General features: G+C 46.8%; 3 long non-coding RNA genes across 3 annotated transcripts; 1 reads left to right on the top strand and 2 right to left on the bottom strand.

The window, feature by feature from the left end:
* Positions 1-19,846: 19,846 nt before the first annotated feature.
* On the top strand, positions 19,847-109,159 carry LOC118546797 (uncharacterized). Its single transcript, XR_013449872.1, has 8 exons — positions 19,847-20,418; positions 28,727-28,830; positions 62,231-62,406; positions 78,305-78,437; positions 103,910-103,996; positions 107,361-107,490; positions 107,990-108,192; positions 109,025-109,159. It is a non-coding gene; the product is annotated as an uncharacterized LOC118546797 (long non-coding RNA).
* Positions 99,718-100,713, bottom strand: LOC118546799 (uncharacterized). The gene is made up of 2 exons (XR_004922771.2): positions 100,134-100,713; positions 99,718-99,864 (listed from the first exon to the last, which is right to left on the bottom strand). It is a non-coding gene; the product is annotated as an uncharacterized LOC118546799 (long non-coding RNA).
* LOC118546798 (uncharacterized) lies at positions 108,130-111,944 on the bottom strand. Its single transcript, XR_004922769.2, has 3 exons — positions 111,861-111,944; positions 109,070-109,160; positions 108,130-108,167 (listed from the first exon to the last, which is right to left on the bottom strand). It is a non-coding gene; the product is annotated as an uncharacterized LOC118546798 (long non-coding RNA).
* Positions 111,945-121,896: the final 9,952 nt, after the last annotated feature.

Consider the following 121,896-nt stretch of genomic DNA (forward strand, 5'->3'; position numbering starts at 1 on the left):
GGGGAGCTGGCCCTGTGGGTCTCCTTCTATCTGCCGTGAGATAGCTCTGGAGTCAGAAGATAAAAGAAATTCCATGGAAAATTGGAGAATCTCAGAGCAGAGGAGGCTTGTACCCCACTTCCGCAGGTAACTTCCCAGAGGAGCCTGTGTGTGAGAGTAGAAGAGGGGTGGGTGAGGGAAGCATCTGGGTGCATGCCCGGGGCAGCCTCATAGCGTGTGCGGCAAAAAGAGTAGCCAAAACCTCTCCTGCTCACAGGCAGGACCCAGGAGAGGTGAGGGAGGCCAGAGGCCCCATCAAGTTTGGGAAAGGGAGGATGCAGAGGGCTCCAGAGGCCGCAACAGGACCTGGGTCATTTAGGAGGCAGCCAGGTGGATGGATATCAAAGACCAACAGACCTGCCCTTGTAGGGTTCCTCCTCACCTCCTCCTCTTGGTATGTGGCAGGTTGGGAGGGGGCATATTAGCTGATTAAGGGCTTAAAAATGAGTAGATTTTTGGTTTCCCTGCGGGCACTCTCATGAAGTAGGCCTGGTGGGGCCTGCTCTCTGCATGGTTAACAAGCTCCCACAGGAGTATGATGCAGGTGGCCTGGGAGTCACACTCTGAGAAACTCCAGGTGAAAGAGGGGAGGCCATATTTAGACAGGAAGGAAAAAGAATGGGGCAACTGAATGAAGAATTTTGACTCCAGAGTAAGTGTGACAGTTAATTTTATCTGTCAAGTTAACTGGCTCATGGGGTGACCAGATATTGGATCAAACATTATTCTGGGTGTTTAAAAAAAAAAAAAAAAACATTATTCTGGGTGTTTGTAGATGAGGTTAGCTTTAAAATCAGTAGATTGAGTAAAGCAGATTACCCTCCATAAAATGGGCCTTATCTAATCAGTTGAAGGCTTGAAGAGAACAAAAGGGCTGACCCTCAGGCCTGCCAGTCTTTTGACTGGAACTACACGGCCAACTCTGCTGGGTCTCTGGCTTGCTGACTGCAGATCTTAAGACTTACCAGCCTCAATAATCATGTGAGCCAATTCTTATTATCTATTTTTTCTATCGATCTATCTATCCATCTATCTATCCATCCATCCATTTAATCTCCTATTGTTTCTGTGTCTCTGGAGAACCCTGACTAATATAAATAGTAATAACTGCTTTTTCCTTTTCAGAATGCTCAGAAATTTATAGTGCGGTGGGGAACCCTGTCCTGATGGTAAAAGTTGTTCATAAACATTGGTATATGAAATGAAAAAAGGTTATGTGACTTGGGCCTCTTTGGGAGACTTTAAGAAATAATTATAGCTACTATTTATGAGTGCCCTTGGTGATATTTTGTCTCCTCCCCCTTGTAAATACTTATCGATGTCTGGCTTTCCTGTAAGTATAATCTCCATGAGGACAGAGATACTCTCCTGGTCTCCATGAGAGAGAGCCTGGCACACAGTAGGTGTTTCGTAAACACTTGTTGAAGGAGTCGGTTGATCCATGGCTAATCTTTACCACAACACCACATAGTAGGTACTGTGATTCCCATTTAAAAAAAAGCAAACCGGAGCTCAGTTTGAACGCTGTTATTCTCTGATTACAACGCCCCACCCCCTTCCTTCTGTGTCTGCCCTGCTCTGGGCCCCGGGAGGCTGACCTCTCTCTACAGACGTGCATACAGTGGAGTCCTGGCCAGGGAAAGAGAGGTCAAAGTTAGGACCACTGTTCCAAGTGTGGTGCTGAGACAGTGGCTGTGTTCCTCCAGGGCCATGGCTCCTGTCAGGCGGCCCCCGTTTCATGGCTCCAGCTCTCAACAGGATGCAATAAGATATTCCCTCCCCCCCCTTGCCCTTCAGGCCCGGTGTGGTAATGGCTTCCTGCTCTCATCAGTTTCTCGGTACTTCACTAACCCTTGTTGCCAAATCCCTTAATGCAGCCAAAGTCTCAGTTAATAGTCCCTTTATTAAACTCTCCTCAGTTAAATCACTTGTGTGTGCCATCATTTTCCTGCTGGAATCCTGACTAACAAAGAGAAATTGGGTAACAAAATCATGCAGCTAAAAACGTGGTAAAGGCAGCATTCATACCCAGGTCTGTTTAGCTCTGAAGCCCATTTTCATTTTGTTATACATCATGACCTCCACTCTTCCCTCACAAATTGGTTAGGAATGAACCTACCCCATGAACATCCTATAATTTCTTCTAGAACATTCTACAACCCTAGCATTCTTTTTTTTAAATAATATTTTTATTTATTTATTTGAGAGAGGGAGAGAGAACAGAGGGAGAGTAGGAGGGAGAAGCAGACTCCCGCTGAGCAGGGAGCCCAACGTGGGGCTCGATCCCGGGACCCTGAGATCATGACCTGAGCCAAAGGCAGCCTCTCAACAGACTGAGCTACCCAGACGCCCCAATCCTAGCATTCTTAAGCATCTCCCTCCTCCCAGAGAGAAAGATTGGTAGCATGGAAATTGGGCGTGGCCTTCTGTAGCCCCAGACACCCGAATTTGAATCCAGGCTCTGCCACTAGTTATGTGTCTCTGAGCAAATGGCTTGACTTCTCTGAGCCTTTGTCACCTGGTTGTAAAGTGGGGCCATGCTACAGCAGGTGGGAATGAGGAGTAAATAAATCAAGGTATTTGTATCACGAGCTCGGTAACGTTGGTGTTTCCTCCTGGTTCTCCCATGTTTCTAAGTCCCATAGCTATGCCTGAATGAACACCTGACTGAAATCACACAGTCTCTTTTTTGGTTAGAAAAGTGTTGCTCAGATGTGGTATATATATATACACACACACACACACACACACACACACACACAATGGAATATTATGCCGCCATCAAAAATGAAATCTTGCCACTTGTAGCGATGTGGATGGAACTGGAGGGTATTATCCTAAGTGAAATAAGTCAATCAGAGAAAGACAAGTATCATATGATCGACCTCACTGATATGAGGAATTCTTTTTTTTTTTTTTTATTTTTTTTTAAAGATTTTATTTATTTATTTGACAGAGAGAGACATAGCGAGAGAGGGAACACAAGCAGCGGGAGTGGGAGAGGGAGAAGCAGGCTCCCCGCAGAGCAGGGAGCCCGATGTGGGACTCGATCCCAGGACCCTGGGATCATGACCTGAGCTGAAGGCAGTCGCTTAACCAACTGAGCCACCCAGGCGCCCTGATATGAGGAATTCTTAACCTCAGGAAACAAACTGAGGGTTGCTGGAGTGGTGGGGGTGGGAGGGATGGGGTGGCTGGGTGATGGACACTGGGGAGGGTATGTGCTATGGTGAGTGCTGTGAATTGTGTAAGACTGATGAATCACAGACCTGTACCTCTGAAACAAATAATACATTATATGTTAAAAAAAAAAAAAGAAGAAGAAGAAGATAGTAGGAAGGGAAAAATGAAGGGGGGAAATGGGAGGGGGAGAAGAACCATGAGAGACTATGGACTCTGAGAAACAAACTGAGGGTTTTAGAGGGGAGGGAGGTGGGGGTTGGTTAGCCCATCCACTAAGGAGGGCACGTATTGCATGGAGCACTGGGTGTTATATGCAAACAATGAATCATGGAATGTATGGTGACTAACATAATAAAATAAAATAGTATTTGGGGAAGATGAATAAAACCAAAAGCTGGTTTTTTGGAAACAACTTACAGAAATAGACAAAACTTGAGTAAAGTGATCAAGAAAAAGGGAAAAAAAACCCTCACAAACAGAAAATAGGAATAAAAAGCAGTTAGAAATAGAATGGAGATGTAGAAATACATCTTGGTGTATTTCTACACAACTTCATGGTGATAAATATGGAAACTTAGAAGAAAAAGATAATTTTTAAGGAAAAATAAAATTTTGGTAATGTATTCAGATGAAACCAGAATAAAGCCTTAGCCATTAAAGAAATTAAATTGGTAACCAAAAGTTCTCCCACGTCCGAAGACACCAGGCCCTAATGGTTTAATCAGATCTTCAAAAAACAGATAAATGTCATTTAAAAAATCTGTTTGAAAGAATGGGGGTAAAAGGGAAAAAGACTACATAATTTATTTTTTAAGATACTAAAGCCAGACAAGCATAAGTAAAGTATAACTTAATCTCAATTTTCATGTAGATAAAAAATCTTTAAAAACATACTATGACCAGACAGGATTTAATCTCAAATTGAAAGCATAATTCAAGACTAGGAAACCTAGTAAAGTTAACAGACTAAAAGAGAAAAGCTTTTTAAAAATCTTTTGGTATCATCTTGATAAATGTAGAAAAGATATTTCATAGAACGTAGTATTTATTCACAGTTAAAAAAAAATCTTTGCAAACTAGGTATAGAAAGCAATTTTCTTTACCTGACTAAGGCCATATATCAAAATTCTATAGCAAATATTACACTAACTCGTGATATGTTAGAGACAACTCCAAAAAGTCAGGAATAACATAAGGATAACAGTTATAAGTCTTTATTCAGCATTGTGTTGAGGGTCTTCACTGATGCAACAGAAAGGAGAGAGGCAGAGAGGGACAGGGAGGGACAGAGAGCGACAGGGAGGGACAGAGGGACAGGGAGGGACAGAGAGGGATTGGAAAAAGAAAGAAAACTATTCTTGTTTGCAGAAAAGGTGATTGCCTGCATAAAGAGTTACAGAAAATTCAATTCACAGAGAAACTCTTAGAACTAAAAAATGTTCAGCAAGGATGCTAGATATAACAATCACACAAAAATCAACAGGCTTCCTACACCTTAATAGCTAATTAGAAAATTTAACAGAAAAAAAAGAATCCCATTCACAGTAGTAGCAGAAATTATGTGGCACCTCAGGATAAATTTGTTAAAAGATGTGTGAGACTTTATGGAGAAAACTAGGAAAGTTATTATTGAACAATATAAAGACCTAAATACATGGAGAGAAATACCATGTTCGTTGATTATTCAATAATGTAAATATGTCAATTTTCTCCATATTGACCAATAGACTTGATGCGATTTTAATTTTAAAAATCTCCAAAATGTGTATATGTATGTGTGTGTGTGTGTGTGATTCTTTTTCTTTTTTTTTTTTTTGAAGATTTTTCTTATTTATTTGACACAGAGAGAGAGAGAGCACAAGCAGGGGGAGTGGAAGGCAGAGGGAGAGGGAGAAGCAGGCTCCTGGCTGAGCAGGGAGCCCAATACGGGGATCGATCCCCGCACCCTGGGATCATGACCTGAGCCGAAGGCAGACGCTTAACGACTGAGCCACGCAGGCGCCCTGTGTGTGTGATTCTTAACAAGCTAATTCTAAAATGCGTGTGAAAGGGACAAGAAGAATCAAGACAAGTTTGAAGAAGAGGGTAGTCAGACTGTGGTCGTATCAGCACAGGAGATAGACATACAGATGAGTGGATCGGAATAAAAGCCCAGAAATAACCTATACACATGCGGGAACTCTATCCCTAAGGCTAAGGTGGCATCACAACACAACGAGGGAGAAAAGAGAAACTAGAGTCCTACTCACACCAACCACAAAGATTAAAGACCTAAATGTGAAAAGCAAATGTTTGCAACTTTTAGAAGAAACCATAGGAAAATAGATTTTACTATCACCAAGTAGGGGAAGATTTCTCCTATAAGACACAAACATACGAACAATAAAATCAGAGGGATATATCTGATTACATTAAGACAAAAAGAAGACACGGTAAACAAAATGGAAAGAAATTATAGAATGGCAAAAAGTATTTACAATGCATACAACCAAAAAGGGGAAATATTTTAAGGAGGAGAAATTATACAAGCTTAATTCTTTGATTTCAGGACAATAAAACAAGCTATTAACACTAGCAACTAAAATTAAAATAACAAAGTATAAGGACAGAATAAAAATTAAAACAACAATCAAAGTATAGGAGCATGACACTTAGAAGATAATTAAAATAAGACCACACCATATCCAAAGTTATGAAACGTTATCAAAGTATATTGAGAGGTGAAATTACAATCTTTATGTTTTCATTATTTTCAAGGAAGGGAAAAATGAAAGTATTCAACCTAAGGATTTGTAAAAATGATGACAATAAAATTCCAAGAAAGAATAATAAAGGCAAAACCAAAACTACATGAATTAGAATATAGGAAAATTTATAGACTTAATTTAAGAGCTTCTTAAAATAAAATAGACAAACCTTTAGAGAAAGTAAAGAAGGGAAATAACCCCTGTGGATAAAAAAATTAGAAATAAAAAGAGGGATCCAACATCAGATAAGGAGATATTTTAAACATAAGACAATACTTTGTAAAATTTTAAGTTAAATTTGAAAACTATTTCTTTGGGAAATATATACATTACCAAAATTAGGAATATAAAATCTAAATATACTAATCATAGCTAGAGAAACTAGAATAGAAAAGAAGGAAAGAACTCTCTCCAGAAAAAAAAATTTTCTAGGCCTAGAAACCTTTAGAGGGAATAATCTTTCAACTCTTAAGGAATGGGTAATTACTATGCTTCAATAATTACTTCCAAACAGTGAAAAATACAAAAATTGTACCTAATTTACAGAGATAACCCTGATGTCAAAACCTGGAAAAGATGAAAGAAAGAAAGAAAGAAAGAAAGAAAGAGAGAGAGAGAGAAAGAAAAACAGAAAGAAAGAGCGAAGAAAGAAAAAAAGAAAGAAAGAAATCTAAATTATGAACATAGAGAAGAAAATCTAAACACAGGTAACAGAGGATCAAAAGGATAACCCCAGTTATTCTTAGAATAACATAGAATGAAAGGTTTTATGTTCTAATATTTGAAAAATCCAATAGAATAATATATCACATCCACCAGTTAAAAAAGAAAATCCAGATGAGATTCTCAATAGATGCAAAAACAAAAAACAAAAAATAAAACATTAAAATCTAACAGCTAGTCCTTATTAAAACACAATTACAAATTTAAGAACTTCTTAACATACTAAATAGTATTTATTTCAAACAGCCAATACTATTCTTAAGAATGAAATACTGAGGCAATATTATTAAAATCAGGAACAAAATAGGGATATAATCTATTGCCATTTTTATTTAATTTTGATCTGAACGTTCTGACCAACTAAATAGCATATATATAAAAATAAGATGCATAAAATAAAAATAAGTTCTGACCAACTAAATAGTACATATATAAAAATAAGATGCGTAAGTGTTACAAGGGAGAAACAGATTTATAATTTTTTGTAGATGATATAATTACACTCCTGGAAACTCAAGAAAATAACTCAACTAAAAATCTTTAGAAGTAGTATGAGAGTTCAAGGAAACTGCTAAATAAAGAGACACAAAAGCCAGTAGCTTTTCTACACAGAAATTTTCTACATAGTCTTTCTATATAGAAATATTACTCAGAAAATACAATGAAAAATAATCAAATTATAATAGCAAAAAGCAACAATGATGACATTGAAAATCTCTATTAAATGCCCTGGAATAGCTTTCATAAGAAAGTGAAAGATTCATTTAATAAAAACTCCAAAATGTTACTGAGAAATGTAGAAGAAAATTTAAATATTAAATTCCTTGGCCACGATGCAGGGTTTTTCAAATTCATTTGTGTGCTCAATATACTTTCAATAAAAATCTCAATAAAATTCACTTTAGAATTTGACATTATCATTCAAATGCTTACTGAAAGAATAATTAGGTATGAACAGCAAAGAAAATATTGAGCATGAAAAGGAATGATAACAAAGAGGCCCTGCCAGATGTTAAACCATTTTAAAAAGGAAGTATCAATAAAATAGTGTGCAACTGACAAAAGGACAAACATACAAATGTACAAATCAATTTTCCATTATATTTTCTAACAGAGTGGTATATTTGAGACCACATTATTATACATAACAACTTCATCTATGATGAAGAAAGCATGATAAGTCAGTAGGAATAAAATTATTATTTAATAAACTATGCTGGGCTCATGGATTATTTAGAAAAAAATAAATTTAGAGATCTACTCCAGATCATAATTGAAATAACTTTAGATGGATAAACAGATGTAATTAGATATAAAATACAGAACTATTAAAACTAAAAGTAGAAGCACATAAAAAAATGTTCAAAAGCTTAAGTCATCAAGGAGATGCAAACTAAAACTACAATAAGCCACCACTGCACGCCTCAAAAAATGGCTAAAATTTGAAAAGACTGACAGTATCAGATGTTGGCAAGGATAAGGAGCAGCTGAAACTCTCATGCGTTGTTGCTGGGAACGTCAAATGGTATAATCACTTTGGGAAAAAGTCTAGCAGTTTCTTATAATTCTCAACGTACATCTATTCTATGACCCAGCAATTCCACCTGAAGGTATTTCCCCAAGAAAAGTAAAAGCATATGTCCACGAGAGGACAGGTGCAAGAATGTTCATAATGGCCCCAAACTGGACACAGCCCAGGTGCCCATCGATAGAGAAATGGATAATCAAGTTGTAACATAGATACATAATGAAATATTACTCTTAACAACAACAACAAAAAACTCCTGATACACACCAACACAGATAAATTTTTAAAACGTGTTGATTGAGAGAAACTTTACCCAAAAGAGTTCATTCTGTAAGTTTCCATTTATATGAAGTTCTAAAACAGGCAGATATAATCTATGATGAAAAAATTAAAACCTGTGGCTGTCTCTGAGGTAGAGTTGCAAGTGAGGGACTACTGGAAAGGGATGCTATGGAATGTTTGGGATGATGTTAATTACTCTCTCTACATATTTTAACAGCTTTATTTAGATACAATTCATATACCGTATAATTCACCCATCTAAAGTGTACAATCCAATGGTTTCTAATATATTCATATGTCTGTGCAACCATCAGCTTAAAAAAAACACATCCCATACCCTTTGGACTTCTAAATCTTTATAGGTTTATGCATTTGTCATTTGTTGAAATTCAATGAATGATCCACTTAAGATTTGTGCATTTCACTGTAAATATACAAAATATATAAACTTTATGGTTACCAGAGGGAGGGTTGGGGGGATGGGTGAAACAGGTGAAGGGCTCTGAGTAATGTATGGGGCTACTGAATCACTATATTTCACACCTGAAGCACTGTATGTTAACTACACTGGAATTAAAATTAAAAACAATTTTTAAGCCCTTTTTATTAGAAAAAATAGGAAATAATTTTCAAAGTTCTATGTGGAAAAGCTGTTTCTTCAGAAAGGAAAATATTGATAGATTTGATCACTTTAAATCTAAATGCCTTTGTATGTAAAAATATATAAATATAATCAACATTAAAGTGCAAATATCAAGCCAGAGGGTAATTATTATTTAAAAATATTAGACAAGGGAGTCTTTGTATATTTGATATATGTGGAAACATCCTAAGTCATTGCAAGTATTAAGATACCGACCAATATGTGGGCAAAAGTTCTGAACAGGAAATTCATAAATAGGAAATAAAACTTGTTAACAAACATGGGGGAAATTTCTTTATGTTTACAGAAACTTAAACAAAAATTACTTCAGGAGTGACATACATCAAAGGCTCTAGGATTTGTATACCCTGATGTATTTTCCTTTGAGAAATATATTTATTCTCCGTGAGAAGACATATTTAAAGTAAAAAGGAATAGCTATGCACAGAGATTTAAGTACAAGAATGTTTATTGTAGCACTAGTTGTTATAATGACAAATCAGATATTACCCAAATGTTTAACATAGAGTATTAATTAAATACAGTACAAAGATAATAAATTAACTTAGGACTCTTCTATAACCATTAAAAATGATGTTGTAGGAAAATACTTAATGATGCGGGAAGATGTTTACATCTTGAGTTAAAAAAAAGAAAAAAAAATCAAACTTCCTTGATCCCATTAGGCTAACCCATTCCCCTATAATCCTGCTGTGGACACAGAGACATTTAGCTTCTGTTAGCTTTCTCCCTTCCCTTCTTCCCCATTTCCCTTTGGAAGCTGTTTCTGTCTTTCACTTCTGGTGAGGAGGAAATAGACTGGCATTAACATTGGGAAAAAAAACACTTAAAAACAGGAAGGTATGAAATACTGCTTCACTCACTATTTTTTTAATTGGGAAAAGGCATAGGTGTGCATGATTAAAAATTGGAACAGTAAAAGAGATGCATATGATGCAAAGTCTCTGTCGGTCCTAGGTGCCTTGATCAGTTTTCCTTAACCCCTAGATATATTTTTCAGAAAGACATCTACCATAAGCACCAAACAAAAAAACACAAGAAAACAAAGAAAGAGGAAAGAAGGAAGGGAGGAAGGAAGATGGAGGGAGAGAGAAGGATACAGGGAAGGAAGAAAGAGGGGAAGAAATCAAGAAAGGGACAATATGGGGGAAAATCAGAATAAGCTTTTTCTATAGGAGTTTAAAGAGCCAACATTTTTTTAGAATATATGTTAAACATTTGTATCTCAAATGTTCAGCAACCTGTCACTAAATAATGTTAAATGAATAGTAACTATTTACAAATATTTATAAAATAAATAAATCCGGATAAAGAGTGAAGAGCTTTTTTACTTGAGATGTCTTAGGGAACTGTGATCATGTCATTCAAACCCAAATTAGGGTTCCCAGCCTGAGAAGCATCAATATACCCATGGGGATGAGGGAGTAGGGGCTGGGAAATCAGGATTGCCCTGGACATGCGGCTCTGATATGCAGAGAGTAGCGGAGGTTCAGAACCTTAGAGATAACCCCCAGCCTGGACTTACCCCACTGGAGAGGGTGTCTAGGGTAGAAGCACCGAATGATGGCCGCTGGGAGCGCACACATTTTCTCTCCTGGCATGGTCCTCAGATGTTTGGGATGAAACCACAGATCCCAATTCTTTTTAACAACCACTTTGTACTGATTAGCCATGAGTAGACTGGTTTATGTTTACTACTTGAAGTAAGTCTGACAATATTACAGTAACGAGTGGGGAGAGGACAGATAGTCGATCCAGTAATCTACTAAAACACACCTGGGCCTCTCAGTTAAGAGCAGGCTCAAGGTTCTCCGTGGGTGTCTTTCTCTGGGGGTCCCCCCTTTTTTCCTGCAGTGCAAATGTAGAATATTCAAAAGGATGTATACTCAAGGGACAATATTTAATTAATTTTTATTGTTTCATCAAAGACATTCCTAAGTGAACAGGAATATTTTGGGGTGTGATTAAGCTTGGTAGCTTAAAAATAAACAATTTATTTATGAACAGTTTATTTATAAGTGACCTTGTGATTAGTTCAGGGCTTTTTCTTTTTATATGTATATTTTTTAATGCTATTGACCACTCACCATGTGAGTGACTCCTTGTGAGAAGCTTTAAGAAAGTTTACACAATGAGAAGGAATGCTGGGGAGGAAAGCAAAATGGGAACAAGAAGGGGAGGAAGGAGTTAACTGAGGGACAGAAGGGAGAGGAAAAAGAAGGAGACAAAGGCAGAGAAGCCAAAGCAGGAATGGAAAGAACAAGAGAACAGTCATCTGATGCAGATGTCATAAAAAGCTATAGCCACACTTGTAAGCCCATATCAAAATTTAGAAATCTGTCCCCACATATAAAATCAAGTGGGTGTCTTTCCCATGGGAAAAAAATGGCAGAGTAAATTTTTCATAATTTCTCCTTTTCTTTTATACTTTTAAAAACCTGTCCGAGTGTGGAACTGTTGTTTTTAAGGGCTTTTCCAGCCCGAATACTTATCTTTCATCTGCTATCAGAATGCCCAGACCCTGAGTCCACTTTATGGTTATTGCACCTGCGCTGATGATTGCAGCTCAAGAATCAGCAGGTGAAATTAAGCCCGACGGTCTCCTGATTTACCTCCAACATATAAGCAAATTAAATTACTGTCATGCTTTTAAATGAGCCTTCTCTAAAAGAGTTTCTGAGTTGAGTGTTCTACTTTCATCTGATTTTAGCAGTGAGTCCCCAAGGAAATGAACAGTTAGTTTTCCTTATTAGTGCTAGTGCCTTCAGCAGACTTGTCTCCAAGTACGGCCCCACTTGCTGAGCAACCCCCCCGCCCCCGCCTGGCTTTGGGCAGGGAGAATTAAAGGCAAGAAGACCAACTAACAGAAGAGCAGAGTTCAGGTGTTCAAAGCTTTTATCTCATTCATTAATTCCGCCAGTATTTACAAGCACTTACTATGTGCAGGGTCCAAGTTGGACAGTGGGGCTACAGTGATGGAGAGACGCTATCCTTGCCTTCCCAGAGCCCAAGGGTCTTTCTCCGAGGTGTGCAGAACAAGTGTTATTAATATTCCCATTAAGAGTCAGGGAGGGGCACCTGGGTGGCTCAAAAAAAGAGTCAGGGAAACAGAGGCAAGGGACAGACACAGCTCTGGAATAGGACTGGAACCTAGCTCTTCTCTCCTGAGGTCTAAACACTTGGCTAATTGTACTCAATGGCTCTCAAACTTTTATGAGTTTGACAAAAGAAGGCATTCGCTGACTCCAACCCTGGACCCCATGGGCTTCCACTCCCCATCTTTAAAACTGGGGAGATGATTTGTGTCCCTGCGCCTGTCTTAGAAGCAGTACATTTCTTCATACAACTTTAGGCTATTATTATAATACTGGCAATGCACTGGCTTTAAGAAATAAGCTGCTCAAGTCTTTAAATCTATCTTTCCCTAGAGTTGGGGATATAAAAATCAAGACTATAAAAACTTTTTTTTTTCACATAAAATGATCAGATCTCTGGGTGTTCAAATAGCGATGCTAGATCTGGATCCCTTCTTGGGGACTTCCAAGTTCACCTGCTTTTCATATTGGAATCCTTCCTAAAGACAGAGGCGCCCGGAGGGAAAGGTGGTTTTTCCTGAGAGCATTTTCTTATTCCTTCGCTCATTTCAGCTGTTCGCAGCAGCTGGTTTCTTCAGTGTGCCCCAGCCCTGCTGCCTTGTAAACATACTCTCTAATACCGTGCATTACTCATAGTTTGAAAATCACTTTGACTCCTGAAACATAATTAAGTTAATGTCAGATGAGTCAGCGGGAGGACGGCATGCTGCACCTCCTACCAGCCTCTCAACCCCAGCACCTGGGGCTTCAAAAAAAAAAAAAGAGAGAGAGAGAGAGAGAAACCCCCTTTTGGTGGGAGGGAAGAGAGCTTATACTTAGGGCTTAAGACACAGCTTCCAAGGAGTGGTCAATTTCATGTTCGCTGCAATGTGAAACGGAAAGTCGAAGTCAAATCGCTCACCCTAGGTTAATCCGTTTACGTAAAGAATAAACAGGAATTTGGAGAGTTTCTCTACAAGATCTGTGATTTTCCCGATGAGATAAGTTGAGACAGGTCGCTCTGATCAATATACAGTCGTGATTTGTGATTTCCAGGGCTCCCCTCGGAGGTGTTTTCACACCCTTGGCTGTGATGCTGAGTCGGGAGGTGCTGGACTATTACCCTCGCACATCCATAGGAAAGGGGAGGCCAGACCCTTGCTGGGCTCCCCGCGACCCTAGGCTTTGGCACTGTGCCCACTTGGACAGCACGGCTCTTTAGACAAGAATTTGTAGCCACTTTCTTGGGCTGTTTTCAGCATCATTTACAAGCTCTCCATTGTTTCCCCTCCCCTAGCTGCCGGGAAATGAAGAGGAACCGAGCAGCACAGAGTTGGAAGTTTCTATGGCTGACCACAACCCCTACCTCCTCATGCTCCTAGCCCTGGTCCAACCTGCCAGTAATCTGACTGTGCCCTTCTCAGCTAGCCTTACACCCCCTTTGCCCTTCTGAACTCAAGGCATCATCTGAAAAGGCTTCTGGGGTCATTTTTGCACCTGTGTCTCACAATAACCCATGTTTTATACGTGGGGAAACTGAGGTTCAGAGAAGGCGTGTCCTTATGCAAGGTCGCACATTGAGTGGCAGAGCCAGACACTCGGACCCTATGCCCTTTCTACTCTGCCAACAACAGAACAGTGAATCCACACTTAGAAGATGAAAGTGTGTCAGGGTTGGAAGGATCCCAAGAACACATTTTTTTTTGCAGATAAGACAAGTAACCAAAATCTAAAGAGAGGCAGTGATTTGCCCAAGGTCACACAGCTCAAAAAGTGGCAGAACCAGCTGCCAAACAAGGTCTCCTAACCTTTGGTCCAAGGGCTTTTTCTCTCTAATCTCCTTACTTCCTCACTCTGGACTTACTCCAGTTTAGGCATAGGGACAGTCTGCTTGCCCCAGTTAACATGCATCTTACACAGTGGGCACAAAGCATTCTATTCCCAAAGCACAAGACCCCACAAGAGCCAGAGATGTCCAGGAGGAGAATACACGGGAAGGAAGGGGTTAACCACGTCTTGCAACTTTCCATTATGCTATGACTAATCAATATCCCAGATTAACTGCAGCGCGGATCGGTGATATCTTCAAACTATGGCTTCATCCAGGCTCCTTTCAAAGGCTGGGAGGACATCATTGCTCAACGGGGTGCTGGCTTGGCCCCACCGTTGTTATGTAACCTGCGAGAGGAAAAATGCCTAATCCAACCTAGAGACTCTGCAGCACCCTAACTCCAGGCCTTTTCAAGCCCCTTCCCTGTGACTCCTACCTTGGGTGCCACACAGCCGTCATGCACCTGGTGCGCAGAACTTTCCCACCCTTCCACAGGGCGGCGCCGACCCTAGCCATGGTGGCTATTCCCCCAGCCGAAGGCTTCCTCACCACACACTTTTCTCCTATGACATTTTCCCTGCTTGGCCCCAAAGACAAAGAAAAGTCAAAACTCACATTTTTGGGGTGAGATGCCAAAAATTCTGAGGAAACTGTGGAGCATCCTATTTAGAGGAGGATTTCTCCTCTTGTTATGTCTTTCTAGCTGGTTCTGTCCAATTTATCCTGGAGGTACGGTTGGTCGAAAAAGCTGAGCCCGCCCCTGCCCCCCAAAGCAATCAACAGCTGTTACTATATTGAGCGGCAATGTGATGTCATATCATAGGTGACTAACTCACCGAGGCTTCCCTGCGAGCCATCATCTAAATATGACAGCCTTCCATCACCCTGACCTTTCCACGGGAGAAAGCTGAGTGAGGGGCTTGATACTGCTTCCCAGGGCTCAAGTTCATGACTGACCTTCTGTTCTCACTCATTTCTGACTGAGCATGTGAGAACACACATGCCCACCCCCCACACACAGATTCCCTTCCTAGTAGAAGGTCACTTTCATACAGACAGCTTTCTTCCAATGGCCTGACTTTGAAGTTGGTATGTTTAATAATCGCAGATAGTAGAGAAGAGTTGGGGGTGCTGTATATATTTACCCTGGTGTATATCCGAGGTGCTAGGTTAGATACCTTACATAAAGTTTTTAATGCAATACTCAAAATGCTCTGAGGACAGGCATTATAATCCTGTGGAGTTAGAGAATCTGAGATCAGGAGGGTTAAGTAACTTGCCCAAAGTTACAGAGCTGGTCGTGGTGGGGTTCAGATTCCAGTCCAAGTCTCTGACTCCACAGTGGACCAAGCTCCTACATACAGAAAGGTGTAATCACTGCACCTGGATTTTTTTTAATAGACTTCATTTTGTAAAGCAGTTATAGGTTCACAGAAAAACTGAGCAGAAACTATAGAGATTTCCCATAGACCCCGTGCTCCCACTATCAACATTGCCCACCAGGGTGGTGCATCTGTTATAACTGATAAACCTACATTGACACATCATCATCACCCAAAGTCCATAGTTTACAATATGGTTCACTCTTGGTATTGAGCATCCTATGGGTACGGATAAATGCATAATGACATGGATCCATCATTACAATATCATGCAGAATATTTTCACTGCCCTAAAATTCCTCTGTGCTCTGCCTATTCATCCCTCCCCCCCAAACCCCGATAACCATTGATCTCTTTATTGTCTCCATAGTTTTGCCTTTTCTAGAATGTCACATAGCTGGAATCATACAGTATGTGGCCTTTTCTGGTTGGTTTGCTTCACTTAGTAATATGCATTTAAGTTTCCTCCATGTCTTTTGGTAGCTCGATGGCTCAATTCTTTTTAGCAGCGAATAATATTCTGTTGTCTCTGTGTACCACAGTTTATTTGTCCATTCACCTACTGAATCCCCTGGCTTTGAAAACTTTATTCCAGTGTGGTTCACTGGCCTTCCTCTTTTGGACCCCATCCCCGCCTCTTCTCTCTTGCTACCCACACAGCCCCTGCTGGGGGTGGGGGGCGGGGTGGGGGGTGGACCTTTGGCATCTCTTGTCAATGAATCATTTCAGCAGCCTGGGAACCAGCTATTCCTCCAGGACGAGCTCTGGGGCTGATCTGAGGAGAGCTCTCACACGCACACGTACCATAAAATCAGAACATTCCCTTTCCCCTCCATGCCAAGTATACTCATGTTTGCCCTCCAGCCCCCAATACAGTCATTCTTAGTATGTCCCACCACTTACCACACGGGTTTCTCTTTTCTTATTCCATCCGTTCATCCATCCACCCAACAAGTATTTATTGAGCACCTACTAAATGTTGGTCCTAGATGGCAAGTCCACAGAGGACACTGAATGTATTTACCTTAGTTTGCAAGGAAGAGGAGTTACACCCACAACAGGGTCCCATTCCATTGAGAAATACTATTTGATGGGGGGGGAGGGGTGTATGGAGATAAATAGGACTGAAAATAGGCCTGTGAGACCATCTGAATGAATTATTATTATCATCAGATTATAATATAATTATATTTATCATATATAAAATTATATGTTAATTATTAAATTATTATTATTGTTGCTATTTTTAAAAAAACCTCTGATACAGCACTTTCTGGTTTTTAGGACTTAAGTGCTTTTACATAAATGGTAAACCTATTCGTTGCCTGAAAAGGGTGTACAGGCTGAAATAGAAATAGATTAAAGAAAATTTCAAATAAATTCCTGGAGGGCAGATCTATAACAAGTTATTAAAGTGGAGTTAGGAATAACTAGGGTGCATTCCTAACCAGTGAGAATGAGGTCACGAAGGGTAAGCGCCATAATCCAGTCCAAGCCATTCTAGTGGCCCCATGAGGGGCAGGTGCTCAAGTGAGACAGAGTTCCGGGCTGACCCCGCGGGCCATTGCTAAGCGTTTACTATGGAGCCAGATTCACCCAGGGACCTCTGAGCTTCCCCTATGCTGGGGGCGGGCTGAATGGCTTCTCCCCTGTCCTTCTGCTCTGCCAGGGGAGCAGCCGTATGTAATGTCTCACATCTCTCTCCCAACAAAAGCAACCCTTTGCTGTGTGTCATCCAGTGAGTCACCAGCACGGGTGGGAACAGACCCAGGATTCCTGCTCCTTTCTTTGCTGGGGCTGTTTGCTGGAGATGACAATCCCCCCACATGAGCAGCCAGTTACGTTTATGGTTCTTAATGACATTTAATGGGGCTTATGGGATAGGAAAATAATGGGAAGTGAAGGCTGGGAGATAAAAAATCAAAATCTGAGATGACACACCAGATCCTGATTCCTGAAGGTCTAAAACTGGCAATCCAACTCAGCATGTCCTTCCGTTGGGAAATGGTTCCTAGGGCTGAGGAGGAATCGCCCTTACCCAACTCGAGATTGGATGGGAGAGAGAAGGAAAGGGGGGAGGGAATAGCCAGGGGTCTCTGCAACTGTGTTCTTGGATTCGCCCCTATGATTTCATCTCTATATTTACTTCATGTCACCGTTTGTTTTCCGTTTCGGCACGTATGTGACATGTCACAGTTTATCATGTACATTTAACGCCCATTGTCCCACCAGAGTCTTGTCACAGAGCTGTGATCCGTAGAAAGAGCAGTGGGTACAAGGTCAGTTGACTAGGACTCTCTACCTAACAGGCCATGTGAGTCCAAGTAGGTCACCCAACCTGGACCTTAATTCCCTCAGAGAACAGGGCTGGACTGGTTGGCCTGAAGGTGCCCTACTGCTCTAAACTGCCATGTCTGCGTGTCCAGCCCCACAGAGGAAGATGCTGCCCCCATGACCCCCCACCCCCAACTGGCTAAGGCCGCCCGTGGTTTTCCCCATCTCCTCCTGAGGCTTTGCTGGAAGCACACAGGACATGTTCGGTCACAGGCTCCAGAAAACCTGGCAGAACAGAAAGAGCAGTGGACAGGGATTGATCCGTCAGTATGACACAGAGGACAGGAGCAGGGGACACACAGAGGAGAGCTCTGTGGTGGTTGGAGACTGGGTCCAGGGGAAGAGGGATCAATTTTCAATGTCTCTGAGGGGTGAGCTGCAGGGAAGAAGGTGCTTTCGCTAGACCTGGCCCACGTACTCTGAGGATGTGGGAGTGACACTGAGCCGAGGACCAGTGACGACTGTCAGAAGAGAACAGTCACAACAGCTCACCTACACAGGCACCTGTATTTTGCTCAAAACTTTGAGAAGCAGTTGATGACTCTAATTTGTTTTTGGCACAAACATGCTGTTCCAACAGGAAATTTTCTGTTGCTTTATGGGGAGGGGATTATGGGAGGAGAAACAAGGTATTTCTTCTGCACTTGCATGGGGCTGGCCGCTGGTGCTCGGTGAGGACGCTGTAAGCAGGATGGTCTCTCTAGTCTCAGGAGAGGAATCACAGAGTCCAGGACAGGCCTGGTAGGGCTGGGACTAGAGTGGGGGGGGGGTGAGGTGGCTTGGGTGCAAACCTCAAGGAGGCACTCGCTCTCAGGGTCCTGCAAGGGCAGGATGGGCACCTCCTCACTTGCCTTAGCCTTGTGCAGGCCCTGGGGCCTGGCCTCCTCTGGGCATCTTCTAGCATGCAGTGGTTACTTGTTCAGAGGCACTGGGCTTGTGTCATAAGGGAAAAACTGGTTCTAGGGGACTCAACGTACAAAATAAGACATATTTCACAGCCCACCACAGTCCCCAAAAACATGGACTTGGGAGTCCAACTGACCTGGGAATGGTTTCCAGCTTGCCATTCTTTAGCTGTGTAACCTAGGGAAACATACTTAATCTTGCTGTGCCTCGATGTCCTTCCTCATCAATATTAAAATAGGGACAATAACACCGACCTCAGAGAGGAGGCACGAGGATTAAAGGAGGGGGACAAGGAGGGTAATGAAAATACCTGCCTCATGGTAAACCTCAGCGTAGCAAACCTCCCTGTGAGGCTGTGATAGCGTTGAATGACCAAGTGTCGGACAGGGCTCTTGTCCTGGAAGCTTCCACAGGCAACGTTAGCATCAGAGGAGGGTTTGGAGACCAGTTCACCAATGTCACACCCAGAGTTCAATAACTTGTTACAGACTAAATGACTAATAACAGTTTGGACACAGTCAAAAACAGTGATAAATGGGACAAGCTGGCCCAAATTGATGGATCACATGAACATTCAAACCACAGCTTTTCCCTACCAACAGATGTATAAACATATGAGGAGGGCTTGTAAGTGAAGGGGTACGGAGTCAAGGGCCAGGAAAACTCTCTAACTTTTGGGTCAAGATCAGATTCTGGTTAATCAAGGAGGGCTTCCAGGAGGAGGTTCTGGGGCATTCAGCAGCCTCCAATGAGGCTCAGTTGCTCTCCTTTCTTTCATCACCATCTCAACGGTCAACACTTCCCAGTACAAAGGATAGAAGATGGGCTCTGACCCCACGGTTGGCTGACTGCCGTCACCTCTCCAGACCTTTCACGATCCGACGCCTGGTCCCTTTAAGGCATCGAAACTCAGTGAACGTTCTACGGGTGGCCTCGCGGCCTCCGCGAGGCGCGCTGACGTCACCCTTCGGGGAAACGGCTGACGTCAGCGCGTCCTCGGCGAGTGGGGGCGGGGCCGTGACTCACCCGAACCGCGCCCCCCGCCCGCTGTCGGGCGCACGTGAGCGCGAGCCGCGCTGGTTTCTAAGTTTAGCTCGGCGGCTTCGGTGGGGGTCGGGCGAGGTAAAGGCGGCCGAGGGGACCAGGCGGGCTGGGGGGGCGGCTGTCCCAGTCCCTGCTCGCCCCGTTGGCGGCCCTCCTGGAGGACGAGGGCCCGGCCGGAGGGTGGAGCGCGGGCGCCTCCCGACGCAGCGCCTCAAAGGTCTCCGCGTGCAAGCCCGGCCCCGTGTTCGCCCTGCCCCCGAGTAGGCGCTCAGTAAACGAGCCAAAGTTCCCTTCTGCTCAGCGACTCGGGACTTCCCGGAGAGTCCAGGGTTCTGGAAAGTTTCCCGGTGGACGGGGTGCGGTGTGGGCTGAAGTCAGAACAGGCGCGGGGCCCGAGGCCGTCGGGGCCCAGCCCTCGGTGTCCACGTGGGGTCGTCACTCAGCGTTTCTGAATTTGGGGGGCCCGGGCGTGGCCGGAGTCACCATCAGCGCTTGTTGGGGGGCCTCCCGGGACCCCCCACTTCCGAATTGGGCGTGGCAGTGAGAGGAACTGTTCCCTACGTGGCGGGCTGGGCGGTGGTCGTTCTAGGCTCAGCCCAGGCTTAGGGGCCTGAAGGTCACCTGGTGAGGAGCCGATGTCACAGAACCCCAGGCTCTCCATCCCGAGCCCCCCGTACCAAGGTGACCTTCTAGGAAACAGATAAAAAAGAAAGTACCGCCAGACATCTTGTGAAATAGACACTCCCCCGTTCTTTTGTTGGGGGAGGGAAAAGTTCTGGAAAGGAGCGCTGTCAGCGTAAAGTGAACTGAGATTTTGACTTTGCGGGGTGGTGGGACATGTCACGGTGACCTGCATTCTGTTGTTGGTGTGGCATCCTCAGGTTTCACAGGGTTTGTCTCCGTAGGCAGCTTATAAAACAATGTTCATGAAGCTTTTGACCTTGCTAGGTGAAGGGTGTTGGATATTACAGAAAAGTAAAATATAATGATAAAGTGGGAAATGTCAAATGGTAATAAGGGAACGTTAATGGTTGGGCCGTTAAAATTTTATATTTCAAGTTTTCGAAGGCTGTAACCTTGAATTTTTCATGTGTTCTTTTCTTAGAAGTGGTGGAAAGTTAGTTGTGGAATAAAGGTAGCTTTGCAGATCATGACCGGAATGAATGACAGAAACCCCTAAATCCAAATGTGTAATTTTCATTTGTTTTCCAAAAATAACCACATTAGCCTTTGTAAATTGGAGATTTTCAGATACAAATATGGAAACTGCAAGTGTTTAGGGCTTTATTCCCCATTCAGTATCCATCTTAACACAGTTTTAAAAGGAGGGACAGTGTAGGATCTAACAAATACATCCAGAAGTAGGCATAGTTTTATATTGTTCGTATAGCAACAGAAGTCTCTTTGTCCTAATACCGTACAGTTGCTACCACATTTTCCTCAATGTAATGCCTATTTTGGGAGGGACTTAAATGGAGCAGGTGTGAATGATGATGAATCATGTTCTCAAACTGAGCTAATTTCCCTTTGTGTAGGTTATTGTTCTGTGTGTATGTAATGTATAAGAACCTTAACATAAACGTTCTCATGTTCAGAAATTAAGTTTTTTTAGTCCGGAAATTGAGTTTTTGCTTTTAAAAATACTTACCCTTGGAATGGACCACCTGCATCCTGTAGGAAGCCTGTTAACATTTCTGTAAAGTCCTCCTTGCCCCCAAGTTGTACCTGTTCTTTTAGAGCTATATCTCTTACTCAGTAATTGTTCACTATGTTGTGATTGTTTGCTTACATGTTTGTTTCTCCCACTAGACTAAGCTCTTGGGACTATGGACTGGACTGTCTTTGTATTTTTGGCATCTAGAACAGTGCTACCATGTAATAAGAGCTGTATTTTTCATAGTGTTTTGTTTCATTGAATAAATGTGGTGTTTCCCAAAGCAGATTGCAAATTTTGAGAAGGGAGAGTTCTTTATAGTTAAGGGGATTGAGCTTCAAACCAATATTGTTGCAGTAGGGGACACAGTTTCCTTCTTTTCCAAGCCCACCCTTCCCCAGTCCCACCACCACTACCACCACCACCACCACCACCACCCATGAGAAAGGAGACAAAATAAAAGTCAAACCCTAAATTATTTTGGAATCTAAGTAATGTGGTGTACCTTTAGATTTGAGATGGTAGAACTTTGTCCTGCTCTCCAGGCCATAACTGTAATCCACACACTGGGTTAGTTAGGTCCTTGTCACAGGGAAGTTAGTCATTATTTTAAATAGGAGGGGTGTCTGGATGGCTTGGTCAGTTAAGCGTCGGACTCATGACTTTGGCTCAGGTCATTATCTCAGGGTTGTGGGATTGAGTCCCATGTCGGTCTCTCCACCGGACTTGGAGCCTGCTTGGGATTCTCTCTCTTCCTCTCCCTCTGTCCCCCCCCCCCCCGCCCCCCAATTAGGAATTTCAGAAACTGCGTCTTCTGTGGATAGTCAAGACTGGTTGCTAAATGGAATGTTTACACTGAAATAGATTTGGTTTCTGCACAGTACTTCATACCTACCCTGAGAGAAGATTTAAGGATATAAAATGAAGAGATTTACTCTCTCCCTTAAAAGTTACCACGGTCAAAGAGTGGGGGATTTTTACCATCAAACTTTACTAGCCAGAACTCAGCAAGCTGGAATTGATGCCACATTCAATTTTACAAAAGGCTGATGAAAAAATAAGTTGCTACCAAAGATCTAATTTTGAAAATACATACATAGTATGTTACAGTGGTTACTGATATTTTCAGCAATAACTAGTACCTCTGCAAAATCCCATCAGAAGGTCCACATTTTAATATCCACTGTGTTTAATTAAGTCAAGAAAGAGTGATACGTATTTGGAAGATTTTTAACGAGATTTTAATTAGGGTTTTAGAAAGTGGTTCAGCTACATTTTCCCACACAAAGAGTTCCATGAGTGTGATGAAACACAGAAAGTAACTTTCATGAAAACAGAAGAAAGAAAGCTAGAAGGAAAGACCCAAGGGACACTTTGCTATTGGCTAGGTTCAGCTTTGACAATTCCTACTCACTTTCATACCACCCTCCTCACCATTTTTAGGGACTGTTTCACCTGGATTTTTTTCTCAAAATAGAGTCTTCTATAATAATATAAAAATAACAACTTCCATTTGTTGAGCACTATGTGCCAGGCCCTGTGCTCAATGCTTTATGAAATTATTTCAGTTAGTATTATATATGTGTATATAAGAGATTTATTATAAAGAATTGGCTCACATGTGTATGGAGGTTTGCACCTCCTGAGATCTGCAGCGTGAGTTGGCAAGCTGGAGACCCGGGAGAGCCAATGGTATGGTTCCGTTCTAAGTCCAAAGGCAGGAAGAATTTGCTCTCACTGGGGGAGAGTCCGTCTTTTAATTTTTACAGGCCTTCAACTGACTGGATGAGGCCCACCAATGTTATGGAGGGCAGCTACTTAATCTGCCAATGTAAATGTTAATCTCATCCAAAAACATCCTCACAGAAACACCCAGAATAATGTTTGACCAAACATCTGACCACCCTATGGCCCAGTCAAGTTAATAAATTTGTTAACCATCACAGACCTATTGATTTCCAAAGCTCAAGGGATGTGAACCCACATCCCATAATGTTATGCCACAATGTCTCCTTCTCACTCTAGGATTCACAAAGTAGCTTTAACCCTGGGCCTTTCCCCCCTTATCTGGAATGTCTGTCAAAGTTCATCGCACTCACACCCGATGAACACACCTCATTAGGGCAGGTGTTTAAATACCAGTAACCAACTCAGAATCCCCTCCCCCAGTAGCACATACAACATAGCCACTTCCTTCCTTAGGATAACTCTCTAGCTTTCAAATTCTATTCCAAACTTTCTGATTTTCTATTCACATAACCCTTTAATTCCCTCCACACTAGCAAATCTTACCTGACTCCTTGTTCAGTCCCCTTCATGTCCTCTTTGAAGAGCACCAAGCCAGTGAGCCCACGACCTTCCCTTCTCTTGGGTGCCTCCTTAGGACCAACCTTTGCTATTGCTTACTCTTGACTCACTCCTGCCTTAATTGTCACTGTCATTTTAGAACTCTGACCTCTCCACCCTCTCCCTCCAACACAAGCAACTGTCACTGCAAGGACTTCACTTGGTTGAGTTTCAGACTGGTGAACCTACCTCCCAGAGATAGCTGATACAAAAATGCTTCCATGATCTATGTACTTTTAATAAATACTGTTTACTCAATTTATTTGATCACAATTTTGGAAAGAATAAGAATTCTTAGAGTAATATTTTTTTACTTAGTTGGCACTATTCTGTTACATGCTAGGACACCTTTTGTAGGTATCATGGATGTCCTGACACCAGCATTTTTTCACAAACAGCCTCAGAGCATTTGTTCTTAGCAAGTTAGTTGTCCTTTAATATCCAGAACGTAGTCATTCCCAGTGAAGTAATGCTTTGAATACTTTCTCAGATTTTTATGCAGTTTTTCATTGTTACATATTAGTAAAGTTAAAAACATTAGAGAACACTTAAACACATGAACAAAATCAGATTTTATTGGTATTCAAAAGATATGGTGGAGCCTGTCTAGCTTTTAAAACTGAAAATGTTGGGGCACCTGGGTGGCTCAGTCGGTTGAGTGACGGACTCTTGATTTCTGCCCAGGTCATGATCTCAGGGTCATCGGGCTCCACCCTGGGTGTGGAGCCTGCTTAAGATTCTCTCTCTCCCTGTGCCCCTCCCCCAACCCCCTCCCTCCCTAAACAAAAACAAAAACAAAAACAAAAACAACTGAGAATGTTAAGATGGCTATTGGGAGAGGGCAGTTGTTACAGATGTTATAGATATTAGCACTTAAGGTATTTTTCATTCTTCTAAAAGTTAATTTACCAAACACAACTCACTTAAAGGGCATTTTTATTACAGTCACAAATAAAAATACACTTTGCTTCCATATTAGAAAAAAAGTCAGGTGTGTATTTTTTGATAAATGACATCTGCCACAATTATATTCATTTAATCAAAATGAAAAAGTTCTTTCTGTTACACAAGTACCTTTGTTCCAGAGTTTCCAGGGCTTGGAATTATATTAGCCTTCTTAATTTAAACTGACTTGGTTGGCTTTGGTGTGTCTGATAGAATAAGAACTGAGGGTATTCAAGTCGAGATCCTAAAAATCTAAGTTGTTACGTTTGATGTGTAATTTAGTATTGTTTTACCAGCCAGATTCCAGTGACTTTGGTCTCTAAAACAATTATGAGGCTGGGCCCTTTGTAAATGGTTTCTTGGATGCTTTTTCATCTATTGAAAACTTAATAAAGAGGAGACATCACTTAATTACCCCTTCCTGTGTTCTTAATAGTGTTGTTATCTTTTTAAATCCAGGTTTGTTGAAAACAGTCATGTCTTTTCCTTTGCCTTTTTTAGAAGCAGAGCTACAATTATGTTTTAGGACACAATGGAATCTATCAATTAATAGAGCTAACAGATAATTCTTTGTCTTTAACTATTAAATGTAGAATTTCCAGCATATTATGTAAGCAGCATTTATGGTGATATTCTGGAAATTTAAATCATTGAAATTTTTAACAGATTTAGATTATTTTGTTTGAGATTTTAAAAAATATTATAGGGGCGCCTGGGTGGCTCTGTCGGTTAAGCATCTGCCTTCGGCTCAGGTCATGATCCCAGGGTCCTGGGATCGAGCCCCAGGTCGGGCTCCCTGCTCGGCGGGGAGTCTGCTTCTCCCTCTCCCTCTGCCTGCCGCTCCCCTTGTTTGTGCTCTCTATCTCTGTCATATAAATAAATAAAATCTTTAAAAAAAATATAGAGAACATTGCCTTAGTGACATTATGGTTATAATAAAGATTTTGCGATCCAAATCCTTACTTTAAAAAAAGAACTCAAAACATTTTTCTTATATCCTATTTTAAAATGTTGATATTATTATATTGAATTATATAAAATCCAATTGGATTATTAGTGTTATAAATAAATACAAAAAAATTACAAGATCTGCTTCAATCATGTAAATAAGATTTGTTTTACACCTAAATTGTAAACTGTATTTTAAATTTTATTTTATTTTTAGCTGGGTAGTTAAGATTTCAGGCTTTTAAGTCAAGTTTACTGAGGTGACTTACATGCAGTAAAATGTATTCTTTTAGGTGTGAAGTTCTATGAATTCTGACAAACACAGCCATATAAGCATTACCACAATCAAGAGAGAACATTTCTACCACCCCAGAAAGTTCACTTGTGCCCCTTTTAGTTAATTCATTATCCTGAAAATAAAATTTTAAATAAAATAAGACTTTTAAAAACATGCCTGGTACACAGGCCTTGGGCCATTATTATTGTACACCAGATTATAACTTTAGTGGGAAGGCAAATGTAACTGAAACAAACCTAAGTTTTGAATATATTACTCTAAAATGATTGGATAGAAGTGTTCAAAACAAAGTGAAGAATTGATTTTATTGTTTTATTCCATCTCCTTGATGTATGTTTACCTTTCTTCACCCTACATCCATCTCAAACATCTTTTTTTTTTTTAAAGATTTTGTTTATTTGTCAGAGAGAGCGAGTGAGAGAGCACAGCAGGGCCAGCGGCAGGCGGAGAGAGAAGCGGGCTCCCTGCTGAGCAAGGAACCCAATGTGGGACTCAATCCCAGGACCCTGGGATCATGATCTGAGCCGAAGGCAGATGCTTAACCCACTGAGCCACCCAGGTGCCCCTCCATCTCAAATATCTTGATGTAACTAAATCCTTAAGGCATTTTCTTTTGCTAGCTTGTATTTTAGTCTTTTCAGTGAATATTAAAAGTGGAATATTGTCTCTGCCCTTCTGAAATAAGCAAGTTAAGAGCAAGAACAATGTCATCTTCATTGTTTATTACCATCTCTTCCATACAAAAAAAGCCTAATACTTATTAAATGATGGAATTTTCTTTGTTCCAAGCTGAGCAGAGAGGGGTTTGAGAATGACTAGGATTTTCTCCAGTAAACATTGAGAGTGTTGGTAGTGCTAGGTTAAAACTTAAAGCTCAGTTAAAAACCTAGATTTTAGAGTGAGATCTAAATTTCTTTCATCCTTTTTTTAAATTGAAGTATAGTTGACGTACAATGTTATATTAGTTTCAGCTCTGCAACTCACTAGTGATTTGACATTTCTATACACTGTCCTGGGCTTACCACCATAAGTGTAATTGCCATCTGTCACCACACAACGTTAATTACAGTGTTATTAACTATATTCCCTAGGCTGTGCTTTTTATCTCCTTGACTCATTTGTAACTGGAAATTTGTAACTCTTAATTCCCTTCACCTATTTTGCCCAACCCCCCCCAACCCCTCCGCTCTGGCAACCACCAGTAATGTTCTCTGTATTTATGAGTCTGTGTCTGTTTGTTTGTTTGTTTGATTGCTTACTTGTTCATTTGTTTTTTAGATTCCACGTATAAGTGAGATCATACGGTATTTGTCTTTCTGTCTTACTTATTTCACTTAGCATAATACCCTCTAGTTCTATCAATGTTGTAAATGTCAAGATCTCATTCTTTTTTATACCTGAGTGATATTCCAGTGTGTGTGTTTGTGTGTGTGTGTGTGTGTGTGTGTATACGTATGTACACCACATCTTTATCCATTCATTTATCAGTGAACATTTAGGTTGCGTCGATAAGTTGGCTATTGCAAATAATGCTGCAATAAACATAGGGGTGCATATACCTTTTCAAATTTGTAGTTTTGTTTTCTTTGGGTAAATATCCAGTGGAATTACTGGATCATATGGTATTTCTATTTTTAATTTTTTGAGGACCCTCCATACTGTTTTCCATAGTGGTTGTACCAGTTTACATTCCCATCAGCAGTGCACGAGGGTTCCCATTTCTCCACATCTTCACCAACACTTGTTATTTCTTGTCCTTTTGATGCTAGCCATTCTGACAGGCGTAAGGTGATATCTCATTGTGGTTTTGATTTGCATTTCCTTGATGATTAGTGATGCTGAGCGTCGTTTCATGTGGACCTACATTTGAATACTGACTTTATCATTTATTTAGCTATAAAACTTCAGGCAGATTCATTTCTATGAGCATCAGTTTTCCTATCTATAAAATCACAATAAAAAAACAAAATTCATTAGAACTGCTATGAGGAGGAATTTGAGATTAAAGCACCTGGCAGAGAGTCTTGCTCATAGCCCAATCCTTTCAACTTGAAATCTTAAGGTATTTTAACTCAGGTGCCACAGCTGTCTATGGTGGAGGAGAGAATTAGCTTTTAGAATGCAGATGGAGGTGGCTGGATCTGACCTGTGGGCTCAAGCAGTGTAATTACCCTCCCAATTTGTGTTTTGGTTAATTACAGATTTTCATTTATGGGATTTTCTTGGAGGAAAGAAAGAAGAGTGGCAATGGTGAAGAGAAAGGAAACCAGATGGGGAAATTGAGAAAGGGAGAGATATTGACTGAATGAATGATGAATGAATGAGCAAACAGAGCAAGGCACCAAAAAGGATTAGTAATATTATCCCATATAAGCCAGCTTGGCATATGGCATCTAGAATACAAAAGGAAAGGAGTAAGGAAGTTATACAAACAACATGGAAAAAAAATAGGTATCTAAATATTTTGAAAAATATACAGTGAAAACCCCAAAGTTTCCCTTTATACAGTGTTACTTTGTATATATTATATAGTATTAAGGTTCAGAAAACTGGTTCAGTTATTTGCCTGCTCTGATTTCCTAAAGTTGTTAAATAATTTGATCAGTACAATGGCATTAGAATAGCTAAATTATAAACATAATGAAACAAAGAATGCTACTTTTTAAATGCCCAATAAGCCCAGAAAAAAAAAGACTTTTCTATGGCCAGCCAAACTCTCCAGGGTGAGGGTAGAATAAAGACAATTTCAAATAAGCGAGATCTCAAAAAAAATTATTTCTCATTTGCCCTTGTCTCAGGAAGCTGCTAGAGGGGCTGCTCTGTCAAAATGAGAGAATAAACCAAGAGGAAGGTGTCAGATCCTGGAACCAGGGGCTCCAACTAGTGTTGCAGAGGAATAAAGGTAACTTTCAAAAATATTACTAACACAGAAGATTAAAATAAAAATTGAAGGAGTACAGGTGAAAGGAAAAATTAGTTAAGAAAATAGAAGCTAAGAAATAAGAGGAAGAGAAACACATACTCTGAACCTGTTTCAAGAATGAGATGGCAGGGACGCCTGGGTGGCTCAGTCGGTTAAGCGGCTGCCTTCGGCCCGGGTCATGATCCCAGGGTCCTGGGATCGAGTCCCACATCGGGCTCCTTGCTCAGCAGGGAGCCTGCTTCTCCCTGTCTCCCTCTGCTTGTGTTCTCTCTGTCAAATAAATAAAAAATCTTTAAAAAAAAAAAAAAAAAAAAAAAAAGAATGAGATGGCAAATCTGGCCCTTAAGTCTCCTAGCATCCAAAGCAAAAGGGAAAGTAAGCTCACTTGCAAGTTCTATAATTCCTTAAGATAAAAACAAAGTGGTTGTTTCCCAAAAGACTTATTGTAGATCTTATAAAAAGGATCCTTCGCTCTTAATTTTATCCCCACAATAGAATATTGTGTTTCATATGACTTTCTTAGAGTGTACCTTACGGCCCCAAAGCATTATTAAGTAAAGACAATTCTGTAAGGACTCAGGAGTACTCTCCAAGATGAATCAAGAGCATGTGAATGGCTGGTCAGGATATTATTAATTGACATCCCATTAAACTTCATGGGAGGCTAGAAGGAGGTTGGTAGGTTAGTCTGTTATCCTGAACAATTTAGCTCTTTCCCCGAACTAGCCCCCTTAAAGCAAAACAAGTTTTCTTAACTGCACTTGTCCTCAGTAATAGGCAGTTTAGCAACTGTCTGGATGTTGGAGCATGTTCATTTGGGGGTCTCATGCCCCACCCCAAATGGCTCATCAGAGTATGCTTTCCTATCTCAGTTTCTGAGAGAAATTTTGATAAACGCAATTTTCTCTAATGCATTACATTTCCACTAATGTTTTAGTACCTTTAGACTAGATTTTCTGGCTCTCCCATTAATCTAACTCTCAATACAATTTAGATAGAAAACTTTCTGATTGCCCTGTTTCTTCACCAGGTAACATTCAGGATATCATGTCCATCAAGCAATCTTTCATAAGCATTTATTTCCTACAACCAGACTTATATTAATAATTAAGATTGCATTTAGTTAGAAGCTGTAGTTTGGACAACTGACTAGAATTTTCAGTTACCTATCACATATCATCCCCCTAACCACCTGTTATTTACAACACCACCTGTACGGTTGTCAGTTTTGAAAAATTCAACCCCTTTTGCTTTCATCTGATAGATTTTCCATTAAGAATGATTTTTAATAATTCTTATTATATCTTACATTATTATAATAATAATTCTTAATGGAAAATCAAGCATAATTTTTATAACTCCTTGAGTGTTTGCCATTATTTAACCTATAGTTCACTGGTTATTGAATAAACCTTAGAAAGAAGTGTATTTTTTAAATAGCTTTTGAACCAACCTTTAGAAAGATGAAAGTTTTTGCTATTAATCTCTTTTGTGTCTAGCAGAATATGTTTATTTACACATAAATAACTAAATCTCTCTGACACCCTAAAATTTGAAACCTTAAAAGTAGACTTCTGTTTGTATGGTACTATTACCTGCTCTTTTCCAGGAAGCTAATTAATAGGATTATACTTCAAAATAATAAACTGCCTCCCTGCCACTTATAAGTCAGTTATTACTATGGTAGCATTTCTGCTGTCTTTAATAGAGTCTAGAAATGCTTGAAACTGAAGACTAGAAAATACGGTGGTAACCTAATAGAGTCATGATGACATTTTTATTCTGACCCGAAGTAAATTCCCATATATTAAATAAAAATTCAGCGAAACAATATTTCTTCTCTGTTAAATCAACATTTGTCATTGCTGCAAAAATATATCTAACCAGTTCTTTTATTTTTTATGACTGTTGTTAATTTTTGCTCTTTTTAAAAATAGAAAAATATTTTTATCAAACTTGATATGATTTAGAAGCAATGATCTCTGAAATACTGAATGATGTATTTTTATAAATAAAACTGTCATAAATTTAGAAATCAGTTTTGTAAGTGAGAAAATATCACAGATGTTGAAGGGGATATTTTTTCATAAAAAATTTCTAAATTTAGGCAAATTATTTTGACTTTAGAAAAATCTATACAAAAAGAATTTTCAGAAGTGATATTGGCAAGATGGCAAAGTAGGAAGCCCTGGATCCTGCTTCCCTCACAAACACACCAGTTCAGCAACAATTCATGAACAAATTCATTTTGTGTAAAATCTAGAGACTAATCGAAAGGCTCTTGCATCCTAGGTGAATATGAAACCATACTCACCAAAGCCAGTAGGGAGATTCAGGACCCCTTTTCACCAGAGTCCCTGCTCCCAGCACAATGCCATACAATCAGGAGGAGAACCCCTAACTCCCAGCTTCTCCTAGGGAAGGGAGAGTTTGGTTTATGCATCTAGCACCCTGGAATTTCCCAGGGAGCTCCCAGAGGACTGGTTCTGTCTTGTAAGTCTTAGAACTCTGATGGGTCCAGCATAATCTAGCCACCTGAGGGAGAATGGAAACAGCAGCTTTGGTTGGTAGATGTCATAGATCTTCCTTCCTGCTAAGCACAAAGTGAACAGATGTCAGTCTTGGAGCTCTGATGAGTCTGGTGCTATCTAGCACCTTGGGGAGAATGGGGACTGTGGTTTGGACTGATAGATACAATAGCTTCCTCACACCTGACTTAGCACAGAGCAAGGAGACAAAAACCACAGCTTCCTGCTTTTCCCTGTGGAGGGAAAGAGTTGATAGAGGCTCCCCAAATCCTGGGCAGGGTTGATAGGTGGGAGTCTTCTCTTATACAAGGTCAGTCCATGAAGACTGGTGCAGGTGCCTGCTTTGTTCAGCGTACAGACACCAACACAGACAAAGAAAATGAAGAATCAGGCAAAGGTGTTCCAAACAAAGAAGGAAAATAAATTTCTAGAAACTGACTCTAATGAAATGGAGTTATAGGATTTACCTGACAGAATTCAAAATAACTGTCATAAAGATGCTTTTTGAGGTCAAGAGAAAAATGCATGAACAAAGTGGGAATTTCAACAAAAATATAGGCAATATTAAAAAGTACCAAACAGAAATCATGGAGCTGAAGAACACAATAACCGAACTGAAAAATTCACTAGAGGGGTTTAATAGCAGACTAGATCAAACAGAAGAAAGAGTCTGTGAACTTGAAAACAAGTCATTGGAAATAATTCAGTCAGAGGAGCAAAAAGAAAAAGAATGAAAGAGAGTGAAGAAAACTTAAGGGATATCATCAAACAGAGTAATATATGCATTATCAAAGTCCCAGAGAAGAGAGGGTGAGAGAAAGGATCAGAAAGCTTATGCAAAGAAATAATGTCTGAACAAACCCGTGGAAGGAAATGGACATCCAGAGCCAAGAAGCCCCCAAAACACTAGTTAAGATGAATGCAAAGAAATCCACACTGAGACACACAATCAAACTGTCAAAAGCAAACACAAAGACAATTTTGAAAGCAACAAGAGAAAAGCAACTTGACATGTACAAGAGAACCCTCATAGGACTATCAGTGGATTTTTCAGCAGAAACCTTGCAGACCAGAAGGTGGTAGAATGATATATTTAAGGTGTTAAAAGAAAAAAAAATGCCAACCAAGAATACTGTACTCAGCAAAATTGTCCATCATAAAGGAAGGAGAAATAGACTTTCCCAGACAAAAGTTCAGGGAGTTCATCGCCACTAAGCCTTGCCTTAGGACAAATGCTAAAGAGAATTCTTCAAGTTAAAAGGATGCTAAATAACAACATAATAGCATAAGATAGTATGAAACTTTGGTAAAGGTAAATATATGGACAAATACAGAACATCATATTACTATAATAGTAGTGGGTAAATCAATTTTAATTCTAGTATAGAAGTTAAAAGACAAAAGTATTAAAAGTAAATATACCTAAAAATATGTTAAAAGATGCACAACATGAATGCATGTAAATTGTGACAACAGTAACATAAAGTATTGGGGGAGAAGTTGAAGTTTAGAGTTTTTATATGTAATTGAACTTAAGTTGTTAAAATAGACTGTTACAGGGGCACCTGGCTGGCTTAGTTGGAAGACCATGCAACTCTTGATCTCAAGGTCACAAGTTCAAGCCCCATGTTAGGTGTAGAGATAACTTAAAAATAAAATCTCTTTTAAAAAAATAGACTGTTATAACTATAAATATTTTATGTAAGCTCCAAGATAACCCCCATACCTGCACACAAAATCCCTATAGTAGTTACACAAAAGAAAAAAAGAAAGGAATTAAAACATACCAATGCAATATATTTAGATAGACATATATATAGACATATAGATAGATATAGAGAGAGACATATAGAGACTATATATCCATATATATATGTATATCCATATATACACAGGAAAACAAGAGGTAAAAACAGACAAGAGGAGTACAAGACTAATAGAAAACAACTAACACAATGGCAATAGTAAATTCTTCCCTATCAATAATTAAATGTAAATGGATTGAATTCCCTATCAAAAGGCATAGAGTGGCTGAATGGATAAAAAACAAAACAACAACAACAACAACGACAAAAAAAGACCCAACAATATACTGTCTACAAGAAACTCACTTTAGATTTAAGGACACATATATGCTAAAAGTAAAAGGAAGAAAAAGATATTCCATGTAAATGGTAACCAAAAGAGTATAGAGGTGGCTATGCATGTATTAGAAAAAATAGATTTTAAGTCAAAAAATGTCCCGAGACAAAGCACATGATATAATGATTGAAGGGTCAATCCACCAGGAAGGTATAACAATTATATATGCATACAACATCCTAGCACTTAAATATATAAAACAAACATTGATAGAAATGAGGGGAGAAATATATAGAGATCCAGTAATAATAGGAGATGTCAATATCCTACTTTCAATAATGGATAGAACATCCAGATAGAAAATCAATAAGGAAACAGAGGATTTGAACAACACTGTTGACCAAATGGACCTCATAGATGTTATACAGAACATTCCACCCAAAGCATATACCTTCTCAAGTGCATACAGATCTTTCTTCAGGATAGATCACACATTAGGTCACAAAACAAGTCTTAGGAAATTTAAGAAGATTGAAATCATATCAAATATCTTTTCTGACTACATGGAATGAAACTAGAAGTCAATGGCAGAAGGAAAACTGGAAGAAAATGCACAGATATGTGCAAATTAAACAACACACTCTTGAACAACTACTGGGCCAAAGGAGAAATCAAAAAGGAAATTAGAAGTACCTCAGGACAAACAAAAATGAAAACACATCATACCAAAACTTATGGAATTCAGCAAAAGCAGGGACATTCATAGTGATAAACATGAAAAAAGAAGAAAGATATCAAATAAACAATCTAACCTTATACTTCAGGGAGCTAGAAAAAGAAGAACTAAGCCCAAAGTTAGCATAAAGAAGGAAATATCAAAGATTTGAGCAGAAATAAAATAGAAAACAGAAAAAGATACAAAAATGAATAAAGCTAAGAGTTGGTTTTTTGGAAAGATAAACAAAATGGATGAATTAGACCAAAGAAAAAAGGGAAGCTTCACATAAAATCAGAAATGAAAGAAAAGACATTACAACTGATACCACAGAAATTAAAAGGATCATAAGAGACTACTGTGAACAGTTATAAACCAACAAACTGGATAACCTACAGGACATGGATAAATTTGTAGAAACATACAGCCTATCAAATTATATCATGAAGAAGTAGACAGTCTGAACGGACTTATAACCAGTATGGACATTGAATCAGTAATCTAAAACTTCCTAATAAAAGCCCAGGACAAGATGGTTTCACTGGTGAATTCTATAACATTTAAAGAAGAATTAATACCAATCCTTCTCAAACTCTTCCAAAAACCTGGAGACTAGGGAATACTTCCAAACTGATTTTATGAAGCCAGCGTCACCCTTACACCAAAGCCAGATGAAGATACCACAAGAAAAGGAAACTACATGCCAAGGCTCCTAATGAGTATAGATGCAAAGATCATCAACAAAATACTAGCAAGCCGAATCCAGCAGCATGGAAATAAATCCACACATATACCGTGAACTGGTCTTTGACAAAGGTGCCAAGAATACACAGTGGGGAAAGGATAGTGTCTTTAACAAATGGTGCTGAAAAAACTGGATATCCACATACAAAAGAATGAAATTGGACCCTTTTCTTGCACCATACACAGAAATCCACTCAAAATGGATTAAATACTTAAACATAAAACCCCAAACTGTAAAACACTTAGAAGAAAGAAGAAGGGAAAGGTTTCATCACATTGACCTTGGCAATGATTTAATGAATATGACACTAAAAGCACTGGCATCAAAAACAAAAAATAAAGAAGTGGGACTACATTGAACTAAAAGTTTCTGCACAACAAAGGAAACAATCAACAGAGTGTAAAAGCAACCTATGGAATGGGAGAAAATATTTGCAAACCATGTAACTGATAAGAGGTTAATCTCCAGAATAAACAAGATGGCTAGTTTAGGTGTCAGCTTGACTGGGCTCAAGGATGCCCAGATATCTGGTAAAACATTATTTCTGGGTATGTTTGTAAAGGTGTTTCTGGAAGATCTAAGTATTTGAATCAGTAGACTGAGTAAAGAAGATCCACCTTCACCAAAGTGCCCAGGCATCATCCAATCCATGGAGGGCCTGAACAGAGCAAAAATGTGGAGGAATGGTGAATTTTCTCTCTTCTTCAGCTGGGACGTCTATTTTCTCCTGCTTTTGGGTGTCAGAGCTCATGGTTCTTGGGTCTTGAAACTCTAAGCCTTATACCATAGGTTCCCCTGGTTCTCAGGACTTTGAACTCCTACTGAATTATACCACTGACTTTACTGGTTCTCCAGATTGCAGATGGCAGGTTGTAGGACTTCTCAGCCTCCATAACCATGTGAGCCAATTCCTATAATGAATTTCTTCTTGTATACACACACACACACACACACACACACACACATACATGTAAATACATACATACATATATAAATTGATGCAGTTTTTTCTGGAGAATCCTGACTTATACAATATATAAGGAAGTCCTACAACTCAATAGTAAAAAAAAAAAAAAAGATAAACCATCACCAACAACCTAATAATTGGATTAGAAAATACATTAAGGACTTGAATAGACATTTTTCCAAAGAAGACATAAAAATAGCCAACTGGTATATGAAAAAATGCCCAGTGCCACTAATCATTAGGGAAAAACAAATGAAAATCATGATGAGATACCACCTCATGCCTTTCAGAGTGGCTATTATCACAAAACAAAAGATGAGTGTTGGTGAGAATGTGGAGAAATTGGAACTTTTGCATACTTTTGGTGGGAATGCCAAATGGTGCAGCTGCTTTGGAAAACAGAATGGGGGTTCCTCAAAAAATTCCCAGTAGTGGGGCGCCTGGGTGGCTCGGTTGGTTAAGCGACTGCCTTCGGCTCAGGTCATGATCCTGGAGTCCCGGGATCGAGTCCCGCATCGGGCTCCCTGCTCAGCGGGGAGTCTGCTTCTCCCTCTGATCCTCCCCCTCTCATGCTTTCTGTCTCCCATTCTCTCTCAGATAAATAAATAAAATCTTAAAAAAAAAAAAAAAAAAAAAATTCCCAGTAGAAGTACCATATGATCCAGCAATCCCATCTCTGAGTATCCAAAAGAATTGAAATCAGGATCTCAAAGAGATATTAGCACTGCTTTGTTCATTGCAGCACTATTCACAATAGCCAAGATATGGCAAGAGCCTAAACTTGTCCATCAACAGATGAATGAAAATATGTGGTGTATACATGCAATGGGATACTATTCAGCCTTAAAGAAGGGAATTCTGCAATATGCGATAATGTGGATGAATCTTGAGAACATTATGCTAAGTGAAGTAGGTCAGTCACAGAAAGATAAATACTGAACAATTCCACTAATATGATATATCTGAAATAGTCAAGTTAATAGAATCAAGGAGTGGAATGGTGGTTGTCAGGGATTGGGGAGAAGGGGAAATAGGGATTTACTAATCAATAAGGCAAAACATTTGTTAGGTAAGATGAATAAGCTCCAAGGATCTGCTATACAATGTTGTACCTATAGTCAACAATAATGTACATTTAAATTTTTGTTGAAAGCATAGATCTTACCAGTATTTTGGAATGAATCAAGACTCTCTTATTCTTTCTCTTGCAATCTCTGTTTCATACCCTTGAATGGGCATGGTCTGTTTTTGTCTATATGCTTGGTGTGCTTGGTGTACCTGGTTTGTGTGTGTGTGTGTGTGTGTGTGTATCTGTGTGTAATATGAATGTTTCAATAAGGTACCTGCTTCTCCACACCCACCTTCTCCTCCATCTTTGTACCCTAGGATCAGAACGATTTGAGGGATAGTCATTATTTTCCCATACCTTTCATAAAGGAAGTGTCTTTATATAGCTTAGGTGTCCACTAAACATTTTCCTCAAGTAAAGATATATGATCCCCTTGTATTAGATTTATAATTTCATAGAATTAGTAGACGGAAAAGAGAAACAAAATCGTTTTTATTTATTTATTTATTTTTATTTTTTATTTATTCATTTATTTGAGAGAGTGAGAGAGAGAGAGAGAGCACATGAGAGGGGGGAAGGTCAGAGGGAGAAGCAGGCTCCCCGCTGAGCAGGGAGCCCGATGTGGGACTCCATCCCAGGACTCCAGGATCATGACCTGAGCCGAAGGCAGTCACTTAACCAACTGAGCCACCCAGGCGCCCCACAAAATCGTTTTTAAAAGAGGGGTAGGCATAGGATGGGCAAACATCAGGCCACTGGAAATAAACAGTCTGTGGGAGGAGGGGCCAGGTAACGGAGCATTGACTTAGGAGCCGTGGAGTGAGACCTAGATGAGTCCCTGGGCCCCTGTTTGTTCCTCATCTGGAAAATGAGGGGGCTCAGTGACCTTTAAGATTCCTTCCACTTCTATGGTTCTGTGCTTTAAATGACTTTTAGATAACAGAGTATTTGAATTGCCAGAACTTAAGCCTCAGCCTTTTTTTGCTTTGCTCTATTGTGCCTTCACTCCGTCGTTGTGGTGGAAACATGAGTCTTTCAGAATTTCATTTTTCAGATGGCAGTCTGAACTGGGTGACTTTGGGTCATGTGATAGATTGCCTAACCTCATTTTAGGCGGCTTCCTTGGATCATCATATGTTTAGGAGAAAAACAAGCTAGTCTCTTCAGAACAAAAGAACTTATTCTACATCACTATTATGTTGGCCCAATCAGTTATTCCCTAAATTTTTCAGCCAGATTAAATGGAGTAATTTCACTTTTTATATTTTCTCCCCATTTCTCTCTTATTCTCAAACAAACCTGTGTTTTTTAGAACAACTGCAAAGTAAATTCACTTTATTGGCCAAGTTGCAGGGTATAAGCTCTCATCATAATTCCCTTTATCCTCCACTGGGAACTCCCAAGTGTTGTTCCCTTTCCAACGTTAAGAGCACTCTCCTGGATTCTTGATGTTAACCCACCTCTTTTCCACCCTGAATACCGGATCTCTGCTCCTTCCATTAGCATTTTAAAGGCTTTGAGGGATGGATCCTCAGGCAAAACACAAGAATACCAAACACTGCCCAACTATCTACACATATTAATTCTAGTTTTTCAAGCAGAAAAATGAATGTATATGTAAACAAATTCAGACAGTGGAAGAAGTAAATCTTTTTTTACACTCCAGACCCTAAGTCTTTCTTCCCAGAAGTAATACTTTTGAGTTTTCTGCCACAATTAATATTTTTCAAATTAACCATATATTATCTTTGGTTTGAGTTACCTTCTCTAAATGAAAATTACTGGCTTCTTGCTTTTAAGCTGCATACACAAATTGATTTATTATCATTGTTTAACACCTTTACATGCTCTACTTTAATATTTAAGAAATGTAAAATATAAAAATCAAAATTATATTAGAAATGAAAAAGGATTAAAGGAACACCAAGCTGAAAGCAAAGACTTGGTTTGGGTACAGGCTCCACCCTGTAAATCAAGTAATCTGTAAGAGCCGTCCACTCTAAATTCTGTAATTTTGTGACTTTCTACACCTACATTTATATTTACATGACCAAATACTCCATGATCACAATCACAAATTCGTGTGATTCTTCTGTTAATGAAAGGGAGGAAGGAAACTTTTTTTTTTTTTAAAGATTTTATTTATTTGAGAGAGAGAATGAGAGACAGCACGAGAGGGAAGAGAGTCAGAGGGAGAAGCAGAACCCCCCACTGAGCAGGGAGCCTGATATGGGACTCGATCCTGGGACTCCAGGATCATAACCTGAGCTGAAGGCAGTCGCTTAACCAACTGAGCCACCCAGGCGCCCAGGAAGGAAACATTTTTTGAGAGCCTAATATACCCCAGATCTGGTGTTAATGATAGATAACTACCTCATTTCGTTTTTAAAGAGCTTTAGGAGATAAGCTTGTTCTATGTGTGATACAATGGAAATATCTTCAGGATAAATTGAAATGTTAAAAAAAAAAAAAAAAGGTAAAATTCAGATTAGCACGTATGGCATAACCCCATTGATTAAAAAAAAAAAAAAAGTCCCGTATATGCCTAGAAAAATTCTGGAAAGTTCCACAAGAAAATGTTAACAGTGGTTAACTCTGGTAAATGTTACTGGGGGTAAGAAGAAAGAGAAAGATTTTTACTTTCATTTTATATCTTTTTGCACTTTTTTTTAAAAACCAAGAGCGGGTATTAACCTAGTTCTTATATCCCCTTTAGGAGAAAGGAAATAAGAGAGGACTTTGAACAGCCAAGAGAATCAGTATTTGTAGTACAACTTATTGTTTTCTTCATGTGAACAAAATGATATTTTAAGTAAAAGAAAAGATAGTTGCCTAAGTATAGATAAACGCATAAGGTTGTTTTTTTGTTGTTTTTTGTGGGGGTTTTTTGGGGAGCTAGAGGGGAGACCCTAAGTTGTCTTTGTTCTGCTGTTGGAATCTAACTTCCAGCTTTTTGGCAAATGCAGCTCAGAGATAGATGGATATGGGGTGAGATAAAGACTTGCATGTGTAGTATGATGTAATCACAGGATTTAGTTCTGATTGCACGGAGTCAGACTTATTCATTTCTTTATTCTTCTTTACTTTTGTGTATAAAGTGTGTTTTGCATTTGAATAAAATGCCCTCAAGTATAGGAAAAAATTCTGAAACTCTACATGGTACTCATATCCTAAGACAACTCTACACCTCAAAGATACTCATCCAAATATAGAGGTGGCCAAAAGATGTGTTACGTGATGTTTACAGGTTTAGGTTTAAATAAAATGGCATCCCACCCTTAGTCCCAGGCAAGAGAGGCTTTCTGCCCTGGATGCTGGGCTTCAGAGGGCCCTGTAAATTCACACACACACACACACACACACACACACACCTCTGCTCAGCCCTGACATGGTATAGCTTACAGCCCTAAACATCTGCTTCAGCGACTAACACAATTCAGGTGAAATAGAACATAAATTATGTGAAAATCTTGATTATAACCACATACCAAGTGATTTTACTAAAATGAACGTAATTATATAGCATTTATGAATTATGTATGTCTTTATTTTATTACTCATCCAATACAGCTCATCAACAGAACACCCAGACATATGAAATAATAAGGAAATTCTGTTGTCTTTCATATTTTGCTCATGTAAAAAACCAAAACTTTCACCGATTTTTCAGCTTGGGTGTTGTATTAGTCAGCTGAGGCTGCCATAACAAGATGCCACAGATTGGGTGGCTCAAACAACAGATATTTATTTTCTCACAGTTCTGGAGGCCAGACATCCAAGATCCAGGTGCCACAAGGTTGTTTTCTGGTGAGTCCTCTCTTCCTGACTTGCGTACATCTACCTTCTCCCTATGTCCTCACATGGCCCTTCCTCTACACACCTGCAGAAGGAGAGAGATCTCTGGTGTCTCTTCGTCATATAAGGATACCAGTCCTGGGCGCCTGGGTGGCTCAGCTGGTTGGGCGACTGCCTTCGGCTCAGGTCGTGATCCTGGAGTCCCGGGATCGAGTCCCGCATCGGGCTCCCTGCTCGGCGGGGAGTCTGCTTCTCCCTCTGACCCTCCTCCCTCTCATGCTCTCTGTCTCTCATTCTCTCTCTCTCAAATAAATAAATAAAAAATCTTTAAAAAAAAAAAAAAAAAAGGATACCAGTCCTATCAGATTAGGGCCCCACCCTTTTGACCTTATTTAACTTTAATTACCTCCTTAAAGGCCCTATCTCCAAATATGGGAGGGATTAGGGCTTCAATGCAGGAATTTGAGGGGGGATGACACAATTCAGTCTATAACAGGTGTTAGGAAGGTGTTTTTGTCAAGATAGATATATAGAATAAGCTTTACCGAACAGTTTGCTAGCTTGATTTATAACTTTTACACATTTAGTCATATGGCATGTGGTCCTCCATTTGTACTCTTGCCCCGGACCCCACAAATATGAGGGGCAGGCCTCTAACATAGAATGAGTATATGCTACAATTTGTGGCTAAGAGTGGCTTCCATCAAACCTAGCTCAAGGGGTGTTTACAGAAGAATTTGTCAATGAGTAAGGCTGTCTTTCAGTGGAATGATCTGTAGTATGAGGTAGTAAGCCCCCTGTCACAGGACATGTGAAAGCAGAGGATGGTTGACCAAATGGCAGGAATGTTGAGAGGTATGCCTATGCTGAGTCGAAGGTTAAATTAGATGATTGTTAAGACCCTTCCCAATTTTAAAATCCTATGAAAGCTTCATTATCTAGAAATATAGGCTTTCAGGTCTTCTTCCTTAGTTATATCCTCTAAAACAATACTAACTTTCTAAATTTTCCTAGGGCACTTAGTTTCTTCTGAATGTTTTGCTTAATATCTATATAACCTTTCAAGCCACAAAAGCTGTTTTTGAGTTGTATATGCTTTCAAAGACAGGAAGACTTTTGGCCTATTTCAGGTTAAGCAGTAAAACTGCTATTTAATGACAAAACAAAAATAAAATCCCAAACCAAAAATGCATTGCTTTCTGTAAGTGTGGTTCAGATAATTTCTAAATAAGGTATTTGCTTCATATATAATCACAATCATGAAGGGATATTACAACAGATTTTACCTGCTCTAGGAAAGAGGTATTGTACACCTATGTGGAGAACTTGAAAATTTTATTTACCAAGATCGAACTATGAAAAAGCTGGAGTTGTGATGGTCTTCCTTACCCCAGAGCTTTCTTTCACTAATGAGAATTACCTACGTTTTTACAGGAAAGGGAATAAATGTCTTGTATTGAGAACAGTAAAGTAGGAGAAGACCTTAGTGGTGGGTCGCCTAATCCTTTCAACTCACTGTGCTAGTAGAGAAATAGACTCCAAGGAGACAGACAATTTGCCTGAGGTTACAGAGCTAGTTACTAGTAAAACCAGGATGAGACCAAAGTCTCTCCTGCTTCCAGTACAGTATTTGTTTCCATATGCTCTGCTGCCATGTCAGTTCATTAAACCATTTAGAAGCTGGACTCCCAGTAATAAGGGTCAGAAGCACACTGGGTAGAACAGTGTTCTTGTTTACAAACAAAACAAAACTTACCTAACACCCTATCTAATGTTGTGATGATAACTTCTATGTCTGAGCTCTGTTATTCTAGATATTGAAATCATACAAACAGTCCAGAATTTCCCAACTAGAAGGCCATGAGTGGAGGCCATCACATTCTCTCTCTCTCTTCTCTGCATCTCCATGAATGACATTCAAATCCCACCATCCTTCTTCTTTCTGTCACTGTTTATCTTTTCTTTACAAAAGCAAAAACAAATACAAAACCTGTAGGCATTTATAGTCCTTTACAATAAAATATGTTAATACACTGCAGCATGTAAATCAGAAAATTCTTTTTGAAGTTTAGAGGGCTCCAGAGGAAACCCCCATAAGGCACTTGTATGTTTGGCAAAAGAATATAGGAAAAGTAGGAAAAAAGTGAAAAAAGGAGATGGAAACCATAAAAGGTAACTTCACTTGCTAAACACAGACCATGCAAGGAACTGAAACACGAAGGAAAAGGCACCAAAACTGGAACTTGGGTCACATCCACTGAGAAGAGGAGTGAGAGAGGGCAGGACTGAAGGCTCGTGGTGTTAACAGCAGAAAACCCAAAACAGGAAATGAAAGTCAAATGACAAAAGACAAAGGGAAATTAAGAATTCTTTATAGAAGGAACTAGAGGAATAAAAAGGAAAATATTACCTTATTAGGTGTTGGGGAGGGAAGTCCATACTCACTAAGCCCAGTCAGCACACACACAGATTCTGAGGGAGTCCATACTCTCCCTGTCTCCCAAGAGGCCTCACAGCCCAGCATGTGTTACTCATGGGGAATTATCTCCAAAAGTCCCAATTTCCTGAACTGTAAGTTGGTAGTAACAGTGCCTTCCTAAAAATCAGATAATGTGGATATCGCATTTAGCATAATGCCTGGTACCTAATAAATGCTGGATACGTGGTAGCTGTTATTAATGTCATTATGAACTTCTTAAGCCGAATTTTTATTCTTATGCTAATAATTATTTATTACAGTTATAGCATGGTAGTTTATATGTCCTTCAAATACTCAGGTAACTACCCTTCCAGTAGATGAGGCCATCATTTGTAATAATCTGTTTTCATCAGCATTCTTGATGATGGGTCATTAGTTACAAATTTTACTGTCTCAAGTAAAAAAAAAAAAAAAAAAAAAGAATAGAGTCAGCTTAAGCAATTTTCCCAACGTGATACAGTAAGTCCGTGACTTAGCTGAATACGAGATCTGCATCTCAGAGTCCTGTACTCTAGCTAGGATGTCTTGTTAGGATAAGAATAGCCAATTAGTTACTGGACATTCTTATTTATAAGCTGCATCATGAAGCATAATCTAAGCAATGATTTAGACTGATTTAATTATAGAAAATCTACATTTTCCATGTGGTATTAAATATTTCTTGAAAGGAATACCTAAAGCACCATTTATATTTGCAAACTAGGGATGGCAAACGTTGAAGGGATGGAAGCATTTAATATTTAAGGTATGTTCATATCACTGCAAAACCAGTCATTCACAGGTTGATGTACTGATTAGAAAATCTCCTGGTCTTACATTCTTAGCACATGAAGAATTTCTGTTTTATTTTTTTTGGCCTTATTTTCTGTCCCTCTGTAAGACTAATATAAATACTAGTGATATTAATATTAATAACCAATATTTTTTCCTGAATTTTTACCACACCCTTCCCTACCTCTCAGGCCTCCAGCTTTTAGCTGTAAGACATTACATAGAAGAAGGATATAAATTGATAAAGAGGCTATGGGGCGAGCATTTATTCATCCCAAATACTGTAGTAGGGACCAGAAAGGCCAGAGAGGCTATAAACATCTAGATGAGGAGTCCCAGATTTAAGGTTTAGACCTCAGTGAATTTCCAAAAAACTGGGCATTTTAATTATGCCAAGTTAGGACATTTAAACAACTACTACCATATACTAACAACATTCTCTACTGAAAGAAAGGCCATGTGAACTTTATGAAAAACCTACTAGGGAGACACGTGGGTGGCTAAGTTGGCTGAGTGCTGGACTCTTGATTTCGGCTCAGGTCATGACCTCAGGGTCATGAGATCTAGCCCAGAGTTACACTCTGCAACAGGCATACAACCTACTTAAGATTCTCTCTCCCTCTCCCTCTGCCCCTCTGCACCACTCCCCCACTCCTGCGTGCACGTGTGTGCTCTCTCTCTTAAAAAAAAAAAAGAGAAAAGAAAAACCTACTAAGATGCGACAAACATATCAGTGTAAAGGCAATTAAGAAGTGATAAATAATAAACTGTCTCACATGCATGTGTGTGTGTTTTCCTAAATTTTTAAGTTTTTTCTCATTTTGCTGGAGACCAGTGAAAAAAGACTGGCCTACTTCATGGACTGATCTTTGAGAGCTGCTCCAGAGACTTCCAGAAGAATCCTTTTGGGGGCCAGATAAATGCAAAATACAGAAATAACCAGGTGACTCTTATGGGGGGTGGGGGGGTTACTCTCTTCCAGGCCCTGTGCTAAGCATGTGGCTTGCCTGAGGGGTGAGGACCTCCTGGTGATGTTTGAGGAGAGGAACATGCCCCTGCTTTTTTCTGGTTGTCATCACCATGAAAGCCACTAGGACCCCAGAGATCTCATTGGTGACCCACTCTTTCCAAAAACATGATCATCATATGAACATTTAAAACTATAACATAACAATAGCTTGACTAGCCCTTTGGAGGCAGCAGAATCTAGCCACAACTGGGATACAATGTTCTTCTTTCACAAAGGGACAGAAAGTTGCCAGGTTTTTTGCCACAAGTGTCTGTGCTGTGACAAAGCACTGCTTTGACCAGTGTGCTGGGCCTGCTCTGAGACCAAACAGCCAGCCAGTGATGACAAATCAAAAATAGCCCCAGAGTCTAAATCAAGACACATGGCGAGTGACCACCCTGAGTCACCCAGACCCATTTGTTACATACTTTATTTTTGGATAATTTTAGTAGGGACTGAAAGTGTTTCGTTTGCTGGTTCTTCCCTCCAAATAAGAGTACAAAGAAAGGAACTAAGTCATGTGGTTTTGTTTAACTTACCACGAGGGTTGCAGCTAGTAGAGATGATGTGACTCAGCTTTGTAAAGCCCAGGGCTAATTGGTCGGGATGATCTATCTCTCTGAATCACTTAAGCCAGCAACAAGATAGTGGCTCACAATCTATTGCGTAAGAAAATTTTGCTCCCAGGAATGCATGCTGTCGTCCTAAGATCTTTGTTGCCGTTCAAGGTGACAAAACACAAGTAAATGAGAATGTTGATGTGGGGTAGAATGTAGAGAATGTAGGAGAAAGTTTGTTTGCCTTATCTAGGTTTATTTCCTGTTTAAGATTTGAGTTAATTCTATAAATGTTTATAATTTGCTTTGTAAATATTCTAAGTATAAATACTTCATCTTAGCAAATGTATTATTATCCTTACCCTTAAAAATGATTTCTGTGAGTACATGTAACCTAAATTTTTCACCATCATCTGGTCCTCCTACCACTCCAAACCCATGTCCTATTGTTCTCCTTCCAAGAGCTGCTCCTCAGCCTTCTCATTGTTCTTGCAAAATGCCAAGATCATTCTCACTCTAGGGCCTTTGTGTTTGCTATTTCTTCTGCCTACAGTTGTCTCCCTATCATCTTGACATAGCTGGCTGTTTCTTGTCACTTAGGTTTCTGTTCAAATATCATTTCTTGGAGAAGCCTTCTCTGACCACCTTGGCTGGAGTAACCCATCCTATCAGTCCCTCCCTAATACTTATCTTTATAGCACTTGTGAATATTGAAAATATCTTGCTCACTTATTTGTTAATTTATCGTTGCCTTCTCTAGTATGAGAGCCCTATGAAAACAGGGACTTTGTCTTGTTTGTTCCTATAGCCCAGCACTAGAATAATGTCTGGCACACAACAGAACTCAATAAATGTTTGTTGAATGGATGAGTGAAAGGATGAAAGAATTCACTAGCATTTTCATATTTTGTCAACTTTATCCCAGAAAGTTCACATCTAAATGGTACAAAGGCTAATCCATATTCATTAATTCTCTTAATTATTTTATCAGTAAAGTTGGCTAAATGACTCATGATGTAAGTTATCTGGCTTCACTGTCTATAATTGATCATATCACTGAACAGTTGCCAAATCTCCTCTTCACTTAAGTTATATAGCTCAGTCTAAAAGAGCAATTAGATAAGAGCACAAATAAAATTTTAATATAAAAAGGAAAGTTTAGGTACAGTGATTTAGGATACCCAATACTTCTTAAAACAAATATCTAATTTAAACCAACAACTAACATGATCATTTTTCGTAGGAAAAAAAAAAAAAAACCACTAAAAGGAAGAGGCCTATTCTTTCCATTTTAAAAATACTGATCTGGAAATTCTGACTAATGCAATAAGACAAGAAAAAGAAAGAAATGATATAACTATTTTAGAGACAAAATTACCTTTACAAATAATGATTATCTACCAAGAAAACTTAAGATAATTTTTTTAAAGAACTACTAGTGAAGTTCAGTGGAGTTAGAAAATAAGCACATAAAAAGTGATAGATTTTGTTACAGAGAAGCAATAGTTCTTTAGGAAGCATAAAGAAAAAAATAGCTAGGGGCACCTGGGTGGCTCAGTCAATTAAGTCCAACTCTTGATTTCAGCTCAGATCATGATCTCAAGGTCATGAGATCAAGCCCTGCATCCGGCTCCGTGCTCAGCAGGGAGTCTGCTTGAGATTCCCTCCCTCCCTCTCCCTCTGCTCCTCCCCCCTCCCCCCCCTCCCGCTTGTATGTGCATACGCTCTCGCTGGCTCTCTCTCTCTCAAATAAATAAAGTCTTAAAAAAAAAAGCTAAAGAATGTTATGGTTGTTAATATACCAGCTACAGTTTTGTTTTTCTTTCCTTAGTTTTGTTTTTCTTTCCCTAGTGTCCAAACATGGTATTAATCTTAGATTGTAGAATAAGACTACGGATTTTAACATAATACTGTTTTTCTATGAAAATGCATAACTTATCACTTGTTCATTCTGCTAACATTTATACTTGTAGTATATGTGTAGTTCTGTACAAGAACATGTAGAAAATGAAGGGAAAGGAGGAAACATGGTCCCTGCTCTTGAAGGCTCTATAATCATGATGGAAAGAAATAATGTACAAATATGAAACCATTAGAAAATCATTTCTGGTAACATTTATTTAGTAAATACTTATTCAGCATCCATATCCATAATGAGAAAGCCCCTTTACAAGTTGTATGTGGTGCAATGGGTAGACTTATCATAAATGTGATTAGAACTCAGTCCTCAATGTCTTTGCAAGCTGTTAGGGAGAATAAGGCACACATCTTTATAATGATAAAGCAAGTGAGCTGTAACTTGAAAGAGAAGAGAAGAAATTGAGGGGCACCTGGGTGGCTCAGTCAGGTAAGCCTCCGACTCTTGGTTTCGGCTCAGGTCGTGATCTCAAGGTCATGGAATTGAGCTCTGCATTGGGCTCTGTGCTTAGCAAGGAGTCTACTTAAGACTCTCTCTCCCTCGGCCCCTTCCCCCCTCCGTGCGTGCCTGTGTGCGCGCACACTCTCTCTCAAATAAATAAATAAATCTTGGGGCACTTGGGTGGCTCAGTTAAGCTTCTGACTCTTGATTTTGGCTCAGGTCATGATCTCAGGGTCATGAGATCAAGCCCCACGTCGGGCTCTCCACTCAGCATGGAGTCTGCTTGAGATTCTCTCTCCCTCTCCCTCTGCCCTTCCCCCCACTCATGCTCACTCTCTCCTCTTTCTCTAAAATAAATAAAATCTTTAAAAAAATCTTAAAAAAAAATAAGAGAAGAATTTGAGAGAATAGTGGTGGACCAGATGGCATTCCACTTGAAGGGCACAACTTTGGGTAAGATAAGAAAGCGTGGAATATGTTTGTAAACACTGAGTAATCCTATCTGGATGAAAGACAGGTATTCATGAAAGGGAACTGGGTGGTAAGACCAGAAGGAAAGATTAGAGCGAGGGTGGGGGTCTTGAATTCCTGACTGCAGAATTGAGATTATATTTGCTGAGCCTTCAAACATTTCAAAGCAAGGGAGCAATTAGAGCTCTGTTGCAGAAATATTTGTCTGATGGTGGCATCTGGGCTGAGTTGAAGCACAAAAGAGACAGAGGATGGAGGGTCTGTTAGTCAACTTTGGAAGATAAGGAAACAAATTTTAATATAAAAATAAAAGTTAGACATAATGATTTAGGATAAATACTTCTTAAAAGTATCTATTTTAAGCCAACAGCTAACACGATAATTACTAGTAGAAAAAATAAATTCCTAAGACAACAAGCCCATTCTTCCCATTTAAAAAACATTGATCTGGAAGCTCTAATGATTATTCTCTAAACTCAACTGAAGTAGATTTGAGAGACACTGCAGAGGTGGGATTGAAGGACTTCGTACCCAGAACAGTGCCTCGCTTTTAGTAGTTATTCAAGAAACTTTCATTAAATGAAGGAATAATTTTTTGTCCTTCCCTTATAATAAGTTCTTTGGGATAAGATCTCCCTCTCCCTCTCCCCTCACCCCCCTTTATTTTTTCCACACTACATCCCCAGGGTCTGGCATTGGTAGGCATTCAGTTAATGTCACCTCAGTGAATGCCACCTCATTAGATATGGGATTGAGAGAAATGAAGGAGTGGACGATTATTCAGTTTGGGATGTATTTCAATGTCAGTGGCATGTTTTCTTTCACAAGTATTAATAGGGAAGTTAGGAGGGGCCAGTTTGAAGAGAAGTTGATTCGTTCACTTTTAAACGGCAGCTTTTGAAAGACTAGAGGGATTATCTAGACGATGTGGCCCAGCAGACAGGTGAAATATGAAAGAACTCTGTAGATACTTGGGGTGTAAAGATCTGGGAGCATCTGCACAGAGATGTTAACTGAAAAAGTAGGAGTAGTTGAGATCACCAGTAAGGAGGTATGGACAAGAAAGAGACATTCAGTTGAGGACACATCTTAGGACACACCATGTTTTAAGTGAGGCACGAGAGGAGCCAACAAAGGAGACAAAAATGAAGTTAGTCAGAGATGGGAGGCAAACTGTATTCCAATCACTCCAAAGATGAGGGAAGGAGATTTTTCAAGAAGATAGTTAACAGCAATGTCAAATTCATTGGGAAGGTTAGTGAGGATAGAATTCAAGAAAAGCTATTATATCTGGATGTTAGAGCATTTCAGAGAGTGTGCATCTGTGTGGAGGGAGTGTGGGAAATAAATCAGATTAAATGGACAAGGTATGAGATGAAGGGAATAGATACAGATTCCTGTCTTAAGAAATTTGCTGGGAACAGGATGGAGGACAGGGAAAAGACAGAGGTGTTTGACTGGTTTCTTTGTAGATGCTCCACCATTAAGTGGTTAACTTGCCCCCAATTTTCAAACTACACACCAGTCCAGTTTCATGTCTATCTGTTACATAGCATCCCATCATATATTCCATTGTCAATGGCCAGTCAACAGGTAGTTGCTGATGACCTCCTAGAGTAGCAGCATGGACTGGGTTCTGTGCAAGAAGATAAAGATGTGTAAATACAAGGGAAAAGCAAGAAACAGCATGTCAGAAGAAACTACATATGAACCAGGAAGGAGCCACACAATGAGCCCAGCCAGAGTAATTAACCTGGGTCACTGACATCATGGCCCCCTGTTCCGTGCTAGGCACTGGGATTGTGTTAAAGGATGATCTGGGGGTTGACTGTGGTCTCCGCTTAATGGTGGGATGAGTCTACTGATGGCTTCAAAGCTGGAATAATGAGGGACTGAAACAGCAGGAGGGGCCTTTCTAAGTTGAATTTGAAGGTTGACTTTAGTTAGAGTGGGGAAGAGAAGGCAACTTCCAGCCTGGGAGACACACCTGAAGACAACACAAGTATGAGGGCTGCCTTCCTGTGGGCCAGTGAAATGCCCTCCTGACCACAGTGGATGTGGAGGTCTTAGGGGGGAATGAGATTACAAAGGTGATCCTGACAGGATCGCTGACAGGAAATGAGAACCTCCAAAGCTTTCGGAGAGCATGGTTGTAAGGAAGTGACTTTATGGTGTTCTACCAAGAGCTCTTTCCTCAGGATAAAACATCAGGAAGCAGAGATGATGTCCACTGGGAGTGAGGACTGCGGATCTAGGCGGTAATTTAGAGGACAGAGAAAAATCTCCTCTTTCACGTGTGATATTCCAGAATGGCTATCCTTGAGTTAGAATAGGGACTCAGAGTGCTCACTCACCTTGTGTTAAAGGCTTCTCAAAGGGCCTCTGTGTTTGCAAAGGAAGCAGGACCAGAGAGAGGGCCATGCACATGAGAGAGAAGGCTCATCCACACTCACAGTTAATCCTTCAGCCTTCTACCCTTCTCCAACCACTGCTGACCCTACTGACCTTGTGTTATTTTCTCCCCTAAATTGGCGCTTGAAGTTTACTTTAACTCAATTTCACCTGGATACAGACACTAATAGGAACAAACTCTATTTCTAGACACGAGAACTTGAATTTTTCATGGAGTCCAGATCTAGAATATAATACCCGGAGCAGGGGTGGGGGGCGCGGCAGGTGTAGCAGGACACACAGGTTTGCTCAGAGTGAAGATTTCCCTGTTCTCTCAAAAGAAGATGACTCTTGGATTAGCGTTGGCCACCTGATCAAGTCTGGAGTCTTGGGGTTTCATCCTCCCACCCACTTCAGTGTGAGCTCGATAAATCCACAATATGAATTATGAGAGACTACCGAATTTCTCAGACACTCACTTTCTACCAGCGTAAAAGGGGGAATAATGTTCCTCCTCTCTTGGGGTTGTTAGAATCGTGAGCTAAGGTATTTTTGGAAGTGCCTGACACAGTGCTTCTCAAGAGTTTGCCTCCTTGTCAGCTTTTACTTGAGCTGCTGGAAGCACTCTTTCTTCTGAAGAATGCTCGGGAATGTAACTGCAAAGTGACACATTGTCTTAGTATCATGGGGAATACGGTTAATGGGAAATGACATCAGTTTACTGCATCTGCTAGTAATCCTGTGATGCCATCGCAAAACAAAAAGCACATGACTACTCGTAAGCCCGCTGCACCTGAAAAAGAAATTGGATTCGACTCAGAAAATCAGACTGTAAAGCTAATCACTCTGATCCAATAACGTGGCCCTGCAGAGTGGCATCATCAGCCCTGAGACACAGAGAGGAGGAGGGAGGGCGAGGAAGGAGAGTGAACACTCGGGGAGGCAGCTGCCCAGCTCTCCAGACACTCAAGCCAATGAAAAATTCATAAGGAGATGCTTTATAGCCAATGTCTAATAACGCTGCCGGGTCACAAGCCGATCTGAGCCAATCAATAGGATTCATCATCCTGAAAGGAACTAGTGATGGCATGTTTACAAGAACTGGGAGGGTTTCCAAGCCAAGGCCAGTTTCTAGTTACTTGACATGTGTCACCCTTAAAAAATACAGAACTTAGTTTGAAAATGGAGCCCAAGACTTTTAAAAATATTACACAGGGTGAAGGAGGAAAGGTCCATTTCAAATCTAGGTATGGGGAGGGCAGGGGGGATTTTTGAATTATTTTTTTAAGTCAACTTAAGGACTAGTTTTTAAATTGAAGCTAGTTTTTTGTTTCAATCTTTAGTGGCCATTCTTTGTATCTGATTTCTTTTTATGTAGCTCCAGAATTATTTTTATATACTTTAGCATCTGTGTCAAAATCCTCCAGATACAAATGGAAATTTATGAGAGTGTAATCATAAAAAATTAAAAAATGGAGTCAACTTTATCATTATAAATCACCAAGTTTCAGATTGGTTTGATTTTTTTAAAGCTTTTAAAGATCATAGGAAATTCAACTTGTGTTTGAGGGTTTGCTTTCTAAAGAGGCAATCATTTAAGTGCAGAGAGAGGTAGAGAGAGCAAAATGAGCCTCAAGGGTTATGTGCTCAGAAGTCTGATGAGGACTTCAGGGGAAAGCCCACATCCACCTGGCCGGGGGGCGGAAACTCGGAGGAGACCAGGGCTCCCATGTGTGTTCCAGGCATGGTTAAACTGCTAAACTAGAGCCCTCCCTGAGGGCGTCAGAGCAGACCCCCTGGAACCATTGAATGCTATCTCTCCCACCCCCACAAAAATTATTTTTCAACAGGTAAAGTAAACAACAACTCACAAATGAAAAGTCTTGGAAAACCAACTTGTGAAGCAGGAAGGCAGGAAAAGAAGAGGGTCAGGACAGGAGGAGGGACTTCATCTTCTCTCTGATAGATGGTGTCAGGAAAGAAGCTCTGCACTTGCATCTTTGTAAACAAACTGGATTTCTTTTGGTGGCTGTAAAAGTAATGCAAGATTGTTGTGTTTGGGAAATACAGAAAGAAAAGTAAAAAAGAAAATAAAAGTCGTTCATAAGCCTACTGTCCTGGGAAGTCCACTTAACTAGATAGTGTATTTTTTTCCAGGCTGTTATAGATATTTTTGTGGTGCATATATATATGAGATATATATATGATACATATATATATATGGTACATATATATATGATAAATTGGAATCTTAAATAGTAATAGTAAATAGTTTTATATCCTGAGTTTTTAATGTGTACTAATTTTGTAATCCCTTTTGCTTGTCACAATATTCAGATGTGGTTTATTTAATTGTCCAGTTAGAAGTCTATTCAAGAATATGTCATTATGTGCCCTTCCTTTGTTGACATATGGGCATGCATTTTCATGCCCCAAGTGTTTGTTCGTCGCAGGCTTGTAGCCCTGCTCTCGCTGTCCCCCGAACAAACAGCTGACCAGTGCCACCTACACTGAAGCCTGCCTGTTCCGCCTGTGGCAAGGAACGTCTCCTGAGAAGTGTACTGGTAGATGTGGGGGCAGATGGGCTTTGGGGGCTCACAGGCCTGGGCTCCACAACTGGGGCGGCTCTCACCAGCCGTGTGACCTTGGGAAGCTTCTTCACTACGTCTCAGTTTCCTTGCCTATAAAACGGCGATAGTTCTCCCCTCCTTGGAGTGTTAATAGAATGGTTGAACTAAGGAAAACGTGCGTTTGTTTCCTCCCCTCTGCCCTTTTTTAGTTTTCTGGCTTCTCCCAGGAGTAGCTGCAGAGTGGTCGTTAAGAGCTTGAGTGGGCTTGAGCAAGCACCCTAGCCTTTGTGCCTTAATTTCTTCATCTGTTCCATGTGGATGATAATACATATTATCCCAGCTCTGCACTCGTAAGTTTGTAGGGAAGATTAAATCAGGCGATCAACGTAAGGTCCTCGGTGCTTGGCATTAAGTAGGAGCTCAGTAAGTGTTGGTTCTTCTTTTATAATCTTACAAGACCTCTCACCATGTCATATTGTTTTTACCAGAGCTCCTCTATGGCTTCTCGGTGGATGGTAAGCTCCCCACCGTTGGCTGCCTCTTGGCTTGAAGCAACCCAAGACCCGGGGAAGGGCCCTTCCTTACTTGTGGCCCTATCCTGTGGAGGGTTGCCCAGACTTCCCCAGCAAGCCCTGCTTCATGGCTACCCGGACCGGAGGAGCGCTTTGGAGCCCGTGGTCTGAGACAGGGAGACGCTCCTTACCCACTGCTCAGCATCCAGATGTCAGGCCAGAGGAAAGCAAGTTAGACTGTGAGAGAGAGAACCTCCTGAACGCGGACAGAGTCATTTCTCAGAAAAAGGCCTTAGCGACCTCAGCCCCCTCTTGGGCCTAATCCTCTTGGGAGGGAGGTCTTTTCCTGATGGAACGTGGTAACATCCTGGCTTTGGTGCCATGAGGCAGGATCACGGTGAGAGGGTGGGATTCACTCAGAAACCAGGGCGTGGTAGCCGTCCTGGAAGGTGTGTGCCCTGCACCAGCAGCCATGTTGTACTCTAGCATTGGTTCTCCCAGCGTGGTCCTTGGATCAGCAGTGTCAGCATCACCTGGGAATGTATTAGAAATGCAGGGTCTCGGTCCTGCCCCAGACGTGCTCAGTCAGAAACCCAGCACTTGGTGTTTTAATGAGCCTGTAGGTGATTCTGATGCACTCTCAAGTTGGAGACACACTGGTCCATGAGAAGCGATGAGGAGAGGAGAGGGAGAGGAGAGGAAATTTGGTATTCCTCTTTCCCAGGCCCTCTCTGAGGACTGGCAAGGTTCCTGCCTGACATTCTTGTCTCCGTTTCTTGAGCTGGTTCCTCAGATTTCTAAGCTGAAGAGTTCTGAGTAGTAAAGCAAGCGTCCTTCAAAGAAAATCTGTGGGAAAAGTGAAGCTTTGGGGCATCCCCTGCTTCGGCATGTCCCCCTTTGGGTATCCCTAAATTTCCTGCTCAGAAAGCCTGGTGGTGACGCTTGCCATCCCCATCCATCCTTCCTTTCTGGGCAGAGAGACAGATCATGCCAAAGTGGTTTGTCACACCGTGTCCCTCAGAGTTCAGCCCAAGGGAAAAATCAGATGTGTGCGCAAATACTTCGGTTCAAAGGGGTTCATCTCAGCATTATTTATTTAGGACAAAACAGGGATGGAGAGGACACAGCCCAGAGAAATTATGGCGTGCGCATGCGATGGAATCCTGTGGGGCCGCTGAAAAGGACCTCTTCCCGAAACACTTGCTCAGGTGGGGTATCAATATAGTGTGAAGTGATACAATATTGCTACAGAATAGTATGTACAGAATAAATCCGCATGTGTGCACAGACAAAAATCTAGAGGTAAACACACAAAATGTTAACTGTAGTTATCATCTCTGGGTAATGGAATCACACAGTGTATTTAGTTATTTCTTTATACTTTTAGTAATTGCCAATTTTTTTTAACTTTCTTTTTTCTTTTTTCTTTATGCTTTTTAGTACTTTCCAGTTTTCCACAATGACCATGTATTACTTTTACAAATAGAAAAAAAAAATGCAGTTACATTGAGTAAACTTGGGTTTTACCCCTTTCATCCCTACCCCCCAAGTCTCCATTTCTTGTGCCTCCATGGCGCCCCTCTAGAACCCTCCATTCAGTGAGGAGAGAGTGACTATGGGCAGCTCATCCCCCCCACCCCACCAAATATGTTCTCTTGTAATGTCCACTTTCACCGTATTGTTTGTCAAGAATCAGATGGACCTGGGGGCCGTTCCCCCCTTCCCGTCCTGGGAACCCCGGAGTGATGACAGCGGTGGCTAGTGGCACTGCCGTTGCTGGGACAGCCTCGGAGGTAGCCACGCCAGGCCCAGGCAGCAAACGGGTCTGGCGCAGAGGGCAAGACGCAAAGCCGGAGTGGGCCATTGATGCCCGGGGGTGGGGGGAGGTGAAGAGGGGCCCCGCCGTGGCGCTGGGCTGGCTGGAGCTGGCCACAGGCAGTCCGCCTGGGCGCCCCGAGGACAGAGCAAGCGCCAGCATCCGATGGTCCTTGGAGGTCAGCGGGCCCAGCTGTGGGCAAATTGAGGCAGCAGAAAATAACATAGCAGCCCAGCACGGTGCCTGGCCAGTAGGGGGTACTCAATAAATATTTGTTGGGTGGAGTGATCAATGAAGCTTCATCACAGGCTCCGGCGATCAAGACGCTCCCCCAGAGGATGCCATCAGGGCCAGGGGTCTGGGCGAAGGCAAGCTTGCAGGCAGCGGGACTAAGGAGAGAGAGCTCAGCTGTGTAGAGAGAAATGGTGCACAACAGCGGGAAAAGCGGAGGCCTTAGAATCCAACCCAGGTTGAAGTCCCACCTCTTCCACTAAACAGCTGGGTCATCTGGGGGCAGTTTACCTAACTTCCCCGGACCTTATTTCCTCCTGAGCTACCTGGGGATAGGTGTCCCCGCCTTGTGGGGTTGTCTGCTGCCTCCGTGAGGTAATGTAAGGCTTGTGAGGGACAGGTACGGATCTGCTGCCGTGGCCAGCACCACCCAGGGAAAGTGGGGCGTGCTGCCACTCGCCTGGAAACCTGGGCAGTTTGCTGGCACCAGGCACCAGCACTCGTCGGCAACTGGGGCCACGGCCTCTGCACTGCCTGGCTCGGGGGCTGGCCGGGCCGGCCTGGAGGTGGACCCAACAACTGCGCTGCGGGAGCGGAGGCTGCAGGAGAGGAGGGGGCTGGCTTCAGAAGCCAAAAGGCTAGGAAACAGGGGTAAGGTGAGGGCTCGGGTGCCCAGCAGGATCCGCAGACAGAGGATATGGGTTTGGCTTTCTCTTTCTCAAGGGTGGGTTTGGAATCCCGTTTACTCGAGGTGACTTGTCTCCATGAGGAGTTCTTACAGCTCTTTAGTGGGTGTACTTCAAGGTCACTCAGACCTGTGCACACCCTGTTTTCCAAATGGCTCCCTAAAGCCGTAGCAACAACCAAAGGCCCCCCAGGCCAGGTCATTTTCAGAGATAAGAGGTACTTACGCTACACACACATTCCTTCTTCTCACACCCACTGGCTCTTCTTCCTGGAGCTTTCTTGTTGCCAAGGGCTGCCCTCACATCTTTGGGTTTATCCGTGCTTGGAAGATGCATCACATTCGTTGTTGCCTGGCTAATCCACCAACCCTGTCATTCCTGCCTGCATCTTGGGCAGGATTTGCCAGCACGCTTCCCACTCTCTCCTGGCTGCCTTCTGACATAATCCCCTCTGCCTTATGTCAGTCAGACTGTACCAGACCGTGAGCTTACTTGGCGTGAGGGTTGTACGGTACTCATCTTTCTGCCCTGCGCAGATCCTAGCACACTGCCTGTCACATCGCAGGTGCTCAGCATTGGCTGGGGGAGTAAAGAGGGAGGGGCTGTAGCAGACACTGTGGATTGACCACCCAGAGGCTTTCATCACTTTCTCTCCTGGCCTCCTCTGTTTTGGGGTTGGAAACAAAATACAGTTGATCCTTGAACAACATGGCTTTGAACTGCATGGGTCTACTTCTGCGTGGAATTTTTACAGTACACTAAGTGTATTTTCTCTTCCTTATGATTTTCTTAATAACATTTTCTTTTCTCTAGCTTACTTTATTGTAAGAATACAGTATGTCATACATATAACATATAAAATATGTCTTGATTGACTGTTTATGTTCAGGGTAAACCTTCTGGTCAACAGTAGGCTATTAGTAGGTAAGTTTTTAGGGTGTCAAAAGTTATACATGGATTTTCCACTGCACAGGGAGTTGGTGCCCCTGATCCCCACATTGTTCTAAGGTCAACTGTCCTCAGTTTTCCCAGCTACTCTTACAGCTGGAGGTGGCCATGTGAAACAGTTCTAGCCAGTGAAGTGTAAGTGCAAATCTTCAAGAAAATCTTTCTTTCCAGAATAAGAGGCAAACCTCTCTAAGAGAAAGCCTTTGATCCTTTTGCCATTCCCTTTCCTTCCTACCTGGAATGCAGACATGATGGCTGGAAGTGCATTAGCCATCTTGCAATCATGATGCAATAAGCAACAGTCAGAAAAGCCAACTGAAAAAAAAAGAAAGTAACTTGGTTCTTGATGGCATCATTGGTGACCATTATTGCTAGGTTGGCCAACCTCTTGGCTTGCTTGGGACTGAGGGATTTTCTGAGATGCAAGATTTTTTTTTTTTAATGTTATGTTAGTCACCATACAGTACTTCATTAGTTTTTGAATGCAGTGTTCCATGATTCACTGTTTGCGTATAACACCCAGTGCTCCACGCAATACGTGCCCTCCTTAATACCCATCACCGGGCTAACCCATCCCCCCACCCCCTCCCCTCTGAAACCCTCAGTTTGTTTCCCCGAGTCCATAATCTCTCATGGTTTGTCTCCTCCTCTGACTTCCCTCCCTTCATTTTTCCCTTCCTTCTCCTAATGCTATTCCTTATGTTCCACATATAAGTGAAACCATATGATAATTGTCTTTCTCTGCTTGACTTATTTCACTTAGCATAATCCCCTCCAGTTCCATCCATGTCAATGCAAATGGTGGGTAATTAACAAGGCAGGAAACAACAAATGTTAGAGAGGATGTGGAGAAAGGGGAACGAACCCTCTTACACTGTTGGTGGGAATGCAAGTTGGTACAGCCACTTTGGAAAACAGTATGGAGGTTCCTCAAAAAGTTAAAAATAGAGCTACCCTGTGACCCAGCAATTGCACTACTGGGTATTTACCCCAAAGATACAGATGTAGTGGAAAGAAGGGGCACATGCACCCCAATGTTCATAGCAGCAATGAGATGCAGGATTTTTGATACTAAAACAGGAATAGTCATGGGCAAATCTGAACCCTAGCCTACAGTTGGTCACCCCATCCTAGCCCTGGGTGCTTATTTCCAGAGACAACTTATTATATAATAAAAAAATAATTGCGGAAAGTTGGTATTTCTAAGATTCAGTGAACAGACATGGATAGAGTTTCAGGTCATTGGTGCTAGTTGCCTTCACTGAAGTTCTCCCAACTGAGTCTCATAATGATTCTTCATGGTGGGTTTTGCTATACCCATTCTACGTATGTAAAAACTGAGGCACCAAGAAGGTTAACCCAACTGGAATTTAAGTCCTATACATTAATGCCATGTCCTTATCCCCTAAAGCTATTCTGGCTCATTTTCTCTTAATATGTGATCATTCAGTGTTATTTTAGGAATGGGCATCACGCTTTTCAAATGAATAAAGTCACTGTGAGGGCTCCTGGGTGGCTCAGTTGGTTAAGCGACTGCCTTCGGCTCAAGTCATGATTCTGGAGTCCTGGGATCGAGCCCCGCATCGGGCTCCCGGCTCAGCGGGGAGCCTGCTTCTCCCTCTGACCCTCTCCCCTCTCATGCTCTTTCTCTCTCTCTCTCTCTCTCAAATAAATAAATCAATCTTTAAAAAAAAAAGTCACTGTGAGATGCAATCATCCCCTTTCTTTTTATGATTTCTTTCTGGACAAGTAAAAAAAACCCCAGTGATCTGACTTGTTTCTCCATCACTGCTGTCAATGAACAAGAGAGAATTGGTTTGCATAGATTCAATGTATTTTTTTTAATTACAGCTGAATGATTCAAAAGATGCAAAGTGGAGTGTAGCAAAAAGTCTCCTTTCTACCCCTGTGGCTTTATAGATGAATATTAGGAAAACTTCCATCAGTTTTGAATTAATGGTTTTGAATGTGGGTAATAATGACAGTATTTGTTTTCAGCTTTTGAGATTGCGAAATACTCTCAAGGACAGAGTCTCGTTTTCTCCTCCCAGCTTGTTGGGGACGTTTTCTTCAGACCCTCCTTCGTAGTCACAGAGCCTCCCCGCAGGCCAACCCCCTCCATCCGCTGAGGCCAAGACTGCTCTCTGGGTCCCTCATACCTCTCGCAGGCTGTGGGCCTGTGACCGAGACCTCACCGCGGCTGGTGTGCTCTCCCCCCGGGCCTCTGGAGTATGACTGCAGGCTCTCCATGAGTTCTTTGTATCACTCACAGGCTGAGGACAGGCCCTCCCAGAAGACCTGTGGACGGGCCAGCTGGCCTGCTCTTGTGCCTGGGGAGCATGGGAAACCCTCTTCCATTAGCACGTCTGACTCACTTTCTCTGACAGGTTGTGTATTTATTCCCAGTTTGCCCCTTATTAAAAATAATGTTTAAGAAGCATCTGTAATAATGTGGGAAAGTATTATGTTAATTGAGAAAGCATTAATTTATCAGTATCCACGTATAGCTACATCTCTGAAAATCATATAATTTAGACTCAGAACAAAGCCTACGTGTAGAAAAATTCTGGAAATAACTCATTCTTCCCTCTCAGCCCAACTGTACCTCTTCCTCCAGATTCCAGATTCATCTTAACTGGGATCCACCTGGCTTCCTCAGCCAGATCATTCTCAGCTCCTTTTCCTGTACCCGCATCACCAGCACCCCTGGGCCCCTGCCAGGCCAGGCTGCCACTGGTCCTGTCCGTGCTCGCTCCTTCCCACTCACAAACCCCTCTGCTGTTCTCTGTCCTCATAGCCAACCCCCTAGTGCAGCCTCAGCCAGCTCACACCCAAGCTTCTGTAATATCCTTAACACCAGTCTTCTGGGTCCTAAGTCTTGCTCTGGCGGGTGCAGTCTCTCCATTTCAGTGAGGGGCCTCTGTCTTTAAAAAGAAGAAAAAATAATAATAACCCTATAACACACCCTGCTTCAAGGTCTACTTGTGCCCCAGGTCCTCATGAAAGAGTTGAATTCCCTGGCTCCTGCTCGCGTCTCTAGCACCTCTCTTGCCTTTCCAGACTCTGCCGATCGCCTGCTGGCTGTTGCTAAGCCCTCAGCTCAGCCCCACCGTCTCACTTCCCTCTGGACATTGCTCACCTGCCCTGCACATTTTGACTCTTCCCTGGTTTAAGCTTCATGGACTTTAAGGAAATAAGGTTAAAACTAAAACATCAATCAAGTTTTAGCTGAATAGTTATGATGGATATTCATCATGATATATATATAACTCAGTCAATCCATCAACCATTCATTCATCAAAGAAACATTAATTCAGATTTATTAGGCATCGTGCATGCAGTGGCCCAGGGCCACACTGGTTCTGGGTGTTGGCCCACATGGTCCTGTAGCAGGAGTCTTCTTGCAGATTTGTTCATGCAATCTGCATTGCCGTCTTTCATTTGTGTTTATTCAACAAATGACCATGCAAAAACCAACAGCAAGGAATCCCTGTTCTCAAGGGTCACAGACTTATGAATTCGTCATCATGCCACATGCCCAGTGCTGTGCAAAGGAAGGCAAAGCCCTGCGGGGGGGCACGGGTGGTCTCCTAATAGAAGGGAGGTTGAACTAACCAGCGTTAACAGGTAGACGGGGCATGAGAGAGAGGGGGACAAGGAAGCAAGAGAGAGAAGTTCTTTCCAGAAGAGGTAACAAAGACTCAGAGATTAAAACCTGGCTCTACCAGGACTCGGGGAATGTGTGCACTGTGGCCAGAGTGCTAGGAGTCATGCATCCCTCACACTCCACCTGCTGTTGGCACTTTGTCCTCCACCAGAATGGAAAACCTACCCCTCTAAGTCCTACCCGTTCTCGAGACCCACTCAAGACCTACTTCCTTCGTGAAGCCTTTTTGGACTCTGTATCAAACAGATGGGCACTTCATTCCATTCTGTTTTGTTCATTGCCATTCAAAATTTATAACAAATCTCACCTTCCTATCAAGTGTAAACTCCTTGAAGATAGGGACTATGATACACACTTATTCTCAAATTTGTGGGCGTCCAGCGAGGAACCTTGTGCTGCTCTGTGAGTGCTTGTTGAAGCACCACTAGCCCGGCCTGGAATTTCTAAAGACAGTCTCAGGCAACGCCCAAGCACCTAACCTCAAGCAGTGACTGGTGAGTCTCTTCATACATGACTCTGTCCTCACACAACACCTGCTAAGACATCAGATCATGGGTCTGTGATAAGGGTAGATTAGATGCCATTAGACTGATTTTATGATTCCTAGAGAAAAGTAATAATGTTACAAGGAATTTAAAGGGATCCCCATTAGAAGTGCCTCGCTCTAATCAACCTTGGAATTTACTGTTAGTAAACTTCTCCCCCATGGAAAGTAAAATGTTGCCATCTGTGAAAAGCCTTGAACATGTAGACAGAAGAACCAGGTCTTTGGTCCATCACTACCATGTATCAGCCGTGTGACTTTGGACAAGTCATCTATGCCCTTTTAAACCTCAGTGTCCCCAGTCTTTAAAATGGAATTATAGTGCCTCCCAGGGTTATAACTACTCTCACAGGGCTATGGTAAGAATTAGATGTGGGCTGGTAATATGTGAAGTGTCATTTAAAAATCAGAGAGCACATTCATTTTTAGTATAAACTGAAGTTCCCTTCCCTCTGTTTTATTCTCAGGATTCAGAATCCAGACACAAGCTCTCCACAGGGAAGTACATGCACTGTGCTTATTTTAAAGAGAGAGAGTGTCCATCATCTCGCACTTAGGAGCTCTACTGTAACCACCTTCTCAGCAACTGTAGATGTTGGAAGAGTCGTGTCTGCAGTCCTCCAGACAGCGTGATGCCCATGAGGTAAGGTGCCCTGCCTTGCTCAGTATCCCAGTGGAACAGCACCTGCTGAGAAAGCTGCCCAGGCTCCACCTTTCCCAGGGAGAATTCTGTGTTCCAGGCCATCCCCTTCCGAAAGACGGTTCTGCTTAGATTTGTCAGGAAAGGTGGTTAAGCAATGCAGACAACAAAAGTGGGCCCCAAACCAAAGACCCTAGAAAAGAAGGAGAAGAGGACACTTTGGAAGGGTAAGCAGTTCTGTCTACCCAGCAGGCACCAATCTAACCTGCAATCAGGAGCCTGGACTCCAAGCTTGTCTCTGATACAAACTGGCTGTACAGCTTTGGGAAACTCACCCAACCTCTCTGATCCTTTAAAATTATGCTTTGTGAAATAATAATAATGCCAATCTTCTGGTGTTAATTAAGGATTACATTTGTATGAGTTTTACAAAGTGGAAAATGCCGTGGGATTATAAGCTGATTATAAATTTATCCGCCTAAAGTAACCATTCAGAACAGCCCAAATGAACTGTGTGTCTGGTGGGTGTCCATAAGCTTGCTCACCAGGGAGCCTGAAGTGGGATTCTAAGAACCGCCCGAAGATCTGAAAAGGCATCTCCTTTTCAGAGATGGGTGTGCCATGAAAGCCATTTGGTTTTCACGGGTGACTACAGGCCACCCTCACATGCTTGGCTGTTGTTTCCAAAGCACAAAGCCCTGGGACAGGGTAGGGGACCGGGCCGCATCCCTCCCGTGCCTTCACTCCAGGCTGTATGGTTCCCGAGGCCCTTCCTTTTGCCCTATCTTTTTAATTTTCCCAGTAAACCTGTTAGGCGAGCTGAGCAGATAAACCCTCTCTTCACCCACATATACCTCTTATGGATGACTTGCCTGAGGCCACAGAGCTCAAAATGACAGTGCCTGGAACCCCAGCTTGGACGGTTAGCTGGGATTTGAGCCCAGGTTTTTTAAAATCTTTGCCTATAGACCAGGCCATGAGCCCATGAGCCCATGAGCCCGGCTTAGCCAAAGCCCTACGGGCCACAGCCTTGGCAGTCAGCGGCCCCCCACAGACACACAATTCCCTGGCAAGCCTGGCTAGACCCAGACATCTCCTTCTACTCATGCCTTTTTATTTTCTTGAATGTGTTTCCAAGGGAACCAGCAGGCACTTGCCCTCCCCACCTTGGTCCTCGCTCCCTGTGTGTAATTGGGGTGCACCGTGTTGGCCCCGCACAGTGATGAATGGGCTTCTTCAGGCAAGCTGGCAGTGACTAAAGCCCCACCAGCCCCGCGGGCCGCTCCTGGGCAGCGCCGTGCCCTCAGATGCGATTAACCCCGTGTGTCACCATGCTTGGCAGCAGTTCCAGGAGACGGGGAGGCCTTTGTTCATGCCATTGTCCTGTCAACTGGCCATAACTTCATTTGGCTGCCAGCTTGCTTGGCCTTTTGCATCATCCTGGCCTGCTCTCTCCTCCCTCGGGTCAGTGTTAGTCCATTATTCCAGATTTTCCAGGGACTATCCAGGGTGTGTGTGTGAAGCTCCTGCGTCTTCCCCCAAAGCAGCTTTGGAATTAACGTTGTTGACAGTGAACAAATCCTGCGTGGTCCAGGAGGTAGGCTTCCCGGGACTGCCCCCATCCTCGCTGGTGCAGAGGAGGAGGACTTGTGTGTGGTGGGCTAGCTCTCCAGGCGGTAGAGCAGGGGCGCATTCAGACGTTCAGTGCCTCCACACACTTTAACTGAGCACATACTGTGTGCCAGGCACTGTTCTAGACCCTGGAAATAAAGCAGTGAACAATAAAGACGAAAAGCCCCTGCTCTATGGAGCCACATTCTGAGGTGGGGAAGGGAGTGAGGAGAAGAGACAGGCAAATAAACTGAAAAATGGGTTAAAAGATGCTATGGAGAAAAATAGAACAGTGAAGAAAAAGTTGGCTGTGGGGGATGCTCATCCGAGCACCCCCCCTAATGTCTAGCACAGAGTTGATCCCCGACTCTGATCTGACCGGCTCCTCAGTGCGGGGTCTGATTCCCACACCCCCAGCTATGGTTGGTTAGAGCTGCTAGGTTGGAAAGACCCCGTAGAATTACCCCCAGTAACCCTGCCAGCGGGGGTATCCCCCACGAGCCAGACTCCACCCAGTGCAACCCCCTCCCCCCAACCCTGCCCAAACGTCCTCTTCTCGTCTATCTTTTCCCTTCTCCCACCCGCACATACTGACTTGGCAGCCACCCAGACCTTGTACAGCCAAGTGGGGAGACGGGCCAGCCAACAGACCATAACAGCGCAGAGATCAGTGACCGGCAGGGCCTGTGCGTGGGCTGTGGAAACCCTGAGCGGGGCAGGGGTCTTCGTAGGGGGCTGTCCTGTGCCCTGGAGGATGATGGACGGCATTCCAGGCCTCCACCCACGAGCTGCCTGTACCACCCCCACCCTAAATGAAGACAACAAAACCATCTGCACACACTGCCAAATGTCCCCTTTTGCAAAGAACCACTGGTTGAACTCAACATCATTCAACTGATTTGACCGAGGAGCACTTTTCTTGTGCTTCTTGGTGGGGTGGGGAGGGGAGTGCCTATCAGTGCTGCATGTACCCTGTGCCATTCTAAACACTCTGGGTGCTGCTACTTCTGGACAAAGCCAGTTCCCTACCTCAGAGTCCAGGGCTTTGGGCTGTGGGCCCTGCCTGGTGTTCTGGCCATGGCTCGTACCGATCTGTCTCTACTTCCTGCTTCAGGAGGCCCGACAGTCTGTCATTGCGTGTGTACACTCTGTCCTGTATGTCCTGGGCCTTCCCTCGGGTGCTCCTGCTGCCCGCAGTGCCCTTCCCAGCCAGCCTCTCCTGGGTCACTGATTCCTTCTTCAGGATTCTACTCGGGCATCAGCTCCTGCGGGAAACCATCTCTGAAGCCCAGACGGGGCTGAGTGGCGCACTTTGCTCCCGAGCTCCCGGAGCACCTGGCCTTGGTCCTTCCTACCTCTGAGGCCTTAGACAGGCCCTGTAGTCCTATAGGACCCCCATCCTGTAGCATGGGTAGTTGGGGTCCTACAGTGTAGGTAGTGCGGGTCCATTTCTCCCACTTGACCTGCAAAGCAGAGACTGTCTTTTCATCTCCAGAACCTGACGAATTGTCTGGCACAGAGTGGGTGCTCAGTAAAGGTCAAAATGAATTGACAAGTAAAAAGAACACAAAGATGGGTGTGATAAGGGGAATGATGACAAGAGAATGCAGGCTTGAGGAGGGAAAGAACCAAGGGGGAATATTCTTTTTCCAACCAGGAAGGGATGGCTAAGTTGCCTGCCTCTCGTTTCTTTCTCCTTTGGGCTAAATACTTCAGTTGCCTTAACCTTTAATCTCACATCCATCTCATTTTCCAACCCTCTGATCGATCATCTTTGTCATTCACATCCCTCCATGCCTTCTCCACTTTTTCCAGAGGCTGCTTTTGTGTTTAATGTGATGTGTGCAAATTATTGGCCCAGAGAAGAGAGCGGAGAGAATTGAATTGGTGATTATGCTAATTATTTCCTTTTCCGTGTCAGGGACTGCTCACAGGGAAGCCCACTTCTGCGGCCAGGAGGGTGGGCAGGGAAGAGGGGAGGAATGTGGAGGAAGAAGTGCTGGGCTCTGAGCTGGGGTATGGAAAGTCTGCACTGGAGGAAATACCTGAGGGATGTGGCTTCTCCACAGAGTTAGGGTCTTCTGCTGTGAAGGGGGCCTGCGCAAGTTCTGGGCTCTTTCATCCACAGCATGACCTGTGAGGGAGACACAGCTCCGTTTTATAGATGGTGAGGTGTGAGGAAACAATCCACAGATGGAGGGACAGTCCCGAGGTCACCCGCCTGGGCGGGGGAAACACGGTGAGCAGAGAGGAGGTGGTTCCAACCTAGACCTTATAACTCCCGGTCCGGATGAGTTCCCTGGCCTCACAGCCCCTACTCAGGGTGGACTCTGGGGAGCAGTGATGGTGGAGGAGGCAGTCCCGGGGCCCGAAGCCCTTTAGCAGCCCTGACATTGTACGGCCCGGGCCCAGAACGCAGCTGGCCAGCCTGTTGCTCTCTGGTTGGCGGCTGCCCTCAAACCACTCGAACCAGCGCTGTTGGGTTCAGTCACACGTTCCTTCGGTCCAGCCTCCCTGCGCCGCCCCACCTCAGCTCTCCACACAGCAGCTGTCTGGGGCGCCATCTGGACCCCTCACCCTTCAGCAACCCAGCAAAGTCCCGCCACATTTGTTCTGTTTGTCACTGGGGCTGGCTGGTGTATGTCAGTCAGCCAGTTACCAATGTCTGTTGAGGGCCGGGCACGGTTCTGGGCGATGGAGGTACAGAGCGGGATGAGGCAGAGTTCCTGCTCCCAGGGAGATTGCCCCCACCCTCGGGGATGTGGGGGGGGACAGGTTTAGTCGGGGGACAGACAGAGGACCCTGTGGGCCCCAGGACCGGCCTTGCTGTTTAATGAAGTCTGGCTCTGTTGCAGATTCACAGAGGTAGCTTTGAGGTAGAGAATCCTGTGGAGGCTGCTGTCGGGGCTGATGCCACCTCTGTCCCCCACCCATGCATGGAAGTGGCAGGAGCTGCCCCTCACTGATCCCCTTCCTCCCCCAGCACAAAGAAACTCCAAGATGCTTAGTGAGAGGCCCGGGAGGCTCCTGAAGGGAGTTCTGCCCATGGTGGTGGGTGGCTGTCCTTTAGCCTGGATGTGGTTTCTAAAACTGAGTGCTGTGGCCCAACTTCGTGCCACCCTGATGGGAGGCAGTAGGTGGAGAGATGAACAACACAGGTGGACACCCAGGTGCAGCCTGGGACCAGTGACCTGACCACTCTCTGCCTCATTGTCCCCTGTATGGTAGGAACCGCACTAGGCCTACTTCCCAGGAGTGTGTGTGGATTAACGGACACGTGCAGTTGATAGCAAGGAGGGCACATGGCAAGGGCGCAGTAAATGACAGCTCAGTTGCCTCACACCACCCTCCAACGGAGGTCCTCTTTCTGCCTTCTCATTCATACCTCCTTGACCACTGTCCAGAGTCCAGAGAGTGAAATGCCCGGGAAGAATGCAGTGACAAAAATACTCGACCACATCCAGAACTTCCCTGGTGCAGCTGGTCCTTGATCATGGGCTTCCCCTGGGAGCTACTCTGTGGGAGAATGAACCCAAATCCTGGCTCTGTCACGCCCCTAGCAGTGGCCTTGGGGAAGTCACCCGAACTCGCCCAGCCTCAGTTTCCACCCCTGTCCACTGTGGATAGTACCACCTCCCTCAAATACTAGTTGAGATCATTAAGTAATATAAGGTAGGAGTGGCTACCTTTCTTTACGCACAGTAAAGCATGAGGGGACAGAGAGCCAAAGGAGAGGCCAACAGGAAGCCAAGTGAGGTGGTCCTGAGCCAGAGGGAGACAGGGGGCACCTGACGGGTGTCCGTAATACCCACAGCTGCACTTAGAGCACTTGCTGTGAGCTGGCGCCACGCAGAACCTTCTCTACCTGACGTACCTCGCTGAATCTTTACAAAATCCTCACAAACTAGGAATTATCCCCATTTCACAGATGAGGAAAGCGGAGGCTGGAGGAACCTGCCAAAGGTGGTCTGGCTTAGAAGTGGCAGAGCCGGGATTCAAACCCGAGTCGTCTACTGTCGTAACCCCTCCGTGGTGCTGCCTGCTGGGGGTGAGGTGCGGGGTCTGTCCTGCTGGGCCTGAGGGGCAGAGTCTCTACGTCCCTCACCTGTAAAGTGGGCATCATCATTCCAGCTCCACAGGGCATGTGTGACCCAGGCTGGGCGGTCCTCGCCCTTCTCCAGCCCTTGGCGGGAAACACTTTATAAACAGAAGATTACTTACCCACCCTGCTGCCTGGAGCCAGATCTCTTGCCATGCCAAATTGTTGGAATGGTTCAGTGACAAGTGTGTTATTAGGAAGAAATTTATGATGCCTTATTCAGAGTGAGTCACCGAATCCCTGTGGTGAGAGGCATGGGGAAGGGGCCCTCCACTGAGACAAGCTAACTTGGGGACCTAGGCCCCAGCTGCCCTGGGCCTGGCTACCTCCCCAGGCCCCCACTAGAGGGTCAGCACTGATCAGTGATGAGGGTGGGTGAGGCGTGGGGTGGGGAGACAGCCTTCCACCTTAGGGAAAGATGGTGCCCTGTGGTGGGTTTGCATGGACCTCACAGTGGGCATGATGGGCTCCAGAAATCTCTTGCTGCTTGCCACCAAATTTCCAAGGATGTGAGAGTCAGGCTCCAGGTCACTCTCTGACCCTCCCTCCAAGGGTGTGGCACAGCCATCCCCAGGAATGGGTCTGCTGGAAAATATTGCCCAGAGTTTAGGTGAACCCTCTTCTTTCTGCCTTTGAATCACAAAAGAGGAAGTTGGTCTAGAATTAAACTTCAGAGGGAGAAAGAATTAGCTGAGATGTTGCAGTTCTGCTGGGATTTGCTTTCTTCCCTTAAAAACTATACAATAGTTGGTGAGAAAAGCCCTCTCCTTAAAAATTGACTCTCATGGGCATAAACGTGACTGTAGAAGAACTGGAACAAGAAAGCATCTGTCAAGGAATAGCAGGTGACCTCCTTGGACAGATGTCACTTTGAGTAGCCAGACAAGGCTGACCCTTCTCTGTCTGCTCCTGGATGCAGAATAAGGGATTTCTCTGAGGCACCCAAACCCCGAGGTTAGGCTGGAGCATTCCCGCTGGGCACCTGCCAACATTGGCAATGTTCACGTGGACGAGGTGAATACCCGCTCACTTCACTGGTGGCCACTTCCCTGGCCACCCATACTTCACAAACAGCCGAAGGGCAGCCAGGGGGCAAGAGCAGACTACTGGGCAGCAGAAATGAGGTCTCCAGTGTCATTCACTGTGAAGCTCACCCCTGTCTCCAACAGGAGAGCCCAGCTGGCTTTTTCGGGTCCTGTCGCCTCCTAATTTAATCATAATGCTAACATGATAATTTTATTTCTCACCCCAGACCCCATTAGAAGCACATACATTTGGAAGGATGGGAGAGTCTCTAGAGCTCAGATGTTCAATATGTGGGGGATTCGTGATCTCTCTGAGAATCTAACCCAAACTGTGGACTTCAGCTCCAGAAAAATGCATCCACAACTGGTGTATTATGTGCAATATCAGGTGATTCCTGGTCCTTTGAGGCTCACCCATGGAACCCAGGTTAAGAATTAGAGCTGTAAAAAAAAAAAAAAAAAAGAATTAGAGCTGTAGAGATAAGCACACATGTGAGCTGGCTGCCTAAACCCTAAACCCTAAAGAGCAGCCACAGGGACTTTTAGCCCTGTCCCCACTGTATGGAGCCACCTCCCCCATACCTGGTAGTGGCATTCATCACAATGGTCCTGTCAGAGCCTGGCTAGGCTTGGTGCCTCCACCTAGGAAAGCAGGGATGCACGCAAAACACTTATCGAATGTGTGTGATGTGGCAGGCATTCTTCTAGATGCTTTATCTGTTTGAATGTGTTAGATCCTCACAATAGCCCTGCAAGATATTTCTGTAAAGAGCCCGGACTTAGATTAGTCTCTATTTCTCAAATTCCATTTCTAGTGGTTACATTATTGGAGATGTGATATTTTCCCAGAAAAACCAGTTACTATTATTAGTGAACACTTACTTTGTGTCAAACATTGTGCTAAGTATGGATTTTATAGTTCTTAATTCATTTATTATACTCAAGACCACATTTTATAGAGAAGGAAATCGAGGCCTTTAACCTTTTGGAACACTACCCTGAGATCACTCCTTAAGGAAACTAGTCTAGCTTCTCGGAGGACAGAGGACCAGTGAGGAGAACTGAGGCTCCCCAGCCAATGGCCAGCACCAACCACCAGACATAGGAACAAGGCCAACTTGTATTTTCCAGCGCAGTCAACTAGCTGAATGTAGCTGCATGGGTGAGGCCAGGTAAAACCAGCTGAGGAAGCACCCAGTCAATCCTCAGAAGCGTGAAAAATGGTAAATTATTGTTTTAAGCCCCTACATTTTGGGGTGATTTGTTATTCAACAATCGATAACTAATACAGCCTTCTAAATCCCACTTCACTCGCCCCTTTCCCCAAACAACCACTAACAGTAGAATGACAAAGGCATTAAGCCAGAATGAAGAGAAGAGAGAAGACCACTGGGGAGGGAAGACATCCAAACATGTTTTAGTTGGGCAGGTGGGGAGAGGAGCAGTCTCTGACCGAGTAAAGCCGAGAAAGTCACAGTCCACATGCATGCAGGAGAGGCGAATGATGAGACGTGACCAAGGAGCCCCAGAAGGCCTTCAAAGTTTGGGCGCTGAAAGGTGCCAGGTACCACAGAAGGCAGGAACAAGGCCCAGGGCTAGGAGACAGGAAGCCCCTGCCAACTCTCTTTTTCCCTGGGAAAGACCAGAAGTTATTATCTGGAGCAGCTGAAGTGAAGGTGCTCTGGACTCTAGGACACTTGTCACAGCCGAGGGTGACAGTGAGATAGGAGCTTGAAAACTGGAAGATTAATTAAAAACTGCAAATAAATGATGGGCCCTCAGATTCCCCACCTGCTCCCAGAACACCAGCAGCTAGCTAGGTGTCTCTTCCCTTCCAGACAGTTGGTTGGAATATTCTTCTCTGGGTAGACTGAGCTTCTTCCTCACCCCCACCCTCTACTCCTTGGAAAAGACCCTTGTAAAATGTTATTTGAGGACTCCCAGTAAAACAGCCTCTAGCTATCTGGTCACCCTACTATGAAGTCAGCTGGACTATAACCCTGTCTTTCTCTTAAATATGACGGGTCACCAGACATTTGAAATGAAAGAGAGAGGTCAAAAAAAACAGGGGAAGTGGGAGGGATCCCCGAGGAGACAGGCAGCATACAGCAAGCACAAGAACCTGAAATTTAAAGAAAAAACCAACTTAGAAATTAGTAACCTCAGGAAAATAGGGCCTAGAAACAGAATTCCATGAGAAAGGAGCAGTTGGAGAAGAAAGAGTTCTTGGAAATTTAAAACACAGTAAGTAAGGTTAAAAATTCATTAGAGGGGCGCCTGGGTGGCTCAGTCGTTAAGCGTCTGCCTTCAGCTCAGGTCATGATCCCAGGGTCCTGGGATCGAGTCCCGCATCGGGCTACCTGCTCAGCGGGGAGCCTGCTTCTCCCTCTGCTGCTCCCTCTGCTTGTGCTCTCTCTTTCTCTCTCTCTCTCTCTGACAAATAAATAAAATCTTTAAAAAAAAAAAAAATTCATTAGAAGGTTCCCAGTGTGATGCGCCAAAAACAGTCCAGGCCAGTGCCCATCGATATCAAATTTTAGAACACAAAGCATAAAATGAACACCTGGAAAGCCCCAGAAAGAGGAAAACTTAATAGACAAAGGACGAGGGATGACAAGGGCACCAGACTTCTCTCCAGAAACACCAAGTAGGAAATAATGGAGCGATACCTTCAAAATTCTGAAGGAAAATGATTTTCAACCCGGAATCTTGTGCTCAGCCAAATCAATCCAACGTGAAGGGGAAATCAGTAAAAACCTTTTCAGGCATGGAGGACTCCGAAACCGGTCTCGTGAAAGAGAAAGCCATGGCCTCCAGGAACAGGGACTCCCGTGAAGGAAAGTCAGAGGGAAGTCTCAGGGCCAACAGTGAGGAGCCAGCCTGGGGAGGGGAGGTTTCTGGGGCCACGGAGATTGGGGGGGGTGGGACTGACACTCGACACGGGTGAGTGGTGGGAAAATGATCACCAGGCTTCTGACAGATCCACTAAAGGAATTGGGGGAAATTGCTTTAAATAGAAGAAACTAAGAAATGGGAAAGAGGTTTGGGGATGACTTATTCTCAAAAATAATATCTAAGCAATAGAATTCAGGTGACTATTTTGAAGTCTGGAGTTAAGAGCAGGAAAAACAAGCTGCTGCTGAGCCGGAAGTGTTGGCCTCTGGGGAGCAGAGAAGGTCGGGCTGGCTTCTGCTGTGTCTTTTAGCCCTGTTGGATTTTTCACGATGGACATTGGTCACATGAATAAAATCAACATTAATTTTTATAGGGAAATCAAGAGCATGGGCTTGAGAGTTCGATTACCGGGTTTAAATCTCTCTGGAGTCTTACTGGTGGCAAGACCTGGGTCAAGCCTCAGCCTCAGTTTCCTTATCTCCCTTGCAAAACTGAGGTGAGGACTCAACATAATTTCAGTAAAAGGCCCAGCACGGAATATATGCTCAATAAATGATAGCCATTATGGTTTTTAAGATTTCCGAGACATTCCACAGTAGACAGTGAAAGCAAACTCCATCCCTGAGGTTTGGGAGGAGTCGAGAAACCCTGGAGAAATGTCGCCCTCGCATCTGCCAGGAAGCGGTCCCGCTGTTGCTAAGCCGCGGGCCTTCTGCAGGCCCCCACCCCATCCGCTCAGTATCTCGGTTATTAGCAATGGCACGGTCAGCTTCCAGAGCGGGTTAGAAGGGTGTGCTGGGAGCAGCTTTTTCACATAAAGGCCCGATTCATTCCCAAGGGACTTCTGGTGGGCGGGTTTTCCTTCTGACACAATTGTCCCACACAGAAAGTTGCCACCATGGAAGATGGGGCATTCTGTGCAGAACTGGGAGAAGGCGGCTCCGGGCTCCTCTGGGGGCGGGGAGCATGCTGGCATCAAGCAGAGAGGTCCTGTCCCCCATCTGCCTGGGTCCTGGGCTAGAGCCATCAACAGGGCCCCAGTGTCCCACCCAACAACGGGGGCCTCGAAGGAGAGCCTGAGGCTGAGGATGCTGACCCTCTGGCCTCACTACAGACACATATTTATTTAAACAAATACATTGGATGAGAAAAAGGCTGGAGAGAAAGAGAGACCCTAAAATGTTAACCACAGTTCTATGTGAATGGTGGGATGTGAAGTGCTTTTCATTTCTTCTTGCTTATCTGTATATTTCAGTTTTTGTACAATAATCATACATACTCTTTGTTCTCAATAACAATCATAAAGAACAAGGTGATGAGTCCCTGAAGGGGGAGTGAGTGCAGTAGGTGACCGTCAGCTTGAGAGATTCGGTAACAGCTGGGAACATGTGAGTCCTCTGCCCGCCAGGATTTCTAGAATTCAGAGAGCCCGCATTGGGAGGGGCGCAGGAGGGTTGTCGAGGCAGAATGAGCCTGACCGGCTAGTGCTTTCCCACCACTTAACGCCTGCAATGTGCTGTTCTTGACTCTAACTCACTCAGTCTTTACCGTGACCTCCTGACAGAGGGTCACTATTCAGCTGCACTGGACAGCTGGGAGACTGGGACCTGGAGAAGGTAAGCACCTTCTCTTCTCTTGCACCCCAGCATCCAGCTGTGGGGGCTGGGCCGGTGACCACCGCAGTGTAGCAGCAGGAGGGACACAGCTGCGGCCAGGGAGTGCAAGGGAAATGCTGAAGTGCCAGGGTGTCTCATTCTTTTCCTGAAGAAAAGCTCCTTTTTGTTTCCCAGAGGTCCTCCCAGTGGGAAAGCAAGGTCGCAGCCATGGCCTTAGAAATCCACCACTTTCAGGGGCTCCTGGGTGGCTCAGTCAGTTAAGCATCTGACTCTTGATATCAGGTCAGGTCATGATCTCAGGATCGAGAGATTAAGCCCCCTGTTGGGCTTAAGCAGGCTGGAGCCTGCTTAAGATTCTCTCTCCCTCTCTCTCTGCTCCTTCCCTGCTTGCGTGCTCTCTCTCTCTCTCACTTAAAAAAGAAAGAAAGAAGGAAAGAAAGGGAGGGAGGAAGGGAAGGAGGAAGGGAGGAAGGAGGAAAAGAAAGAAAGGAAAGAAAGGAAGGAAGGGAGGGAGGAAGAAAAGAAAGAAAGAGAAGAAAAAAGAAAAGAAATCCATCACTTCCAGCTTGAAATGAAGGCTCTGCTAATACCTACCGAGCATTTCCTCCATGAGACAGACACGTTTCAAATGCGCTCACAGTCATCAGTTGATTCTCCTTCCCCTTTATACCGAGAGTTCCCGGAGGACAGGGACCTCATGCACTTGGCTGGTTGACTTGGTATCATCAGTGTCTAGAGCTGTGTCCCGCACATCGCTGATTATTGTATACCGATGATGTGGCCCCATTTTGTCAGGAAGGAAACTGGGACTCAGAGAAGTTAAGGAAAGCACTCAAGATCCCACAGCGAATAAATATCGGAGCTAGGTTCTGAAATTGGATTCTGACCCCAGGAACCGTGGCTCACACTCACCCCCTTGGAGTGTCCTGTTTCAAGGCATAGTGTGTCACAAGAGACACACCTGTGGCCTTGTGGGGACAGCCGTGGCCAACCATCCCCGTGAGCTGCGGTCTAGGGGCAGGGGAGGGGGCAGCTGGGCCACAGGGGGACTGAGGACACGGTGAAGCCAAGAAATAGAGTCACTGACAGGAGACAGCACGGACTGGTGGTCAAGGGCCAGACGTCCAAATCTGGCTCCACTTGCCGACCATGTGACCATAGGCAGATTAATCACCCCAAGCCTCAGCTGCTCTTTTGTACATGGAGGCAGTATCTCGTGGAGTTGTTATAAAGATTAAATGAATACATACAGACTACTTAGTACAGCAGCTAGCCCATGACAGAGATGTGTGTGTGTGGTGCGAGGCTAATAAATGGCATCAAACTGGGTAAATATCCTTGCATGAGGACCCAGCCACTTTTGCATTCTGTGTCACAAAGAGAATACGTGCAAATCCATAGCAAGCGACCACCATTAACCAAATGTCCTGTAGCAACCTTTGCTGCATAAAAATTTACCCCAAAATGTAATGACTTAAAACAACCACTATCTTTTTGCTCACAGTTCTGTGGGTTAGTGACTTAGGCTGTGATCAGTGGGGCCATTCTTCTGCTGGTCTCACTAATGGGGCTGCAGCCAGCTAGGCCATCAGCTGAGGGTTGGCTGCTTGAGGGTAGGCTTTCGAAACCATAGCACTATTGACATTTGGGACCAGAGAGTACTTTGTTGTGGGTTCTGTCATGTGTACTATAAGATGTTTAGCAACATCCTTAGCCTCTACCCACTAGATTCCATCAGCCCCCGCCCCCATCATATACAATTAGGACAACTAAAAATATCTCCAGACACTGGCCAGTGTTCTCTGGGGGACAGAATTGCCCTCTGGCTGAGGACCACTGGTCCAGAGGAACCAGCATGAAGACTTGTCTTTGTTGCTTGTGGTCTCCTCGTCCAGTAGCCCAGACTTCTGACAGTAGATGTGGTGGGGGGTGGGGGTGGCCCCAGCAGCAAGAGAGAGCATGCCTCAGTGCTCATGTGCTCTTCGAGCCTTCTCTGGCGTCACATTGGCTGATGTTCCATGGGCCAAAGCATATCAAATGGTCAAGCCCAGAGCCGAGCTGAGCAGGGACTGCACAAGGGTGTGGGGACAGAGGCATACTGGCCTGGGGCCATCACTGTAACTGACCACAGGAATTTGTCCACCACGACAGTGATGAGTGTTGTGGGTGCGCACACGGCACCAGGGGAGGGGCATGTGACCTTGGGCAGGTCTCTTTCTCTCTGTGACCTCATCTGCACAATGAGGGAGGGACTTTTTCCTGAGTGGTCCCTAGCCTCAGTGGCTCAGATGTGCTAAGAGAGAGAGAGTTGATTTCTTACAGTCAGTGCAGTCACATCAGAGGGGCCCGGGGCCCTGCTGTGAGGGGAACTCTCCTTGGTCCTAGGGCAACCCAAACTTGCCCTTCCAAATGGCTTTCCCCAGGCTAGAAAGTCTTGGATTTTAAAATACGAACAGGAGAAAATAGTTTACAATCCTACAACGTCTTGTGGTTCTCAAAAAACTTCTCCATGCTCCATTAGGTAAGATAATGTCCAGATTTTCAGTGTCTTGCCATAATAAAGTCTTAGTTAACTGTGCAGGGCAGGTGATCCTGAACTGGAGGGAAGGGACCCTGTCATTCAGGAGCCTTGGCGAGGAGATGCTCCCCTCTTGATTCAGAGCTTCCATGGTACCCTAGGCAATGACGTCCTACTGGCAGAGGGAAGCAAAGGCAAAGAATCACACGGGAAGCAATCATGAGCCAGACCCGGGGATGGCCACCTCCCCCTGCCCATGATCCATGGACCAGAACTCAGTGGCCATGGGGAGGGGCAAGAGCCGGAAGTGAAGGTAGCTTTGAGCCCAGGAGGAAAGGCAAACAGACTTTGTGAACTCAGAGTCGTTTCTGCACAAAAACACACTTCCTCATGTCTCCACAAGGTCCCTGGTAGGAAGGGATGTATCTGTGTGCTCCCCGCTGGGGCCTCAGCGTGCAGAGACAGTAGGGACCTGGGCTCACCTTTGAGTCCAAAGTCAAAGCTAGAGCTTCTTTCTTTTGCCGTTTCACCTGATAGATAATGTATGATATGACACAATATATTACAATACAATATATATTGGCAGGCCCTGTGGGATATCTTCAATTTCTATGACCTGGTTTCTGATAGGCCCACCCCCACTTCTGCTGTACTCTGAGTCAGGACTTGGGTTGACTCGGAGGAGTGCAGTACAGCTAGAAAAGGGAATCCAGCCCTCCCCTTCTCCCCTACTCAAGCTCAAGGTGTCAGCAGTGTCTTTGCCCCCTCCTTCTGCCCCCTCGTCCTTTGAAGTTGACCTTAAGTTCTACAGAGCGCATCTCTTCAGTACGCCCCACCCCCACTGCCACCACTGCTCCTCCCGGTCACACCGCCATGACCAATTCCGTCCACCCTCCTCCCAGCCTCGGACACGAGCCCAGCCCTGGTGATGAGTATTAGCATCGTGAGTTTGAGCAAGTGGCTTCAAGCCTGTTTCTCCATCCATAAAATGAGGATGATCATAATATCCAAAAGACATAGTAAAAATTGTGTGAGCCAAAAATTCAGGTAAAATGCCCTTTGGAAACTGCAAAGCACCATACAAAGCCCCCTGCTCCCACGGCTCCCCATCTGGGGAGGGGACCCCTGTCCACATCCCCAGGCCTCCTGCTGCCAGCAGGGAGTGTCTACCCCGGCAGTCCCTATCTTCCACAGTCCGGATCCAACTCAGTTTCTGCATTTTCCCTTTATGGGTCCAGCCAGAGAGAAGACTCGCTGTCTCCCATGCGTGGTCCTTGTGTCCCCTTCTTCAGAATTTGTCTCCATGCCTTTGTTTGAGTTCATTCCTCCTCCTAAATGCCTCTTGGGTTTTTACGTGCATCATCTCTCCCTGTGTTGCAAAGTGGAGCAGGATACCAACTCTTTCATCCAGGAGCCTCCACCCCTTCTGAATTCTTGTCATTCCCACTTGGAAACACCGTCTTGCTCCTACGTAATGCTGCAAGTTAAGTTACAGCACATCGGCCTGGGTGCTCGGGGCGGGCACGTAGAACAAGACCCGGCCAAACATGGTCCTGGCCCTTGAGGGGCATTCTGACTGCCTGGGGGGACAGCCACAAATACAGTCAAGTACCCAGCCACAGAGAAAGGCCTGGAGACTGAGTGCTAAGGAGAGGAAGCAGGTCTGGATTCTGCAGAGAGGCTTCCCAGTGGAGGACAAGTGAACCAGACCTGGCCCCGAAAGGTGCCAGGGATACCAGCATGTGGAAAGGGAGAGGAAGGGCCTGCAGCGGGGAGGCAGGAGGTCCAATGCTGCATGTGGTTCAGGGATGTGGTTCAGACCCCGTAAGGGTGGCATTCCTGCTGGCACATTTTTGCCTCCCCAAGCCATTCCCAGCCACACGACACTGTTTCTGCTAGCCTGTGATGAGTGTCAGTGTTGCCCATGATGAGTGTCACATGGCCACTGAGCATCAGGGGCACCAGGCTGGGGGTGCTGTGTGCCGGGGAGAGCCTCCCCACTGTCTCCCCAGAATGCTCATGGTGTATATTCAGAATATCTATTAAATGAGTGATGGCAGCCTCTGAGAGAACCCCTGGGCCTGGTCTCAACTGTTGGAGCCCTTGTGACCTGAGGCAAGGCACTTCTCCCCTCCAGGCTGCAGTGTCCCCACCTGTCAAGTAAGTTGACAACAAAGGCCCAAGGGACCCCTATGGTGAGGAGATGAAGTCCATGAGCTGCAGCGTCAGGACATCGGGGTGCAAATCTCCAGCTTCCTGAGTGGCTTCAGGTAAGTAAATTCATGTCTCTAAGCCTCAGTATTCTCCTGCATAAAAGGGAACAACAATACTGCAAAACCTAACCAGAACACCGTAAGTGGCATTCCAAGAACTCAATTGCACAAAACTTGGAGTCTCATTATGGTGAGGATAAAGAGAAGATGCGGAGATTGGAGCTTATTGTGTTGTGTCTGAATTTAGTTATGATGAGGTGTTACAGTAGGATTCTTGTGGATTCAATGTGTTTATATACATACACACACACATATATATACTCTCTCTCTATATATAAATATGTTAATATGTGTAAAATGCTAGCACGGTAAGTGTGCAATGGAAGTGACTAACTGGTGGCAGTAAACCAAGAGCTCCCTGGCTGGGCTGAAGTGTGGGCTCACCGAGGACCACTCTGTGGGCTGGCGGGGACGTTCAGGGAAGGACTCTGGCAGGGCTGAGCCCGCACCGTCTGAGGCCTGGAATCCTGCCAGCCTGACACCACAGCGGCTTCTAGGCCGCTTCTGATCGGCCCAAGGTTGGATCTAGAAATCCCAAGGAGGGGAGAAACTGACTTGGCCTTCATCTGTGAGTGAGCAAAAAAAAGAACTATTTTTCAAGTTCCCAAGAGGGTAGCAGGAAGACAGTCAGAGACCACCCTCCTCCTTTTCTGTAGAAATGCTCAGAATCATGTGCATGATTAATATCCCAAACACTTATTCCCCTGTGGGCCTTTATTACAGGAGAGAAGTTAAGCTGCTTTTTGCCCGAAGGGGGAAAGCAGTGTCTGAATAAACCAGCTCCTGGGGCGCCTGGGTGGCTCAGTCTGTTAAGCGTCTGCCTTCAGCTCAGGTGGTGATCTCAGGGTCCTGGGATCGAGCTCTGCATCGGGCTCCCTGCTCAGCGGGGAGTCTGCTTCTCTCTCTCTCCCTCTCTCTCTAAGCCTTCCCCCATTCGTGCAAGCTCTCTCTCTCTCTCTCAAATAAATAAGTAAAATCTTAAAAAAAAAAAAAAGTCAGCTCCTGCCACTCCAGCCCAGGTGAGAACCCCTTGGCACTGGCCCTCTCTCTCTTCCCCAGGCGGGGCCTGCAGAAGGCTTGCTGGGGCAGGGCTGCGAGCCTCCCCACTCCTCACCCCTCCCGGTGACCAGAAGCATTAGGCCATCCACAGATGCTCCTACACCAGGGAGTTCAGTCAGCAAACTAGGTCCCACGTGCATCCCACACGAGACCTAGAAAGGGCTTTCTGCTATGATCTGGGCCCACCTCCATCGCATATCTTATACGCACAGGCGTCAGAGTGGGAGGGGAGGTCAGAGAGCCCCCCTTTTACAGATAAAGAACTGAAGCCTGGGGAGGGGTTAGCCATGCTTCCCTGGCTGATTCTTCTCTGTCCTCTTTGTGCTTCCTTCTCACCTCCCAATCTCTAAATGTTGGCATGCCCCAGAGCTCAGCGTGTGGACCTCCCACACTGTCTCGGGGACCTCATCCAGGCCTGTGGCTTTATGTACCATACATATGTACCTGGGGACCACTCTCAACTGTGGATCTGCAGCCCGGACTCTCTGCAGAACTCCAGACTCACGTCAACTGCCCACTCAGCGCCCCCTCTGGGGTGTCTCATAGGCATCACTCTTCACGTGGGTCCAAACTGAGTTCCTGATCTTTCCTCCTCCCACACTCTGCTCCATGTGAGTTCATGGCAATTCCATCATTGCTCAAGCCAATAACCTTGGAGTCACTCTTGGCTTCTATTTCTAACAAACTCATGCCCAAACCTCAGCAGACCCACATACATGGGGATTCTGGCCACCTCTTCCCTTCTCCACCCCTGCCAGCCTGCTTTGAGCCACCAAGGGCCCTTGTTTGGTTTGCTATAGTCTCCTTCGTGGTCTTTCTACTTCCACCCTGCACCCTGCAGTCTGTTACGAACTAACTCAGCAGCCAGGCTATCCTGGGAAGATAAAAGTCAGCTGAGGTCCCTCCTCAGCTCAAACCCCTCCAGTGACCCCCCCATCCCAACCGTAGGTGGTCCGTGTTACCTCTCCATCTGAGGTCCTAGCCCTCCCTCCCTCCCTGCTCACTCCACCCCAGCCACAGTGGCCCCCAATACACCAAGTGCACTCCCACCTTGAGGCCTTGGAATTTGCAACTTTGCCTGGGACACTCCGCCTCCAACCCCAGGTGTCTGCTTGCCGGATCCCCAACCTCCTGGGAAAGGCTTCACTCCCCATCCTTATGCAAACACCGTCTTTTCAGTGAGGTCTTCCCTAACCTCCTTCATTTAAATTGCACCCCCCTCCCATTTTCTGTCACCCCTTTTTACTTTATTTTTCTCCATGACACTGCCCACCAAACATACTATATACTTTATTTATTTTGTTTATTATTTTTCTCCCCTAACTGGAATGTAGGTTCCCTAAAGATAGAGGTTTTTTTATCAGACACACAGTAAGTGCTCAATAAATACTTGTTAAATGCACGAAAGAACAGCAACCAGTGGTTCTGGTGTGTCTGTGTTAGTGGCTCCCCTGAGTATCATTGCACTTGGCCGATGACTGGAAGAGCAAGAAAACACCTTAGATCAAGTTCAGTTCCTCCTTCAGCTGAGAGACGCTGAGGCCTAGTGAGGGAGAAGATATCCCGAATAATCACAGCACATTGACTTTAGAGGAGCTGGGACTGGATCCCCCCATCTCCTAAGCAGAGCCCCGCTCTGGTCTCCCTGCCGCCCACGGCTAGAGGTCACTCCATCCTGACAGCAATTTCCAACCTCCTGAGCTGAAAATAAGAATAAGGAACTGCAGAAAACAGAGAAATGGGGTATGGGAGGGGGTATTTTTAGCTTTGTGGGTTTCTAAGTACATACATATATAGAAAAGTCTGTAAGTATGGCTATATATAGGTATTAAATCAGGAAGCAAGTTGAGTGGTGGTCAGCTTTTCTGAGGGCGACTGTGAGTCTGTTGTGACATGAACAGATTCGAACCAGAGTGGCCGATTCCAAGGAAACTGGTCTGCTGAGTCAGCTGGAAGCTGCACACCTCACATGAGGAGTTCAGAAAGAGTCTGAGGAGTTACATCCTCCTTTTTCTTCTCCTCAATCAGCCAGAAACACCAGTGAAATTCCAAGGCCCACCCAACCCAGTAACTGGCCAAGGCTTTTAGGGTCAAAATCTCCCCAGTGTAAACAGGGATTCTGAAGAGGGTCACTGAGCAGAAACCTAGAGCCCCTATACCCAGTTGACCAGAGACACCTCCTTGGGCTCTGGTCCCTTTGGCCACCAGGAATTTTCCCAGACCTCAGACCAGGCTTAAAAGCTGAGGCCTGGGTCAGCATGGAGCACTTCCTATTAACCAGACACTGTTCACCACCTATGATCTCATTTCATACAACTTACATGGGAAGTACTTTTATAATTGTCTCCATTTTACAAATGGAGAAACTGAGGCAGGGTGGGTAAGTAATGTGCCCAGGTCTCAGCTTAAGGGACAGATCCAAGCAGTCTAGCCCCACCGCCCCTACCCTTAACCATCAGGTTATGCTGCCCTGGCTCAAGGGCAGGGAGCCTGGGTCAAAGCCCAAACTGTGTGGCCTTCATTCATTGGACAAGTGTTTATTGAGTATTGACTATGTGTAGAGTATTCCTGGGCTCTGAGATGCATGGCTGGACCCAGGACTGAATGCCACAGATCTTCGGCTGGACATTGAGCTAAGTGATGAATGTGGAGCAAGCACATTGGCTATTTGTAGAAAGCGAATGAGGGCAGGTCTTTCCTCTCACCTGAGGCAACCTGAGGGAAGTATCCTGATTCTTGCTATAGAAATAGGAGCTAGTGTCCCTCTGTAGGGCGGGAGAAGGACTGGAATTGGAGCAGATCCCTGCCCTCGTGTAGATTATGTTATAGTTGGGGAGACACAGACAATGACCACAAATAAACGAGACAGTTAAGATGGTTATAAGGCACCTAAATAAAACAGGTTGATGGGATTGTTACAGGTTGAACTGTGTTCCCCCAAAAGTTACATGTTGAGGTCCTGTTCCCTAGAATGTGGCCTTATTTGGAGATAGGGTCTTTACTGAGGTAATCGAGTTAAAATGAGGGGACACATAGGCTGAGTCCTGAACATGGAGAAGACTGTCCTGGGAAGAGCTGCGGAAGATCCACACCCCAGAGATGGAAACGGACTTGGCATTTCTGCTGGAGAGATGGCAGGGCCAGGTGGCTGGGGCAGAGGGAGTGAGAGCAGAGAGGTTCAAGGTGAGGAAAGATGGAAGGCAGAGGCCAAAGGAGGGAAGGCCTCATGGGACACGCTGGTATGTGGATTTCACAGTAATTGCAGTGGGAAGCCAGTGGGGGAAATGATGTGAGACCCGGCTTTCCCCTTCAAAAGATCCCCAGGGCCACTTCGTGGAAAAGGCACTTGAGGGTCGGGTAGGTGGGGATCAGTTAGCAAATGAGGCTCATGTTCCACAGAGAAATGAGAGGGAGGAATGGTCTGGGTGGTGATAACTCTGGAGAACCCCAACAGGACTTGTCAGTCCTGGGATGAGAGGAAAAGAGAGGCATCGAGGATGACCCCTGGGATTCGGGTCCAAGCAACTGAAGGAACAGCAGTGCTTTTTACAGTGGGTGAAGGAAGGGGGACAGAGTAGGGGGCTCCTTGAAGAGGAAGACCGACAGCCAGCTTCCATCCAAGTAAGATTTATAAGATGAGGCCAAAAGGAAAATTAGCGACACACCTTCGCTCTGCTAGGACTTCTAGCTGGAGGGAGACAGACATGTAAGCAAATACTAGAAATACCACATGCGAAGTAGCTGGCTACACACAGCTGAAGGACTTACTCCGGGGAAGTTGGAGAAAAGATGAAAGGTTTTTGTTTTGTTTTTTCAAAATAATTTCAGACTTACATAAAGGTTGTAAAAACAGTACAAAGAATTCCCGAATAGCTTTCACCTAGTTTCCCCAAACGTTGACATCCTACAAGTTTACAGCGCCGTCCTCAAAGTGGGAATGAACATGAGCTCCAAACCTCGTTCAGATTTCATCAGTTGCCTCACTGATGTCCTTCATCGGGTCCAGGAGCTGATCCAGGCCCTCACACGGCAGGGAGCTGTCATGTTTCCTTAGGCTCCTCCTGTCTGGGACAGCGGTGCGAGCAGGTGATGGGTTTGGCTGGTGTTTCCTCAGGTTGTGTGTTTTGACGAGAACACCACACAAGCGGGCGCCTGGGTGGCTCAGTTGGTTAAGCGTCTGCCTTTGGCTCAGGTCATGATCCCAGGGTCCTGGAATCGAGCCCCACATCGGGCTCCCTGCTCAGCGGGAAGCCTGCGTCTCCCTCTCCCTTTGCCCCTCCCCCTGCTCATGCATGCGTGCTCTCTCTCTTTAAAATAAATAAAATCTTAGGAAAGAAAGGGAACACCATAGATGCTGTGCCCTTCCCAGCGCATTGCATTGGGCGGTACCTGAGGCCACCATGTCATAGGACTCGTTATGTTGACTCTGATCACCTGGGTAGGGCAGTGTCTGCTAGGTTTTTCCACTGTCAAGGTACGATTTTCCCCTTTGCAATTAACAAGCATCTTGTGGGGAAATACTCTGAGATATGTAAACATCCTGTTTCTCATTACATTTTCACCCATGAATGTTTGTTTCCACTGATGATTCCTGCTTAAAACAATGGTGAGTGCGGGTGTTTGCCAAAGGGTGGCTTTCTATTTCCATGGTGCCTTCTGACATCTATTAATTGGAATTTTGCTGTAAAAAAGAGCTTCCCTTCTCCCTTATTTATTTATTCAAATAGTTGTCTAGGGACCTGTCTAGTGGCTCAGTGGGTTAAGTGTCTGCCTTCAGCTCAGTTCGTGGTCTTGGGGTCCTGGGCTCCCTGCTCAGTGGGGAGTCTGCTTCTCCCTCTTCCTCTGCTTTCCTCCCGCCCCCGCCACCCACCACTTGTGCTCTCTCACGTGCAATCAATCTTTCTTAAATAAATGAATAAATAAATAAATAAAATCTTTAAAAAAATACTTGTCTATATCGGTATAGACCCATTATTTCTTATTTTGTCTTTCATTTATGTTATAGTCTATTTTGATTATTATTTATTTCGCTGCTGAAATTGCCTCAAATTTGGCCACCTTGAGCCCCTTCAAGTTGGCTCCTGTGTTCAAAAGGAAGGTTTTGAGCTGGGTCATAAACGAGGCATAGGGGCTTGTAGGGAGGAGGGAGAACAGAGGCTTCCAGGCTTGAGGTGACCCTAAGGGCAACCATGGGCCATCTACACCCAGTGCTCTCTGAGGATGCTGGCCGGCCTCTGGGCTCGCTATTCCTGACCATGAGGGCCAGGAGGATGCAGCCATGTGCCTTGCTCAGGGGTTGACACCTCCACTGACGATGCCCCCCCGCCCACGACTTCCCTAGGGACCAGCCCTCTGGGGATGCAGCTGCTACAGCTCTTTCCAGCACTGGGCTATTCATGCATCTGCCTGAATTTACTCAAGAGGGGCCCTCCACCAAGCCCACCGACCCCTTCAGCTGCTTCCTGCCTGCCACACTCTGCCGGATTGGCCATCACTCAGGGCCGCGCTGTCCCCACTGCTTGGCCAGTGACTGAAGGCTGTTCCCCTGTCTTCCCTGCCTGAAGGGCTTGTATCAGGGCAGGTGGTGAGGCTCACAGAGCTATGGAGTGACAGAACCACATGTCCTAGAGGCCATCTAGGTGAGACTGGCTATTGTTTTGACTGGTTTGCTGTCACTTTTTCATCCAGGGCCTCTGTGAGGTCTTCAGGGAAAGCCCAGTCATTTACCTAGTGGCAAAGGGGGCAGGAAAGTGGCGGTAGGATGACTATCATTCTGGTCCAAGGCCTGCCCACAGGGATGGAGCTGGGCCCCAAAGGCAGAATGACTTATCTGAGGTCGCAGAGACAGTTGGTGGCTAGGGAAGAGTAGGGACCAGCGTTCAGACTCCTCATGTCCTTCTCACCACTCCACATTCCCAGTCTGTTCTTCTTGTTTCCCAGCTACTGAGGAGGCCGCGGTCTGGGTGTACTTGGCCATTTCCCTCGTGCCCCCAGCAGGCAGAGAGACAGAAGCCAGTCTTCTGGCCCCTTTCTGGGGCAGAGCCTCTGGGCACAGAAGCAGCATGGACCCCCTCACCCGCAGGGAAGGAGAGCTGTCCTGGGTCGTTTAGCGTGTGCAAGGCTGAGGTCAGGTCCAGGCTCACCTTGCGACCTCTCCTGGCTGGAGGCCTGTGACCTCCCCCAGACCCAGGGCTCATTTGCAGGATTAGAAACAGGGTCCACTCTTTTTCCCTTTTAAATTTTGAAACTAAGCTTCAAGATAGGTTAAATAGTCACATGATTCAAAATTCAAGAAGTATAAAATTTCCACTGTAGGAAGTCTCCTTTCCAACTCTGTCCTTTGGACACCCCCACCCCAGAGGCAATCACCGTGGTCTGCTTCTTATGCAGCTTTCCAGAGAGAGTCTATGTCAGATCAGCAAACTTTTGCTGTGCAGGACCAGAGAGTAACTGTTTTTGGCTTTGCAGGCCCTGGATCCTCTTTCGTATCACTCAACTGCCATTACGGTGGGGAAGCAGGTACAGACGGACGTACATGGACACGTGCGGCTGTGTCCCAGTAACATTGGATGTACGGACACTGACATTTGGATTTCATGTAATTTTCACATATCACAAGATATTCTTCATGTTCAGTCAGTCAAGCATCCGATTCTTGATTTTGGCTCAGGTTGTGATCTCAGGGTCTTGAGATCGAGCCCCGAGGTGGGCTCTGCACTGAGCATGGAGCCTGCTTGAGATTCTCTCTCTCCCTCTACCCTCTACCCTCTGCCCCTCCCCACCCCCACTCCCACCTGTGCTCTCTCTTTCTCCCTCTAAAACAACAAAAAAATCTGAACAGCCTTTCTCCTCCCAGGCTCCTCCGCCTCCCTTGACATCTCTTTAAAGCCTTCATCTTGTTCCCTCGGTAATAGTGAGTTAATATCACATGCACGCAGAGCTTCACACGCACCGGCCCTGGCTTGTCTCTGCAGAGATGCTCCAACCCCACCTGTCTGTCCCCTGGGCCCTGCCCCAGGCCAGCTCCTCAACTATTCCTTGGACTCCAGCCTCCTAATGGGTCCTCTGCCTTGACTCTCCCTCCACCTGCCCTTCCTCACAGAGCCCCCAGAGGGATGCATCAAAGTCACAAGTATAATTCTGAAGCCCCCGCGTGTAGTTCACAGATCTGTGCGGGGAAAACCACACTCCTTAGGGTGGTGTTTAAGACCCCCGCCCCACCACGGTTTGACCCCTTCCGACTATAGCTTAATCACTGTGAGTAGACCCTGGCACCAAACTGGGCTGAATCCAGGCTCTCCTCGGGGGTTTGACCTTGGGCCAACACACCTTTCCTTGGGGAGAGCTTAGTTTCCTGGCCTGTAAAATGGGCAGAACAGCAGCCCTCACCTTCTAGGGTTATTGTGAGTTAATTCACAGAAGGTACTTAGAGGGCGGCTGGTACCTATTACACGCCCGGTGCATGCTGGCCACCATTGTTTGTATTTTCAGACTCAATCAGAGCTTTATCTCCCATGCTCAGCACCCAAGGTTCACTGCCTCTGGCTCCCAACACTATAGCCTCGATAGGCTGTGACCATTTTGGAATCATTCCATGCAGGTGACCTTGCTGTGTCCTGTTCCCTCTGCTCCTTCAGGCTGGACGAGCTCTCCCCACCTCACCCCTTGTTGAAATGCCACCGGTCTTCCAAAGCCCAGCTCAGAGGCAGCTCCCCTTCGAGGCCTCGGACCTCACCTCCTGTGTATTTCCCCTCCTCTCTACTTCTGTGATTGCCTTTCCACATCTACTCCCAGGAGAATTGTATATGCTCATGCCATCCCCCAGCTAGGTTGTCAACTCCCTGAGGGCAAGGCCTGGGTCTTTTTCATCCCTGCGCCCCCGCCCCCCCCCCCAGCACTTAGCACGGGAACTTGCACGGGGCCAGTGCACAGCAAATGCCTTTAGATTTCATTGCAAGCTTGAGCTCTTTGGGGATACAGGATGTGGACATGTGAAGAAATCGTTACACTGCCCAATACTTCTCCAGGGTCTAGAACCCGTGCACTTATAAACAAAATGGACTAGGTTTTCCCAAACCTCGAAGGTGGGTTGGAGGTCTGCCAGCCTCTGCTGGTCCATTCCCCATCATTCTGCCTGTGAGGTAACAAATCCTGCAGGACTGCAAACCGTGTTGGCTTTGCCACCTGCACTCACCTGCCTTGCGTTCCTCCCCTAAGACCCAGGCAATGGAGAGGCTGAGTGCACCACCTCATCGGCTGTGGGGTGCAGACACCCTTTGGGAATCTAAAACTTTCTATTCCTCACACGGGGTCCCCAGAAGTCTAGATTGTTAGGCTCCTTTGCTTATGATCTGAATCTCCCTGAATACAATTGTGACCATATGTGTGACTGGAGCTCAGGGAAGAGGGCAAGCCGTCAACCCACATATCCATACGGACTACACTGGCTACGTGTAATAGGAATCTTAGAGAACCGGATTTTTCTTCCCTTATGTGACATAAGTCCTGAAGGCTGGAGGACCATGCCTTCAAGTATCCCAGGCTCCTTCGACTTTCTTGCTCTGCCATACTTAGGATATGACTTCCGTCTTCCATCCTGCTGTGTGGTCATGTGACAGGGCCCCTGTGACTTCAGATATCACATTCGCATTCCAGACAAGGAAAAGGGGAAACAGTGAGGGACAAGAGCACAGTTGAGTCCGCCTATTTTAAAGCCCTTTCTCAGAAGCCCCTCCCAGCGACGGTCATTTACACCTCACTGGGCCTACCTGTGTGACCCACGCTCACCCTAACTGCAAAGGAGTCTGGGAAATGTAGTTTCTTAGCTGGGCACATTGATGCCCATAAATAAAAACTGGGATTCTGTTAGTGAAGAAAACGGGGGGGGGGGGGGGGGGGGAGTAGGGTTGAAGTGGGTAGTGCACTGTCTCTACCCCAGCTGGGATAATCAAGGAAGACTTCACAGAAGAAACAGACCACAGTAGGATCAGATAACTTACCATGCGCTAGAAACTACTAAGTACAGGTGGGGCAGGGAGGCTTCTCTTGTTACCCTCACACGCCAAGGAGCAGTTCCAGCGCCCATTTTAGAGATAAGGCTAACGAAACCTAATGTTCAATAACTCATTCAGGGTCACACAGCTAGTAAATGGCATCTAGATTCAAACTCCAGAATCCACCCCGCTCCCTTCTCCCCTCCAGGCTCACCTTTCCGGTCTCAGGGTGCCTCTGCAGAGAAGGAAAGAAAAGTCCAGACAGTGTGTATCCAGACCAGGACCCTGACAGGGCTCAGAAGGAATAGGGAATAGAGATTCTAAGATTGCTCCAAGTGGCAATTTTTAAACATAAAGATATATTATTTACTTATGGCTAATTCCCAGAAGAATTTCACCTGTTTTACACTTTAAAAAAGCATTAGCATAAAAGTCAAAAATCACATAGAAAACTGTGGGGGACCCTAGAGACAAGGCAAGGGACAAGGTGGGAGGCCGACTCCAGGCTGGGAGGACCAGCAGGGCAGGGGAGCCCGTGGGTCCCTCTGTGCACCACCAAAGTCCCTCCTGCTCTGGACAGCCGCCAGCAGAGTTGGCCACCTGTCAGGAGCTGGGCGGAGGCGGGACATGTGAGGAGCAAAGCCAAGCAGCTCAGTGTCCTGCGAACATTCCTGTCTGGGGTGAAGTGACCAGCAGTGAAGTTCTGGGTACCCTCTGCTTGGGGCCACGTTCCTGTCCTCCAAGTCCTCTGCGTGGCTCAGGTGGAAAGGAACTCGACTCCCCCACTCCTACAGGGGTGTCCTGAAACCAGGAAAATCCTAGGGCCTCAGATTTGGAAGCTTAGGGGGTTAGAGCGCACCTGGGGCGGTCGCGCAGCGGCTGTGGCTGAGCGCCCCCTTTAGGCAGGATCTGGGACTGCAGTTACCTGCTAATTTCATGAACAGCATTCTTACTGTTGTTGTCTGGGAGGTGATGATGCCATTAACTAAAATCTGTAATATAAAAGGAAGGACAGGTTGGTGGGGGTGTCAGGAGAGGCTGGAGATGGTTATTGTCTTTTCAAAGAGAAGATGGAGCTTGTCACGGATCTCAATCAGTTAATGCATAAAATGGCTGAAAATGGCAAACAAAGCAAACCATATTCCAACACTGCATGGATTTATCAGTAAACAGGAGCCTGTTAAGCCCCCATAATGTGCTCAGCATGATTCTAAGATCTCGGACAAATATATGAAAAGTAGAGTGAAAACCCAGCTAATTCAACCATTTGGAAATTGTGGCTTTTCTGGACACCTGAAAATGTACCAGTGCCCCACGCTTTTTAAAAAATGTTAAATATTTTGGATGAAAATATTTTTAAAACACATTATGCTCATCCCTGGCTTCTTTTTTCAAAAAGATTTATTTATTTATTTGAGAGAGAGAGAGAGAGCACAAGCAGGGGGAGCAGGAGAGGGAGAAGCAGACCCCCCCGCTGATCCCAGGACCCTGGGACCATGACCTGAGCCGAAGGCAGACACGCAACCGACTGAGCCACCCAGGCGCCCCTCATCCCTGGCTTCTTAGAAGCTATTGAAGATGGTTTCATTGTGAAGATCATCTACTCTGCTGTCTGTCCTAGGATATGATAGCCCTGGAGGGTGCAGGGTGGAGGTGGCTGTTGGCTTCCAGACTATATGGTCCCCAGACACTATTTTGTTTATTCACCTGCTTTTATACTCTTTCTAGATATTCCCTCACTGTCAGGCCTTCAAGTGTTCATTTTCCCTGTTCTTTTTAAGCCTCCTTTCACTTTATTGCCTCCAATCTGTTCTAAGTTTGGAGACTAGACATAAATGATTCATGTTTTGTAGCCCGTCTTGGTCCAAAATGGAATTAAGGGGACTGTTAAAATGTATCAAGTACCTCCTGTGTGCAGTGCATTTTACCAGCTGTTTTGCAACCATTATTTTGTTTTTCACAACAGCCCTTTGAGTTGGGAATTTTAATCTCCACTTTATAGATGTGTAGACTGGGGCTCAGAGAGTTTAAGCAACTTGCCCAAGGTCACACAGCTGCGAGGGAGGGGCAGGGTTAGAATTCAGATGTAGTGTGTCCAGCAGAGGGACCATCCAGACTTTTCAGGGCTCTGAGTTTTGGCAAATGGCTGGCTGTTCCCTATTGCTGCTCACTGTGCTGGCCTGTGATAGCTTTAGCTTCCTAAATAGAATGTAAGCCCCTTGAGGGCTGTGACCTGGCTGCCCACTTAGGTATTGCCCACACCATGGCCCAGTGGCAGTCCAGGTGATCAACCGTTGCTTTGCAAAGGGTGAGAGCCTGGAAGAATGAGGGCAAGAGAATGGAGTGGGCCATTGCGCCCTCCTTCCCAATACCTCATACCTCCCTGCTACCTAAAACCTTCAACTCGCCACCAGGCATTTGCTCAGCCTTTGCTGAGCAGAAATGCTTTGTCTGCGGGAAAGCCCAAACCTTCCCTTCGCGTTTAAACCAGCAATATCCGAAGCACCCCCACATGGGCCACTCCGGGTTGCAAGGAAGGAGGGCCGGCCCAGCAGCCTGCCTCTCCCTGGGGACCCACATGGAGGCCAAGCCCGGATGAGACCCCACGGAGACACAGTAGCCCAGGAGGAGAAGGCTGCTGCTGGGGCCAGGATTTTTGCTAAAGAAATTCTAGAGCAGATGCCTTTGAGGAACCTTTCATACACAGCTTCTTTTCTGAAAGGAGAGTAACTGGAATTCCGACTTTCCGGCCAAAGCAAAAGCGGGCCAGCACCCCAGCAGGGCCTGGTTCTGCTGAGTAATGCCTGCTCTGAATCTTGGCTCTGTGACTAAAACTCCGGGGAGCAAAACTCACATGACTTACGGACTTCAGTGTGACAGCACAGTTTCTGTTTGTGTTTTGGTTCTCCGTCAGAAACACGGAGCCCCCCTCCCCCCACGTGACCCAGCGCTCAGGAGGCGTCACCTGACCACTGTCCCCACCCCGAGCCAAGCAGTTCTCACCGTTGCTGATTGCCCAGGTGTTTCAAGGCCTCCCGGGGCTGACCCGGTATTTGCATCATTGCTGATACTTGGCTCTCGATTTGTTTGCCTTTGGTTAATAGTTAATCTGGATTGGGGTTGAGGCAAGTCGTTGAGACGACCAGACAGCAGATGTGTCCCACAGAGAGCTTGCTGGGCCTTGGACCCGGGGCTCCCCGCCCACCCCTGCCCCAGGAGCCTTCTCGGGTCTTCTTGCTGAGACCGGAGCTGGAGGCTGGTCCAGCCCCTCCTGCCTCAGTGCCAGGACTTACTGCAGATCTGGACCAGCCTCGAAGGGCCAGGGCCAGTGACTGCTGATTCTCAGGCTTCTATGAGCCGCTCTCCTGGTTTCTCCCTCTTCAGACGAGTCAGCACCGGATGACCCTGGATTCCCTACCTTCCCTCTGCCCTGGCCATTTGCCTGGAGTCGGAGCTCAGCCTTCCCATCCTTGGGTCCATGGCACATCGCTTCACACACCTGTGGAGGGCCAGGGCTGAGGGACTCTGCCAAGATCCCCCCGGCGCTCCCTTGTGGGAGAGGAGACTGAGACTGGCAGAGTGACGTCTTCACCCACTTCACTGACCCAACACTTTCCAGCACACCTTCACCTCTCTGGCCTCAGTTTGCCCATCTGCCAAGGAGTGGGAAATGGGCCCCATTCTCCCAACTGCAGAATAAAAACTTGGACAAGCTGGGTTTGCAAAAGGGCACATTACCCCATGGCCCCAGCAGTCCGCATACTTGAGCAAGCATTAGAAGCCCCTGGAGAGCTGTGAAGACACAAAGCACTTCTCCTCCCGCCGCCCCCCCCCAACCCCCAGGGTTTCCCATTCAGTCACGCTGGGGTGGGATCAGAGAATTTGCATTTCTCACAAGTTTTCGGTGATGCTGATGAGCTGGGCCAGGGACCACCCTTTGAGAACCACTGTTCTAAATCACACAGCTCCTGGATGCTGCCCCACCTGTCCCCCAGAAGGGGTGAGAGTCAGTGCGTACACAAGCCACCTCAGACTGGCTCTGGGAAGTTGGTAGCTTGAAATCAGCCAGGGTGGGAGTATTTACACCTTGGAAATCAGCAAATGCTACAAATCAGAGCCTCTTCCCCAGATTGCTGATTGTTTTGTTTTGTTTTGTTTTTTATTTGAGGGTGGGGGTGGGGGCTGCAGAGGGAAAGAATCTCAAGCAAACTCCCAGCTGCCAGGGCTTGAGCTCACAACCCTGAGATCAGGATGTGAATCAGAATCGAGTCGGACGCTTCACCTACTGAGCCACCCAGGCGCCCCCAGATTGCTGGGCTGGCTGGTAAACATTTGTTAGCCCACTGCTGGGTAAGAGGGTGGCCTTTCTCTTCCTTTGAGCCCTAAGACAGGTGTTGTGCCTCACAAACTGGACAGGAAAGCTCAACCAGAATTCTCCGCACCTCCATTTTCTTGTCTATAAATTGGAAACAATAACTGCACCTACCTCCCTGGGCCACAAGAATTAAGTAAGAGAATACACGTGAATCACTTAGCGAAGTAACCAGCATAGAGTAAGTGCTCAAAGATATTAGCTATTGTCATTAAAATCCTTTGGATTATAGGAATCTGTGTATTTTCTTCCTGTCAGATGATTAAGTTCTCTAGAACTATGTAACCAGGAGAGGTGGAGAGCATGGCATACTGAGCTTAACAGCTTTGGGGTCTCTGTTTGTACACAGTCTTCCGGGGGCTGCCGCAGCCCCTGGATTGGTACACGTGACGCCCCTGGCCGTAGCAGCTTACACTGGATTCCCTGGGGCTCTGAGTCTCTCCCCTGAGAATTTGGAACTGGAACCCAGAGCCAGCCTATAACTCACCACCCGCAGGGCTGTGGGGCAAGCAGCCTCTACCAGCAGCCAAAGGGACAAGGAAGGGCTGCACAGAGAAGAGGTGACATAGATGGGCAGAGGCCGGCATGGGACGGAAGAGCTTGCGAAGACCCTACTTCTGAATCAGGACTCCTCTGAAAGATCTCTTGTTGTCCTGCCCTGGACCTGCATCTTCACAACCAATGTCCCTTTCAGCTTAAGGCAAGTCAGGTTGGTTACTTCCATTAGTTACAACCTGAGAGCCTCAGCTTATCCACTTACTGCCCTCTGTGGACACCCCCACCACCCTATTTCCCCCGGCACACACACGGGTTCCAGTGCCGGCCCGGCCAGGCTCCCTGTGGGCCTGGGTGGATCTCTAGGCCTCTCTTCTTCAGCGTATTCATCAAAAGTGAATTTGGGCAAGAGTGAGCCTCCTGAATTTTCCCCATTATGTGAATAGAAATGAATATCCCAACATTATCATCACTCCCTGGATAAGGCCCTTCCTCAACTCCCCATGGGCCTTGGAGTCCAGTCTCCTCTCATGGACTGGGGTGCTGCCTGAGTCTCCCCCTGCCTCTCTCCCCTCCTTGTTCATTCATTTCTAAGCCATGCCAACCTGCTGGCAGTTCCCCCGAGAACCCCTGTTCTGGCTTCTCTCTGTGTAGAATAGAATTTCCCCAAGCCTGTAGCCCACCACCAACCTTTCTCCAGGCCTCCCTCCCCTTGGACATTGTCTGCCCTGGCTCACCCTCCCGGTTTCCTAGAGGGAAGAAAGAGAGAGGACAGGGGAAGCAGCCCCCAGCTAGGTCAGGTAGAGTTTACTGAGGAGTTCATGCCTGGGCAACTGGAAAGGGAGCTCCATCGGAGGAGGAGGAGGGGAGTGCGGGAATGGTGAGCTTGGCAGGAAAGAGATCATATGAGGGGCAGGGAATGAAGGTGCAGAAACTGGAGGGGACATAAGGGAGCGAAAGAGAAAAGTGAACCCTGAACATTGACCCCGAGCCCTTCCTGGACCCCAGGTTCCTGCCATACTTATTCCCAGGAGGCACAGGGCTCCGAGTGCTCATGGACCTGCCTGTGGTCAGGCCACATGGTGGACACATGCCTGACCTGACAGAAGTCCTGGATGGCCTGACCTAAAGGAAGCTGTTTGGCAAGGTTAAGTCAAATAAAATTCTCCAGCGATTCTCTTACTGTAATCAGCTTGATAAAGCTCCTCTCCAAAGCCTGCCATGCTGGGAGGCTCCCTGGGGAGGGAGTGGTCACAGTGCCCAGTGCCAAGAGGGACGTGACAAGGCCCTCGGATTCACACACCCCTTGCCCCAGCTCCAGGGAGGCTGCTCTGCGAGGCCACGCAGAGGAACCCGCGCTTCACCTCCCCTGGGCACAGGGCCTGGGTCATGAAAGCATCACTGCAGTGCTCCAACTCGTGGAGGTCGTTCCTCAGTTACCACTTAGTAGGGCTACAGTTCTTCCCACAGGGTGGCCATCCTAATTTCTCTAAGCTTCAGAGAACCCTCCTAACAAGCCAAATGGAATGAGGAAGTTGGGCTTCTGGCCCGTCAGTTTTCAGTCCAGGAGTCTATGGCATGAGGCCTCCTGCAACCTGTGACAGATTTTCAGAGTTGCCCAAGAAAGATTTTACCAGATAGGTGACCCTGTGAAAATCGTGTGCCCAAACAAGAAGCTAAGAGAGTTCAGAGAAAGCCTACACTCTCCGGCCTTCCCCAACGATATAAAAAACAGTTTTATTCCTAAGAAGCTTATAATTGAAGTGGGGAAAGAAAATTAATGTGCATTTTTTAAAGCGCCGAGAATAATTAAATCTTAAATGGTGTGATGCTTGCCCGTTGCAACAGGACTGTAATGTGGCTCAGGGAGGCAGTTCTGCGTCAGAGAATTCCCGAGGAGGGGGAGACCAGAGCCACAGATCTGGATCAGTGGAGAAAAGCAGGGAGGGGTTCCGGGGAAGGAGAATTGCATGAGTGGTTACCTGCAGAGTATGCAGGACAGGCGGGGCTGGACGAACCAGGTTGTGTGTTAAATGCAGGAAGATACAATTGGAGAGAGGGAGGGGGGTGTCGGGAGGGGAAGACGGGGCAGTTATGAAGTCTCTGCGTTTGGGATGATGGAAATGATGAAAGGAAGGATGGCAAGGGAGGAGGAAGCATCTGAGGGCTGGCAAGGAGGGAGCTGAGGAAGTTTCTAGCAATTGCTGGTCACCAGCAGACACGGGAAGCTGCGTTTTCTTATGGGGTGGCTGACTTGAGAGGTGAGGGGACCCCTCTTCCCTCCGGGGCCTGTGCCCTTCTGCAGCTGCACAAACTCCATGAGCCCCACGATCAGAGAGTGAGCACATGGGCCACCACTCCCCTGTGTGCCTGAGGTCCCAGCCTGTCACAGGCCCCAGGGAACCACCACAGGGCTTTGCACAGAGAATGGCGGATCCAACACCTGGACAAACATTGGGGGCAGCTACTAGGTACAAAGCAGCATGGGGAAATGGAAATAAGTGACTGAGACCCATAGTCTAGGGGAAGAAACACGGATGGAAGGACGGCACTGATGATGGTGCATTGGGACACCCAGCCCTGTGCCCCTCATCAAGGCCACCTGGCCCTTCCCTGAGCAGGTCACAAGCCAGCAGCCTCTGTGCCTGAACTCCGGTCGCTCTCCCAGAGGGAGGCTGCGGGGAGAGGTGGGGAGGTTGAGGCAGATGCTGAGCGCCAGGTAGGAAGAGGTCAGGAGGAGGATGGGCTTGGAGGGTGGGTCCTGGGTTTGGGCGGCGTGCCCGGAGCACCTGGCTTGAGCTACAGGGATTTAGGAGGCCAAGAGGAATCAGACAGCGTTAGCACCAGCGGGTCGCAGGCCAGGAGAGGAGGCGGGAAACAAGACTTTCTGCTCGGTATGGAAAGTGCTCGAGTCCTGTGGGTGCACAGAGGAGGTAGTGATGAACTCTGCCCTGGACCTGGGGTGTGGGCTGGGGCTGGGAAGACATCTGAGTGGGGCTTGGGGCCTTGGGGAAGGGTGGGGTTCCCTGAGTTGGGGGAAGCGGGGGTCTCAGGCAGAGGAGTCACCACGAAGAATGGGGCAGTGCTATTAAAGGCCAAGAAACAGAGACTAGCAGGCTGGTGTGGTGTGTGTGCATGTGCACGTGTGTGTGCGTGTGCGTGTGTGTGTGTGTGTGTGTGTGAGGGAGAGAGAGAGCACATTGGGAGGTGAGGCTGGAAAGGAGGATTGGGGGCTAGACTGGGAGGCCTTCACCTGCCCTCCCGAAGGGCCTGGATGTCACTGTGAGGTGGTGAGGAGGTCAAGGGGCTCTGAGCAGGAGCACCGTGACCAGACCTGTGTGTTAGAAAGTGGGTTCTGACCCCCGCATGGAGGAACTTGAAGGCGACAGAGCCATGAGGCAGGGACCAGCCAGGAGATGGGCACACATGTCCACAACAGCACCAAGGGAGTTGACCAGCGAGAACTGTGAGGCCAGCAGAAGCCATTCCTGGGCTGTGGTCAACAGGCCTTGCTCACCAGTGGGCGGGAGGGGTGAAGAGGGAGGGATGAAGGGCAGCAGCAGGATTTCCTGGGTCTATGGCTAGGTTAGGCCATGAACCAAGAGAGGAAATAGAAGGCCATATATCGGTCTATGGGGGCAGGATGTGAGTCCTGTCCCAGACATTTGAGTCTGAAATGCTCAGGGTGATGCCCAACAAGAAGTTGAAGATGCTGGAAATTAGGGCAGAGGTCAAGACCCCCAGGAATACCGATACTTGAAGAGTAGGTTTAAAAACTGGGGAAGAAAGCGTGAATGGAACTAAGAGAACATCTAGGAGGTGGCCCAGGGTGGCAGCCGTGGGGAAGAAAGGGAGGGCCCCGTGGGAGAGACTCACATGGAAGGAGATTCACCAGACATTGGCAATGGTCAGGATATGGAGAATGGCTGGAATAATGGGATAATGTTGGTGCTTTAGGGAAGAGGCAGTGTTGGGCAGGGGGTCGGCGGGGATGAGTTTGGATGTGAACCTGTTCAATCTTAGGGGAGGGTGGGACATCGTTGTCAAGCTGTCTGAGCCGAGCACCCTACACGGAGGGGGCCCAGTGAGCCTTGAACCAGTGATGGGGAGGACAGGAGGACTGGAAAGCCACAGCCCGAGAAGGCCCAGGTGCCTGAGCCTGGACGAGAATCCAGTCCCCTGGCCCCAGCAGTCATCCATGACCCCTCATGTATAAGTGAATGAGCATGGCCCCACACTCAGGGTTTGTTGGGAATGGAGAGTTCTGGTTCATTCCACTGAACCCCATCTCCTCCCAGAAGCCCCTCCCCAGCCCCCTTTCTCACTGTTTCCTGGTGGTTTCTGATGTGCCCTGGGACCTGACAACCCTGTCTAGCCCTGTCTAGGAGCTCTCTGAGCACGGGGCCAGTGTCTCCCCCCTTCAGGTTCCCCACAGTCCAGGACGGGGCCCGTGCATGTAGCATGGGGGCACATCGTGTGATAGTCTGCCAAGCGGACAGGGGTGCTTGAGATCCGATTGCTTCCAGCAGGAATTTGGGCCAGATCCCATGGGCACACAGACTTGTGACCTCCCAGACTTCCTGGTTCGGACAAGGTCATTCAATCCAGATGGTGGTGTAATTGCCCCTGACTATTTACCTGATCTGTTCCAAGTAGGTGAGATGCCTGGGATTCGGGGTGAAGGGGCAGGAAAGGGTTGTTTTTATCAGGACCTACTCGGCCCACCCATCCCAGAGGCCCCACATTATCAAATGTTTTCCAGTTCCTATGGTAACCAGATCACAGAGCCAGGATGTGTTATTATTTGGGGAGAAAAGGGAAGGGCCGCGGAGTGAGGACTGACGTCCATCCACCGTCCATCAGCCAGGCAGCTGAGTCACCGGCCACGGTTCATGGAGTCAACTTCCCTGTGGTCTGAGGCTCCCACTGGCCCTCCCTCTGACAAGAGGCTGGTCCCGGGACCGTGTCTGTCAGCAAGCACAGATGACAGGGCACCCCGCCCTCAGCATTGCAGGTGGCTAGCAGGGTGGGGAGGGAAGTTACTGAAGGGGGCGCAGGCCTGCCTTTAGGGAGTGAGAGCTTATGGGGAGGGAGAACATTCTGTCCTTCCAGAGTACACATGTATATTCATAGACAGCTTCTAGGGCCACCCAGCAACTGGCTTATGACCTGGAAAAAGTCACCTGCCCTATCTGAGCCTCAGTCTCCTTTTGTACAAAATGGGGAAACTGGTACTATCTCATCAGCTTGTTATAGGAGAGGAACGACTGTGCCAATAAGACGCTCAGCATCCTACCCCACTTTCTACAAAGCACTCAAAAGAAATATGCATTTACAGTTATTGCTGATTGGCTAGACGCTGACCACACATCTCTGGACCACTTGGAAGATGAAGCAGAGGGAGGTTCTACTGCGCCCCAAACACACGTGCTGGCTACCTGTTGGGCAGCCGTGGGAGGCCATGGTGGACACAGCCACCCCCAGCCACGGCCACCAAGAATTGAAGTAAGAAGCTTCAATTGTCAGATGTAGAAGGGAACAGAACAAGAAAGTTAATGGGTCAGCCAGAGGGCGTGGGTCGGCCAGAGAGTGGGGACAAAGGAGAGGCGGTGAGACAGACATCCCAGAGAGCAGGTGCTCAGGCCGCCCAGGTGTGCTCCGACGCCTAAGGCCTCCCTTGCTCTCGGGCCAAGCCCCTTCTGATGATAGTCTGGCTTTCTGGAGAGACTTCCCCACCAAAGAAAGGGTGCTGATGGGTGGACGTGGTTCATCAGCCCACTCGTGGCTGTATCCTCACTGTGAGTGGCTGAGTCAGCACTGGGGTTCACACTCGTGTTGTAGTGAGTCACCCCTGAACACATCCATCCCGCAGGCTTCCGACCAACTCGGGTTTCGAGCCTGCAAAGTGGAAACCCAGCATCGGAATGTGGCGACCACAGAAAGGAACTACCTCCAAAGGGGAGTCTAGCCTTTGCCAAGGGGAGTCCCACATGACACCCATTCTGCAGTCACCTGATGGCCCCCATGGCATGTTCCATGCTGACTTCTGCTAGACGCTGCATCCCGGACAGCCCAGAGCTGTCCCACTGGGCTGGTCCTAAGCAATGCTTTTCAAACCAGGGGGGTGGGGTGGGAAGGGGGAGACCCAGAAGTGGGCCATGGAATTAGTTTAGTAGGTGGGATGAGCATTTTTAACAATTAGAATAGAATCACACATATCAGAGTGTGTCATGGGGAGTAAGGGTGAATGTTATTTCTGAAGACTTTTGCATTTGTGTGTGTGTGTAGATACATATAATACACACACACACACATACTACGGGGTACGGCAATAGAAAGATGGCACTTTCGAAGTGGGTCATTTAAAGGGCATTTATAAGAGGGACTATTTACAGCGATGTGGGCAGGCTGTAGGAAATCACAAGAGGTCGGGCAGAGCCAGGTCCAGGAACTTCAGAGCTTTGTTAGCACCCCGAGGCTCAAGGCTTGAAGGAGGAAGGCACTTCTAGAACGTGGAGACAGAGAGATGTCGAGAGGGTGCAGACGGGAGCTGCGATCATCAGCCAGGGGCGTTGCCAGCCAGCCCGTGCTGACCTCCAGGGAATAAATACTTTTTCACTCCTCTCCCTCCTTCCACCTCCTGCCAGGGTTTCCCATTAGCCGAGCTCTGGGGAAGCCTGAAAGCCGGGAGCCACAGACGGGGGCCATGCGTGGAAACCGCCCGGTACGTAAGGTGCACACGGGAGGGGGCGGGAGATGCGCGGTCCTTCTTACCGTGGGGCCCGGTGGATGAGGTTTTCAAAACCCTAGACGCATGGGTCTGACACTGAGGTTGCCGCCAGGATGAAGGCAGACGTTTCCGTGCGGCCCCGGGTCAGGGTCAGCGCCCCTGAGGAGGGCTCGGGGTGGCGGTTCCAAGGCCAGGGAGGAGAATGCTGTGCTGCGATCGTTAACAGCACGGTCCAGCGGCTGCAGAAACTGCCTTGGCCCACATGGCCGACGTGGGCCTGCGCGCCGCCGTCCGCGGTGTCCACGGGCTGGGAGCTAAGGTCAGGGGGGCAGGGACGGAGAGGGACGATGTGGGAGAGAGGAACAAGGGGGCCTGTGGTCGATGACACCCCCGCCAGGCAGTTGCCTCAGCTGGTCAGGGACAAAGGGCAGAGTGCTATTTCTAGCTCCCTGTGGAGCTTTCCACACACTTGTGGTCGGCTCACGCGTCGCTGGGCTACTTGGGGTTGTGCTGGCCTCCCACAGCCCCATCTCTGGGCCTTGTTCCCACAGCCCGCGCTGCTGCTGAGCCCATGCTGGAGAACTCGCACCTTCCCAGCCGAGTGCGGGCAGGCTCCGAGGCTGAGTCTCCTGAGTCCACCGGGAGCCCCTCGGACGCCCTCCTGCAGGTGCCCAATCCAGGACTGGGTGCGGAAAGACTGCCACACTCACTGAAAGCCAGGCCCAGTTGCCAGAAAAGAGACTCTTCCGGAAAGGAAATAATTTTCTCTAATGATTAAAAAAAAAAAAGACAACAAGGGGTGTTCACAATAACAGAACTCTCGTTTTGCCCTTGCTATTTCCTTGGGCGCTAGAAAGCCCCTCTGCCCTTCACAGACTTGGGTTCCTTCCAGCTTACTCACCTACACTCGGCACTGAGGTGTTTACTTAGGAGTTAATAAGGTGAGGAGCAGTTTTGCCCTTTGAACGTTTCTCTTCCTTCAGAATCTCTTCATTTCTCTCGGCCACGTTCTTATCACCGGTAAGGGCTGGGACAGAGTCTCAAGGACACGGCTGAAGGTGGCTCCTGGACCATGTCCTCTCCAGCCCAAACCAGCAGGCCTTGGGCTGGACCCTGGTGTTCAATCCTAAAGACGTCCCTCGGAAATATCTTGCCAGGGTCATATTTTCTTAAGCCAACCAAACACAAAATGATTGCTTTACTATTGCATCAGTCTTAACCGAGTCATGATTAAACTGTAAGGTAGAGGAAAAAGGAAGTCCAAGAGGGTCAGTGTCTCCCCACATTCTGTGCTCATCAGCTTCAACCCCCGCACCTGTGGAGGCCAGAGTGCCGGCGGCAAAGCCTGGTTAGCGTCTCTTTACTGCTCTGCCAAGACCTGCGTGGTGTTAACTCCCTCTCTGCACCTTGCACTTCCGGCCACGTGAGGTCGGTGTGGCTGGCGCTCTGTCTTCCTCGGTGACTCGGGAGACTTCTTGGAGGGCAGCGGCTCTGCCTTATTTTGGCCCCATCGTCTGCAGCGGGACCTGCGCTGTCAGACGGGCTCCATCACATGTGTATGGGGCGAAAGAATGACTGAAACATTCACTACACCTAAGTTTTTCAATGTGGAAAAAAAACATGAAGAGCTAGCCACGACTTTCAAAACTTTTGTGCTTTTGGCAGCAAAAATCTTGATTGCAAAAAAATCTAACCTAAGCCCCAAAGTAAATAAAAGAAAAGCAGCACACCTAAGAAGGTTGCCAGGTTTAGCAAGTAAAAATATGGGACCTCCAGTTAAGTTTGAATTTCAGAAAAATAAATAATTTTTAAAGTATAAGTATATCCCAAAACTGCATGGGACATACTTACGCTAAAAAAATTATTATTATTTTTTTGTTTATCTGATATTCAAATTTAACTGAGTATCCTGTATTTTAACTGGTGGCTCTCTACTCCGGCCTGTACCCACATGGGACCCCCCGGGCTCCCCGGGGCTGTGCAGTCCTGTTTATGAGCCACTGTTTTAGGAAAAGCTATGACACTCATATTGTTTTCCTTCTCCCATCTCTGGAGCTGCTCTCCTAAGCAGGACCAAGGCCTCCTCCCCCAGCAACCGTGCCTGGATCATGGGTGTCCATGTGGGCCCCAGGCAGTGAGGAAAGGCTGTTGCTAAAAATGGGTCAAAATAACTTGATTAGCAGCCACATTGATGACTAACAGCCATGCCTGTTCACCCAACCATTTTAAGTCCTACATAGGTTACTTCACCCCTTGTTTTCTTTTTTTAAAAAAGATTTTATTTACTTATTTGAGAGAGACAGATAGCAAGAGAGAGCACAAGCTGGGTGGAGTGGTACAGGGAGAGGGAGAAGCAGGCTCCCTGCTCAGGGAACAGGGGCTTGTGCGGACTCGATCCCAGGACCCCGGGATCATGACCTGAGCCGAAGGCAGATGCGTAACGACTGAGCCACCCAGGCGCCCCCACACCCTGTTTTCACTGAAACCTTGACTCTTGCTGACGGACTGTTCTGTCTGTTCTGTGAAGGCATATGATGGAGCCGCGTTGTTGTGCTCCTTCCTTCCTGCTTCCCAGCTCCATCCTGCTGGGCGAACAGAGCATCCACACCCAAGCCAGTCAGCGTGGTTCTGCTGGGTGGGTGCTGGTGGTTTCTGTGGAACCAACGCAGAGATGGTAAAGCAAATGCACACCTCTCTCTTTTTACTCCCCCTGAAAAAAGCAGTGAAGGGGCTCCTTAGAGAATCAAGTGAACCCCTGAATGTCTTCCAGATGAGTTCATTTTGGTGTTTTTGTTTTTGTTTTTTAAGATTTTATTTATTTATTTGTCAGAGAGAGAGAGAGAGCACGAGCAGGGGGGAGCGGCAGAGGCAGAGGGAGAAGCAGGCTTCCTGCTGAGCAGGGAGCCCGATGCGGGATTCGATCTGAGGACCCTGGAATCATGACCTGAGCTGAAGGCAGACGCTTACCCGACTGAGCCCCCCTGGGATCCCCAGATAAGTTCATTTTGGAGAAGGAGCAGGTGAATCTCAGTAGACAATGTCTGTTGATTTTTGCCTGCTCACATTAGAGCTCCCTTCCCAGTTGGGGTGTCCACCGGTGTGTGGTCTTAGGGAGGGGCAGACAGGCCTCTAGGCCTGTGTGTGACCCAGGCTTAGCCCATGGGGTGCTCCTGCTCTGGGCTTGGACCTCAAGGGACAGACAGGCGGCTAGAGGCGATGTGTAGCCGCGGCTACAGGAGGTCAGGAGTCAGCTGTCCACGGCACTGGGCGCGGCACCTACACTGGCGTCCTGGCCAGCCTGAGTGTCTGTGACTGGGCTCTCAGCTGCCAGACTTCCCCTCAGGGTGCTCGGCCCATTCCCCTGAACCGGGTTTGCCGGGCTTCTAGTCAGTTCTCTGAATCACCCGATATCCTTTCCCATCAGCTCATTAACCGGGCTGAGTTCCTGCTGTTTGCACAAGAGCACTCTAAGGTAGGTCGTCAGGCCTCACCCTCACCCTCACCCTCACCGCTCCCTGTCCTGGGTGCCCTGGCGAGTGTGGAGACCCAGTCAGAGATGTGATGACTCTGTGCTAAAGGATGTCACCAGGATCTTCCTCTGGAGCTCCCTGGTCCCACATTTCCCCAAACTGTAGTGCTTTCTGAAACACAGAGGTACGGGACCTTCTGGGGAGCCTCATACAGGACTGCACTCCCCACCATGGTGGAGTCGGGGGCCAAAGCCAGGCAAGCAGCAGTGATGAGTGTCACTTCAGGCTGGAAGTGGTGTGAAAAGCCAGCTCGTAATTCACCACGTTCCCCCTCTCTGCCCCCATCACAGAGGTCAGACACACTCCAGATGGTGGCCACTCCGTCAGCCTGGAACCTCTGATGAGGACGTCATGCGAGAGTTCCTCACTGACCCAAGGTGATCATTTGAAATGAGCAAGCAAGCAGGAAACTTTCCTTCTGTCAAGTCAGGAGAGGTTGGGGCTGTTACTATAGCAGAACCTATGGGATCCTGACTGATACGCAGGCCCTGTCCCAGACCTCCTCGATCTGAATCACCATGGGACCTGGGCCGAGGCGTGTTCCAAGTCCCATGGACACACTTGTGATTTTGGTGATCAGCCAGGTTTGGGAGCCCCCCATGTGTTCCACACAAATTCTGAGGACGGGCTCTGACCAGCCTCATAATGGAGACTGCCGTGGGTTGAATGGTGGGCTGGAGAGCACAGCCTGGAGACCCAAGCTGACATTCCTTCATAGTGATGCAGATTATAAAGCCGAATGGTAATTTGAAAAATTGTCTACAATTTCAAAATAAGCCAAAATTGTTAAACTCAAGTTTGTATCAATTCTCTGAACACAGCCACAAATACACACACACACACACACACACACACACACACACACACACATACCCACACACACACAGAATAAGAGAGAGCAAAACATAAGAAAATCATGGAATGGACTTACGAATTATTTTTCTTTCATTTTTCATTGTTATTGAAGTGGCAACACTTCAATAAACAAAGGAAACTCCAAATGAGTTGTTTGGAGTTAATATGGAAACAATAAGGAGCTCCTGAATGTTCTTGAGGAAGGTGGGATGCGGTGGAAAAAAGGAAAGGTGATAAAAATACTAGTTAAGGAAGGAAGTTGGGGCAGGCCTGTGCATAAAGGACAAAGGTGGGCGGCAGAGGCCAGGAGCCCCGCAAAGGGGCTGTGTAACGTTCCAGGAGGTATGGCAAAGCCCCAGCATTGGGGCGCGTAGGGATAGAAGGAGAGCAGGGTCAGCCTCTGGTGACCCCAGCGCTCAGCAGCCTCAGGCTGCGGCCAGGCCTGACGCGCGTCTGCACTGCACTGCCCTCCAGTGGCCGGAGCCGGGAAGCCAGTCAAGCCTGTGGGGCTGCTTGCAGGAACGGTCAAGGTGAGACAATTGTGGGAGCCCGGAGCTCCTGGGACTACAGAGGCGGGGAAAGCTTCCGAGAGCACACGGTGCTTCCACACAGCATTGCAGTTCTCTACAATGGGGCCAGCCTGCCGGCAGGGCCGTCACCTGCCAGGCACGCGGGATTGTGTGGACAAAGGTGTGAAAGCTTGAGGCTGTATTGAGCAATCAGGAAGCAAGGCGTGTGTTAAGACCAGCGGGAGCGCAGGGTGCCTAGGGCTGGGGAAAGGCGCAGCCGAAGAGGTGAGCTGAGGCTATGCGGTGAAGGGACTTCGAAATGCATCCTAGGCCCTGGGACGCCAGCCAAGGGTTTAAGCAGGGGTGTCATATAGGGAGGAAGGAAGTAACATGATCACATTTGCACTTTAAAAAGATCATTCTAGCAAGTGTGGAATATGGAATACGGATCGCGCCGGTGGGAGGGAGCCCAGTTAGTGCAGGTGAGAGAGGCCAAGGCCCTGACTAAGCAATGCCAGTGGGGCTGGAGAGTAGGAAACTCATCCGTCCTTTCCTGTATTGGTTCATTCCAGACATTGTGCCAGGGACAGTGTGTGATGTTGGGGTTACTAAGCGGCACCTGAGTCCCCAGGTGCCTACATCCCCCCACCCCACACACACAGACACCTTATGCAGAGTGGAAGGAAGCCACGGACCTGCCCCACAATTTGAGCCCGAGAATCTTATCAGTGAGATACACGGCGCTCAAGGGATCTTTACCTCTGGGCTGTGCAAAGATTGCGGGAAGCCTGGATGCGCACTGAGGCTGGGAACTCTGCATCCCGAGGCCTTTCCCGTGGCCTGGCTCCACCCCGTGCTTGCTCCCAGGGGATCCAAGAACTGGGGAGCTGGAGAGCAGCCGAGCAGGGCAGGGCTGAGGGCTGGCAGGCAGTGAACTCGGGTCTCGCAGATAGATGCAGCAAACAGGTGGCCGGCAAGAAGTAGGAGTTACATAATGGTGGCTCTCAGTATGAACTGACTGAGTGCTATTGAGCGTGAGCACCCACTCCCAACCCCAACTTTGGAAGTGTTTGGAATCCCACTTTTGACCTCCCCTGAAGCAGCTGCCTCTGTTGCCAAGGAGCAGCTCTGGGGTTTGAACACGCGTCGCCCCTTATACACCACTCAACAGGAGCTGTTCTGAGCCTTACACGCCGCCCGCCCCCCCCCCCCCGCCCTGACCTTCCCGGCAGGAGTTGGAGCCTAATTTGTGTGCACCCGTCAGCCGCCTTCTTGTTTAGCACCAGCCAGGATGTTGATAGGTCACAGCCTTAAGGACTAAATATTATGATGTCCCCATTTTCTAGATGAGGAAATTGAGGCATAGAGGCAAGCCCCCTCCCCCCAGTCGCACAGCTGAGGGGACACAGGCAGGATTAGAAGGCTGGCTCCTGAGTCTCAGTTCTTAACCACTGGCTATTCCCCTGCCTTTGTGCAGATCACACAACAATGCCCAAAACTACTTCGGGGAGCATTTTGCCTTTAACTGCCCTCTATCCCGTTCACCACCCTCATTCAGCCTGTTACTCCCTCCCTGAAGGTCATTTTATGGCTAAATGAATCCCAATTATTTTTTTAAGATTTTATTTATTTATTGATTGATTGATTGATTGATTGAAAGAGAGAAAGCTAGAGACAGCATGAGCGGAGAGGGAGTGGCAGAGGCAGAGGGAGAAGCAGGTTCCCCGCTGAGCAGGGAGCCCGATGCAGGGCTCGATGTGGGGCTCGATCCCAGGACCCTGAGATCATGACCTGAGCCGAAGGCAGACGCTTAACCGACTGAGCCACCCAGGCGCCCCGAATGAACCCCAATTAAATATTGACTTTGGAGGGGCACCTCTGCCTTCTCCCCTGGAACCTCCTCCCCTGTCTGCTCAGAGTCCCAGTGTTTGTCACAGTGTCTGTGTTTCCCAAAGATCCAAGGGTGTAGAGTCCCCGCTAGGACTAACGGGAGGGCAGAGCCTCTGCTCTGGGGACATTGCTATCCCAAGGGGACTCAAGACAGACCCACTCTCCAGTCTGTTCCTTTTTCTTGCTATCAGTATGGTCAGCTAGTTTTTTTGTGAGTTGCCACCCATTAGGGGTCATGAAAACAATCATCTCAAATCACATTTTATTTAAATGAAATTGAATAAAATAAAAAATACCAGGTGCGTTTCCCGTAGTATGGCTAAAGAGCGTTTCAGGGACATTCGTTTTCATTGGGTGCACCTGTGGGTGTGTGCGGGCACTTGGCTGTGAGTCGAAATGTTTCTTGTCATGAGTCCGGTCAGACAGATGAAAGAGCCACGTGTCTACATGCTTCCCCTTCTGCATCTGCAACACTTATTTGCAGCAGTTTTGCAACCTATGTTTTGCACAAGATAACGTGAAAGTGAGTTTCAATCTACTTGTCTACACTGCCCGTGATGGAACAGAGGAGCCCACCCAGATGATGACCTGGCTCACACTCCACTGACCTGCTTAATGTAAGCACTTACACCCTGAGGCCTGTCCTGGAGTTAAACTGTTTGAATTAACATACCTTGTTGGAAGCCAAACTAAGCTATATTTTCCTAGTGGATATTTGTCACTAAAATCCTACTATAAAATACATATTTTAAAAACCCAGTTTATGAATTTGCCATTTAGTCTTCCCTGCTCCTCACCAGCCAGTCCTGGCATAATATACTGGACTTCCTCCTCCTCGTATCCCAGGTACGAATGCTCGAATGTTCGGGTGTGCGGATGGGAGGGTGGTGTGGCCTGGTCTGGCTGCTCCCAGGAGGCCCCTCCCACTGCCCCCCTGCCCCCATTAGCAAGACCCTGGAGAGCCTCCCCGACCTTGGGATCCCGGGGACTCCTCGTACTGAAGCGGGATAAATGCTCACACATCTGTGACGCATTCCGCTTTCCTCCACAAACCTGATGCTCCTGAGCCACCTTCTGGGCAGCGTGGATTATATCTTTGTTCTCGTTTTTTCCTAGAAGCAGATCTTACAGAAGTTAGGGAGAGTGGAACGTGAACTCAGACAGCCTGGATTCTCATCCCAGATCTTCCACTTATGAAATAATGCCTTTGGGCAAGTTGTTGAACCAATTCAAGCTGCTGCCGCCTCATCAGTAACATGAAGGATGATAATGACATCTGTGTGGGCAGGTGACTCTGAGGAACAAATGAAGTGATCCAGGTAAGGCATGTTAGCCCCATATCGAGCATACAGTAAGTGCTCACTGTGTACCACCTGCCATTATCACGGTGGTTAGCCCCATACCGAGCATACAGTAAGTGCTCACTGTGTATCGCCTGCCGTTATCACGGTGGTTAGCCCCATACCGAGCATACAGTAAGTGCTCACTGTGGATCGCCTGCCGTTATCACGGTGGTTAGCCCCATACCGAGCATACAGTAAGTGCTCACTACGTATCGCCTGCCATTATCACGGTGGTTAGCCCCATACCGAGCATACAGTAAGTGCTCACTACGTATCGCCTGCCATTATCACGGTGGTTAGCCCCATACCGAGCATACAGTAAGTGCTCACTGTGTATCGCCTGCCATTATCACGGTGGTTAGCCCCATACCGAGCATACAGTAAGTGCTCACTGTGCATCGCCTGCCATTATCACGGTGGTTAGCCCCATACCGAGCATACAGTAAGTGCTCACTGTGCATCGCCTGCCATTATCACGGTGGTTAGCCCCATACCGAGCATACAGTAAGTGCTCACTGTGCACCACCTGCCATTATCACGGTGGTTAGCCCCATACCGAGCATACAGTAAGTGCTCACTGTGCACCACCTGCCATTATCACGGTGGTTAGCCCCATACCAAGCATACAGTAAGTGCTCACTGTGTATCACCTGCCATTATCACGGTGGTTATGATTATTACAACGTATTATTATTATGATGTTCTGGGCAGCCCCTGAGCGGCCAGAGGTGTGAGGGCCACACGGGCCCCTCCTGGTTAACCCCAACGTCCATTTCTCCATCACTCCGCTGCCCTCCCCCACTATCAGGCCTCTGGCTTCCCCCGGAGCTCTTGGTCCTGCCCATTGTCTCACCTCTTCATGGCCACCACCTGCCTCTCAGCTTCACTCCCTCCATTCCAAGGCTGGCTTTGAGGGACGCCGGATCCGCAGTCCTTGCCGCAGTCTGAGCAAGAGAACGTGTGGTACAGCATGAGAGGCCCCGGGGTCCTGTCAGGAGGCATGGCTGTTTGCTTCAAGTAAATTAGAATGGGCAGGAGGGAGGGTCCTGGCAGTCAGGCCAGGCCCAGGGCCTGAGGCGTGTGACAGTGGAACCTCCCTGCCGGTGGAGAAGCAGGCAGAAGGAACTTGGACTGGGGGTGGGGAGGGGCTGGAACTGGAGGCAGACAACCCAGGACCATCTCCTGCGGGGCTCAGGGGAGCCTGGAGGGGCCACGGGACACACAGCGGGAGCAGGGCCTCAGATCAGGGGAAACTGAGGTCAATACCCAGACACATGGACTGGGCTGGTCTCGTTTTCGTGGGAAAAGGTTAGGATGCACACCCAGGTGATTGAAAGGTTGCCACCCCTGGAGTCCACATGGGGGCAGTCTGTGAGCATGTGCCGAAATATAGGGTACAGAGATGGATTGGCTGCCGTGGTCAACCTGGATTCACTCTCCCAGGGGAGCTAAGTGGGGAGGGGCTGCTGGCCGCCTGGGGCTTCCTGCCTCCAGACTAGATGGATCCAGCAGGAACAACGTCAGAGCTGGCTCTGCTAGAGGGAAGCCGGGGAGGCCGAGGCATGGGAAATGGGTCTGGAGTCTTGAGGAAATACTGTGCTATTTAGGGTCATGTGTCCCCTGAGCCTTCTTTAACTCTTCCATAACGTGGGAAAGGTGATGGTCCCCGTATGCGAGTTCTTAGATGTGTAGTGAGATGAATATAAGAAGTAGTTTGGAACAGCTAAACTCATGTTCTTATGTTGTCATTACTGTCCCTGGCGTAAGTACACAACCTCTTCTCATGCTAAGGACTTTACTAAAATTCATTTTAGTAAAGTAAAATCATAGTAAAACTGACACAACTAGTTGGGGAATCCACAGAGTTTCCTGAAATCAGAGAATGCTTCTGAGCCCGAATGGCACTGAGGATTAGCCCAGTCTTGGCAAGAGTGAGCATCTGTGTGGGAGGTGAGGGAAGAGAGCTGTCTTGGTTCAAAACTGGTGACAAAACAGGGCTTTGAATGTTCCTGAACTAGGTGCCTGCCCTCCTCAGTGCTGGGCCGATGCTCAGGTGCGGTGCCGCCATGAAACCGCCATGATTGGGGGCCCCAGCCTGAGACCTCCCTGCTCTGAGCCAACCCTGAGGGTGTCTGGAGAAGGCCTTTGGTCAACAAGGGTGGGGTAAGTTAGGTCGTGGAGCAGGGGGGCTGGTTCAGCACTATCCTGGGGTTAAATGAGCCACAGCAGGGGAACGGGCATCGGGCCGGCACTTCCTTATGTTTGAAGAGATTGGGGGATTTGCAGTTTTCATACGCACTCAGGCCTTTCATCCTCTCAACAAATCAGTCCAATTATTATCCCTTTTTTAACTGAATAGAAAAACAGGACTCAGAGTGATTTGCCTAAGGGCACTCGGCAAGCTCATGGCCAGGTTAGGCCTAGAACCCAAATGGTGGCGTTTGGAGGCACAGTGTCCCAGGACTGGGGCGGGAGCCAGGATCAGACCCAGGCTATGGCCAATAGCTCTAAGGACCAGAAACTGGCAGTTCCGAGCCTGAGGACACATGGCCAGTGTCTCAATGGATGAAAACAGTGTCTGGTCATAGCTTATAGGAGATAGGTCCTTTCCTTTTTATAGTGTTCTGTATTGATCAGAATTTTTGCCTAAACAAGTTTTACATTCATAATCAGACAAAATAATCTCATTTTTCTGGGGGTGGGGTGGGTGGAGATCTGTACGCAACCACACTGAGGGCCTGTGCACTCCAACAAATGCTCTCATGGGCGGGTCTCTGGTCTCATGATACCTGAGCCCCCCAGTACTCCTCTCCTAGTGATGGTTTCGGGAATTCCAACTTGCACTTTTCTTGGCTCAGACTGCTTTCTTGCAAACACAGCTGCCCTCCCCTGTCCTTCAAGGGTTTTCCAGCAACCCTCTGCGCTCAGTTCCTTGGCAGAAGACTGGGGGATCACATGGCTGAGTGAGTGGCATTTTCTGAATCATGGAATGGAAAGAAACACTATACAGAAAAGCTGCACACAGGGCTTCTGTGTTGAGCCTGGATGACGACACAGCGCGGGAAGTGATTCATCCCAGCCCGCCTGGCGTGTGTGCTGGTCAGCGGACGGAGTGCAGTTCAGTGCTCGCCTTCTGTGGGGACCAATGGGACTTCTCAGCCACAGGGCAGCCCCGGGTGCCTCCCACGCACACCAGTGCCCGGGGCCACCAGAGGTTGCTCGGCAGGTGTCTGGGGAGGTCACAGACAATAGGACAGAAGGTGAAAATGATGGAATATCCAGGTTAGGGGAATCAGAGAAAGGAACTAGGCAGACAGATGTGGGGAGAATATGGTCAGGCTCTCCTGAAAACCAGGAAACAGGCTCCGACTTCATTCCACATCCAGAAGCACAGCCCGGCGCCCAGCACGCGCAGGAGACGTGTGCTCACCAATGCCAGAATGGACTTAATAAATAATTAACACGCTCATGGAGCCTTTACGGAGTCCAGGCATGGTCTAAGTCTTTGACGTGTGCTATCCCACTTCATCCTCCCAATAACCCTCTGAAAACATCAGTGAACCCATCTTGCAGATGAGGAAATTCTGCACAGAAACATGAAATAGCTTGCCTGAGGTCATGCAACCACTAAGGAGAAGTCTCACCTACAGCATCCTGTCCCAAGTCTGTGTGCAGAGGTCCTCTTCTTGGCCAGACACTGCTCTTCACATACATGATCGGATTTAACCTGCACAACAACAATACAAAGAAGGTATTGTTCCCATTTTAAAAATGGGAAAACTGAGGCTCAGAGAGGTTAAGTTGTTGCCCAAAGTCACACAGCTGGTAAGTGATGAAGTGGGGCTCACCCATGTCTGCCTGACTCCAAAGCCCATGATCTGTTTCATGATATTTGTGTTCTCTTCATCTTTTGGGACAGTGTCCCTCTTTTCTGAGTCCTCGGCCTGCCCACCCATGGTTTATATTGGTTAAATCTTGACTCAGTAGTAGGAACCTCTTGGTTGTTCCACACAAGGGCCTCCCTTGTTGGAGAGGGAGGAGAGAGGTGATGCCCCAGAGCTAAAGGGACAGTGTCCCCAGGGTGGACTTGGAGGGTTCTGTGCACGTGGGGAGGGATGAGGGAAGTGAGGCAGAGCTGGCTTGGCAGCAGCTCCAGTGGGTCTCCCCTGGGTCTATATCAAAATCCCCTTTGAGAAAACAGAGGCTAGGAATGGTAGAGATCTGGGTGGCAGTGTGGGCGTGACTCCAAGGGGCAGCTAGGGCTGAGAAGTGCTCATTGCATCTACTACTATTCTTACCCCGTGGACCACCTCTCTGTGGGGTCAGCCAGGAACTAGCAGGTTCATATGGGATCTGAATCTCCCAGGCCACAAGCCACAGGGATATATCATATATAGATGTTATTGCTTTTGTTGTTACTTAAAGTTGATGTCTTTAAGCAAGGTGTGTATTCTCCGGTTTGCCACAGGCCCCACCATTCCCCATTGCCTGATACCCTTGCACTCACTTTGGCAAGTTATGGTGTTACTGCAGCTCCTGATAACACTGGAGCTTGAGACCCTGAAGATGTAAAGTAATCTAGCGTCAGCATTTCACCTGGAAAAAAAAATATACTTGTGCCTCCTAGACCAAAATGAGGACCCCGTGGCCCCTTGAAGTTACAGTCACTGGGCAAATCTGTAAAGCTAACTCTGAAGCAAATAATAACTTATAAAATAACTTAAACCCACATCGAAGTGAACTGGCTTGAGATTACCACTTGCTTTGGGTCATCTCCATCACTGATGCCCACACTCACAGAAAACCAAGCCCTGAGCTCATTGTCTCTCATGCTTGGGGTTAGAGTTGGGGCTGTCACGAGGAAATACACATCAGCTGACACACCCACAGGTTTAAGGACGTGTCAGTTCACATCCTTGGTTTTCCCAAGTTAGGGATCATTGGGCCTGGCTTCAAAGTGGCCAGAGGCCATTGGTGGGAGGGAGGAGAATCTTCCTTCTCGTTGTATATTTCTTGTTCACATTGTTCTTCCCTGCAAATATGAGTGACTTCTGTAATACAAAGATATTCCCAAGGTGCCTGTGGGCAGGCCTGGGTGCACGTGCACCACTCACTGTCCTCCTGACCCCTGGTTCTTTGTCACATGGACAGGCTTTCTCTGGGTGGACAAGTGAGAATGTGGGGTGGGTGAGGACAGGAGCAGACTACGGAAGGGCCGCATGTCCACAGCTCCCGTCCTGGGACCTGCAAACCTGTTACTTCACATTCCATTGGCAAGTCACTCTAACTGCCATGGGCCACTCCCGATGCACCACCGACTTCCTTCCCCTCCACTGATGGAGGCGTTCTCCCTCCACTGATGGATGCGTTCTCCCCCCCTCCACTGATGGAGGCGTTCTCCACCTCACCACTGATGGAGAGGCGTTCTCCCCCTTCCACTGATGGAGGCGTTCTCCCCCCCTCCACTGATGGAGGCATTCTCCCCCCCTCCACTGATGGAGGCATTCTTCCCCCCTCCACTGATGGAGGCATTCTCCCCCCCTCCACTGATGGAGGCGTTCTCCCTCCACTGATGGATGCGTTCTCCCCCCCTCCACTGATGGAGGCGTTCTCCACCTCACCACTGATGGAGAGGCGTTCTCCCCCCCCTCCATTGATGGAGGCATTCTCCACCCCAGCACTGATTGGAGGCGTTCTCCACCCCTCCACTGATGGAGGCGTTCTCCACCCCTCCACTGATGGAGGCGTTCTCCACCCCAGCACTGATTGGAGGCGTTCTCCACTCCTCCACTGATGGAGGCGTTCTCCACCCCTCCACTGATGGAGGCGTTCTCCACCCCACCACTGATGGAGGCGTTCTCCACCCCACCACTGATGGAGGCGTACTCCACCCCTCCACTGATGTGAGCCTCTCCGGGGTCCAAGCTCCCCCTCTTCAGGGCCTCCCACTCAGATAGCTGTCCGGGACGAGGCAGGCCACAGTTTGCCCTGCTTCCCCTGGGCTGAAGGCAGGCAGGTTGCTTGAAGGGTGGAAAGGAAAATTTGTGTCCTGGGGCTGACGCCGAAGGCCCAAAGTTGCACCTGACAGAAAAGCCCTGTTGTCCCCAAAGGCCCTGGAGCCATCTCAGGGTGCCTAGGGACAGCCACTCCATTTTTAACAAAACCCCTAAAAGCTCACACGGTACCAAGGATGGTGGGTGTGGCCGTGACCTCCCAAATGGCCCCCTACCCACCACTAAGCCGGTGATTCTCCCGTTCCCATAAAGCTCAGTTCAGAAGCGCCAGCCCAGGAGCTGCTCTAAATGCCCCAGGACAGCCCTGGCCCTGACTGCCACCGGGGACAGTGCCCAGAGCTGTACAGCACCTTGCATGGGAACAGCAAAACTTGACAGTTTTCGAAGTACGCTGAGCTCCACAGTATAGCCTACAAGTAGGGGCGGAGGGTGCCACCTCCCTTTGCACAGGTAAGGAAATTGAGTCACGGGCTTAGGGTCCCTGGGGCCCCATACTGGTGAGTAGTAGCCAGAACCAGAACCCATGTCTTTGGACTCCTAGGCAAGGGCTCTTTTCCTTCATCTGGGATCCCAGCACCACCACCCCCCAGTCCAAGGCGGGGTGGAAGCACCCAGTCCCCGTCTCTCCCCACCCTCGTGATCTGATTCTCGTCAGCACTCCCTGCGCACTCAGCCCTGAGCTAACCCTGGGCCTGCCTTCTCCAACTCACAGCATGCAGAGGGCTGGGGGCTGCGGTCCTCAGATCACATGGCCACAGCCCCTGACTGGGGACAAGAGGGTCATTTGAACGAGGAAAGCTGTGGGCTTAGGATAGGCTGAAGGTTTGCTAACAAGGCTGCAGAAGCCCGTTCTCCAAATGCAAGCAGACAGCAGCCTGATCAAAACACAGGGGCTACCTGACTGGCAGGAGGGTACAGCCTGCGTGGCACCTGGGGGGGTGGGCACAACCCCCAGGACTCCCCTGAGGTGGTGGTTTCAGTTGAGTTGGGTGAGGGGCACAGTGGGAGCTGGGCAGCCAGCCAGAGGGGACCCACAAGCAAAGGCATCAGTTTAGGGGAGGAACCAGCTTGTCCTCAGCCCCTGGTCTTAGCAAATGTTAAATAAATGATGTTTGAATGAGGAAGGAAAGAAGGAGGAAGGAGGAGAGGGCAGGAATGGATCTATTTAGCTAGTTAATTCTCAACATTGAGGGAGGAAAAGAAATAAGACAGTCATCAATTAGTTTTTTTTTTTTTTATTGAATAAACTGTTTCAAGCTTGTAAACATGAAACCCTTTAAAAAGAGATGGTAATGGGGCACTTGGGTCGCTCAGTCAGTTAAGCGTCCGAATCTTGGTTTCAGCTCGGGTCACGATCTCAGGGTCGTGAGATCGAGCCCCAAGTCTGGGCTCTGCGCTCAGCACTGAGTCTGCTTGAAGATTCTCTCTCTCCCTCTGCCCCTCCCCCAGCTCACACGCTCTCTCTCTCTCTAGCTCTAAACTAAATAAATCTTAAAAGAAAAAAGACAGGGGCGCCTGGGTGGCTCAGTCATTAAGCGTCTGCCTTCAGCTCAGGTAGTGATCCCGGGGTCCTGGGATCGAGCCCCGCATCGGGTTCCCTGCTCGGCGGGAAGCCTGCTTCTCCCTCTCCCACTCCCCCTGCTTGTGTTCCTGCTCTCACTATCTCTCTCTGTCAAATAAATAAATAAAATCTTTAAAAAAAAAAAAGAAGGAAGAAAATTTCTGGCGATAGGGGTTCAAGGAGCTTGCTGTCCTGTGACACGGTTCCCCACAGGTTCTCAACCCCAGTCATCCTCCTGGAAGCTGCAGTAACCCAGGGCAAGGGCTCCCCAGAAGGGCCACCTCCCCTCCTGCATGCATAGCTGGGAGCCCAGTGAACTAGAGTAGAGGGTGTGCAGGATGCATGCTCCCTGCCTAGGCCAGGCTCAGGAAGGGCAGGCACTGCTTCTAAGGCCTGGGGTGCAAATCTCAGTCTCGGAATCCCCTTCCCCAGCTCAGCTCCGGAGCCTCATTCCTCCTCCGTGCCAGGAAGGCCCTCATGCCCCTGGGAGCCGGCATCGGCCATTAGTCACTTGAGGCCACTCCCCAGCGCTCCCTGACCAGGACCCAAGCCCTCCTCGGAGCCCTGGGTTCAGAGCTTCCTGAACAAGATTTAACTGTGAACTCTGTTTAACCTGCTTTTGGAACAGGCTGGGTCAGGCTCCACCCTCTTCTGTCTTGCGGCAAGCAAGGCGTCAGGTCAACCCCGGGGTATTCCTAAGTGTGAGAAGGCCGTGTGTGTAGAAGATGAGCTGCGTTCGGACATAGAGCAAGGTTCTCTATGTACCGGTGGCTCGCATCTCCTGGGGCCACCCTGGAGGCTATATGTGCTGCTCTTCCCGCCCATCCCCATCCCCGCTTCTGCCGGTCCTGGGGAGGGAAGTGGGAGGACAGGGCAAACAAGAGGGTCTGAGAGACAGGGGTGGGGTGTTCAGTCATGTGTCAGTTCTAGGTGGAGGATGCCCCAACTCCCCCGAGGTCCTGCTCTGGAGGTGAGAGCTGACAAGGCAGCACAAGGTTTGGCCTCGGCTTCAGCTCCAACACAGGCCCAGCTACACAGCCGCCTCCTGGGGATGTCTGCAGAGCAGCTGGGGGCCCCTCAGGCCCAGGCCCACGACCTTAGAGGATGTCCGTGACCCAGTGGGCACCAAGTGGAGGGAGGCCTGTGGCTGCAGCACGCCCCTTCCCTGGCCTGTCCTCACAGACCGCCTCTCCACTCCCCCTTCCCATCCCCACACCCAGATGCCTGTGCCCCTTCCCTGGCTGTCACCCCACCTGACAAAAGACAGACCTCTCCCACTGCCCGCCCAGCACACCTGTCCTCACCCTCCACCTGAGACTACGCTTGAGGACCCTCCCCTCCCCTGCATTTCAGGGCCCCGAGCCCTATGACGAGGCTGGCTGCGGTGGGAGTGGGGAGCTGTGGGGGGGGCTTGGGCCTGCACCCCCACAGTGCCACCACTTTGTCTAACCAGGTGGGGTGGGCGTCTGTGACCCGGGCTGAGGACCAGCCCACCAGACCTGATTTCTGTGGAGAAACCAAATTCTGACTCCCAAGCCACCGACTTGCAGAGGCGTGTAAGTCCAGGGTTGGTGGTGATTTGGGTGTGAGGGGAGGGCAGAGTCACCAGAACCCACGGTGGCTGCTCTGCCAGCTTCGAGGCCCTCTAGGGACACCAGCCCAGGCTGCTCTCCCAACCCTCCCGAGCAGCCCCCTCACCCCTCAGTCTGTCCTCTGCACCTTCTAGCACCTCCGTCCAGCTTCCCCTGCCAGTTGCCGTAAGATAGAGCACATTGCTGGGCAGAGCTTTGCAAACACAATGGATCCTCACTATTCGTGGATTCCGTTTGCAAATTTACCTACTTGCTAAAATGTGTCAATACTTGGGGCTCTTTTGCGGTCATGCATGGACGCCACGCAGAGCGGTGACAATCTGAGTTGGCCGTCTGGACATTCCCAGCTGAGGTCCCGAGATGACGCTCTGCCTTCTCGTTTCAGCTCTCATGCGGGAAATAAGTGTCCTTTTCACAGTCTAAGTAGGGCCATAGTTGTGCGTGTGCGTGCGCACTCGTGTGTGTGTGTGCACGCGTGTGATTTTGTTGGTCAAGCACAAGAGGGCTGGGATGAATGCTACGGAGGAAAGAGTATTCACTGAGCTTCGTGCAGGCGTGAGTGACAGTGCTGTTGGCCGTGAGTTCAACATTAATGAATCGCCCATTCGGATTACATAGAGTCTTTAGACAGAAACACACGTAAAACAAGGTCAGCAATGGATTCAGATGATGGAAAGTTTGTGTCCAGAGGCTCACAGGAACCTAACCCTATGTTTCCCCCAGGGGCAAAGATTCAGAATTTGCTCATTCACTGTTGTCAGAGACTTTATAGACCACAATGACCTCGAATGATGAGACTCAACCGTAGGGTTGCTCTGCCTGGGCTCGCCCGGACCTAGCGTATCAGGATCTCCTGGCATCCGGGTTTTGGAAGCACCGCGGGTGACTCTGACGCAGGGTCTGGGTGGGAGCCCCTGCAGGGATGCCTCGAAGCACCATGTTAGACCCGCTGGGTTTGGACAGTCAAGGTGGCCATCCTGAAAACAACCTTCTGTCCAACTGGGAGGTGATGTGTAGCATGATGTGGGGAGAGAACAGAGGACTGACATGGTATTAGGGCTCTGAAGACTCTGTGTGACCTCAGGCAAGTCATCTGATGTTCGGGGACTCAGTTTCTCCACCCATAACATGAAGATAATAAAACCGACGCATGGAGGGATTTGCTCTGAGATTCAGACATGTCTGGGGACCTAGGACGCCTCCAGGAGTCCACAGGTGTCTCTTGAGAAAGAATTCTTCCCAAGAGAAAAGGCAGATGGTCTTGGCCAAGAGTGATGAGCACATTCCTGGGGAGGGAAAGGAGGAAGGACAACTTGGGGAACCACTTGGCATTGGTCACTCAGGTTGGCTTCTAGCCTGGCCCCTTGGGGCTTGCACCTGAGGGGACAACAGGGAAGGCTGCTTGCCTAAGAACCTTGCTGAGACCCAGGGAGCCCAAGGCCACCAGCATCCAAACTGACATATGGCCCCGGGCAGAAGCAGGATGTCTCCCCTCAAGGAAGGGTGCCATGTACCATGGCTGCCTGGCTCAGCCTGTGGGAGCCGGTACCCGCATGGGCAGTATCCCACCCACCCCATCCTTCCCCCTACCCCTTGATGTAGCACCTTCCTGAACTTTGGAGACATTGAGGGCAGTTGCTGCAAATGTCACCTCAGAAAGTTGGAGCTGGGAGGGAAGGACCAGCTCCTGAGCTCAGGCATGATGCTTCCTGGGACAAGCCCAAAGGGGAAACCTGGAGGCCCCACATAGGGGCTGAGGGAGGCACAAAGCCCAAGAAAGACTGTTAGTTCCTGTTCATGGGACCATTTTTTTTTTTTTTTACTCAAGACTTGCATGGCTGGGGAGATGGGGGTCCCAGATGCTTGAGAATCAACTGAGCTGGTAGCTATGAAAGATTTTGAAGAGGGGCACCTGGGTGGCTCCGTTGGTTAAGCGTCTGCCTTCGGCTCAGGTCATGATCCCAGAGTCCTGGGATGGAGCCCCGCATCGGGCTCCCTGCTCAGCGGGGAGCTTGCTTCTCCCTCTGCCTGCCGCTCCCCCTGCTGTGCTCTCTGTTTGTCAAATAAATAAGTAAAATCTTTTTTAAAAAGGTTTTGAAGAGGTGCAAAAAGAGCCAGACGAACACAAGGGCTTTTTATATCAGTCCTTTCAGAAACACCCCCTGGGCAGGCCGGCATCCTTCCTGAACTGGGACTGGGTGGATCCTTCGGGGGCATCTCTGCCATGAGCTGGGCCTGGTGGAGGAGGTGTGCCTGAATGTCCACATTGTCTCAGGAGTGTTTACCCACACAGCCTGCCTGGTCTTTCTGTCAACAGGGTATATTTTTCAGTGTTTCTTTGCTGCTTTGGGTTGAGAAACTGTATCTCCCCATTCACCCCCATCAATGGGAGCTGCTCCTGGAGCAGCGCCTGCCACATGGAAGGTCCTCAGTATATGCTGGGTCCCTCCCTTCCCCTCCCCTCCCCTCCTCTCCCCTTCCCCCGCCTTGCTGCCAACCTTCCCCTTAGGTCCACCTCCTGGGCTTTCCTGGTAACAAGTCATGTTACTGCAGGAAGAGGTGTTACTGGCAAGAAAGACACGAATGGGAAACAGAAACTCCGCCGATCTGAGGCAGCACGTCCCTGTCCCTGCCCCACAGGCCCCAGAATCAGTCTCCTGCCATCTCTCTCCCAGCTCTGCCCCGGTCCCCCCCCCCTCCCCGCCAGGTTCTGCTCGCTTTGGCCACCTAGCTGGAGAGCTCTCACCTCGGTGCCCTCAGCTAGCTCAGCATCTACGATCCGTTGGAATTTTCCAACACAGGAACTGCATGGTCCACCTTGTCAGGGCACGCTTGCTGGCCAGCCAGCCCTGTGGGGCTGCTGCAGGGGCGGGTGCCCGCGTGGCCGCGCCTTAGCTGTGCAGCTGATCTTCTGAAGCCCTCTGCTCTGGCCTGGGCTTCAGGCATGGCCATACCGCACTCACGGAGGGACATCCAGAACGACCACCCCTTGCTAGAACCTTCACAGGGACACGTGAGCCATACAGAAGCCCATGGCCTTGTCTCCTGGGAGCTGTCTGTGGACAGGCCAGGCCGGGGGGTAAGGTGCAGCTCAGCAAGGAGGCAAGGGTGGGGTGAGGTGGGCCAGAGATGCCTGGACTAGAGACGGCACTTGTCCCCTTTCTCCTCACTGTCCCTTCTCCCGGAGAGGCAGAGGTCTGCACAGGAGGAGCTGGGCTCTCCCAGGACAAAGTGGCTCTTGGTTCCCAGGGGACATCAGCTACTCATCACCTGCAGGGCTCAAAAAACTGGTTTTGTTCTCCTTCCCTGAGTTCACTCTGACACAAAAGGCCCCCCAAAGGCCAGAAAATGGTTTGGGCCACCTGACACTAATGTCAGAGAATGCCAAAAATGGGTCACGGAGGTGGCAACTGCAGGAAACACCGCCACCCCAGAGCGAGGCAACAAAGGGAAACAGGGGCGCTCCCTGCATGGGTTGAGACCCGGGCATCAGAGGTGGGGACGCGTGCCAGCCGGTGTTGACGTCTCTGGGGTGGGTGAGGGGTGACAAAGTTTCCCAAGTGTTGGAAAACTGCAAACTGGAGTCAGTTGCTGCTCGGGTGAAGAAATCCTTCAGGAGGTAAGCGGGGCGGCAGGTGTCCCGTCCGCTTTCCAGCGCCCTCTGGCGCCTCCTACTGGCGCAGTCTAACAGGCAGCCGATGGCAAAGGCCGGAGTGGTCTGCCCGGTGTCAGCTCCAGCACCACGGAAAGGAGATGAGAAGGTGAGCACACTCGTGAGCTGGAGCTGGAGTCTGCTCTCATGCACGTGTGTGTGTGTGTTGGGGGGGGGGTGGCGGACACAGACCCCAAGCTCCCTCCCTGCAGGCTGGATTGTGAGTCCTGCCCCGGGCGTGTCAGAGCTGCTGGGGACCTCTCCGATTTCTGAACTGCCAGGCCCTGGGCCCCATTACCTCCCCGCCCCCAAACAGCCCCTGCTTTGAGATCTTCTCTCAATAGGAAGCTCAGACTCCTTCATCTCTAGAGGGACATCTGGCGATCCGGCAGAGAAAACGTGTCAGTGCCGGCCCCACGGTCCCGCACGGGGATCCCAGGAGCTCGGAGAAAAGTGCTCTGTGCTGTATCGCTCCTCACGCAGTGAACCCAGGGGAGCTCCTTTACCAATGGAAGGTATAAGCTAAAAATGCGATTCTGGTCTCTGTTTAAATGTCACCTCCTCAGGGGGATCTCCCAGCCCACTCGGTCTAATTAGGGCCCCTGCCACCGTGTTGTTCTCCATCACCGTGTGTTGTCATTCCGGTCAGAGCACGTGTCATGGCGTGCAATTCCGTTTTTTAGAATCGTGTGTTTATTGCCTGTCTCCTCTAGATAGCAGACTCACAAGGGCAGGGCCATGCTGGCTTCCTTCACCACTGCGGACTCAGGACCTAGCCCAGTGCCTGGCGCACAGTAGGTCTCAATAAGAGTTTGTCAAATGCATCAACTTAAAAATATAAAATGGCTCTAGATGGGGCGC

Source organism: Halichoerus grypus, chromosome 7 (assembly GCF_964656455.1).
Source record: "Halichoerus grypus chromosome 7, mHalGry1.hap1.1, whole genome shotgun sequence".
Taxonomy (NCBI): domain Eukaryota; kingdom Metazoa; phylum Chordata; class Mammalia; order Carnivora; family Phocidae; genus Halichoerus; species Halichoerus grypus.